Source organism: Hipposideros armiger, unplaced genomic scaffold (genome assembly GCF_001890085.2).
Source record: "Hipposideros armiger isolate ML-2016 unplaced genomic scaffold, ASM189008v1 scaffold_78, whole genome shotgun sequence".
NCBI classification, from domain to species: domain Eukaryota; kingdom Metazoa; phylum Chordata; class Mammalia; order Chiroptera; family Hipposideridae; genus Hipposideros; species Hipposideros armiger.
Window position 1 is genome coordinate 3,024,291 of NW_017731428.1, and position 103,252 is coordinate 3,127,542.

At 41.2% G+C, this 103,252-nt stretch overlaps 1 long non-coding RNA gene across 8 annotated transcripts; it reads left to right on the forward strand.

Annotated features, from left to right (window-relative positions):
• The first annotated feature begins 2,034 nt into the window (after positions 1–2,034).
• On the forward strand, positions 2,035–99,739 carry LOC109383230 (uncharacterized). 8 transcript variants are annotated; one of them, XR_002124135.1, is made up of 6 exons: positions 2,035–2,121; positions 7,457–7,559; positions 14,571–14,670; positions 37,167–37,499; positions 41,030–41,259; positions 52,609–52,957. It is a non-coding gene; the product is annotated as an uncharacterized LOC109383230 (long non-coding RNA). The 8 variants fall into 8 exon arrangements; XR_002124141.1 differs by lacking the exons at positions 37,167–37,499; positions 41,030–41,259; positions 52,609–52,957 and adding exons at positions 94,323–94,630; positions 99,047–99,739; XR_002124136.1 differs by lacking the exon at positions 52,609–52,957 and having other exon boundaries at positions 37,182–37,499; positions 41,030–43,938.
• The last annotated feature ends 3,513 nt before the right edge of the window (positions 99,740–103,252 follow it).

Genomic DNA, 103,252 nt, shown 5'->3' on the forward strand with positions numbered 1-103,252 from the left:
CGTTGGGGAGGTAGAGTGGTATCTGTGATTTGCGTCAGCGCTCCCCTTGTTTTGGTGGCATTTGTCCTGTGGACGTGGCTAGTTGTCCATGTAGGGCAGAGCAGACTTCCAATGGGATATATGCATCCTGGAGGTACCAGAGTGTGAAGGGTAAACAGCTTTCTGCAAAAACAGAGCTGCCAGCCTGAAGCTCACGGTGCTGAGCTACAAACCACAAAATGTACAAAAGGTACTTTCTCAGGTTTGTTTACTTTCATGGCACGTTTTCTGAGAAGACCTAACTTTCGAATTCACTTCTCGGAAAATTGACAACATCTGAGAGAACATCTGCCTGACCCCTCATAACAAATCCCTGTGTCTTGGTCCACTAATCTTGTGACCACGGGATCTATCGTGTACAAAATCCGTGCTAATTGCCAGATGTCAGGGCCTTCTTGCTTTTAGAGGGACCCTCCTACTAGTAGTAAATAAAGCCTTTTCTTTTCTCATCTCTCTATCTTTCAACAAGAGGTTTTTGTAGGAATACAGTTCATCTTGCTGCCAGGCTGTCCTTTCTCCGGGATTCCTTTATGCCCACCCTGCCTGGGAGCTGGAATGTATGTGTTAACAGCTGGGAGAGAGTTGAATCATTGACTATAAAGCCCAACTTTCCATGGATCTGTAGCCCAAGTTGTCTATGAGGACAACTGGAAGGGCACAAGGACACTTGCATTCAGTTTTGTTAAAATTCACATCATCTACTGACAACTTCAACAGAGGCTCAGGCCAGAAGGCTGCCCAGATTCCTGTCTCTCTGAGTGCAGAAGTAACCTGCTAATTTAAAAACAGAAAAAAAAAATAAAAATAAAAAAGAGGGTAAATAGAGAGAGTTCTAAAACCCCACGTTAATATTCTAAAATAAAAGGAAAATGAGCTGAACTCTAGTAATCTCTCAGATGAGTTTACAAAGGGAAGAAAATTTTAAAGCATCTATTGCACATAATAGATGCTTGAAAAGAGAACTCTAGGAATAGCAAAAGTAAACTCCTGGGATAAAAGAGAATCCAAAATATGTCCAATATACCATTCATTGTGAACATCCTGGTAATTTCTAGTAAAAAGACCCTCTTCTAAATTTCAAAATAAAATATAACAAATTGTAGCCTACAAGGATGTTTAATATAGCAAAATAAAAACAGGTATTTAAAGCATAGGAAATAGTACCAAAAGAGTAATTATCCAGAAAAAAATCATGCTATTACTATTACTAAGGGAATACCAAAAAAAATAAGCTTACCCTCAAATATGTATTAAATAAATAAGTACTTAAAAACTGTTAAAATGGAGAAGGAAGATGACAACATAAAGTCATGAATAAAGCAATGGAAAGATAAAATTGATATCTAATAATAAAATAGCAATATTAATAGGTGCTTTGGGAAAAAAATCATAAATTTTTATCTTTGAATGTAACCAATATATCAGACATTGAAAAATATAACAATTAACAAAACTTGAAATACGAAATGATAAATCTAGCAATGTACTCGTACCTGTATGATATCCATTATTTTATTGCATCTACATTGATTTAAATCAGTGTCTGGCTCTGCTAGGAGTAGGTTGAGACCCTCATTTGGATGGTGGGTGGGTTACTTTCAGGTTTTGGTTACCCACATAATAAGTGCTCAGTCAATAGATGAGAATGTGAAGAAAAGAGATTTCTAAGTTGCAGGACAAGATCAAGAAATGTAAAACAAGATGAAAGGTTAATAGTGACTTAAAAATAAAAGCACCTAAATGTGACATATTTACTGGATAATTTTTCTAGACATCTAGAAAAGGGGGAAAGGAAGATAAGAATGAATTATTATTTTTGAGAGATAATATGTGCCAGGCACCATGCTCAGATTTTCGATTTTAAAAAAGGAAGTGTAAGAGTCAGAACAAAAGACATTGAAATACCAATATTTGTAGATGATGTAATGGCATAACTAAAAAATAAGAGAAAAATAAACTTTAAAACAAATTAAGCTCTTTTTGTTGTAGGGTATAAGAAAACTCCAAGCATTGCAATTAAATTCTTAAGTACCAGTGGCAGCTTGAATGTGAAGTGGATGGACTCTATTCCTGGAAGCAAAAGTGAGTATTTATGAATTAACACATTAATGTATCCAGCACACACACACACACACACACACACACACACACACTGACATGTACAAGAACAGACACATCGATGAAGAGGGAAAGACTCCATAAGGTTGAAAAGACTTTAAAATACCTGTGTTATTCTTAGTAAGAATTCATTTCAGTGATATTATGTTTGAGTCTTGTCATCCCCCAACCACACTCCATCCTAACTCCTACCACCAGATTGATTATCCTAAAATAGAAATTATGACGCATCCAATGGTCCCAAACTTCTTTAGCCATCAGACCGCACCTGTATCATCCACAGAAAAAGGTCAAAATCCAAAGTCGTACACAATAGCCCGAGCCATTCTTAATGTATCTCCACTTACTTTTTTAAATTCATAATTGTTTTTCTTTTATCATAGTAACAACTTTTAGCACAAGACTCTTAACAAATTTTTAACTGTGCAACGCAATGTTAAGTGTAGGCACGATGTTGTACAGTAGATTTCTAGAACTTACTCATTTGCAGAACTGAAACTTTATGCCCCTTGAATAACAATTTCCCCCCCCCTGCTCCTGTCCCCAGCCCCTGGAAAGCACCACGGGGCTTCTACTTTCTGCTTCTATTAATGAGTTTGACTTATTTTAGATTCCTTACATAAGTGGAATCAGACAGTATTTGTTTTTCTGCATCTGGTTTATTTCACTTAGAACAGGGGTCGGCACACTTTTGAGACGGAAGAGCCAATCCTGTCCCTCACAACAATTTAAAAATTATTCAAGGGCCATAAATATATTTTTACATAATCACCATTATGTGAATAATATCCTTTAAAAATCTTATAAATGAAACGCTGATAGTTTTATTTCCATTTTCAATTTTACTTCAGAGCCACATGTACGTACCCACAGAGCCGCATGTGGCTCTCCAGCCGCAGTTTGCAGACCCCTGGCGACAATTCCGTCTCAAAAGTTTGCCGACCCCTGACTTAGAATAATGACCTCCTGGTTCGTTCATGGTGTCGCACTTCCTTTCATATTCATTTTCTGGTTCCTGCAAAGTTGCCTATTACTGACCTCCAATGCCTGTGCCACATGCCCCCTACCTTGCATTTTTCTATCTGTGTGCCTTTCCTGAAGCTTTCCCAGATGTTTCCAGTGTAGGCAACCCATCCCTTTATCATATGACATTTAGTCTTATATGCTGCCACTTGCCAAAACCTTACGCTTCACTGTGACATTTCTTTTTTTTTTTTTAAGATTTTTATTGGGGAATTGGGGGGATGGGAACAGTGCTGAGGAATTGGGGGAAGGGGAACAGACAAGTTGCTGTCGTTTTGTTCTTCAGTCTAGTTGTGGAGGACGTTGCTTCACTGGCCCAAGTTGGCACCATCATTGCGCTCTTCCCAGGTGAGGCAGATCAGTCGCCGGCTTCTGGACGGCCGCTCACAGCGGCTGCTGGCCGCTCACGCTGGCTGCTGGCTACACACGGTAGCCCATGGCAACCCACTGCCACAGGGGCTGCAGTCTACGCCGTCGCCGGCGACTCATGGCATCCCAGCTCCAGGTTGAGCTGTTGTTCAGCATCTTAGCTGTGGAGGGCAGTGTCACTGTCCCTCATATGTGGGATCCGAACCGGGGCCCTCTGGCGTCCCAAGCCAGTTCTTAACCAACGCGCCACTCGGCCGGCCCCACTGTGACATTTCTTGCAGGCTTTACTTTCACTGCAATTTAACAGCCTGTTAAATGATTTCTTTCTATTTTTCTAGAAAGAAAGGGTGTTTCTTTCTAACATTTCTAATTAGATTGAGCATGTGTCCTATACAACATTTACATCCGTCATGGTATTTAGCAGAGGGTCTTACACATAGTAATTGTGCAGTAAATATTGTTTAATCGATTGAATGGTAGTAAGCTCCTTAAGGAAACATTCCATTTGCCTTACTATCCCTAAAGCATAGGAAGTACTTGACATGTAGTAAATGCTCAATAAATATTGGGTTGTATATGGGAGAAACAGAGAGAGAGAATGAGATGATTTGGCTGAGACTACAACGCTGAATACTCAGGTTGATTCTCACTTCTGTTTTTATTTGACCCAGCTGGTAACTCCTTCCTACTGAAAACACTTCCTTCCTAGATTTCTAGGACACTCACTTTCTTGGTCTTCCTCCCATGTTAGTGACTGTTTCTTCTCAGATTATTTTACTGCCTTTGTCTTCTCCCAGAATCTTTACCTTGAAATACCTTAGGGACGAATCCCTGATGTCTTCCTTTTCTAACACTCACTCCCTTGGGTGATCTCATTAGTTCATGGCTTAAAAAAAAACAAACAAACCTGTGTGATGATGATTCCCATGTATACATCTCCAACCCTGATACCTTCTCTAATGCCAAACCTATGAAGTCCTATTGCCTACTTGATGTTTCCCCTGGAATGTCTGATAAATGTTTCCAATTTAATATATCCCAGGCTGAACTTGCAATCTTCCTCCTTGAGCCTGCCCCTCCAACAGGGTCCCTCATCTCAATTAAGAGTGGAAACATCACTCTTCCAATATCTCAGGCATTCTGAGCTGTCTTTTTCTCAACCCATCAGGAAATGCCTTTTTTGCTCCACCTCCAAAATATATACAAATGCCAACATCTTTTTACCTCCCACCGGATCTGAGGCAACATCATTCCTCATGTGGATTGTTACAACAGGACCTGCAATTGAGTCCCCACACAGCAGCCAGAGAGATCATTTCAGGATGTCAGTCAGGCCCTGTCACTTCTCTCTCAGAACCCTGCAATGGCCCTCCATTTTGCTCAGAGCCAAAGCCAAAGTTTTTATGAGGAAACATCCAACTGGACTCCCCATGCTTCTCTCTGATTTCATCTCCTCCTAACTTTCCTCTTGCTCACTGCCCTCTAGCTACCATGTCCTTCTTGTGAATTATTTCAGCCAGCTGTTGCCCCTTAGCAAACTACCCCCAAATTAAGTGGCTTAAAACAACACCTGGTTATCCTCTGTGGCTCCGTAAGTTGACTGACTTCAGCTGGGGATTCTTGCTCAAGGTTGCTTGTATGGCTGCAGTTCAGTGTCAGCTGGGTCTGAAGTCATCTGAAGGCTCAGTGGGCTGGGAGTTCAAGGTGCCTCACTCTCCTGACTGACAGTTGATGCTTAACTGGGGCTGTGGGTCAGAGTGCCTCCATAGGGCCTCTCCCCGTGCCTTGGGCTTCTCACAGCATGGCAGCTAGGGGAGTCAGTGTTCTGAGAGTCGACGTCACAAGAACAAGTATTACAGGAGGCAGGACGCAGAAGTTTCTGAGCCAGGTAAGGGCCACAGCTGGAATTGGCACAGTGATAATTCAGTCATATTCTATTGGTTTAAGCTGTCGCAGAGCCTGGCCAGGTTTAAGGACATGGAGAAATATATATCTGTTCACGTGAATGTGGCAAGGCTGCATTGTAAAGGACCCTCTGGGATGGGAGATATTATTGGGGGCAATCTTTGAAAAATATAAGCCATGGTGCTATTTTTCAAATATAACATCTATCCTCCCATGCATTAGCCTTTCTCTCTGCCAGGAATGCTTTTCTTCTAGTACCAGCATGTTTTGCCCCCTTAAGAGCACAAAATTCTCAAGACTTTGCATTCCAGCTTCAACTCTGTTAATGTCACCTGCTTCATCAGCCCAGCCTTGACCACCTATTTAACATTTTACATAAGCACTCCCCCTTGTGACCAAGTGCTCACAATTGCCCTTGATGTAGCCATTGGGTTTTGGCTTGACCAAATGTAGTCAGGCTCCTCGCCTCCCCAGCAGCCCCTGAAATTTAGCTTGCACTGAAGTTTCAAGTGCTAAACCACTAAAGTACAAAATGTCTCCCCCCTTAATAGCTAATTCTGAGAATTGAATTCTCTAACCGCGAAGGAAAACAGCTCCTCATTAAAATGCCCCAATAATGCCACCTGTTCACCCCACCCTCTTACCCAACTTCCCACAATTTCCTGCTAGCTTTGCCTACCCCACCCTATAAGAGAAAAAGCTTTTTTTCTTCTATTAACTGTGCACCTTCCTGAGATCAGGGCATTCTCCCTATTGCAATAGTCTTTTGAAATAAAGCCTGTCATTAGCTAAGTATTTTGATTTGACACTTAGCATTCCCAGTCTTTTTCACCCTACATCATTTTTCACATCACCCAGTACAAACATTGTAGGAGCTCGAAAAGCATTTGTCAATTTAATGAATAAACTCTCACGGGGGGTGTGATGAAAGCAGGTCCATCTAACCCATAAAGATACAGAATCAAGAAATATGTGCTCCTCATCTCCTGGGATCTCATTCTCCAACCCGGATAACTGAGTCTCTGATATGTTCCTTGAGCTAGCTTCTCATTTCGATCATGTGGTTCCTATAAAACTTTGATTAGTGCTCTTCGTCCTTCCCAACTCCTTTTCCTCTCTGCTCTTGGACTTAACTCAGCAGCTGGAGCCCAGTTATTGGGGGACAGTTTCCCCATGATGCTGCCAACCCACTGGATTGTCAATCATTTTTCTTGGCACACCCGTGTTAACTCGTGTTGAGTTCATCACATCCTACCTAATCCCAGCCACTAATGTACGCCTTTCCTGTAATCTGTAACCTGCTCTCAGGCACCATTTGGCCATTGGTCTGGACCACCTTTCGTCCTTCCCAGCTGATGCATCCACCCACACTGGCCCTGGCTGACTCGGCAGGGTACCATTGCTTTTTCCGCCACCTCCTTGTCTTCCACATCCTATTTCACGGAACTAAGTCCCTTATGGACACATCCTGAGGCAGAAGAAAAGGAAGCATCTTTTTTTCATGATCATGCATAGGCGATGGTGCAAAAAGGTCTGAGGACACAGTGGTTTTTAGGTTCCAAGCTAGTCCTCCATTCCTGAGCTCTAGGCAGAGAGAAGAAAAAGCGGGGAAGAAGTCAAAAGTCTTGTGATCATAATGAGTTTCGGCTCGTGACCACAAAATTCACCTTCTAGTCACTCACTGCTGCTCCTTTAAATAAAGTTCCAGAGCCCTATTAGAATGAATGAGATACCAATGTCTCAGTTTCACCCAAGCCTCGCTAATAAAAGGGAAAGGTGCACAAATCTCCGGAGTTTCAAAATGGAGCTTGAAATCAGCTGAAGAAAAGTGATGGGATTTCTGGTCCAGGAGGGAAAGCACGGGAGTTAGGACGCTCTAAACCATAGTGGGGGGAACTTTTCTCATTGAAAAACGGAAGTTTTGCTTGCAACCCTACTTTTAAATGTAGGAAATGTCTCATGCTATCTTTTATATCTTCCTTTTCTTGATTTCCCATTTTAGATCTTCAAGTGAGGCAGAGGGTGAAAGGAAAGGCCCTAGAGTCCAAGTTGACAGCCTGCATTCTACCTTCCTCCATCCCACTTCTGTGTCTCATCTATGAAATGTAAATAACAATTTATATACCTATATGGGTACAAATATGAATGAAACAAGAGGGCACATTGAAATATTTTTAATAATATACATAACCAATTGCAGGGTTACATGTTAATTTAGAATGTAAAAAATAAAATGGTATAAGTGGGAATATACCTGTATTGGATAATTAGTATTTTAAATGCCATTTTTCCCCAAATTAATATAGACATTAACTATGTTTTAAGTATATTTGAAAATAAATCTAAAATTCCATGAGAGTAATGAATGCATGCAGACAACTGATATATGTTTGAAGGGGAAAAAAGGGAAGAATAACAGTTGCTTTGTTCTAGCTAATATATAAAATATGTTTTTAGGCTAAAACAGCAATTCTCATCTGGGGGCAATTTAGTCCCCCAGAGGATATTTGATAATGTCTTTGAGACATTCTTGCTTGGGGTGAGAGTGGGGAGTGTGCTACTGACATCTAGTGGATGGAGGCCAAAATGCTGCTAAAGATCCTGCAATGCATAAGACTTTTCTCCACAACGAAGAATTAATTCCCCAGCCCAATATGCCAGCTGTGCTGAGGTTAAGACACTGAGCTTAAAGTATTAGAACTGTGGTGCAGGTATGGGGTCTAATAAATAATGGATCAGTCTGAAAACTTCAAGTACAGTCTCAATTATACATAAGAGTGTGACATAATAAAAACGTCCTACCAGTGGGATAAAATATTCAGTAAGTGTTAGTGGGTCAATTGACTAACAGATTACAAGGAATAGAGTTACAACCTTATTTTATACCAAAAAAAAAATGATTCAAAATGTTTTGTAAAAGAAAAATATAAAGTGAATAGTTGTTCAACCTTGAGGTGAAGAGGCTATTTCTGAAAGTGACATTTATTCTGTCCATCATTTAAGATCCAGGTCCTAGACCGTGTCCCTGTGAAGTGAGAAGTGGGAGGGTTTACATTTCTATTGCCCAGCAAACAAGCAGTTTTAGCACCGGGGAGGCTGGCTTTTACCTGCACAGAAACAAGAGACCTGATTAAATAGGATTTTGTACAAGGAGCCATGTTTCACTTCTCTGTCCATGCTTTCAAACAAGGATAAAGAGTGCTCCCAAAGAGATACGGAGGCTGAAGCATTAAGTCCTAGCTCCAGTGCTCAGCTTCTGTCTAGAAAACACAAACACCCAGAAGTGCACATGTCCCTTCCCCTGCTCACGATTGCAGAATGGCGCTGTAGCCTTTGTGTCTGATTTGTTTACCTCCTTGGAAACCATATGGGTTGGTTGGCCTTGACCGATGAAAACGAAATCAACTGCCCCCGTGTCATTTTCCACGACAAAGGGGGATATAGTCTATGTAAGAGAATAAGAGGGTACAATTAGAACGTGATCTCTACAGCCAAGGACAAGGGGAACCTTTCTTTAATATAACTACAAGTCTTTTTTGGTTGATGTTTCTTCTTTAAATTCCCCATATAGCTGTCCCTGGGGGCATGGCCGGAAGAAAGATGCTCAGGTCTGGCCTCCAAGCAGTAACTGTATTTATCACAACTTAATTCCAAGGGGCCGTGTACAATCCAGTTATAGTGTGGGGTGTGTTTAGGGATGCTCTTTCTGGTCCACTGTTCCTCATTTACTTATGGCCTGGCCGTAGAAGTCCATATTGGCCTGCTACCTTGCTAAGATTCAGAATATGGAACCAGTCCCATTACTGGCTGCATCACCAGTGAAGAGGCAAGAGTGAAGTGGAGGGTTGGGGCTCTAGAAAGCAGGTCAGGTTCTCTATAGAGAAAAAGAGAGCAGAGGGTTATATGTTAAGTAAGGAGACAGAATACCAAATTAGACAGCAGAGAGTATTGTATTTCAAACAACCAAGAGTGTTCTAAACCTTTGGCTGTAAATCCAATCATGGGGCTTAAGCATCAAGATTTTTAGGCTATAATAAGGATGCAGAGGTCAAACAAACTTTTCTGGACATCAGAGTCTTTTCTGTAAAAAGATTTCTCAGCCCAGGCTAATCCTGCTTCTTCTCTAAATTGTCTACATTACTTGCCCAATCATTTGTGTTTCACAAAATTTCCTTTATTTCTTTTTGTATTTAAAAAAAAAATTTTATTTTTCTTTTAATTTGGAATTTCCGTGGCCTTCCCTTTAAGGTTTGAAGCACTTTAGGGGCGGGGGGGATGTTTATTTGGGATCTCTTAATACAAAGCAATATTCTTTCCCCCCAAAAAGGTGGATTTTGGGATTTAAATTTTAGCCGGTTGATGCATCCATACAAGTGAATGGAAGACAATATCTCATCTACCGTGAATTCACTGTCCAGCAGTCTCGTCTTTTTGTAATGTATGAAAGAACCACAAGAAAAAGAAACCCTTTCAAACACCTAAAAATGGATGTTATTAATTTCATTTGTACCATTTTAAATTAGCATAAGTTAACTAAAGAGGAAAACCTGAGAGGGTCACAGATAGGAATTATTTTAACAACATGACCCAGGATTTAGAATCAGGTAAATTACCTTTGATGCAGTGAAACAATGTTTTTCAGAACATATGAAACTTGGATATTTTTTCCTTTTTATCAAAAGCCAAGAAACCTTAATCCCCCTTTTCTTGCCACAGAGAAGAGACATATTCCCAGATAATAAGGAGCTTTAGCAATGTAATTTTGCAGCATGGACGCTGGAAGAGAAAAATAAAATAAAATAAAAACACCTTCGTTTTTCAGCATTGTCATGGATGTGTGCAGGAGGCAGTAGGAACAGGAATGGCATAGCATAAATGCAATGAATGAAGACCCTGTTTGTAATGGGTATACCGTAAGGAATTGAAGCCAAGAGTGTGAAAATGCTGTGGAGTTATGCTTTCAATAAAGACATACAGTAATGGCTTTTAGGAAACAGCATTACCTGGCATAGCTGGTGTAGACAAGTATGAAACACAGAAGAGATTCAGCAAAACAGGTAGAATCAGACCTGAATCAGTAAGGACATCCAGCCAGGAACCGGAGAGCAATATTACCCTTAATGTGTTGCTAAAGGACCCAGCATTACCTAAGGAAGAAGAGATGGGAGGGATCAACCAATTATGTTATAGCCACATCAGGATAATCGTTGGTACTGCGAGATGATATTGTGTTGAAATAAACCAATTAGCTAGCCATTCATAGTGGATCTTATGTTTCCAAGTTGTAATTTTTCAGTAGTTCTTTGTGTTATCTTTAAAAAGCATACGTAAAAAGCACTGTTCAGGAACTGTTAGAAAGAGGCTTTATAAACCAATTGTAGGTTCAGGTTAGTTACTCAGAGTGATGGAAGCTCACAAATGGGAAAAAAAAAAAAAGCTCAGTAATATTTCCCTCTCATGTTCATAAAAGAGGAAAACTTTTAAAACCTAAATTTCTTTTCTTTAATATTTGTTACTTGAAAGGATTAAATGAAAAAGTAACACTTTGGGTTTGGCCATGATAGAGTATGGGTTCCAACTGCTCCCCACTTCCTCTACTGTAAACAACTCTAAAAGCGAACAAAAAACGTGAGGCATATTATGGAGTAGAATTGGGGAAGGGAGGGGTGGGTGATGTCAGTGTTGGACTGTCTCCTAGCAAAAAAGGAAACACAGGTGGTTAGCTCAATGTTTTTGCAGTTTTCTGCCTTGAGGTTGTCACATGTCCCAAGGTGATGGAGCCCAAGATAAGAAAAGCAGCCTTGCAGAGCTGAGAAGGCAGAGATTAGCATCGAGGGCTGCTAAAGCCACGGTAATTGGCTGGGCCGTGTACCAAGGAGAAGGGTGCTGTGCAGTCAGGGGTCCCCAGAATGCCAACAGGGGAGACCTCTGCAGGTACTTGACTCCGGGCTGGACTGTACGTTTGTAGAGTGCATCTCTTCTGGAGCTGAAAGGGAATGTCACAGTGCCTGCAGGCTCTGTTTCTGAGTACAAAGGAAGTAAATTAGAATCCAATAACTAAAAAGTAAAGCAAAAATATGCAAATAACTAGAAATTAAACAGCACATTTCTAAAAGCCACATAGGTCAAAAAAAGGAATTCACAAAGGACACCGAAATAGTTCGATCATAATGCCAACACAGTATGTCAAAAGTTTTAGAAGACAGCTAAGGCAGTGGTAGAGGAAAATGTACAACTTGAAATACTTACACATAAAAAAAGGGAGCTAATAAGATTCAGGGGTTTGTGTTTCCACCGTACAGGTTAGAAAAAGAGGAACGAAATGAACCCAAAGAAAAGAAAAGAAAGGCACTTACAATATGAGAACCTAAATCAATAAAATAATACACAAATAATCCAGAAAGTAAGCGAGGCAAAAGTTGGATCTTTGAAAAGAGCACCAAATATTTCCAGAGTGCGTATTATGCACCACACTTTATGCCATATGTTAAGAACACAGATTAAAACACGGATTCCAAGGTGAAACCATTTTGAGCTTTCACAGATGTACTTCAAAAAATGGTTCAGTTGTAACACATCTGAAAGTTCATCTAGTCTAGCAGTGCCTAGAACAAAGGAGGAGCTCAATAAAAATTTGTTGAGTAAATGGCTGACGTGTTCCGTTTAACTGATAGGGAGGTCCAGAGAGAAGACGGGCCTTCCCCCAAGGTCACCAAAGTCTTAAGTGGTGGAGCCTGGGTTCAGATCGGAACTCTGGACTCTGGGATGTGTCCTCCACACCTGACAATATTCTCTGCCTCAGCCAGATCAGACTTAAAAGTTTCAACCCTCTGCGCTACTAACCAACCTTAACAATTGGTTCTGTTTTTGAATTGGCCTGGCACTTCATTAACATTCAGTTTCTTTTAATGTCAGCTTGCTAGCCATGAGGTGAGAAAGGAAAGAGTTAATGGGCACAAAAACTAACGTTGCCACTTGTAGCTCCACTTAGCACAGTGTCACTGAACTGGGCTTACTCTTGGCTGGCAAAAGCCACCTTTCTCAAGCTTTCTTGCCTCCCCAGGACTGCTCCTGGGAGCTGATCGCATCTGTTGAACCAAATCTTCTTGCAGAACTCAAGTCTATTTGAGACTATAGAACTATTTCCCACCAGTGGGGAAATTTCAATGGAAGTCACTTTGAAATTGAATTTGAGATTGAAATTGAAAGGAAATTTCCTTTTCAATGGAAACCCCAGAGAAAAACAACAACAACACTGTCATAATTCATTTAGGCTCAGGAGATGTTAGATTTTTAGCTACTCAGGTCAGAAGGAGGCCGAAAAAGCTAGAACTCCCAGAGAAATGCTGGGAGACTTAGGAAGGAAGTGATTATAGGGGCTGGCTCCTGGAAAGGTATAACATGATCTAACTCCTAAACAAATAAAATAATAGCAAGAGCTTATAGAATATGTACTATATGTCAGAAACTGTTCTAAATACCTTATAAATTAAAGATTAAATTATTTAATTCCTCATGACAACTCTGCAGCATAATGACTATTGTCACCTCCATATTACAAATGACAAAACTGAGTCAGATGTTAAGTAACTCACTTAGATTCATGGAGCTAGTGAGTCATGGAGTCAGACTTTAGGTTCAGCCAGTCTGGTTCCAAAGCCCATGCTTTTACCCTCCACACTACACAAAGAACTGCTTTTACCGTGGATGAGGCTCCTGATTAGATGGACAGACCAGCCCTCACCTTCTCCTCCAGAGGCTGAAACCCTGCAAATAAGTGAGAAGCACTTGCTAAAACGTGTATGATAAGTACCAATTCTATTCCTCCCTTCCTTCCTTCCTCCGTGCGTTTGGTATTAGTCATTTGACCCGTTAAGCAGTGGATAGATAGGAGCTGACTTAGGGCTCTGAAGGAATGGAAGACAGTTTTTGCAAGTGAATCACCAATGTTTATTTAACACCTACCTTATGCTAGTTCCACGCAGATTGGATCCTGACTGAGGTTTAGTGAGTGACTTAGAGAATGTTTGCCTAGTAGGTGTATGTGATGCAAAGAAGGACAACTAAGGGTTAGGGTTAGGGTTAGGGTTAGCCTTGCCAGCCATGCTGTACTGTCCCTGCACTTACAGAGCTTGCAGTTGAGAAGGAAAGACAAATATCAATCCATGATCCATGAGAGACTGTGTAGCTGCCAAGTGAGTGAGGCGCTCTGAGGGAAAGGAGGACAGGCCTGGATTAGCGATTCACACAGGAAGTTGAGCTGGCCCCGGGGTAGTGGCGGGTTGCCTGCCTCAAGAAACAGGCTTGGGCTGGCAGCGGAAAGATGAAAAGGCTCTCATTAGACAATGAGCGCGTTCTAGGCAAAAGAAACAGCACGTGCAGAGGCAGGAGGAAGCAGACACTGAGGCAGCCCTGTGTGCCGAGCCCGGAGGAAAGTAGCAGAGGTGGGGTGGGGGTGAGTAGGGTCTGGAATGGGGGGGGGGGCGATGACAGGCTATGCAGCACCTGATCGCATCATGATCTTTGTGCCAAGGGCCCTGGGAAGCCACTAAAGGACATTAGCCTAGCAGTGGCATGAAACGAGGAAGACCCCGTGCCCTCAATGAGTAAACAAATAATGAAACTCAGATCCTTCCTCCGTCTTCCTCCCAACCTCCAGCCTCGCTGCATTCACACCAGTACCCCAAATTCTGCCAGTAGAAGTCCTCACCAAGCCATCCAGATCACAGCACCTCAGTGTTGGCAGTGCTTAGACATCATCTGGTCACACCACTTGCTAGGTAGGGAATATCTTGTCCTCTCGGAGGCCCAGGCAGCCTCTAATCTCTGGGACACTGGATATTTGGACTCTGCATAGGCACAATAGCTGGGTAACCTCCTCCAAGTTAAATCATCTCTATAGGCCTCCATCTATTCCACTGCACAGAAGGGGATCGTGGCGTCAGCTGATCATTAAGATAATGGGATCATATTTCCAGCAGCATACCCAGCCTTTGGTGGACGCCCAGTAGGTGACAGTTTAATTGGAGTTCAGCCATTTATTTGGAGCTATACCTTTCTCTCTTTTGTTCCCCACAGTGTGACATGGTCATTGTTTCCCTCTCTCCATTTTGCAGATGATGAGATCACCAGAGCCCAAACTAGTTAAGTAGCCTACCAGCTGCCAGCACGCGATGGAACCATAACTCAAGCGCACTTTATCTGCTTGCACACCAGGTAACCGGCCACGCTCTGCTCTCGCATTTAGTGGGGAAAGGCCCTGTGTGTGAGTGTTGAAGACACACAGATCCTGGAGAGGTCTAGGCAGGTAAGAGCAAATATTAAGGAAGAGGAGATGGTTAGAGTGACGCCCTGCCTCTCCCAGCAGACAGGGACAGTAAGGGGGGAAGGGTGGGTGCGTGGACCAGTGCTGCTATGGAGAGAAGCATCATGGTGGCTATTGTGCCTCCATGAGCTCAGGTGGCTGTGACGCTGGCATCCTGTAAGTGCACAATGTGACAATCAAGCCAGTTAGCTGTGCAGGGGCTTACTCTGGCAGAGATGGCCATTGGCATGCATGAGTACAGCGTCTTGGGTTGTAGGACGCTTCAGAGGCTGGAGCAAATGTGTCATTGCTGTCTCTAAAGCCTTTCCCTTGTTCCCTTCGTTTTGCAGCATTCATATCCGCTTTGGGATGGTGGCATAGGCTGAGGTTTTAGAGGCTCTTCTTTGTCTGTGTTTATTCCCTGGGCTACCATACCTACAGGATCTGCTTACGATCTTGGAGTCCAGATTGAACATAACCCCATCACCAATCTCTAAGCACCATTTACCTCCATATTCCTAGCGAGCACATCATAACTACGCAATAATTGTTGAAATAATGTGGAGTTAGTGAGTGAAACTCAAAAAGTCTATAGGCTTGATTGTATGGAGTTACATTTATAAGCAATACCCTGACTCAGAATCCTCTATGAGATGGGTTGTAATGATAGGAAGTGGGTTGTAATGGCCTTCCACTATTCCTCTAAAGTTCCAAAGTGGCACTAACTATCCTGAGGAAACAATTAGCACCTGCTTGTTCTGAAACATCACACACATTACACACCATCCCCTTCAACCTTTTTCTTACAAGTTTTAGCAAGCTATAGAGTGCTGACTAGTTCAGTAAGCTATTGGGTGACTTCTCATTTGCTGTCCAAGCAGATAAGCAGGCGGTCCTAGGGAATATGCATGGGCTTTGGTGGTGTATTTTGGGCCCTGCTATCTCTTGGCAGGTCATTTGGACATTCAACTTGGCTCTGAGACTCTATAGCTTCTTCCGCAAAATGGAAATAGTAATAGTCATTGAGTGGCAGAGGCAAAAATCATGATGCAGTTGTAAGGGCCACATGTCCTGAGTTCAAATCCTTGTTCCATCACTACAGTGGATGCCTAGTGCCCCTCTCAGACTTCTCCCCAGGACTGAAAAACTCATTCCTGCAGCTGCTGGGATGTGGGGAGCTAACAGCTCACAGCTGAGTTCCTCCCCAGGAACTTCCCTTGAGTGGCCAAAGTTACACCTGTCTCCTGCGGACAATCTGCGAGGGTTCAGAGACTTGGCCTTCCTCCTCGGTTCAGCTCCGAAGGGCCACCCCAGCTCCAGAAATGCCCGGGGATCAGCCTCCATTTTGTTGCCATCACTTTTATCCATTGCTGCTTCTCTCACTCCCTGACAGATGTTTGTACACAGAACACGGCTCACTTCAGAGTTCATTTCCTGGAGTCTTACAGGGCCTGTGAAATGTACTATTATAGTGGATGGCTCTGCAAAGGTCGAAGTGTCACATAGATAACTACACATGGTGGAGTGGGTTTCTGACTAGAATCCCGTGATTTCAAGTCTAAGCCTCCTTTTGGCGTGTCATTCTGTCCTCTACATATGAAATGGGGTAGAAGAAGTAACAACACAACAGACCCATATATTTCAGCTCATCAAGAATCACCGTATTCTTATCTTAGTGGTAACTTTTGTCAAGATGTGGGCTATCCTTTCATAGTCAACATGGTCTAGCTAATCTAGTCTACCCCCGACGAACGAACAGCTAGGTTGGCCCTCAGTTACACCAGGCAGTTTCTTACCTTCTTTCTTTTGATTCTTTTATTAAATAATTTTTTTTGAGCGGATTGTAAGTAAGTGCATGCAGGATGGGAAAGTGGTGGGGAGGGGGTAAATAAGTCCTAGGGATGTAATGTACAACATGATGGCTAGTTACCCCTACTGTATGATATATAGGAAAGTTGTTAAGAGAGTAAATCCTAAGAGTTCTCATCACAAGGAATTTTCTTTTCCTTTTTTCTTTTCTTCTTTCTTTTCTTTTTATTGTCTCTATATGAAATGATGGATGTTAGCTGAACCTACTGTGATAGTCATTTCACAATATGTACAAATCAAACCATCATCCCATATGCCTTAAACTTATGCAGTGGTATATATTATTTCTCAAGAAAACTCAAGGAAAAAAAAAAGAATTTGGGGGAGGTAATATTACAAATGAGCCAAGATCTCTGCCATTCATTCAGTTATTCATCCTTTTTATGCATGCATCCATCCATCCAACCACCATGTATCATGTGCTTTCTAAGTTCCATGAAACATTCTAAGCACTTTCCACACATGTTTTCTTTTCATCTTTACATCAACAAGATGAAGTTTAGTAGGTGCTAAGACTTGACCACATCGGCCCAGATAGGAAAAGGCAGAGTGAGAAATACAATCCACATGCCTCCAAGGCCCACGCTTTCATAGTCATCGTATTATATTGACCTCCCCACTGGGACGCAGTTAAAATAAAAGTCAGATGATGAGAAGTGATAGGAAGTAATATCAGCTACAGGAGAGAAGATGCATTGAGATAGGTGATTCTTCAAGGCCTCCTGGAGAAGGTGCAAGGTGGTCATTGAAGTGACCAAGACTCACCTCCAGATAGAAAGTTCAGTGATTTTGTTTGAGGGAGAGTGAAAGGGGCCCAGCCTTCACAGCCTGGCAGACTTGGGTTAAGCCCTGTCTTCATCAGTTTCTAGTTATGTGACCCTGGACTCCTTTTTTAATTTCCGTAAGCCTTCATTTTGTCAACATGAGAGACCTCACTGACTTCTTGTAAAACCTGAAAAAAGTATGAAACCCGTCTGTTACAATAACATCGTAGATATTGAACAAATGATGCTTGATTTGAGCCAACTCGTATCTCTAGGTTGTAGTAAGAAAATGGAGGAAAGCTTATTTTTTATTAGATGTATTAAGGTGAAGTTGGTTAATAAAATTGTATAGGTTTCAAGTGTACAATTCTATAATACATCATCTGTATATTGAATTGTGTGCTCACCACCCAAAGTCAAATCTCCTTCCATCACCATATATTTGACCCCCTTTACCCTCTTCTACCTCCACCTCTTCCCTTATCCTCTGCTGAGAAAAGTTTATTAATCAGCTTCTCTGGTTTTTGCCTTAGAGAAGACTCAGCCAAAGGAGGTCTTTGCTCTTGACCTCATTCTCCTATTACACCCCTGATCATTACACTGCCCATACACCCGCATATGCACACATGTGAACACACACACATGCATACACACATGCCCACACATGTGCACAGACACTCAGGCATGAGCTGCAGACCCAGGGAAGAAGGGCTTAGAGGGCTCAGGCACCATAATAAACTACCGCATGAACTACAGAGCTGTAGTGTTCTTAATTGAAACCTCTAAAGAACTCTCGTTGTTGACAATATCACCACCCAAAACTATATTTACGTTGTAATGATTCAAGTTACAGTGAATAAGAAGCAATGCCCAGGCTTCCCATAAAATTTCCAAAAAATTAAACCAGGGAAATAGGCAATAAATGCCATTTGAAATGGTACTGATGCCAGTTAATTGCAAGGCAACTGTAAAATAATGGAGCATGAGGTACTTCAACAATGCCTAATTAGTAACAATATGAACATTTTCTTGGGGATAAAATGCCAATTACACGGTGCAAACACTTAGCAGTCATTACCAGGGGCCCTTTCCCAATATTAGCTAATTAATCGTCCCCACAACACCCCAGAGGAGGCAGCACAAGTCTTCCTGGAGAAGGGGAAGCAGAGGCCAAGGGATAAAATGGCAAATCCTCCTCCTGCTCTAAAGCACGATGTGACACTCTCAACCTACAAGCACATAGAATGGATCCCCAGGCAAGGGGAGCAGGGTTTTATTCTTAGTGACTTGCCCGGGTGATGTGTAAGGTTAATGTGGAATTCTTGGCTTCCTCCTCATCTCCAGCCATGCCTCACATCTGGCTGTCCCTGGGAACTCCCCGCACGGAATCGCTGTCGCAGGCGTGCATGCATGCTTGCACATATAAGCCTTTTCCCTTTTTCTTGGCAAGAAGGCTTTTGATTTCAAACTTATTAACCCAAAGAGGGAGAGAGGGAGCTATGCTATGTTTCTTTCCAGAAAGCCACTCTTGTTACATTAGGACATGGTCTGCCACTTTGGGTTTCAACCCAAAAATAAGGTCTAAAATTACTTCTGGAGTATGGTTTTGATGAGGCATAAATAGAAAAAAAGGAGTGAATTACATCTTTTCTTGTTTGTTTGTTTTGTTTTTTAGTTTCAGGTGTATAGAACAATGCAATAGTTACACATTTCACCCCTCACAAAGTGACAACCTCCCTCCCCCAATCCACTGCCCCCCAGACATCATACTGAATTACATTTTACATGCACTAATTTAATCCACATTAAAAATTCATGAATAACAATGAGAACAGGGAGAAGAAAGGGGGGAATGGAGAGGAAGAGAAAGAGGAAGAAGAATAAGATTGATAAAAAAGAGGAAGTAGAAGCAAGATCATGTGTCAGGAACACAATTCAGTGCTTCATGCATATTAGCCCTTACTTTTTATAGCAACACTGCGTAATGGGTATAATTTCTATCCTCATTTTATAGATGGTGAAACTAAGGTATGGAGAGGTTAAGTGGCCTCCCAGGTCCCATAGGTAATAAAATGGTGAGCCAGGACCTGCACCCATCTCTATTTGATCGTAAATTCTTATTTTTTTCCATAGCATAGCCTTTATGATGAGTTTCTTTGCCACTTTCTCACCTGCTCCTAGCCAAGTCCCCTAGTTTACTTCTATAGCTCTAATGTGAAGGCCAGTGTCAGACGCTGTGCATGGTACTGGGAATTAAAAAACAATTAAAAATAACGGCAACTCCCCTAATGGTGATTGGAGGCTTGAGTAAAAAGCAAGTTCATGAACTATTTCAGTACCACATTGAAAGTGTCCTGAGTGACGCATGCTCCAAATTGAGACTGGCAGGCAGGTTTCATCTGGGTTGTCAACTCGGGTTCATGAGTAGTGGCTGCCTGGGATGTCTTGAAAAGGATTCTAAAGTGGAATCCAGGCTCAGCCAAGTGTGCCATCACTGATTAATGATGTGTGCCAGGAGGATAAGGGACATGTAGTAGGTACTGCGAAGGCAGAGGAGTGAAAATGAACACAGCCTTGGGAGTCAGGAATGACTTCCTAGGAGCGGTGATGTCTGAGATGACACTAACAGGAGCGGAAAGCAGGCAGGTGAGGTGGGTAGAGGCGCGCCAGTGGAAGAACAGATGGAGTGGTCCTTTGACCTAGGAACAGCCTAAGCAAAGGGTATGATAAAAGAAAAGTGTGTTCAGAAAACTCCCAGCAGTTGAAGATGACTCAAGGGTAAAGCGTGAGAGGTCAAGGTCAATGTGAGGTTGACAGGTAGACTGGAAACAGGTATGTGGGACCCTTAGGCCTCTCTAGTACACAGCTGGTCTGACATTAGAAAAATAAAAAATGACACATATGCTCATTTAACAGGGAGTAGTTGAGTGTCCTATACCTAAAAGTATGGGTAAGGATTACCTGTCCACATTTATGGATAATTTTTAACATCCATCAAGCGTTTTCTGTCACCTAAGAGGGTAAAGTTCAATGACTTAGACAAGATGATAAGCATAATTAGAGACAGGAGGATTAAGCCATTTTTAGGTCTTAATCCCAGGAATGTTCATTAAAACCACTTCTTACCAAGGGAGGAATCCCCATTTCCACATTTCTAACATAGTTTCATGAACTTCTCTTTAAAAAATGAAGTGACTGCTTCTGCTGCTTAATAATTCTAATATTCTTCCATAGCAGGGAAAGTTGACATCAGCCCCCTTGTCACTTCCATACCTGGTCATTGACCTTTTCTCTGAAGCTAGACAGAATGAACACAACTTCACTTACACAAGTGGATGTTTTCATATTTGAAGATACCGTATTTCCCCATGTATAAGATGCACCCATTTTTGAAAAATTTTGGGTCTAAACACTGAGTACGTCTTATACAGTGGTTGCAGATTTTTTTACTTGCATTTCCTGCAAGTGATGAGGAGTTGTATGAATTTAATGATGAATAAAACTTGAGTTCAGTAACTTTATGTAATACATTTTTTTCAAATTTCGGGCCCCCAAATTATGGTGCGTTCTTATACATGGAGAAATACGGTATCTCATTTCTGGGTCTTTCTTCTTCCACCTAAAACTGGACAGCTCCTCGACTGTCTCTTTTTCGAATCTTCATATTCCTTATCAGATGAATGTCTTCTCTTGGATGTGCTTCAAGTTTTTCATGTTTCTTTTAGGCTATAGGCACCTAAATCTGAACAACCCTCTAACAGCTTTTTAAGGAACAGGTAGATAATTCCACAGCCCCTCTGTGGGATTTTAGCAGCCAGGTCTTCTGTGCAATAGAAAGGGTATGGGTCCTTTGGGAATCAGTCACTTAGTGGATATTCTGCTATTACGGGAAAATAAAACAGTGACCCAGGAAGATCTTCCTCCATTTATTGACCCTGAAGGATTCTCATACCATTTGGAGTCTGCACAACAGAAGTGATATTCACCCACCCCTCACTTCCAGAAGAGTCAACTCTCCAAATCAGCCATAAGGTTAATTCCTAAAACGTGTTCACCATCTTATGTGTCAGTCCCAATCCAGATGGCATTTGGCTGAACACTTTATTAGTGACAGAACGGAGATCTCTGAAAATGAGACTTGTCTGCCGTCTTCTTTATATACAGTTGCCTTGTCCCCTCGTTAAACCTTTCTGTGACTGACAGAAACTTATGGCAAGCAGATCTGCTGATGGAACTCAGCATTTTCAGTTTTCTCTTCAAGATGACAGACACCCAGAAAAATTTTAGAGATCATAAACTTGGTGGAAATAAGAGGACCTCATGTAAAAAGGATAGAAGCATGACCATGGCATCAAATGAGGCCTCTGACCGGACAGAGGTAGGAGCCTGGAAATGTGTGGACAGAGATGGTCCTCTCCTCACCCTCCAGGAACTAAAATTCCCAAGGCAAATGCTCAAATACACGCTTGGACAAATACTTTTATTCTTACAGTGAAAACAGGAACCAAAATGCCCCAGGCAAATGCTCAAATATACCCTTGGACAAATACTTTCACAGTGAAAACGAACCACTCTTTTCTGATCTCCACAACACAGCATGGAATGCGGAAGTGAGCACCGGCCACAGAGTCTATAGACTGGGATATGGGGGCCTAAGTTTGCTCCTTATTAGCAAACCATGTCCACCATCTTCTCTAAACTTTAGATAATGGTAACTAGCTGCTTACCAAACTCAGGAATTATTAGGTGAGCTTCAAGTTATATAGGTTGATGAAAATGCTTTGTGCCACTGTAAAATGTTATAGAAAGGTAAGACATTAATGATACCAAATTCTGCCCCTATAATTATTTGTGCATATCGCCCACTAGAATGGAAGTGCTAGACAGCAGGGGTTTCTGTCATCTCAGCTTCCTCTGTCTCTACCATAGTCCCTTTCATGTAGTAGGATCTTGATAAATGATTGCTGAATCGACTTCCATTGAATTGAATTACTAACTTGCGCAGTCTTTGGGGCAATTGTAGAACCTCATTTTACATCATCACCATCACCTTGCTCAAAGCTGACATGAAGAAGTATGCAATAAATGGTGAGTGAATGAATGAGTAAGTTGAGAGGACCGAAAAGATGGTTCTCTACTTTTAAAGTACTTTAGAATCACCTGGAGCGCTTTTAAAAATCAATCTTTGGGACCCTACCCCAGAGATGGGTTTGAAAGTTCCCAGGATATTCTCATGTATAGTCAAGGTTGAGAATCATTGACTTTAAACAGTAGGAAAATATAAGGAACAGTTTCCCCACCCCCCCTTTGTTTTCTAATCACTGTATGCTTCAGATTCTTAGATGGAAGGAAGCATTCTGGAAGCTGTGGCATTCTAAAATGAAAGAGTGATGTCGTTACTGCTTTTTAGACAACTCTGTCCAGAAGTGGTTTCCTAGACTGTTGGCTGATGGACCTCTTGGCAGCTATCACCTTAGCAGACACTTGACCTCAGTATGGCTGAGCCAAGGCAATTACATATCGCTCAGGACTTCTGCTTAGTCCTGATGTTCTTAGATGCTGCCACCTTGTGGCTGGTCATTCTGCTGTGATGGCTGTAGCAGCTTCCTTAAAACAGGTTTATCTCAGGCTGCTGTAGGTTTTTCTCTTTCTCAAGTTCGCAAAGCCTGGTGGTATATATTCTGATATTTCTGGACAATGAAATAAAGAAGATGAGGCTCTGAAATTTCCATGGTGAAGAGAATGCTGAAAATATTAACACCAGGCATGATACAGAGGTTCTATGAGCACGTGATTTATGTATCACTATTGAATAGCAAATGACAGAAGTCAAGAGAAGACCATGTTCTCAGTAAACAAGGCTTCATTTTCAAGGGCAAAGTATTGGTTATGTCAACCCACTTATCAGTCTTTACTTCCATGAGGGAAAAGTAGAGCAGTAATATGGCCATTATTTCCATTTCACAGGTGAAGAGATTGGAGGCCCGGGGGATAATTGTTTTATCAAACTTGCATGGCAAACTGCTAGATGAACCCAAAATAGGAACTAACTTTTTAAGCCAATTGTCTTCCAAAATGAGAATGCTTTTTATCCTAAAAGGAAAAGTTTAGGAACAAAAGTAAAATGTCAACACTGGACTTACACGTGTGTATGGAGGGGGGATGGGTAGGGGAGAAATACACACATACATGTATACACATACCCACACACTTTAAAAAACTTTATAACGAGGACTAATTGGATGATAGAAACTTTTACTTCATGAAAAAGGATACTTTGTAATACCGTTAAAGAAATATATTTCTTTTTCAAAGACACACACTAATTCAAACAAATATCTGTATTTTCAAGTCTTGTCAGAACTGCCGTAACGAATAGATACAACTCATTGGTAAAGGCCCCTGAGATTTAATACGAAGTTTGAACTACACACCAGCTTGATATTTCAAGTGAATTCAATGTATGAAAAGCGGAAAGAGCTTTTCCAGGGGCTTTACAGACCTGATGTGTGTCAACTTGAGCACGATGAGCTGGGAGATCTTCCAGAATGTTCTTAAACTCCCTAAGCTGAAGTTTCCTCACCTACAAGTAAAGATGCTATTGGCAACTTACTAATAATTCTTATTGCTGTTAAATTAATATATATAATCTCCAGGCAGAAGTCCTAAAACAGGAAGCACCAAAATATTAATGAATGAATAGATAATAGTTTTCTTTATCTACACTATGATTTTGTTAGAATGTTTGGCTAATTGATCAAGTTGCTCATCAGTGGGCTGCAATCTGTTTGGAACTACACCACTCTAGGTGTCAAGGATTTTACAAGGGTACAAGAAACAACCATTTACATCACCAAAAAAAAAAAAAATTGAGAAGGATACTTCCAACAGCTAAGAGGCATTGGGAACTGGTGAGTAGTCCCAGTGGGTTAAATTGCACCTTTGGAGCAGCAGCTTTAGAAAGCAGCCCTACACTCAGCTACCCAGAAGGCCCTGCCCTGTGGTTCCTATCTGACTGTGTCAGGAGCCAGCTGGTGTCTCCAAAGTCAGATCTTGAAGGAACCAAGCTGGGCTTTGGTAACCAGAGGCCATGCCCTCAGAAGTCACTGTTGAGGGATGCGACTTCAGCAACTGCAAGAGGAACACTTCCCAAAACAAAATCTCCAGCCCAGACACTAGACCCGAGACACGGAAGGGGGACATGTCTATTAAAACTAGGAAACCTTCCTAAGGGCTACCTGTAAAACACTTTATCTTCTACAAATGCCTGTATTCACCTTGTTTCTTCTTCTTTTTGTTCCTCTAGTACTAGTAGAATGAAGGAAACATGGTGTTAGTGCAATGAATGAACACACAATTTCAAGACACTATTGTGACATGGGTATAGTATCTATACTCACACAACACATGGAGATTGGGGGGGGTGGGGGCTAGAGATAGATGAGCAAATCCTTTAAAAATGAAATAATTACCCATTTTAAGAACATAGTCTAGACATAATGACTTAAAGCACTTAATAACTTAAAGCACGTTAAAAGCTGTTGGCACTAAAATCTGTAAGGTTATTTAAAGGGCATAAGACATTACTCCACAGATCAAGAAATGTCAACATAAGTAATATAGAGATGCTCAGTTATGCCTTGTGTTCTAAACTGGCAGAGTACATACTTACCTATAAGGTGTGGTTTGACGGGTCCAGCATAACCTCAGACCTCCTTAACCGCAAAGGATTTCCCAACCAGGATTCTATGACATTCTTATCTTTTTCTAGTTTAGGAATTGTCCCTGGAAGGATTCCATTAAAAAGTACATGTGTTTCCTTGGAAGAAGCCTTATGTGGCCCGGGTTACTTTATCATATATAGAGGGGGGAAAACTTGAAGTAGTGTGAGGAGGAAAGTGGGAAGAAAGGGAGGGAAGAGAAGGAAGAAAGGTAGAGAGCTAGGCTCCCAACGTCTATCCATCCGACCTCTACGCCTGCACTGACCAGTACTTCTACTCATATGCAGTTATTTAAACTTAAATTCACTAAAATCAAGCACAGGAAAAAGCTCAGCTCATCCATCACAGTCTATTTTAAGTGTTCGATAGTCCATGAGGCTAGCGGCTACCATATTGGTCAGTGCAAACAGAACGCCTTCCATCACTGCAAAAATGTCTATTGGACAGCACTGCCCTGGTGAGGGATGCTTCAAGGAGGGCCATACCATATGCTTCAGAAGTGATGGGCAGTAGTGTAAGAGATGAGCACATTGTGCTAGAGAGTTATAGTGTCATATGACCTTTCTTTTTTTAAGAAAAGATTTCTTAAAAATATAGCTAACATAAAAGATGATATTACTTTCAGGGGTACACCATAGTTATTCAACATTGACGTACATAAAGAAGTGAACACCATGATAAGTCCAGCAACCATTTGACACTATACCACACTATCACAATATTCCCGATGCTGTATATGACATTCCCATGACTTACATGTTTTATACCTGTCAATTTAGACTTCTTATTCCCTTTCACCTTTCCCTCCCTTTTTAAATTTTTTTAATTATAGAGGACATTCAATGTTATTTTATATTAATTTCAGGTGTACAGCATAGTGGTTAGATATTTATATAATTTAAGAAGTGATCCTCCTGACTAGCCTAGTACTCACCTGGTGCTATCTATAGTTATTACCATATTATTGACTATATTCCCTATGCTTTACTTTACATCCCCACGACTATTTTGTAACTACTAATTTGTACTTCTTAATCCCTTCACCTTTTTCACCCTGCCCCCTAACTCTCTCATCTATCACCCCTACAAATCTAGTACCCATCTGACACCATGCATAGTTATTAGAATATTATTGACTATATTCCTTATGCTATACCCTACATCCCCATGACTACTGTGTAACAACCAATTTTTACTTCTTCCTTCCTTCCCCTTTTTCACTCATACTGCCAACCCCCCTCCCATCTGTCAACTATCAATATGTTTTCTGTATCTTTGAGTATGTTTCTGTTTTCTTTGTCTATTTTCTTTAGATTCCATATATAAGCAAAATCATATAACACCTGTCTGTCTCTGTCTTTTACTTTACTCTGCACAATACTCTCCAGGTCTATCCATGCTGCCGCAGATGGCAAGAACCCATTTTCTTCCATAGCCAAGCAATATTGCATTGTATCTATGAAGTTCTGACAATTAAATTTACGAACTTGTTGCAATGATATTTCTAACCTTTCTTTGATATCAGAGGGATTATTCCTTATGAATTTGTACCAACTGGACAAACAGTTAATCAAGTTGACTATTTGGAAGTGCTGAAAAGGCTGCATGAAAAAGTTAGATGACCTGAACTTTTCACCAACAATTCATAGCTCTTGCATCACGACAATGCACCAGCTCACACGGTGCTGTCTGTGAGGGAGTTTTTAGCCAGGAAACAAATAACTGTATTGGAACACCCTCCCTACTCACCTGATCTGGCCCCCAATGACTTCTGTCTTTACCCAAAGATAAAAGGAAATATTGAAAGGAAGATATTTTTATGGCATTCAGGACATCGAGGGTAATATGACAATGGATGGTCATTCCAGAAAAAGAGTTCCAAAATTGCCTTGAAGGGTGGACTAGGCTCTGGTGTCAGTGCATAGCTTCCCAAGGGGAGTACCTCGAAGGTGACCGTAGTGATATTCAGCAATGAGGTGTGTAGCACTAGGATGAGTTCACAAACTTAATTGTCAGACCTCATAAGTAATCTGAGTTTGAACCCAAGTCTACGTGATTCAGAAGTCCAAACTTTTACATCATACCAATACCATCTCAATGAGGAGGAAAAAAAATATCCTGAGAGTGTTATTTTAGCCAGAAAACAATAAGTGCAAGGAAGGCCACTATGGCAGGACTCTATATATTGCTTTGGCAATGTTGGGGAACTCATGGCTTGACAGTAGTTAAAATGGCTCAAGACTTTTATGATAGTTTGTCTGGATCTCAGGACCCCCTGTGTAAAGTAAAGAGGTCGGACCAAATGGCCATAGGCCGCTTTCGATCCTTCAGAAGTGTTTAATACCCTTGATTTCTATAAAGTACCCAATGGAAAGCCTCTCCAGGTGAGGATTATTTTATTATCCAGTAAAAATGGTTTTATCCGCACATATTATTTTAATGCCAAGAAAAACATCAGTGTACATTAGCTAGCCATAAAATTGATAGTTAAATACACTCACTAGTCAATTTTTCCAGTGCATTTGAACACTAAAAGGATTTTTTAATTAAAAATAAATTATTGTTTTTAAAAAGGACTGTTGTCAGTTTTTGCCAGTTTCGTCACCTGAATAGTTTTGGCATATATATGTTGTCTTTATGTACATGTGTTGGTTTCTGCCCCTCCCATTCCCCCAAGCTAAACATATTTATGCTTAAAGCTGGTTTGTGAATCCCAAGAAAGCATTTCAAGAAAATTAAAATCCTCTGCCAGAAACTATAACCATCACCAAGCTTGGTCATCAACTTTAATTGGGAAACTGATATTAAGTTTGTATCTTTATTACATTTTGAAAGCATGAGTAATATATGTAATTGTCCAAGGGCTGAACTATGAACATTGCTTTATTATTCAAACAGAAATGAAAGTGTGCTGTTTATCAGTGAGTGTCCAGCTCCCTTCCCAGAGCAAGAATAAAATCTGTTAGACCTCAGCTGGTGGTTTACAGTCTCCGACATCTTTATTCACAAGCCTAAAGAGCAAGCTAGTGACAGTCGCCAAAGCAGTTGCCAATTATCTCTGGATTTAGTGCTACTGCACCAGGAAAGAGGCCTACAAGGAATTTAATTAATTCACGCCTCATCCTCTTTGGCCAAGAAAGGATGGATTTCCTTTTAACTCCAAGTCCCTAAAGAGTGAGATTTCATGGAATTGGGGTAGACACAGAAACACAAGATGGGCATACACACACTCACAGATGCTGGGTGATGATGAAATAATGAGGCTAGTTTTCAGGAGGGGTTACATAGGCTCTGCCTCAGTAGTTCATACATGTTTCTTGAATGAGTGTGCATAAATATGTAGCTCAGATGTTCTAGATATAAATACCAACTTCACACATGTATGTACATCAATTATATATTTATATTTATTTGTTTATTTATTTTCCATCTTCCTCCATCTTCCCAAAAAGGAATAGTCAGTTCACAGGAAAGTTAACTGAAACAGGAAACTACCATCAAAGGAAAGATGAATCAGATATAAAATTGATGGGAATTTCAGAATTGTTAGGGCAATGCTTCCTAGCTTCTGAGCTTCCATGTAACCATGGCAATAATGGAAATGGAACAAATTGCATAGCTCACATTATTCCTCACAGAAGGGAATGCTTTCACTCTCCTAAATTCTAAAAGAAGCCATTATTTAGGGTGGGGAGGGGTGTTTGAAAACCATGTATATTTCTAATATTACAAAATTCCTAATATAAGTGCCATACCTTGAACTTCATGCTCTCCACATGCTTTTTTCTCATTCAGTTCACTCAAATCTTGTATCCTGCAACTTTGCTAAATGCATCTGTTAGTTCTGATAGCTTTTTTGATAAAAAAAATCCCATCAGATTTCCTACATAGACAATAAGGCCAGCTTTATTTCATCATTCCCAATCTAAATGCAATTATTTTTATTTTTCTTGCCTAAGTGCACTAGCTAGAACCACCAGTACAATGTTGAATAGAAGTGATGAGAGCAGATATCCCATCTTGATTCTGATCTTAAGATGAATTAATTACCTATTGCCATTAAGTATATATAATGTTAACTGTAAGGTGTTTTTTTGTTGTTGTTTTGTTTTGTTTTTTGTTTTCATAAATGCTCTTTATCAGGTTGAGTAAGTTTCCTTTTTTTCCCCTAGTTTGCTGAGAGTGTTTATCGGGAGTTGACGTTGCGTTTTTCTCTGCCCTTCTGTAGTTTTCTCACATCTATGCTCTGATCAGTACTCAGCAGAAGATTAGAGAGGAAGCCCTCTGCAGTTTTCAGGGTTCTCTCTGCTCGCTGCTCTCTCGTTCTCCATTGCTTTACTCTGTAAACTCTCTAACCACGTTGGCTTTCTCAGACCCCCGAGTCCATTTCCGCAGCACGGGGAGGCCACCAAGCTTAGCCCGAGTCCCTCCTGCCCGCACACAACCTGAAAACCGTCTCGCGGCAATAATCCGGGATACTGGGAGGGCTCTCCTCACTGTTTCCTGCCTCTCAGGAATCGTTGTTCTTTGTTGCCCGATGTCCAATGTCTTAAAAACCATTGTTTCATAGGTTTTGTCCAGTTTCTTGTCTCTGCAGGAGAGTTAACAGAGTCCCCGTTATTCCTTTCTGGGGAGTTTTTCTACGTGCACATCCTTAGGCCTGACTCTATTGGCAAATCATGGGCTAGGTCTAGAGAATCTGTATATTTCCAAAACTCCCCACTGAATTTATTGACAATTTTTGTTTGTGAGGTCCAGACTTACCCCGTATTTTATATCTAAAGAAACCCGAGCTCAGTGGGGTAAGTTTCAGAGCACAACGACGACCCTGGACCCAGGTTCTCTGCCCCGTGTCTCTTAACTCCCACTGTTTCCCATAGATACAACCAATGTCCATGTTCGCTACGTTAGTGCTAATGCTGGAAATGCTGATTTGATTTTGTATATTTCAGTTATGCTTAACAGCTAAATATTCAAAAGACTAATATAAATTGGGCTGCTCAATAGAAATTGGTGTTTCTTGCTCTATTGTAAATATTACGTGCTTATATCAGATGAGAAAGGGATGGTGATTAAAATAATAAATTAATATTACATAGTATAGTATAATATAATATAATATAATATAATATAATAATATACATCAGTTTCCTAAAGGGTAAGCCATACAATGCATATTCACCAAGATTGCTATCCTCTTTTTCTCCTTTATGTGTTACCAAGTACCTATCAAGATAACGCCACTTCGGTAACTATTTCCCAGTGATGTTGGTTACTCTTTGACATGCTTTACAACAGCTGGATAGTCACCTCCTCCATGATGTCTTCCCACAAAATTTTAGGTAGCTTTAATTGCTCCCACTCCTGAATGCATATTGTGAAGGAATCGTAGCAGTGTTTTAGCCTTCTTCATAATACACTGAGAATGTGTATGTATATGAGTAACGCTTGCATGGGTATATTCTCATGTGAATTTCCCCAGGTACCCAGATTCGTGGAAATTATTGATTTGGCAAATCCATTCCTCCTACTCAGTTATTCTAAAAATGTTTAGAAATCTAGACTATATGGTAATATATTATGTAATATGAATATATAATTATGAATACATTTATGATTATATAATTTAAATATGCATATAATATGAATATAGATGTATTCTTCTCTGGTATTCTGTCTGGGAATAGCTGAAAAACAGATACCTGAGTTATATTAAGTTTAATTAATATTAAATAGCATTAAGTTGGCAAGTCCGCCTCTCTTCTCTGCTGCCAAATTTCTGATCTCATGAGTGTCTAAACTGGCTTACAAGGCTGAATATGTGAGAACTCATTTCTATTTGGGATTCTTTGGTAATAAACACATCCTGATACTACAGCTACAATTTCTTAGGATTGTCCATGTACCCTCCAACATACCACTGATTTTTAGGGAGTCAAAAAAAAAAATCGCCCTTGGCAGGGCCTAATGCCTCCATGCAAATGTTAACTCAATGAAATTTTATTCCTTTGTTCTTCAGATCATCTCCTAAATTATTCATAGCCTGTCAAACTTAATGTATAAGCAAAAGAATGGAATTTTGTTATAGCTCAAACAGTTTGATTTTAAGTGAGGTTTGACTGATTCTGAGAGTTTAAAAGGATAAGTGGGCTATGTGTGTACATAGAGCCAAAACTAAGACTATCCTACCAACCTCAGTGGGGATTTTGACCATGTGCAAACCCAGTTGATAATGAACTTAATCCTCTGTAACTGAGGTTCAAAAAATAAAAGGAAGGTCTTAATCTATGATCTAGCCAAATCCATTGATCAGAGAAATCCTACTGTAGAAAAGAATAATCATGGACATACTTTGTCTGAAAGAGGCATGAGAAATAATCTAATGCTAGATTTCTGAAATTGGTGGGAGAAGGGAGTGGTGATCTGAATTACCTGGGGTGGTGAGGAAGAGAGTAGAGGTGTCCTAGGCATATGTAGTTTGGGAAACTTCCAAGGATATCATTTTTAACCTTTCATAATTTATAAGTCCCTGATCCAAACAATGCTTTATAGCCCTAGTTATAATTGAAACCCTCTGTGGACCTTTCAGAAATTCCACCACCCAGGTCATATCCCCTCCATGATCACTCCGAGAATTCCAGCATTGTTGTTTTGTTTGTTTGTTTGGGGGTGTTTTTTGTTGGTTTTTTTGTTTTGTTTTGTTTTGTTTGGCTTTAGTCCAAAGAGTTATAATAATTTTGGGGAAAGGGGGTGTAAAGGTTGCCTATGGTTCCAGGATACCCTTTTCTCCTTAACTCTTGTTACTGCCACTAGTCTACCACATCCATCACAGTTCAACAGTCCCCATCTACAGTAGTGACTGAGATACTCCTACTGTTATTGGTTTAAGAAAAACTCTAGGAAGTAAGCTATTCTCTCATAATGCTATAACTTGCTCTGGTCACATAAGATGCATGGACTTGAGTCCAATGCTGTAGCTCAAGTTCTCACGGCCTACATCTACACACACTCATGGGTATTATGTGTGTGTGAGACTCATTCACAGGACAGGTTGGCAAGATTAGAAAGGATTCTACCATCAGCCACCCATTGTACCCAGAACTAGATTTCTAAGACAAGGAGGCAGGCGTAACACTACTTTATTTCACCCCAAAAGGTCAGTCCTATTTCTTCTTACCATTTCTTAGCAAAGAGAGAATAAATAAAGATTTTCCCATGAGCATCTGGGGCTCCATCACACTGGGGCTGCTGCTCTTACTTGTCCTGCCACCGCACTCAGCTGGAGGTGGCGGTGCTCATCCTTGCTTGTCTCCACAAGGTCAAAAGCAATTCATGTGTCTCTGTCCCACCTCCTTCACCACCTTCACAACCCATTTCCACTTCCCCATACATTCCTCTCTGATCTCTCAGCCAATACTTATTCCCCCACTCTCCTTTGTTGATTCACCATTTATTCAGCGTTCATTCAGCAGATATCTATTGAGCATCAACCAGGCACTGTTCTAGACACTGGGGATCTAAGAATGAATAATCCCTGCCATCATGGAGCTTACATTCTAGTCCCACAGTCCACCTTATTTTCTGCCCCAATTACTGGCATATCAAAGCATACTCACTCTGTCCTGCATCCGTGGCCCCAAAGGTAAAACAATGTGACTTGGTAGACTTCCAAGCTCTAGAATCCTTAGTGTTATTTATAGTCACCAAATAAAATTTCGAGAGGCAGAGAAAAGCAGGTTTAACACACCAGGAACAAAATTTCAAATTGGAACCTAAGCGTTAGAATGGGAAATAACGTTTCTGGTCGCGGTGTGGAGAACGTGTTTTGAACCAATCACAAGCAAGCCTCTGTGACTGGTAAAAAAGGTTGCATATAAGCCAAAGAATGACAAATGCCATGAAACGCTTCTCACCAGGTGCAAACTATTGGATAAAATTAAATGCAACCCATTGCTTCACTTCCTTTTCCTCCATGTCATGATAATTCTAAGAGCCTCAGGTTGGCTCTCTTAGACACAAAAACCATTGAGGTCTTAGATGAGTGGATTCATTCAGAAATCCAATAAGTGATAGTGAAAAGGAGGCAGGATCTTGGAAGCAGAAACCATGTGGCTCTTACACAGAGAAGCTATATCAGTTGTAATAGTCAAAAGCCCAGAGGATGCTGAAGTCAAGAGCTCAGAAGAAGAGAAGCATCTGTGATAGGAATATTGCACCAAGGGAAATGGTGAGAGTGGAAACAGGGAGGATTCTATGAAGATGTTGTGTGTCAAGACCTCGACTGACATAAATTCATGTGAGAAACTCCTCCACCTCATCCCACCAGGAGACAAGCAGAGGACCAGAGAAAGTAGAGAATAAAAAGAGTGGCCTCTTTAGTTATACAGGTCATGAGTGGGTCCCAAGCTGCCATTTTGAAGTGACAGTGTGATTTCACCATCCTAAGGATCTTAGGGTGACAATTGTTTATGAAGTCACAATTATCCTGTGATAAGTGCCTTTAAAACCTGGCTGCTTCTGCCCCTGCCATTCTGAGAATGATAGAAACTGACTGAATCATTAGCAGTTACCCGAATCTCACAGGTGTCTTTGTCACCCTCTTCACCAAGTCACTCCACATTTTGTTCTACGTGGTGATTGGTAGGTGGGCTGTAACTGACAGAAGAATGTAAATTACCGTCTTTCAAACACAAGTTGAAACTAGGTCTGCATGACTTCACCGGTTTAGGGCAAGGGTTAAGAAATATCTAATTTTACCAGACAGAAAATGGAACAGGCGATGAAAGGCACAAAATTCTTATTATTCAACACCGGATCTTGCTGAGACATCCAAAGCACCTCAAGGTTTTAACACTTTTTTTTTTTAAAGATTTTTATTGGGGAATTGGGGGGATGGGAACAGTGCTGGGGAATTGGGGAAAGGGGAACAGACAAGTTGCCGTCGTCTTCGTTCTTCAATCTAGTTGTGGAGGACGTTGCTTCACTGGCCCAAGTTGGCACCATCATTGCGCTCTTCCCGGGCGAGGCAGATCAGTCGCCGGCTTCTGGACGGCCGCTCACTGCGGCTGCTGGCCGCTCACGCTGGCTGCTGGCTACACACGGTAGCCCATGGCAACCCACTGCCACAGGGACTGCAGCCCACACCGTCGCCGGCGACTCATGGCAGCCCAGCTCCAGGTTGAGCTGTTGTTCAGCATCTTAGCTGTGGAGGGCAGTGTCACTGGCCCTCATATGTGGGATCCGAACCGGGGCCCTCTGGCATCCCAAGACAGTTCTTAACCATCGCGCCACTCGGCCGGCCCATTAACACCTTTTTAAAAAAGCACTTCTCTTCAAGTTCATGTCCTTCCTGGTCTTATTTATGGTCAGACTAGCCATGTGACCTTGGTCTAATTACCCATCTTTTTTGGATCTCAAATTTTTCAATGAAGATAATAATAACTACCTTTCAAGGGTGATGTAAAAATTTAAGGAAAGAATACAAGTGAAGGGCTTAGTAGAACCTACTCTCTGTTGTAGTTTTTCAGTTAACATTTGCTTAATGATCAATGATTGCACAAATGGATAACCCGTAAATGGACAATGTTTCTTTCCTTTTCTTATACATCCTCATTCCAGAGTCATCTAAGACATAAACATGAAAAATAAACCCTCTGTTTATTCTTACATAGGAATTCATAATTTGTAAGATAAGACATTATCTATCTCATTTAGTGCCCGTTAAACTTCTTGAGAGACAGTTTAAGCAGGAGTTGCCATTTTCATTTTACAGAAAGAGAAAGTGAGGTTAAAGGCAGTAATTTTAATTATTCAAATACACATATTAATAGTAAAATGAAGGAAGGAAGAGAGGGAAAGAAGGAGAGAGGAAGGACTCAAGCCCAGGTCTTCTAACTTTAACTCCAAATTCTTTCCATTTTGGAAAACCACCAGCCCATATATCCTTGAACACTGAACCAACTCATCTGTAATCATTGAACCAAGTGTTAACACAATGAAAACAGACATTTCTTTCCTGACTAAACATGATTAATGGCTTAATCTATCTACAGTATCATTTCTGAAAAACACAAAAAAGGCTTTTTCATATAAGATTGAAAGAAAAGGGTCAAGCTCAGAAAAGGCAATCTTTCAATTAACCATCTCCAAAATGGCTTCTAGTGAAGCAAAGATTAAGACACATAGTCATTTCAAATATGTCGTTCGCAGTGTTCTTATCTGCCAGTCAATATCTAGAACAATTTCAGATGAAGCTGTAGGCAAGTTTATAATGAAGGAGAACTTTTAGATTAGACACCAAAGAGGTGGACGAACTCAGAAATTTCAACACTTGGCTACTTAAATGGAATGATATCCCAAAATCGAGTATAAAAACTAAAGGGGGAAAGGATATATTAATATTAACTGAATGTCTCCTACATGCTTAGCGCTGAATTGAAAACCCTAAATATAGTCCCACTTAATCTCACCGTGTACATGAAAAGTAGATATTTTTATCCCCATTGTACAAATAAGATTCTGTAGCTCATGGAATTTAGGTAACTTACCCAGAATTAGTGACTGAAGTTCAGTTAAAACCCTGACTTGTCTGAACCCAGAGCCTATGTTTTATCACCTGATCAGGAATTCTGAACCAGCAGTCCACTGATCAGAACAGGGCTGACAGGAAAGGAAGAATACAAATGCCCGTGTCCTATTCTGGTACCAGTATTCTGATTCAGTACAGCTCGAATGGAGCTCATAACTCTGCAGCTTTAACAAGTCCTCTGGGTTATTATAAGGGACATCTAGGTATGAGAAACTATACCATGTTGCCTACTCATGGGGACAAAAGCCTGTTTCTTAATAGCAGAGATGCTTGGCATCGTTAGCACTCAGCTGGTGTAATGGGTATGGAATCCTCCTTGATGCCTAAGATGCAAGAAAGATCCTATTTCTCTGTATTTGCAAATCAAATTATGTCCTTTCAGACCCTCACTCATCTATGCTAATCAGTCATTTGTATGACCTTGGAACATGCTTGAAGCTCTCAGGATTACTCAGAAAATAGGAAGGGGCCTTTTCTTTAGGCCACTCAGTCATCACCATCACTCTGTCACAGAGCATTGGTTCTTCCCATTTGCACAAGCCATAGAGTCGCCAGCCCTTCACATAGATACTCCCAGGCTGTGGTCCTAAACTCCCATCCTTTTAAGACCCTGACACTTCCTGTGTGCTGCTGGGAGCAATTCTAACCAATTGAAGGGACATGGTAGTATAATCATTCTTCTCAATATCAGAGAAGCTCCCTTAATCTCCTCCTAATCTCCACTGGCCACTTGTCTTTCTCCACATTTTCTCTTTAACAAGGAAATTTAATGGTTAACTAGGATGTATAAGATATTTTAGATCAAAGAGTTATCAGATAGCATTTTTGTCTTTTATGGGAATAAGATGAGTCTAATAATGCACAGGTTAGTTTTCTATCCCCAGGGATGACCAGCTACTTCTTTAAAGCAACAACAACAACAAAATATAACACAAGTCTGAGTCTTCCTTATTCTGCTACCTTAAATTCTCATTAACCCGCCTTACACACTGAGATGGCACTGAAATCAGTGCACATGTGCTTGGCCATATCAGTTGCCAAGGGCCACATGAGCAGAATATAGGAAACAAAACAACTACAAAACATGGCTCCTTCATCACAAAGCCTTCATAATCTTCTTGTGAAATGCAGTACATGTGAAAGGACCCTGAACTTTTATACATTAGGATTCCTTTCTTTGTTCTGTTATTCACTGCCCCGGGCACTATTGGAACCTAGGTTTTCTACTCTGGAAAAAAAATTAAAACATTGGCATTGTAGTACACTTATTCTCTTTAAACAACAAAATAAGGTGTGACAAGGGACTTTGAAAACTTAACAGTTTATACCAGTGTACCAGAAATTTGGAAAAAATACAGAATTTTATCACCAATGGCTTCATCTTATCTTTTCTACCCTAATTTTGTCTTTGTTGCACTGTCCTCATCCACTTAGGCTTATCTTTAATTGTGTTTTATCTTATGGAGTTCAATGTATTCCAGGAAAATGCTTCACATCTTATCTGCAATAAAATGAGATACTAAACCAGCAAACATACAGGCCTCATTTGCAGGAAATCTACAAAGTGATGCCATGTCAAGTGCTGCATAGGGATGCCAACCTTTGAAGGAGTCCAAGGAAGGAAAGAATGAGAAGGAGCAGATCAGGAAGGACTGGATGAAAGAGATAGGACATGCTGAAGAAGATGGAGGAAGGGGTGGGATTTGGACAGAACGTCATTTGTCATACAGAGCGGCTTGCCTGACAGATCAGAGCTCATACTAGTGAGCAGGAAAAGGCAAAACTCCACTTTCAAGAAGGTGAGGCATTATTCACTGTTTAAGTGAGGGCTGCACATGGTGACTTCCTTCCAAAAGGTCCATTTGGGAAGCAGACAAAAATAGTAACTTTATAGTGGAGAAATTTGACATGTAATACCTCTGCCAAATAAACAACGTTGGCATCAGTAGGGACAAGTCATGTTGATGGTATGCACTCTTCATGTGATGTGATAAAAATGGCAGCTGACCTCTGTGGTTTTTCTCCCAGAAGCCCAGAACCCCAATCTAATCATGAGAAAACTATCAGACAAATCTCAACTGAGAAACATTTTACAAAATAACCAACCTGTCCTCCTCCAAACTGATGAGGTCTTTAAAATTAAGGCAAGTCTAAGAAACTGTCATGGCCTAAGGAGAGATAATGACTAAATGTAATGTGCTATCCTGGATGGGACAGAAAAAAACACATTGGATAAAAATTAAGCAAATCTGGACAGTGGCTGGTTAGCTCAGTTGGTTAGAATGTGGTGCTAATAATGCCAAGGTTGCTGGTTCAATCCCCATATCGGCCACTGTGAACAAATCTGAATCAACTATGGGCTTTAGTTCATGACAGCATATCTAGATTCATCCATTCATTGTAACAAATATGCCATAATAATATAAAATGCTAATATTGGGGATACTGAGTGTGGGGTATGTATGTGGGTACTCTCAGTACTATCTTCATAATTTTCCTGTAAATCTGAAACTGTTCTACAATTAAAAGTGAATAAATAAACAACAGAGTTGTTGTTATTTTTAATGGTAAGTAAAGGAAAAAGATGCTGTTAAACATCAAATAAAATTGCAAGTTCTTAGCCCAAGGTCATTCAGCTAGTTATGTCTGAGTTAGACACAGAGTTGTGATCTGAGAGTCTCTGGGCCTAGCAGGTTAAAGTGAAGAATCAAAATAAAGGGAGATAATGAACTACGATGCTTAGAATATCTTCTTCCAAATAAAGACAGAGACTTCAGCCTACCTCCCCTTATAAATTTTAGAGAATACAAATGAAGCTTAGGCAAACACAACGTGCTGACTGATGAGAATGCCAATGGGAAGAAAAGTGGAATGTGTTACTTTTTCAAATTATATAGGTTTTCTTGAGTTGGCTGAAGATATATTAAACATTCCACCCTCAAACCCTAGAGGAAACACTTATATTATAGATATGCAATCTCTGCTCTTTGCAATCATGTAAATGTTTCAAGATTTATAAAGAGCATTGAGTTTGTCAGGAGAGCGGGGTCACTACTTCTGACATTCGGTCTGATGCTGGCTTGCATGTGCTGGGCTCCTATGAGGATCAAACACTTGGCCTGTGTTATTGCATTCAATCCTCACAATAATGCTGTGAAGTTAAAAACATCACACATTTCCAAGATGAAGCAAACTGCACTTCCAAGAAGTTAGATCACTGGCCCAAAGTCATACAAGTGAATTGGAACCGAGGTATGTTTATTCAGAAAACCATAGTGCCTTCTCACGACTTGACCTAAGACGAAAAATTACATTTATTTTTCAAATACTCTATCGTGCTTATCAGGTGTGAAGCACAATTCTAAATACAAGTGTTAATTTACTTACTACTCATAACTACTTATTAGGTAGGTGTTATTAATATCTGACTTTATCTTTCTGAGTCTCTGCCTTTTTTTCTATAAATGAGTTCTAAGTGTACCTGACAGCTCTCACAGACACACAATCGATAATAGGTATTATGTCTCAACGTCAAGCCCCCAGCCCTGTGCCTGACACAAGGTCACTTTGAGGACTGGGCAAAATCTTTTGGAGTGGCACCTCTAATACTCAGGCCAAAACAATGGGGCAAAAACTCATCAGATTTCATTTTCCTTGCAAAACATTTGCACAAGGTGCTATTTTAACACATATTCATTTGAAGGGGTGACTGAAAATATAATAAAGAGGTGAAGAGATCCAAAAAGCTTCTGTCAAAAGTACTCAGTCTTTCATCTTCTCACTTAACAAAAGAAAAGAAAAAGAGAGAGAGAGAAGGGAAGAACGAAGAAGGGAGGGGAGAGAGGGGAGGGAAAGAGACAGAGAGAGAGGCAAAAGGAAAGAAGGAAAGGAATGCAATAATATTTGACCTAGTAAGATCCTTCTAGAAGTTAATGAGAGACTAGATTAAATAAGCAAAATATCCAAAAGTGTAATATAATAGACTTAGTGTCAGCTAAACCTGGGATCAAATCCTTCCATCCCTTAAGAGCTATATGACCTTAACCTCTTTAAGTATTGAGGTTATTTTACCTGAAAAATCAGAGCCACGTCTACTATATAAGATTTTTGTATAATTAAATGAAATAATGTATGTGAAGAGTCCAGTCCTGTGCCCAGCACATAACAGGTACTAAACAAAAGTTCATCCTTTGCCACCCACTTCCTAGATGTCTTAAATAGCAGCAGGTAAGTACAGAGAAGGAAGGTTTAAGAACATGAAAATAAAAATGGGAAACCTTACCTTGAACCATCACAACAAAACAGTATTTGGATGGCCATTCTTAAAACTAGATGGAATCAGATGACCTCTAGGATCATAGAGAAATGTACATTTACTACACTGCAGGAAATACTGACAATCCCAGCTGACCCATCCTAACTATCGGGTCATCGGGAAAGTCATGATGCATTTTTGCATTGAAAAGCATAAAAAAATACGTCATGACTTTCCCGATGACCCAATATTTCAGATTCCTTAAAACAAGGAGCAGAGTGAAAGGGGGTTATGATTCTTACATCTTAGCTATCCTAAGCATTGTCAGCACACAAAAATCATAACTACGCCTGGAGAGTTTCCTCAATGACATTGTTCAGTCATGTAAAATATCAACACCGCAGTCTATAAATTGCATTCTTCTTTCCATTTATAAGACATGACAGCCTCCTAAGGGCAAATGCCTGAGACATCCATCAGGTAGGTTTTCAATAATCTATTTATTCCAGAAAAATTCTTCTCACTTTACATCATTCAGCTGACTTTTCTTTTTTGCTCACAGACTTTGCTACTGAAGAGCTGGATTCCAATTCCAGATTTTTTCGTTATTATACAATCTCTCTGGGCCTCAGCTTTCTCCTTTAAAATTTGGACTTAATATTATTGTCTTCATAGGGAATCGAATGATCTAATACAGTCAAAGCACCCATCAAAGTGTCTCTGCACACATTTGTTACTCAATATGTGACATTTATTCATGTTATTGCTTATTGTCATCTCTGAGTTCTGTTCCTTATTAATGGTCTCCAACAGCTGCAGCCTGAACTCACAGTGCCCCCATGCTTCACCATCTCTAAAATCCTGCCCTTCTGAGACACTTTATAGTTTCCTCATCTAGGGGATTCTGATCTAGTCCTTCACCAAGAGCTTCTGAGGAAAACACTGTATTTGGAAATCTGTGCAAGAGGAAAAGTCCTGCCCTACCTTTAAGCAAGGTTAAGAGCTGGAAATACATGTATTTTCACTAACATCGCAAAGGAAGACATGGCTATTTAACAATTGGTTAAATTTCAGGGAGAGGTGCCGAGAGCCAAGAGGACTGATTTCCAGATTATCAAATTCCTCAGGTGTGTCAGGAAGAAGGATGTCCATGAGGAGAAAAATTAAGAAAACCAAGACATTAAACTGCAGTGCAGAAAGGAGTATGGAGGTCACTGGCACTGTGAAAAATAGCATAAACGACATGGCATTCTGGAGTTGGAAGCGCTGTGACTCTGTTCATGCATTCTAACGGCATCCTTGAGGTAATTAAAATGTCTCAAAAAACGAGTGAGTGAGGTGTCAAAGCAGATAACTCAACAGAGATGTCAGCTTTCTGTATCACAGCCATCAAAACAGCGACAAAGATTTAAGACAAGAATGATTTTCACTTTGCTCGGCCAATTGATGAAATGACGGTGACTTTTTATGAGTGTGTGCTTAATAAAGTGTAGGTTTTGGAAAAGAGGGAGGGGCAGGAGGGGAAGGAAGCTGAACTGCTTGAGGAATTATATCCCAGAAAATTCTACGTTGCACTGTTGCAAAGACCTAGTTTTACCTTCTTCTTCCTATGCCAGAAATAACTTTCAAAAATGTGAAAGTAATTCTTGTTCTTCCTTCATTAAAACTCTTCAGAAAGGTCACACTTCAAGGAATGCATGGTCTTTTGTGACCTAGCTTTTAATCATCAGATGTAGTTTTTCATGAGGCTTACAGACAGTCGACACCCGTCTCCCACCCCCACCCCTACCTTCTATCCATATCTGTCCTGTGTTTCTCTAAGATATTTCTGTACATTTTTTTTGCCCTAGTTCAAGGTCCCCAGTACGCCCCCCTTTTCTGGCTCAGGTGGGATTTCCTAGCTGTTGAGCATTATCAAGATGTCTTTTGTTATGTTAATGAGGTAACTGTTGGAAAGCACTGAAGGGTGTATATAGGCTGGTTGTCAGTGGAGCCAACCATGTGATTAGAGGGCTGGAACTTTCAGTCCCACCTCTGACCTCCTGGGAGCAGAGAAGGACTTGAGGTTGAATCAATGGGCAACTGCAAATGATTTAATCAAACATGCCTATGTGATGAAGCCTCCATGAAACTCCAAAAGGATGGGGCTCTGAGAGTTTCCTGGTTGGTGAACACGTAGAAGTTCCAGGAGAGTGCCATGCCTAGAGAGGGCATGAAAGCACCATGCCCCTTTTCATAGACCTTGCCCTATGCATGTCTTCCATCTGGCTGCTCCTGAGTTATATCCTTTTATAATAAACTGGTGATCTAGTAAATAAAATGTTTTTCTGAGTTCTGTGAGCCACTCTAGCAAATTAATCGAACCCAAGAGGGGATCTTAGGAACCTCCAATTTGTTGCCAGTCAGTCAGAAGCACCATGGACTTGTGAATGGTGCCTGAAGTGGGGGAGGGAAAGGTGGTCAATACATTGGAAGGAAGAAGGGTTTTTACTCAAAACCTGACCCTGTGATGGACAAAGACCATGAGTAAATTAGTGTTGGTGAATTAGTCTACTTATGAAATGTGGCTCTGAATAATTTATATACAAGCCTTGCAGAAAGAAAGCCATGTGCCAATACTGCATGAACTCTGAGCAGACCCTGGGACAGCCAGCAGATGAATAGTGCAAGACAGTTTCCTTGAAAGGCTGATGGTATAATAGGGCAGGGGAGGATAAGGTGAAAGACAGAATTCCTCACTCAGCATCTCTGCAACCTTTTGCACTTCTGTGTCTTGCTGTGTCTGAAGGGATTGATTTCTTCATTTTCCAGAGTGACTGTGCCAAGGACCAATGTCCAAGGGTCCTTGTCTTGTGACACACTGCGTATGCCAATAGACAGCATATCAGTATTTGTTGTCTTTGATTCTGGCTTATCTATTCCTCATTTTGAGACGTTCTGATGACTCAAGAACCAATCAGGGAATATGTACTAATTTGGTGGGTTTCTCAGGCCCATTCCCCACCTTATCTCACAAGTCACTAGAGCCCCAGGGAGTGGATTGTCCTACTTAGGGGTGTCCTACCCTGGAGTCCATTTGATTAATGATAACAAATGTCGGGAATAGGTGAGAAGGTGAACTCAGAAGTCATGTAGATGAGAACAAAGACACTGAGTAGTAAAGGCGCACTGTGGCTGGGGAGTACTGGGAAGAGTAGTAGGAGAACATCCGAGGTTCTGTATGTAGGTAGTTTATGTTTCATTCATGGCATTTTCAGCAACGTTTTGCCTGGGTAGCTTGCATCTCAAAACTACTGCTGCCTCTGTGTACAATTGAGAATAAATTAATATCTGCTGTTCCAACCACTGTTACCCCACCCATTCAGGGGGTCATCCTAATGTGAGCCACATGACCCTCTCAAGGTCATGCTGTTTTGTCTGCTGGAGCCTTCAGCATGTGCATGAGTAGTCGTTTTTTACTAGAAAGAGATACCCTCTGTGTCTTCTCATTGGCTGCCACTGGGCTTGGCAGGGTCTCTGGGATGTCCTTGGGAACTCCTTGGACACTAGGTTCCAGTGGCTCTCACCAGCACTGTGGCTGTTTCTGCCATCGCTTCCTAGGCATGATCATTGTCACTGTTGCTTTGAGCCTCAGGTACAAAGGTCCAAAATCTCCATGATGGGCTGTCACAGTAGAGTGGAAATGCAGGTCTTACGTGAAGCTATTCTGTCCGTGAAAAGAAAAAGAATTTAAACAGCTCTAGCTTTCCTGAGTTCATGAAGACTGGGCTTGGAAACAAATGCAGAATATGGACGTCATGCTGTGTTTTAGATTACATTCCCCCTCTCCCGTCCAAGACTTTGTCACTCCACCAAGTTTATCTACCTCGCTCTCTCCTCAGTTTTCTCCCCAAGGTTCCTTTTTCTCTAATGCAGGCCTATCCCTGGAGTTTTCTAAGTTTGTTTTAATTCCAATGATCAGTACAGCTTAGTCTAAAAAATAAAAATCTTACTCTAATATTTTTATTTAGCAGATGGAATTATTATAAAAAATCAATTTAGGGAGAACTCAACTAACACTATCTCAAGGCAAAATTTACTACAGGAAAACTAGCTCTAAACGCTGCCCAGGAGATTGCTTGTAGCTGAGCTTTTTGCTATGCAAAATATGGATGACTACACATTTTTTTCAAGTATTCTCTAAACATTTCCACATGTGCCGTATACATAGAATTTGAAAACTTTTGAGGACACATCTTAAATGCACTTCATTTTGCTAGGTCTTGTGTACAAGGTCATCTGAAGAGAGTGATACCTAGTTCTTATCTGTACAGGAGCAAAAATGATTTTTTTTAGGTGATGGGGAAAGAGCAGAAAACCATCCCCTGTCCCCGCAAGTGCACCCTCAGTAGAAATGTATGGCCATGAAGGGAAAATCATGGATCCAGCCTAGACGCTGTGGTCTACCAGGTCTCTTGAACTCTGATTCAGACGTCAGATAAATTTCAGGTAATCATTTCAAGGCCCTCCAGGTGGCCTAACATGTTGGCATTCACTCACAGTGCACTTCAAAGCCCTTGGCTGAGGATGAGCTCTGCCATGGGTCTTCCTGACAGCACTCTGGTATCTTGGAATAAGGACAGCAGTATGGCATCTTGGTGGAAAGGTGAGGAGGCTCTATCGAGCACATTTGAGAAATTAATGAGAGTACAAAAACTAACTGACCTGTGACCTACCCATCTCAAGTTGACTCCACTGCCTGTCTTACATCAGCAGAGCTTTTCTTGTGAAATGACACTTGACTTCCACCTTGATGACTGTTACCAATTAGGATGTAATGGCATCTCAAACGCTTTGTCAAAGAATAAGGAAAGGATTTTCAAGTTCACTTTTACAAGTGAGCACATTGGAGAGAGCAAATGTTCACATGATTCCCTTTCACCAACGATGCTAATGTCTCCTTTCTGCTCTAGGTGGCACCATCCTGTGCCTTCCTCTCTCTGAACATCCAGATTCTACCCATTAGTTGAGAATTACCTGGTAGCCTACCTCATCCATGAATCCTTCTCTGGTCATTCCACTACCATTAACTTCATCTATCCATGGAAAAACTTGAGCAGAAGGGCACAGCTTATCACCTCACTCCAGAATACGTACTGCCCATTTTCCGTGCCATTTAGTCCTTTTTTTTCCCCCCTGTTCATGTTGAATAAACTTGAATGTGATATGATAAAATGGAAATAATGTGGGATTCGAAGTCACAGAGAAATAGATTTGAATCCCAACTCCACCATTTAGTAGCAGTATGAGTTAGGAATTGATTGAACAAACAAACCTGTATTAAAAATGGCTTATACAAATTGGGATTAATTTTCTCCTTATCTAACTAAGAGTCCGGAAAAGGCAACCAGGCCTGGTGCAGCTGTTCACCAATGTCATCAAGACCCTAGACCCCTGCTGTTTGATTGCTCCTTCCTTCTAAATGCACTTGGCTTTCATCCTCAAACTTGCACCTCTTGGTTGTATGACGCCTGCTGACTTCTAGGTGATAGTGCTGCTTCTTCTGTTTTTCTATTATAAGACGGGAGAAGCCAGTGCAGACAGAGAGGGGATGGTAGAGGAGGGAAGGAGGCTATCATTTGCAGAATAAAACAGACGTTTATTTTTCTTCCATACCCAAATCGGAACATTTTACCCCCACAAGCGTAGCACGTAGTCCATTATAATATACTTATTTTTCCACCACTCTACTGAAAGCAGGGACCCAAGCAATTTTCAAATTTTATCTTTTGCATTTAGAACTGTATAGAACACAGAGTTAGCATATAACTGTTGAGTCATTGAATTGAACATAAAAAAAAATGAAAAAAGCCTAAACCTCTTGAATATTATTTTTTCATTCACTTAAATAAGAGGTGTCTAAACATTATACATTTTTTAAAGTCACAATAATATCCCCTACCTACTGTGTGAATGCCTCTTTCTGCTGGTGTGGGTCAGGAGAAAAGCACAGATGTTTCTTTTGTGTAATTATGTTAGCTAATTAACAGGCCTAGGTTCGGGTCCTTGGGACCTATCAGTTTGTCAACTCGTTATATAAATAAGAAAATCCAAATTCATACATACACTGCCTAGGAGTTTGTATATACAATGAGATTTTGAGACATCCCAAACTGTCTTAAAGACTTTCTTCTTTATGTCTTTTTTTCTCCTTTGAAGTATGTGCTGTGAAAAATGATTAAAACACAGCTTATTGGATTGGGAACCTAACAAAGCAATATTGTTTTCTTTTTTTAAAGATTTTAATTAAAATATAGCTAACATACAATACTATATGAGTTCCAGGTGCAAACAACAGTCACCCAATATCTATATGCCCAAAGAAGCCACCATGGTAAGTCCTGCAATCCTCCAACACTGCACCACGCCACCACTGACTGTGTTCCCCATGCTGCACATCACATCCCCATGACTTATTTGTTTTATACCTGGAAATCTGGACCTCCTGTTCTCCCCACCCCCTTCCCCCCCCTTTCAATCCCTCAATTACAGTTGACATTCAGTATCCCTTTACATCAATTTCAGGTGTACAGCACAGTGGCCAGACATCCATACAATTTAAGAAGTGATCCCCCTAACTAATCCAGCACCCACCTGGCACCACACATAGTTATTACCATACTGTTGACTCTGTTCCCTATGCTTTAGTCCACATCCAAATGACTACTCTGTGACTACCAGTTTGCACCTCTCAATGCCCCCACCCCTTCCATTCCACACCCAACCTCCCCCATCCACCACCCCAATAAACCCAGTACCCATCTGACACCACACATAGTTATTATGGTATTATTGTCTATATGCCTTATGCTGTACCCCACATCCTCGTGACTACTCCGCAACAACCAATCTGCACTTCTTAATCCCCTCCCCTCTTTCACCCACTTACAAACCCCTTCTCACTCAGCAACCACCAAAATGTCTTCTATCTATGAGCCTGTCACTGCTTTGTTTGTTTATGCTGTTTCCCAGATTCCAGACACAAGCAAAATCACATTGCATCTGCCCCCCTCCACCCGACATACCCCACTCAGCACAATACCCTCCAGGTCCGTCCATGCCTCCACAGATGGCAAGAACCCAATCCTCTCCCTAGCCAAGCAGCACCCCACCACACATATGTACCACCTCCTCTTTATCCACTCATCCATTGATGGACACCCAGGCTGCCTCCACATCCTGGCCACTGTAAACAATGCTGCAATGAACATATGGATGCACACATCCCCTCAAAGTAGTGTTTTGGGTTTCTTCAGATAAATACCCAGAAGTGGGATTACTGGGTCCTTCTTTGTCTCTTGTTATAGCCTTTGTTTTAAAGTCTATTTTGTCTGGTACAAGGATTGCTACCCTAGCTTTGTTTGTTTGTTTCCATTTTCATGAAATAACTTTTCCCATTCCTTTACTTTCAGTCTGTGTGTGTCTTTTGATCTGAAGTCTCTTGTAGGCAGCATATGTAAGGGTCTTGTTTTCTTATCCATTTAGCCACCCTATCTTTTGATTGGAGCATTTCCTTCATTTACATTGCAAGTAATCATTGATAGATATGTGGCTATTGTCATTTTATTATTCATATTCTTGATTGGGTTTTTTTGTTCTTCTTCTTAAAGAGGTCCCTCTAAGATGCCTTGTAATTCTGGTTTGGTGTTCATAAACTCCTTTAGCTTTTTCTTGTCTGAGAAGTTCTTTATATGTCCTTTGATTCTAAATGATAGCTGTGCTAGGTAGAGTAATCTTGGTTGTACGTCCTTGCTTTTTATCACTTTGAATATTTCCTGCCAATCCCTTCTGGCCTGCAAAGTTTCTGTTGAGGAATCAGCTGATAGTCTTATGGGAGTTCCCTTGTAAGTAACTGTTGTTTTTTTCTTACTGCTTTTAAGATTCTCTCTTTGTCTTTAACCTTTGGCATTTTGATTATGATGTCTCAGTATGGGCCTCTTTGGGTTCATCTTGTTTGGGACTGTCTGTGCTACCTGGGCTTGTATATCTATTTTCTTCATCGGGTTAGGGAAGTTCTCCATCATTATTTCTTCAAATAGGTTTTCAATTCCTTGCTCTCTCCTTCTTCTGGTACCCCTGTGATGCGAATATTGGCACACTTTATGTTACCCGAAAGGCCCCTTAAACTAGCCTCATTTTTTTTGTATTCATTTTTATTTTTGCTGTTCTAATTGTGTGTTTCCTGCTACCGTATCTTCTAAATCATTGATTTGATAATCTGCTTCATTTAATCTATTGTTGATCCCCATTAATATATTCTTCATTTCAGTTATTTTATTCTTTATTTCTGGCTGGCTTTTCTTCATGTTTTCTATCTCAATTTTTATGTTTCCTATCTCTTTGTTAAAGTTCTCCCTGAGATCAGTGAGCATCCTTATAACCAGTGGTTTAAACTCTGTTTCTGGCAGACCACTTGTCTCCATTTGGTTTAGTTCTTTTTCTGGAGCTTTGTTCTGTTCTTTCATTTGGGACATATTTCTTTGTCTCCTCTTTTTGCTGCCTCCCTGTGTTTTTTCTGTGTTAGGCAGGGCTGCTATGCCTTCCAGTCTTAGTAGAGTGGCCTTATGTAGTAGGTGTGCTGTGGGGCTCAGTGGTGATTTCTTGCTGGTCATCTGAACTGGGTCCTACAAATGTGTCCCTTGTCTGGATTGTGTGTGTCCTCCTGTTGTAGTTGAGCTTTGGTTGCTGTTTACACATCAATGGGAAGGATTGATTCTCAGGCTGATTGGTTGTGAAGACTGGCTGTGACTACAGTGGAGAAGGTATTGTGCAGGGGCTGACCCTTTGGAGTAAGATTTACTTTAGCAGGTCTCTGTTGCCTTCCCAGTTGCCCTTTGGGTATGTCATCTCTGGAGGCTGCCTGGTGATGCTCTGGCTGGATCCAAAGTTGGCCACAGGTAAGCCAGGCCGGGTGCCTCCTGGGAGTGGCCCCACTGCAGGCTAAGTTCAGCTGCAGCCAGTGCTCTGCCTGGGGCCACCTGGCAGGAGCCACAAAATAATCCACAGATGGCCACCACCCATGCTGGGATGGGAAGTGCCTGGAAAGGCCAAGCTGCAAACTGACACTGGCTGTCACTAGCGCCGGGCTTAGGGCTGCTCAGCCAAAGGCATGCGACATGAAGCCAGATGCTGCTTGTTTGGGTTTTGTGAACCTTTGAGAGATTTTAAGACAGTCTCCAACATGAGCCAAGACAAGCCATTTACATGGAAAAGCCACTAGAAGTGACTTCGGTGGGCCCAGAAGTTGGGTGGGCAGGGTCTCAGGGAATCACCTGGGTAGGACAAAGCATGTTAACGAGATTAATGGAGACTCAGATATAGCGGCCACCTGCGACTACCTGCCGGGAGGTGGGAGGGCTCAACAAAGAAACAATAGCTTCCACCTGCTCCTCCACCCAGAATAAAGCTACCCTTCCAGCTCTCGCTTTGAAGCCAGACAACTCAGTTCCTCCCCATATGTCCCTGGTGCCTTTCAAACTGCTGCCCCAGTGCTGGAGCTCAAGTCCATCAGCAAGTAAGTCTGTGCACGGGCCCTTTAAGAGGAGCACCTGGAACATTAGCTGCCCTCCATCTCACTCGGCCACAATCTCTACTGGTTTTCACAGCCAGAGTTATGTGGACTTCTCTCCTGATTTTTAATGGTCACACACAGGTGTGAGACCAGCCCGTTCCTCATCTCCCCACCTCCTATCAGTGTCGAGGTGGCATCTTCTGTATGTCTTTAGTTGTAGGACTTCAGGCGAGTCTCAATGATGCTTGTTTTGTGGTTTAGTTGTAATTTTGATATGGTCATGAAAGGAGGTAAGCACGGTGTTTACCTACTCCACTGTCTTGAGTGGATCTCAGTGTTTTCTTTAATGCTAGATTTCTCATAAAGAACAGCTTTTACAATATTTATTTACCTTTAGTAATCTCTAATGGACAGATCTTCACAATTGATCTGTCAAGGGTCATTGAAGAATGAGGGAAATTCTTCTTACTGTTCACCTTTGCGGGACCTTTATTTTTTGTTAGTGTTTGTACTGTCTGTTTCCTCTGTGGCTGAAATGACAAGCAGCATTACAAGATAAATTTGTCTGTGGCTTTCATTCCTGGAGCACTGGAGGATTGTAAAAGAAGGTGTTATTAATGAAATGGCATCATTGCAGATTTTCATAATTCTCCATAGGTGCATCTAATCCAAACTGGTATGTGATAAAAGAATGCTGATTAGTGAAAAGATATTTAATATGAGCCTATGCATTGCTCAACCTTTGGGGAGTTCATGATTATGTAAATCTGTGATTCTATATCGAAGGTCTTAAATATGTACTGAACAACAGCAAAATAACTGTTTCATTCTGAGAATTAGATCCTTCACATTTACATTTCAGAAAGAAAAATTACAATAAATAACTGCAGTGTATCTGGGAAAGTTTTGACCATCAGTCCTAACTACAACTTAGGGTTTATCTATTAAAATGGAGGGGACTGCTGAAACTTCTCCAAGATTGCTGCAAGATAGAAATAGAGCCAGCAAATATTGCCATTTTTTTAATCAACATGTTAGAATTTATACAAGTTCTTGGTCAACTTAAAATGGTCCCTTTGAGAAACTAAAATCTTATTCCCACAAAGTTGCCATAATGAGGACATTTTGGGGGTCCCTCTTCTGGATTTTTTTTCAGAACGTGAAATAGAACCTTTTAAGTAGCTTCGATGGCAGTAACTAGATCTTCATGCTCAAAAAGGAGATTTATTTTTTATGTTTCCTTATACCCTTGAACCTTTCAAAACTGTCACTCAGAGCTGAGCTTGAACCAAAAGCTGGGTGACCGAGGTGGATCACAACGCTAGTGTGACTTTGATTTGATGGACTGAATTACGTAGCAGCGCCCTCAGAGCCCGGGGGCGGCGAGGGGAGAGGGTTTGGGTAGGTCACAGAAATGGCCTGATCCGGAGAAGGCGAACAGGAGCAAATGTATGGCATCTCCAAGAGCAGTACTTTGGATGGAGAAAAAAGTGCATACAGAAGTATGAGCCCAGGCATAAATGTTGAAAAGCTCTCCTATTTATTCATTCACTAATTTGGCAGGATGTTCACCACCTACCAAGCCCCAAGCACTGTGCTAGGAGCTAGGAACATTCAAACAAATAGGTCCCAGTCTCTTGCCTGGAACGGTCACAGTCTAATGGGCGAGATAGGCCATTTAATGGAGTGTTACACAAACCGGGGAAGCTTTTTGATAGACATGCATAGGCATCAGAGAATCACCCGAGACTATGATGAAGAGTCAAGATATCGCAACCTATTTTGGGTTATGGACACCTCTGGCAGTCTGGTAAGACTTATGGACCCTTATCTGAATAATACTTTTAAATGCATATATATATATACTTGATTACAGAGAAACTAATTATATTGAAATATAGTTACCAAATATTTTTGAAATGTGGCATTATATTGTACATTTTCCTTGATTAATTTATTGAAATAAGATCAAGTGATGGACCTAATAATTACTATAGTTATCAAATAATGAAAGCATAGTCAATAGTTTGAAATACTTGCAACAAGTGTAATTTGATATGAAAATATCTGTGCTCTCTTTGGTAAGAAAAATCACAAATCCTGGTAGTAACCACATTCATAAAAGAAATGAACAACTTCAGTTAGAGGTTAATGAAAATAAAGATCATTTCCCCACCTTCAGACCCCCTGAATTCTATTTATACATCTGTTGGGAGATGGTGATCCCGTGTTAAGAACCCCTGTCGAATGGGTAATGCCCTGGCTGAATTAGTGGCTAAGCAAGAGAATCTGGATACAGCCATGGGGATTCCCCCAAGCACCAGAGGCCCTGTGAGCAAAGTACACATGAGAGGAAAAACATGTCATCTTTGAGGAAATTCAAGTCATTTCCATTACTAATACCCGATATTGTATAATATGATTTCTAGCACTAATGACTTGTGATTTTGTTTCATTCTGTGTATTGTATATCTGTAGATGAACCAATAAAAGATTATCCACAGATAGTCCCAGACCTCTAGGAAGTATTAGCTTTGGGACAACTGTCATCCTTTTTAGTGTGGTTTTTACAACATTGTTCAAAGGATTGTACAAGCAGAAACCTGGATTCTAGTTCTGGCTTCTGACACTACTTACCTTTTGTTGCAAGGCAAATATACATTCATTCATTCATTGATACATTTATTTCATCAATACTTCTTGAACACCTACTATGTGTCAGCATTGGGTTAAGCATTAGGGGTGCCCAGGTGACTATGTCACAGATTCTACCTTCAAGGAGTTCCCCCATCTAGTGGAGGAGACATGACGTGAATATAAATACCCACAAGCACAGCTAGCAATGAGATAATGCATGAAAACCGCTTAGTCCAGTTCTTGGTACCTAGAAAGCACTCAGTAAATGGTAGTTGTTTTAAAGTTCGGTTGGGCTTTTAGGAGGAAAGCAACACATCGGTCTGGAGAGCATCAAGGAAGACTTCCTATTAAAGATGACTTTCCCTTTCTGAGCCTCACCTTCCACACCTATGAAACAACAGGGGTTAAACTAACCTGCCGGTAATCTCAGATGCCCTTTCCTGTTCTACCGTTCCACCCTCTACAGACTCGTGGTATGGCTGAAGATGGAAGAAGCAGTGGTGTTCAGTACAGGGTTAGGTCCTTAGGCCTGGGTTCCTCAAACCCTGAACATGCCAGAGGCCTTCAAGATTGACGTTCAACCACCTGCTGGGAGATAACCTCTGAGCCCTTGGAATGTCCACTCTGAGTGTCTCTGGATCCCTGAGGCCTTGGGCGCGGCAGAGAGTTTATGTTAACCAAATAGCTTATGTCGAATGCCTGGGACTTTGGGCTCTGCCCTATCAATGTGACTTCTAGGGTGGGGTTGGAGTCTGAGCTGCTAAGGTCACACAGTTGTTCCATGCCTGACCCGCAATAAAAACCCTAAACACCAAGTCTTGGGTGAGCTTCCATGATTGCCAGTATTTCATACATATTGTCACAGATCATTGCTAGGGGCCTTTCGTGCTATCCAGATGACTCCACTGAGAGAGGACAATTAGAATCGTGCACCTGGTCTCACCTGGACTCCACCCTGTGTGCCTTCTTCCTTTGCTCCTTTTAATCTGTATCCTTCCACTGGAACTGTAACACAGGAGTATAATTTTTGTTGTTGTTATTGTTCTGTGAGTCCTTCTAGGGCAAGGGTTGGCGAACTTTTGAGACGGAACTGTCGCCAGGGGTCAGCAAACTGCAGCTCACGAACCACATGCAGCTCTTTGGGTATGTACATGTGGCTCTGAAGTAAAATTGAAAATGAAAATAAAGCTATCATAGTTTCATTTACAAAATTTTTAAAGGATATTATTCACATAATGGTGATTATGTAAAAATATATTTATGGCTCTCGGATAACTTTTAAATTGTTGTGAGGGACAGGATTGGCTCTTCCAGGGGTCAGCAAACTTTTGAGACAGAACGTACCCAAAGAGCTGCATGTGGCTCGCGAGCCGCAGTTTGCCGACCCCTTTAACCTGAGTGTGGTCTTGGGGAGCCCAAATATAAGCGACTAGTTTTTTTCTCACTTCCCTCAGTCCAAGTTCTCTACTTCCATGCTACTCTAGAACTTACAGCACAGCCTGTGACACACATATGAATGGAAATCATTGTCAGTTTTTTAACTGCTTCATGACTGTGTATTTTGTTTATCAAGCAGACTCTTTAATTTGGCAGGGCCTCACTTATATCTATACTTCATGTTGATCCCACACAACCAGGAGTGGGCACACAATACACTCTCAGTGTATACTTGCTGCAGTAAAGTGAATTGCCTGGCTGTACGTGAGAGAGTCAACAGGGGGAAAAAACAGAAGTGGAATTCTTGCAGCTCATCAACTGAACATTTTAAGGAGGAATACACCAGAACCTTTACTTTGGTATAAAAGGCAATCAAGATGGAAAGTAAAAGGATCAAGGCAGATTAGGCAGGTATAAAAAGATATATTCTGCCTAGAACAGAAAGAGGAAAAACAAATAGGAAATGTATAACACAGAGATAATGCAAAGATTATGTTGGAAATTACAGGGTGAAAGGGGATGGTGAGAGGAATGACGTAACATAAAGCAGGTCCTGGGAGAGACAGTTATGCTCAGTGTGGGGTGCAGGGCTGGCCTTTGATTTTAAGGATTAGCAGCGAGGAGACAGATAAACATGAACTGCCTTGAGGCCTTGGCTGGCTTTGGCGCTCTTGGGACTTGTAATGCTGTGAGTGAGATGAGAATTGATTAAACCGAGGTGGAAAGAGGAGTGGGGTTCTCTGGGAAGTACACATTCTAGTGAGGTCAAGTCTGGAGGGCTCCAACCTGAAGCAGCCCCAAGCACAGGCTGAGAGAGTGCCTTCCTGTGTCTGCCAACATGTTATTCTCACAGAGCTCTTATACGTGCATCTGACCCTGCCAGCCTAACCACAGCTCCGGAAGTTAAGGGACTGAGGGACCGGCATTTTTCTCCTTCACTGTGGGGACTCACCCTAACCTAACATTGATGTCCTGTGTCTATTCAGTTCAGCAAGAACCTACTGAGTATCAGGTGCTGTAAAGCAAACTGTCAGTGTCCTGGACAAATCCCTAGGCCTTCCTGGGAGAGTGGCCACAGATAGTTCCCCTACGCCATCTCTGCCTGAGGATATTCTCCAGCAGGGGATATGCTTGGCCAGCACAGGCTAGGAGTACAGCAGAGTTAACTCTGAGGAGCCATGCTTAATAAATGAGAGGTTCAAGTTGATGGACAAATACTCCAACTTCCTTGACCTTCAAAGGGACAGGTTTGATGTGGGTTCTACAGAGTTTATCAAAGAGTCTGTAGGGATCTATCACAGTTGCCTGCGCATTTGCATAAGTTTTGTTGCTTTTATTCTTTTCCTTGGCTCATTCTACTTCCTGGAATCAATCCCCAAATGAACGACTTTCACTCTATTCCTTGTCTCGTGGGCTGTTTTTTAGGAGAAACACAAGCTGAGACATCATGTCTAGCATGAATTAGAATAGAAAAAAAGACAACATATTTTGAGTGCTTACTGTGACTGAAGATTTCATAGGTGTTACCCCTATTTACTCCTCACAACGATCTCTCAAGGTAGGTACAGTAAGTCCCCGACTTATGAACGAGTTCCCTTCTGGGAGAATGTTCTAAGTCGGATTCATTCGTAAGTCCAACAAAGTGAGTCTTATACACCTTTGACACAAATATACAATGTAAAGCCAATGGCTGAGCGATTCATGTTATAAGAACAAGTGCCGTCTACCATTGTTTCACCTCAATCCAATCTCTCAATATTTTCACTTTTGTTTCCATGGTTATTGCTTTGTGCTTCCTAGCAGTCTCCTCCACATCACCACTGCTTTTCCTCTTACTTCCGGACATCCTGGGCTCTGATTGAGCAATGTACTACTGTACAGTATTGCACTGGATAATAAGCACACAGCAGCACAACTGTGACAATGTCCGCAGACACGCGAGCTACTTCCACGATTTGTTCGCACCTATGAATGTTCGTAATGCGAGGTCCATTCATATCTGTGAAAGTTCACAACTTGAATGTTCTTAAGTTGGGGACTTACTGTATTGTTATTATCCTTATTTTGTAAACGAGGAAACTAAGGTTGAGAGAGATGAAGCAGCTTGGCCCAGAGCACTAGGTAGGAGGTGGCAGAACAGGAGGCCACAGGCAGGCCTGATCCCTAATGAGACCCTTTTCTACTGCATCACATAATGTTTCTGATCAGCGGTGCCATTGTGAGACTGGTGGTATTCGGGATGGTATTCAGGGTGGATTGGAAGGGAGGAGATTGCAGGCCAGAGATTATTTCAGAGGCTTATGTGCAACCAGCCAAGAGAACCCGAGAAGCTGAATGGTTGGCCGTGTCATGAAAGTGATCAGGGAAGGGATGGATACAAAATCAGGGAGGCAGGCGTGTCAGAATCTGGTAGTACACAGGTGTGGGGAAAAAGAGAGAGAAACTGATAAGATACCCCCAAAAGAGCATGTTGGTGCACTATTCCCAGGTGGGGCATTGGCTGCGTCATGTGACCCTGAGGAAATCTTGGGGCACTACAGAGAAGAGAGCTTTCAGATGAACATGGGAGCCTCATTATTAGATAACTTAATGCCCTTCTCCTGGCTCTCCCAGCTGTACCGTTGGAGTCTCACCCTAAAGTGTATCCTCAATAAAGCACAAAACAAAGATGTGTCATTCAGAACTCAGGCAGATTACTTTATTCATGTGTGGAAACTCTCCAGGGTCGAGGACTCCACTTGGACACAGACTCTAAGAGCCCCTTAAGTTCCCATCACAGATTGAGCAGAGATCAGGGATGTGCCATGTTTATTGCCAAATAACCAACCCTTATAAATCTTGAGTTCCCAGTCTTGACAACAGCCCAGCATGCTATTTTCAATGGGTAAAGCAAGCTGAGGTTGACTCAGACTCATATTAATATACAAATGAGATCCAAAGAGCCAATAGGCATGAGGTTCTGTCCTGGCTCCGCCATGAATGAGCAATGGAGCCTCAAGCCGGCCCTTCACCACCCGTGGCTTCAGCTTCCTTACTTTTGAAATGAGTTTGGGTTCAATCATCTGACCTCAAAAGCCTCTACCCAATACCAGCCCCTATGCATTCTATAGGGACTGGGCAAGTAAAGGGGTCTCTCAGATCATGATTAATTGGAACCATAACCACAGGTTTAAGAGCAATACTATGCTATGTATTGTCCTACCAGGGATAATTGTGTATCAGACACTGGAGAAGAAATCCATCTCTGCCACAGCATCCCATGTTGCACTCCAGTTAAGGCTCTCTTGGTAAGATGGATCCTGAGCTCAAGGCAGCACATGGTAGTCCCTTCATAGCACCAGCTCAGGAACTCCGCATTGCCGACCCCCTGAGGCAGCATCTTAGACATTGCCCAGAGCGTGGAGTAGAGAGAAATTGGGAGTGGAGAATAATGCGTGATGGGCAGCAGTCACATCCACATCCTGCTGCAATGGTTCGGACCTTCAAGTGGACCTGTGAAGAATTTCATTCATTTGGAATTTTACCAGGCATTCAGTTTATAGCCCTCTGCAAAATTCAAAACAATGTGTCAGCCCTCCAAAAGCCTCTGTGGCAAGACTTGCTGGGATATTGGCAGCGTAAACCAGAGAACAGGAAGGAGCTGGAACTCTAGAGGCATTCCACGGAGGCAGTGACCATTCTTGGCGGGGACCAGGGGTCCGCTAGTCAGTAGATGTGCGTACATTACCTGAACGTAGTTGCAAATCAAGTAGCTATTGGAATATATGCTTTGCAAGGACCTGTCCAATGAGTGGGATAAGAATAATATTCCATGAGGAGCAATCCAGGTCAGGTGGGTGACTGGTACCCCTAGACAGTATGTCTGTTTTAGAACATGCCCCAAACCAGCAGTGGAGAAAGTAAAGCTCTCAGGAGAGGGCCTGACAAAACTTATGTAGGCAAGATGTCAAGAATTCTGCCACATCCAGAAAGTATGAGGAAAAGACTCCAATCCCAGCAATGTAATTGGAGTGAAAGACAAGACACTGGGCTTAGCAAATGGTACAAATGGAGCAGGACCTAGGTAAAGGATGACTCCTAAGTCAGATCACAGCAGCAGGATCATTTTTGCTGGTCCTTCTAGAACCTTACCAGACTCAGTGGGTTCAGTTACATGGACCTGAGGAAGAATAAAGGTTGAAAACGCAGATAATCACCCACTCTCCACTCCACTTTAAGCAGTGAAATCTCTCAGCTAAGGTCATATGGCATTAACTCTCAACCCTATAGTTGCCCTTCCCTCTCAGGGTGGGGTACAGATCTAGGAGATCCTGTCTACCAGTTAAATTAAAGCCCATTATAGTTCAGTATGTTCTTATTTGAGATTGAACATGAGATAAAATAGTTCATTCATGAATTCCTTCATCATTATATTTTGAAGATCTCTTTTCTACCATCTTTTTTACTACTAGATACACCAGTCCCCCTCATTATTCCTGGCTTCACTTCCCATGGCTTCAGTTAGCTACAGTTAACTGTGGTCTGATAATATTAAATGGAAAATTCCAAAATAAATAATTCATACGTTTTCAATTGTGCGCTGTTCTGAGTAGTGTGGTGAAATCTCACACTGTTTCACTCTGTCCCACCCAGGACGTGAATCATCCCTTGTCCAGTGGATCCACGCTAAGCTCTCCACCCCTTAGTCACTTAGTGGTCAGCTCAGTTATCAAATTAACTCGTGGAATCACAGTGCTTGTGTTCACAGAACCTTTGTTTTACTTAACAATGGCCTCAAAGAGCAAGAGTACTGGTGCTGGCAATTTGGACAGGCCAAAGAGAAGCCATAAAGTGCTTCCTTTAAATGAAAAGCTGACTACAATAAAATAGTTTGAGAGAGACAGAGACCATATTCACACATATTGTGTAATTGTTTTATTTTATTATTAGTTATTTTTGTTGATATTTTACTGTGCCTAATTTATAAATTAAACTTTATCAAAGTTATGTATGTATGTATAGAGAAAAAAACACAGTATATATAGGGTTTAGTACTATCCTTGGTTTCAGGTATCTACTGGGGGTGTTGGAATGTACCCCCCACAGATAAGGGGTCTACTATACTTGCCTTATCATAACCCTGAAGGTGAAAAAGGCTTTCAAAAATAGTAGCTCCCGGGCCGGCCGAGTGGCGCGATGGTTAAGAACTCGCTTGGGATGCCAGAGGGCCCCGGTTCAGATCCCACATATGAGGGCCAGTGACACTGCCCTCCACAGCTAAGATGCTGAACAACAGCTCAACCTGGAGCTGGGCTGCCGTGAGTCGCTGGCGACGGCGGCGTAGGCTGCAGCCCCTGTGGCAGTGGGTTGCCATGGGCTACTGTGTGTAGCCAGCAGCCAGCGTGAGCGGCCAGCAGCCGCAGTGAGCGGCCGTCCAGAAGCCGGCGACTGATCTGCCTCGCCAGGGAAGAGCGCAATGATGGTGCCAACTTGGGCCAGTGAAGCAACGTCCTCCACAACTAGATTGAAGAACAAAACGACAGCAACTTGTCTGTTCCCCTTCCCCTAACTCCCCAGTACTGTTCCCATCCCCCCAATTACCCAATAAAAATCTTTAAAAAAAAAAAAAAAGAATGTGGTAAGTTCCCCTGTCTAATATGAGAAGATCTCCAAGAATAAAAATCACATACATGTACCTATGTGAAAAAAAAAAAAAAAAGTAGCTCCCATATATTGAGTACAACTTATATGGTAGACTCTGTGCTAAGTGGTTTTTTTCTCCTTTTCAAGCCTCACAACAAAATTGTAAAATAGAAAACATTATTCCCATTTTACATATATGGGAAAAGATCTGGGTTGTACGAATCACTTGCTCGACCTCACAACGATAATAACAAACAGAGTGAAATGTAAACCCCACCCCTTTGACCTCATAGCCTTCCCTTTTCCTTACTTGCTTCCTTATATAAATTATCATTCTGAAAATACTACAAATACATGAAAGATTCATCAACTATCTATACTTGTAACTCTCCTCAAAAAAGAAATAAAGTCTATGCATCAGATATTTGGGAATAATTGGTTATTTTAATACATAAACAGTCCACTGTTGATGAAGAGAGAAGGCTCTTGATGGAGAATGCAAGCGGAACTTCTCAATCAAAATTCTAACCCAGGACTTTCTTTGGAGAACACCAATGTGATTTCATTGAAATTGGCAATAAGGAATGTAAAATGAATTTACTGTGGGATTTCAGTGGACAGGAAACAGTACATTCTGGATGTGTACTTAACTTCAACGAACAAATTGTCAATCACAGTTCAATTCCAAAACCATGCGAAAGGAAGCTGAAATGCCATCTCAACAAATCTACAGAAACTGACATGTCCTTTTGAGAACAATCATCACAGCACAAATACCAGAGGACAGAAGAGCCTAGAAATGTAAATCTGAATGTCCCAGGGACATTCATGTTTTGCAAAAGTCATCTCTTAAAAACTGTCTCCCAAATGACAGAGCGATACTTGTAAAAGTGAAGGTCAGACTTCATTGCTCCATCCCAGATATTTTTCAAGACCCTGGAGGTTAAAAGTAGAGGCAGGCTGGCTGGCCCAGTGGTGCGATGGTTAAGAACTGGCTTGGGATGCCAGAGGGCCCTGGTTTGGATCCCACATATGAGGGTCAGTGACACTGTCCTCCACAGCTAAGATGCTGAACAACAGCTCAACCTGGAGCTGGGCTGCCATGAGTTGCTGGCGACGGCGGCGTAGGCTGCAGCCCCTGTGGCAGTGGGTTGCCATGGGCTACCGTGTGTAGCCAGCAGCCAGCGTGAGCGGCCAGCAGCCGCAGTGAGTGGCCGTCCAGAGGCCAGTGACCAATCTGCCTCACCCGGGAAGAGCGCAATGATAATACCAACATGGGCCAGTGAAGCAACGTCCTCCACAACTAGACTGAAGAACAAGACGAGAGCAATTTGTCTGTCCCCCTTCCCCCAATTCCCCAGTGCTGTTCCCCTCCCTCAATTCCCCAATAAAATCTTAAAAAAAAAGAAGATTGATAGCATTTACATTTTGCGTCAGCATTATTCTAAGCATTAATTACTGTGGAATTAATATTCCTCAGACTCAACTCTTTTAGTATGTTTGGGATTTCTAGTTATCTGTTAACTTCAGCAAGCATGTAATTAAAGGACAGAAAAAAAAGGGGGTGGGATTTATGCTTGCTCTCCATGGAGTGTAAAATTTCTTGACCAACAAGGCTGTATTACAGATGCAATATTAAATGCCTCACACATTATTTTCCCCAAGAGTTTAGAAGTGGAATGGGTGGAATAGTGTCCAGGGACAATAAAATTCCACTGGTTTTTCCATGTTGACTGCCATGACCTCTAGCCACAGATGCAAAGGATGTATTAAATCAATCAGAAGGTCCTTATCAGCTCACCCACATTTTCCTGTTTGCACAGTAATGACAGATAACTTGTACATCGTTTAACCATATTGGAAGTTGTCCCTTTCCAATCACTATCCACTTAATCTTTCCTGTAGAATTGGCACATGGAAAAGCAGTCACACTGGACTCAGTGTCAAAACCTGCTGGGGTTTCTCTCATCAGCCATTGCTAAGATTTTTCTAGAAACAACACCTGTATAGAGCTGTTTCATCAGCATTTACAAATTTGTTGAGGATTAAGGTTGTCATCAGACATAATCTTAGCAAATTTATACATGTAATTCTCACTGCTTCATGATCAACAGAAGATTTTCAGCACAGATTTTCAAATATTTTATACCATGACACTAGCTAAGTTTGTGCATCCCACTTTCTGAATATTCATAATCTCCTTGAATATTTACTTCTTCATGGAATAGCCTGGCAGGTTTTATGACCAGTGAGCAAGTCAGGAGCATAGAATCACTTTATTGTTTTCAAATCTAGGGAAGAGAATTGACATTTCTTAATGAACTGCTTTTGTGTGTGTGTGTGTGTTATTTCAAAACATTTTAAATATATACATATATACATGTATTTTCCATTTAGTTGAATTAATTGGCTGAGGATAAAGCCCTGCTTTGCCTTGTTATGAGAGTGACTCTTCTTTCTAGCTATAGTTTTCTGAAGCCCTCTGGTATGTCTCTTTTAAAGATCTCCTAAAAATTTCTAAGAATCCTACTTAAAACTATAAATGGATGAAAAACAACCAAACAAAACAAATCATGGACACAAAAGGAAAAGAGAACATGGGATAATAGCATCAACATTTGGAAGCTATTATAGAAATGAGAAGGATGAATAATAACATTTATGGCAGGCCAGAAAAAGCTGAATCCTTGACCAATACTGGGATAAAACCACGAAACAACCCTCTTCCTTCCTCAGAACCTTTAGAGGCTTTAACAATTGGCTGCAGCAAGTACCTTGGAAAGTGAGTCCAAAAAAGGGAGATTAATTGAAAGTCTATTTATAAAGTAGCTAAATACTCAGACTCCCACCTTCATGCCATACAGTTGGGTAAATGATCCATTTGAACCCAACAGAACAGAGAAGTCCTATTTTTGGAAAGAAAAAACCAGAGGGTATTTTATATACCAGGCCAAGATATGAGGCTGGAATTTCATACTAAAAATAGGGATGACTTCCTACGGGAGAAATGTTATAATGGGGAGACTACAGAATAATTGGGAGTAATTTTTCAGCAAATGCATCAGATATATAAAACCACATGAATGTTTTTGTCTATGCTGTATGTATTTTGTGAAGCTATACACTTCCTCCAACAAGCTTCAAATGGTTTAGAAAATTTGGGAGAAATTAATTATAAGCCATTTTTTTTCATCTCTATCCATATTCATGATAGACTTTATTATAAGAAACAATGATCATTTGGCAAATAAGGTTATTAATTGCACTGTATAGTGGCATTTTGGTTTGTAAATATCCAATTATCATGTAAAGTAGCTAAAAGGTAATTCCAAATGAAATTGCCTAAAAATGTTCTGAGTTGTTGTATGATGAGATTCAGACTCAAGATGATAGAATGAATCCACTGATTGGGCAGTTGTCAATAAAATGGCAATAAAGAAATATAACAAGATAATTCATAATAGCCAAGAAAATAGGAATGGACTCATCACAGGACAAGGAAATGGGAATAGGTCCCTCACACAGTAAGAGGTTTCAAAAAACTTCTGGAAGATGAAAAATATGACATGGTGGATAAAATGGGACTGAGGGAGCTGCAGCTGCCCTGAAATCAGGGAACAGTATCTTGACAGAACATTGTAGAAGCCCTAGACTTGGCATCAAAATGTACAACCAGAAGTAGTCCTGTGAGCTGGGGCTAAGAAGCGGGGGACTATATAAATACCCATTTGTGGAACAATCAACCACCTGCTAATGCTCTGAACCTAGAAGAACAAGAAGCCATACTTTTTACTATCAGTCAAAACACTAAGGAAGAATAGAGACATTCTCAAGCCTGGGAAAAACATGGATGTCTGGGAGTCTACAGATGGAATCCCCGCTGGAGTCTAATGGCTACATGATACATTGGGAGAAGCAAGGTCATGGATTCCAGGCTCTTCATCCTCAGAAAAGTGCCTATCATAGAAGGAGCAGAGCTGTGAATTTCAAGGGCCAGTGTGACCTTGAAAAACAGGCATCAGCATGGTAAACCATGCTGTCCAAAAGCTAGGGAGTCCTCCCCAAAGGTTTCTCCCTTCTGAGACCCCTGCAAACCCTGTACAACCCTGAGATTAAGGAAAGAAAACCCCAATAATGGCTAAGATTGAATTTACTGCCAGCCAATCCAGACAGAGGCTTGAATTTAGATTTAACATGATTTCAAGCAAATAAATATTGACTATGTATTTTAAGGCTAACAACAAAAAAGAACTGTACAGGGATATTATACTTTAGTTAGTAGGTTTGTTTTTTCTAGGGCTATGAAGTGACTTAAGTATGATTTCAAAAAATAACTACTGACTACATATTCGAAGACTAAGCACCAAAAGAACTATCCACAAATATTATACTCTAGTTAGCAGGTTCGTTTTTCACAAGGGTAAGGCTGGCGATTTTAAAACGACTTATGTGTATTCTGGGATTGAGATAATAAGTTAATATATCACAGATAAAGAGAGCCAGGTTGCTTACTGCTGGAGAAAGGAGTTATAAATAAGGAAAGAGGGAAAACGCTCATGGATCTTGTGGCATTAGACTGGAATTGGATGTATCAGTATAAACTCGTGTTTTTAAATGCATATATATATATATAGACATAGAAATAGATACAATTCTGTCCACTGAGAGGATCAGAAGCAATGACAAATACCAAGGAGGGACTCTCTCGATTTCCAAATGTTGTCCTTCAAGGCTTAGAGAAATGGTTGGGGTTGGGGCCGGCAAAGTATTAGATGAGTGACTCCAGTCACTGGGATGAGGTTGAAGGATTGCCAGGTTTTGTTCACGTTATGTGCCCACTCATAGCACAGCACCTGTCTCCAGTAAAGACTCAATAAATATTTGGGGTTGAAATCAATGGACTTTAAGCCATGCTCAACATGAGATTTGATTAATGCCTCTCTGACTGTTGACATGATTGCATTTTCCTTCTTTGACAAGGTCATGAGCAAGATAGAAAGACTTGTTTGCCTTTTCACAGAACCCACATCTCTAGCTTACAAATATGCTTTGGTCGCCTATGTAATCTCAGGAAAACAAGAGTCTTGACACTGAGGAGAACGGCACCAGGAATCAGCAAGTTGATCATCATTAACGTTGAACTCAGGCATTTTCCTATTTTATTGTCTGCTGGACAATGTGTGTTTTTTTACAAGGCCATCCAAGTAAGCTGCAGGAAAGCTGCCCATGTGTTTTTGAAGTGAGTTTTGGCCATCTAGTTCCATCAGCCTCATGTGGTTCTGCACCTATTAACGCATCCCTCTGAGATTCAATTTCATCCCGAACTCCATCAATTCAAGCCCACATGAATCCAAATCAACACTAAGAAATTTCATCAAAATATTCCAATTAATTTTAACCAATTTCATTCAGTTTGACAATTGCAGACGTTGAAATTTATGTCATTCTTGTATCCGTCAGATCCTTTGCTTTTCACTCCTCTTAATTTCCTCATCTGTGAAATGTAGATGATAATAATATGATCCATCTCAGAGATAATAATATCTAATCTTGTGAGGCTAACAGGTGAACCAGGAACAAGCAATTAGATAGCTTCAGACCATTTCAGGTGGGTAAAATTTCACCAAAACATACAAGGGCATCTTTCAGATCATATTGAACTTTGCCCTCTCATGAGGTTATTACAGTGTTACAATATGTTACTGATATCAGTCTCCCCTTGAAAAAGCGGTGGTCATTGGAATTCCCATGTTAACATAATGAGGATAATCAACAGTCATACTTGTGGTTATGAGATTTTTATTTTTTATTTCTCTCCTGAAGCTAATGGTCAATTCAGTAACAGACAGTAACATGCCTCAAATCAATACAAATATGTTCATTTTGGTCAAGGTTTATAGTTTTCCAAGTTTGCCTTCAAAGTTTGTTCATAGTACCTAGCAGTGGACCTGGAAAATTACTAGGTTATCAATTAGTATAGAATGAGTGGAAAGAATACAGTCCTTAACCTAATGGAGCGTACATTTTAGTATTGAAGAAAAAAAAAACATTAGATAGATAGATAGATCGTAGATAGATAGATAGATGATAGATAAGTAGATAGATAGAGATAGATAGATAATAGAGATGATAGATAGATGATATATAGATGATAGATAGATAGACAGATAGATAGATGATAGAATGCATTTCTATACAGAGAAATAAAGCAGTATGACAGTACAAAGAATGACTAGATCAGATGGGTAATAGGCTTATTGGGGTCATCACTTTGTGAAGGATGTAAATGTCTGATCACTATGCTGTATTGTGCACCTGAAACTAATAAAAAAGAAATCACTTCTAAAACTTAGCAAAAAAAAAAAAAAAGAATTATTAGAAGCTAGTGTGAGAGAGGACTCTACCCTTTTCAGGGTAGTCAAAAAATGCACCTCTAAGGAAGTGACACTTGAGATGAAACCTGAAAAATAAGAAAGAACAGCCATGTGGCAGTCTGGAGGCAGATGGCTAGGCAAAGCAGAGGACAAGTGCAAAGGCCCTGAGATGATAATGAGCTTGATATGTTTTTTAAATAAAAGAAGACCAGTGTTGCTGAGAAGCAATGAATAAGAAGAGCGTGTTAGAGAGTAAGGTTAAGAGGCAGGCTGGGCCAGACCATGCACAGCTTATAGGGCATGGGAAGGCCATGGGATCTCATTCTAAGTGCAGTGGGAAAAGGTTAAGTAGGTGAGTATTACATTTCTGCTTGAAGGTTTTATATTTCCCTCCTGATACCAGCCAATTCTGACACCAACTTGGTGTCCTAGAATTCAATGCCATTCTGATACTAACAGCCTGGAGTTAGACTCCAGTCTAACACGTCAGACTCCACAAGTTGAAGGGCTCAATCCCACAAAACTGCCCTCATTTCAGATGCCAGAGGCAGGTTGTCAGGTCCCAGGTTATCCACACTTCTGTTCAACTTGGCCATAAAATCAGGGGTTCCCACTCACGAGACCCAAGAAACACTTTACGCACAGTTACTTACTATTAACAGTTTATTATAAAGCACCACTCAGGAACAGCCGGATAGGAGAGATGAACAGGGAAAGATATGGGGAGAGAGGCAGGGAACCTCCATGCTCTCTCTGGGCACACCATCCTCCCAACCTAACAATGTGTTCCCCAACCCCAAGCTCTCTGAACCCCTTTACTTAGGGTTTTTTTTAAATGTCAGTTTCATTGCATAGGCCCAATTGATTCAATCACTAGCCACTGATGATTAATCTTCAAAGGCTGGGGATAGGGAAGAAAGTTCCAACCCTTTAATCAAGCCTTGGTCTTTCTGGTGACCAGCTCTTATCTTGAAGCTGTCTAGAGACCCCCCCAGCCACCAGTCATCATTAACATACAAAAGACACTCTTAGCACTCAGAGATTTCAAGGGTTTTTAGGAGCTGTGTGTGCCAGGCACTGGGGACAAAGAGCAAATATTTATTTTTTTTATGACACCACAGTGCTTTAATAGATGTGTACAGAAAGGGTTTTAGGAAGGGCAAGGGTGAAAACAACGCGGCACCAACTAGGAAGCAGTTGGCATAGTCTAGGCGAGCGACTCACCTGCGGGTGGTTAGGCTGCGATGGTAGCAGTAGAACTGACCAATGGGCCTCTGTGTGGATACTTCTAGTGATGGCGGCTCCTAAGAATATGGAAACTATGGCCACATCCCATTCTTGAAAAGTCTAGATAGTTAAAAAAAAATCCTTCTTTTAGCAAATTGACAAGGTGTATCAAGACTGTTGCAAATACATACAACCTCATGTCATGGAACCAGCAAATCCCTGCTCTCCTGGATAAATACTACAGCCCATCCCCCACAGAAACCACATGTAAACCATGTTCCTTGGTTCAGCAACCCCACTGTAAATAATTTATCTTAAAGACATATTTTAACAACAAGAAAGAAACACAAGTAAATATGTGGAGCTATTTATTGTGGCATTAATTGTGAGGGGGGAAAAAGCCTTAAAATTTGGTCCTAGGAAGATGATAAAAAAAATTATGGTACTATAACTCAGTGGATTTTTATGCAGCCACTAAAACTTTAAAGTATGAAGAAATAACTCATCCTAGAAAATGTTTGTGATAGAATATAAAGCAAATAAATATGACTGTACAAGGCATGTGAGCTTGTATCTACTTCCTTAAAATAGGCCTGTATGTGATCAAGGCTTGGAAAGGAACATGGGGGAAATAATTAATGTGCTAAAGAGGTTGAGGGTGTTTTTTTAAGAAAAAACAAAACAAAACATTTTCCATAAATTTTACAAGCCCCTGGTTTTGGTTTGGCCTTCTGAGAGATTTCATGTCCCTTCGAGAGTGGTTCCAGGCTGAGGAATTCAAGTTGCTCTCTGGGAAGTAAAACATGAACTTCCCCAATAAATTTAACTGTAATCCTAAATGAATCAGAGGAAATTGCTCCTTTTTAGCATCATAAGTCTTTCTGTGGAACCCAAGGCCAAGGATGAGAAGGTACCAATATAAATCTGGAAACAAATCTAGAAGCCTATATTGCCATTTTAATGTCTTGGAGCAATGAATACACTCTTCTAACACTTTTCTCTTCCCCTCTGTAATTCCTGCTTCCTGATGGAGCAAAAAATTCAGCTCACTAGATAACCACTTCTTCTTCTTCTTCTTCTTCTTCCCTGGGGCATGTAGATGGCTCTCACATGGCATAACTGGAATTTCAAAGAGGAGCCAGTGAGGTCTGTTGAACGTCTTGCCCCATGAAAATCTAAGTGTAAGATCTCCTGGGAACAACACCTTCCCCAAATATAGCATGATAGAAAACAGAAAGAAGGCTACAAGCTTGAAGTAAGAGCAGGCTGTTTCCAACAGAATTGGGGGTATTAAAATAAACTCAAGAAGGGACTTGGTAAGAGTTAGTCTTAACACAATTCTTTGCCCAGGTCCAAACAGCTTTAGCAATTACATGCCCTTCCCCATCTAACCTTGTGACACAAACAAAGCAAGCATTTATCGCGTGTATGGTGTTCTCAGAAATCTAGAAGTAGGAAGCCTGTTCTTTGGAATCACAGTATTGTCTCATGGGCATGAGAGATTCACGCCAGCATCAAATGAAGAACAAACCAGGACATACAAGTATGTAATGAAGTGTTAACCTTGATGGTGAGGTTGCATAGTATAGGGGACACAATCCTACAGAGTCACAGACTTGGCTTTAAATTCCAATTCTATCAAGTACTAATTAAGTGACCTTGGATGAGTCATTTTAGTTTCTTTGAGCTTCTGGGGTTTTGCTTGTTTGTTTGTTTTTCTGTAACATGGGAATAATTAATCAGGTCTGGTATGTGTGAGAAAAAGTTGCCTATTGCAGTGAAGTTTTTCAGGTTTCAGAAAAATGTCTAGAAAGAATGACTATGGTTTTTAATTTCAGGCAGAGACAGAAGAACACAATTACAAAAGTAGCTGGCATATTGAGGGGCAAAATAAGTGACTTTTTTATATATAACAGTGGGAATAGGGGTGCAGGAATTGATGAAGGGAGCATCTCTAAATCCTTTTGTCACCACAAGAAGCAGGTGTTTTGATGTTCGGAGGAGGCTCTGAGTTGCTTATTTATTCACCTGAGACCAGTATAGGCTAAAAGAATTCACTTGTACGCTCTACTTAGTGTCACAGAACCAAGGAAACCCCCGCTGTCCTGGATAAATGCTATTGACCCTCCCCCACAGGAACCACATGTAAAGAACTCATTTAAAATTGAGTATTTATCAAAAAAGAGTCACGCTCCCCAAAATACAATATTTACTACACAAAGAAAAAAGAAAGGGGCCAGCTAAGTGGCGCGTTGGTTGAGAGTTGGCTTGGGATGCTGGCTCTGAGTGGCCGGGCCCAGTTTGGATCCCACATGAGGGCTAGTGATGCTGCGCCCTCTACAGCTAAGATGGTGAACAACAGCTCGACCTGGAGCTGGGCTACCATAGGTTGCTGGTGACAGCATGGGCTGCCCTAGGGCTGGCCAGCAGCTGGTGTGCGCTTTCATGAGCTGCCATGAGCTTCCACAAGCAGCCGTCAAATGGCCGGCGGCCAATCTGCTTCACCCAGGAAAAGCGCAATGATAGTGCCAACATGGGCCAGTGAGGCGTTGTTCTCCACAGCTGGACTGAGGGACAAAGGGACAGCAACTTGTCTGTTCCCCTCCCCCAATTCCCCAATAATAAAATCTTTAAGAAAAAAAAAAGAAAGAATGAAAATAAAGGGACAAGAATACTCACCAGGAAAATATGGCCATGAAAATCATAATGACAGATGACAGCTGTTATCAAACTTAGCACCATAAAAATAAATCAAACCATTGTCCCTTTAAAACAATGGGTCTAAAAATTCAGTAATTCAAGATGAGTAAGTTCTAGAGCTCTGTGGTGCAACATTGAGCTTGTAGTTAACAGTATTGTGCTGTACCCTTAAAGATCTAAGAGGGTAGATGTAATCATGATCGTGCACAAGCTATATAATTAGCAGAAGTTTACAAGGGGTAAAGATGTTGGGATTTCATGCAAGTATGCTGAGCTCCTCATAGTACATAGCTGAATTCTTTAGTATTAATAATAAAATATGTTTTAAAACCAGACCAAGGGTCATGAAAACAAAAAAGTTTAAAACATTTCTGGTGTTTAACCATATAAAAAATGCATATTCCCGTTATAATGGGATATGCAAACATCTCTATATAAGGAGATACTACTCCCTAAATGTCAGATTGGCAAAAATTTTGAAAAAGGAACTTAACACAATGGTTTCACAAGTGCATTTGCGGTGAGAATACAAGCTCATGTATGTTTTATGAAGGGCAACTGGAAATATCTATTAAATATAAAAATGTACAGCCAGCAAAAGCACTCTTTGAAATTCATCCTACAGGTATTCTCGTACTTTGAAAAGTGATTCATGGATACTGAAGAATTATTTATTGGAGCCAAAGCTAGACAACAACTTAAATTTCCATCAGTAGAGAATTTGTTAAGTAAATTATAGTGCAGCTAATAGCAATGAAATAATATGCAGCCAACAAACGAATGAGAAATTACTCTATGTACAAATATGGACTAAATCTCCCAAGATACACTGTTAAGTCATAAAAGCAAGGTGCAATATGTATACCGTAATGCAGTGTGGTTCCACCTGTGTGTGTGTGTGTGTGTGTGTGTGTGTGTGTGTGTGTGTATGAATATGCATTTGAAAACAGACTATCCCAGAAGGAATACACAAGAAACCAGTTAACAGTGTGTATTGAGGGTATCTCTGGAAAGGGAAACGGGTGTCTGGGGGACAGAAATAGAAAAAAAGAGCTACTTTATGTGCCCTCCGTGATTCTGCTAAATTTTATATGATTTGGTCAAAAAAATTGATTTCTTAAACTGTTGCCTCAGGAAATTGGGACTAGATCAGAGAGAGGGAAGTGGGAGTTTTCATTCTTTCATTATAAGCTGACTTCTTTATTATTTGATATAACATGTGTTATTTTCAAGTTGGTTAAAAAACATTAAGCATAAAAATAACTTTAAATACTCTGTTCTATTTAAAATACTCGATCTCACTATTTGGCTATTTGTGCCAATTTTCGGAGTAGAAAATATGTCACTGTAGCTATAATAGAGACAGAATGTTCAGCATATTATGGGAACACAAAAGAGAGATCAATTAATTCTGCAGTCAGGTGGATGGTTACCAGGGCGCTCAGAAATGGAAGACGCAGGTTAAACAGGCCCTTAAAGGATGTTAAATTCGCCAGACAGACTCCTGTGTAAGAGCCTTGTAAGGCACGGGGTACAGCGTGAACAAAAGCATGAAGGTGCACAGGACAGGTCGTGTTTGGAGAGCCACACGTGATCTGGTGGGGGGTGAGGGCAGGAATGACACTGGAGGAACGGCTGGACATCAGCTGGAAAGGGGAGAGGGAAGTTGGAGGGAATAGCACAAAGGGCCTTGAATGACATACTCAGAAATATTGACATTATTTAATGCCCCAGTGAATCCTAAACCTAAGCGGTTATCAGAATTACCTGGGGCAACTCTGTGGACATACAAATCCTAAGCCCCTCCCCCATACCAATTATATCTGACATTTTGATGGATAGACCTGGGACTCTGTAATTTAAAACTAAAATCTCTCTGCTTCAGCCATAGACAAAGGGGAACCATCAGAATTTCATTTCTGGTGTTTAGGAGCATGAGTCTGTGTGCAAGGGGAGAGAGATGGAACCAACCATCCCATGAGGGGGTTGGTACGAATTAATCATACGTGTAGTCTCACTTCTTCTACCTGCCAGGCTGAAAATTAAGATTTCTATCCAGGTACGTAAAATTCTGAACTCATTCTTGCCTGGGCTGTGCTGAAGATGGGGCAGGAATGGAACTGGGGAGAAAGTAAGGGAAGTGGAATAGCTGCTGTTTGATCTACTATCTTTTTTCCCCTGCCCCTCGCTCCAAACATTCTCATTATGTTCACGCTGTGAATACCTACTCAGGAAGAACATGAAAGATACCAGGGCAATCAAGCACATTTATTCAGGTTTTCTTAGAAGCAAGTGCTCTTTTTCTCTCTTATTAAAACAGCAATAACTACAACCCATAACCAGTCCATGTCCTAGGCATCAGATTGCGTGCGACCTTTTGGATAACTGATTCAGTTGCTGTCATCAGGACCCGGGCTGATGTTAATTACACAAATGATGCTCGCCAGAAACTGGCCCTGACAGATGCTTCCTGAATCCTCCTTCCACTAAAAGTTTTGCTTCATTGATTCAACACATATGCATATCTACTGAGCACAGAGATAATGAAGATGCATTAGACACAGGTCCTGCCCTCAAGGACCTCACCCTTCCCTAGTGATCAATAGATCGGCTGTGATTCCAGGGTCATGTCAGATTCCAACAATGAAGAGCCACTATGCAGTGGTAACAACCCAAAGGGTGGGCCTTCAGTAGAACAAACCTAGCGAATTTCAGTCTCAATTTAAACACAGAATATTAAATTTAAAAAGAACTTATGATATCATTTTGTCCAACCACCTCGATTTATAGATGAGAAAATGAAGGAGCAGAACAATGCATTGTTTGTTCAAAGTTACACAGCAAAACTCGAGCTGAATTTAGATGTCATGACTTCCACTCTGAACCTTGTAGGCTGGGTAATTACAATTTGAAGTCCCGATGCCATAACTAATCTTCTTGAGTAGAATGTGTGTGTGGGTGGGGTGGGCATTAAATTCATTTCATCTCTTAAGGGAGGTGAGACGATTCAAGAACTTCAAATGACTAGGATGAGATATATTGACCCACAGGAAGGAGATTAGGACTTGAGTTGATTCACATGCCTAATTTTTGCATTACAGAGTGTCTATGATGAATGATAAGTAATACAGATAAAGTCTCAGCTTTCTGACTTGAATATCCCCAATGATCTCACCTAAGACACATGATAGTATAGTTAATTATGCTTGTTCTCATCTGTGCTAGCTCCAAACCTATACTCGAGTTGGGGGCCTCAGGCATAAAGCAGAGATGACAAAAAACCAGCGTACATGCTATCTTTGTCCTCCACTCTACTTGGCAGACATCACTAATCAACCACAGCACTCTTTCCACTATATTGTACAGAGACCTTCGAGCTCTTCTGCACACTACTCTATACGACTACTGTTGATCTAGCTACCATGATATATGACTCAAAGGTGCATGGATTTTGCCCATTTATCTTCCTACATAATCCCAGCCTAAATCAAAACCTAAAATAGAATTGCTTAAACAATAGAGTAGAAGAGGAAAAGGAAGAGCAGTGTTCTATTGGGTAACACACACACACACACACACACACACAGAGAGAGACACAGACACACACACAGACAAACACACACACAAACACACAGACACACACACACACACACACACATGTTGTAAGACTGCTCAGAATCAATTCAAAATGATTCAATAATGTTTGCTGAGTGTCAGTACCATGTTGGATAAGGGGTATACTGACATGAATAGACATAGCATCCATCTTCAAAAGTTCCCACGTCAGATTGGGAGAGAATTCTATAAACAGGTCATTTTTAAACAATATAGTAATGGTTATAAATGGGTGAGCTCCATGCCTTCAGGTAGCAATTATGACGATATTTTTCACCATTGTACACCCCGAACTTAACGCCACGCCTGGCTTAGACTGGGAACTCAGTAATATTTGTTGAATGATCAAAGCAGAGATCAGAGTATTTAATTTTTCTGGAATAAAGTGGGCAAAAGCCTTAAGGAAAAAAAGTCAAACTTTTCCTGAATCTTGACAAATCAGTAAGAATTTTCCAGGTGGAGAAGCAGGCAGAAAGAGAGAAACTCTTTGCTTCAAAATTACGATGGAAAACAAAATGAACCATTTGTCCTTCATTTGTTCATAGATAAGATAACAATTACCCACCTCCCAAATGATTTAAGAGTGCTTAATGAACACATAATAAAGCGAAAGGCATAACTATGGTTTCATCAAAGCTATTGTAACCCATCTTTATTTGTGATTCATATCCTAGAAGCCCCCAATTCAACAGCGCAAATGTGTTTCACCTAGGCATATGCTGCCAGAGTAATCTTTTATCTGGTTTCTTTTGTGGAGCACTAATTATAACCAATTAGGGTGACATGTCCTTTTCTGGCCTGGTTTTACCAGTGCGTAACAAAGAGACAGAGAAAAAGACTTGAAGGATAATAATGTGCTCCTTGTTTTCACTCCTTAAATGGCAGATGTCTGTTTCTAATGGGTGAACAACTAAAATTTGAAAGCACTTACTTCAGGCATCACTAAATGCCTTCCATCAAGCAGCTATATTAGAGATCTGATTAACATTATCTCTTGGTCAAATGTGCTTGAAAGAATTCATTCCTGGTGTTTTTCTTGGAGAATATCTTCAGTCTTCAATATCTTTGAACTTCGATAAGCTTTGGGTAGCCCATGCCCCATCCCTTTCATGCTTGGTGGCGTCCTCTCTTGTGTGGTGCATTAATTGTTACGTGTGCTAAACTGTGTGTCTCCAGAGACCTTATCAGTCCCAGGCACAGAGACCGGGCTTCCTATTTTCTTTATGTCACGTAGGCGAGGAAGGAGAGAGGGCGAGGAAGGAGAGAGGGCAACGAGGATCAAGGAGAGGAGAAGGGAAGGAAGGAAAACAAGAAAAGAAAGAAGAATGAGACATGTGCATGTTGGATATCCACCATCTTCCATGCATGGGGTTATGTGCTTTTATAGAACACATTCCATTTAATTAATCCTTTTAAGAATACTGTAAAATAAGCACTTTTTTTCCTCTTTGGAGATAAAGACACTGAAACACAAATTGGTCACCAGCTGAATGGCAGGGACAGAATGAAAACCCAGATCTGTCCTTCACGTTTACTTGTCCTTCAGAAGGAAGCTGCCCCACCGAAGCCCCTGCTCCGGGGACATGATGGGCAGCCACGCTTTATACCATCGGACCTTCCCCCCATTCCTTGGGCACGAGTGACTGAATGGAGTTTCGGCATCTGGGGCATGACCGTGTCCTGTGTGAAAAGACTAAGCCATCCAGACTATTTTTATTATTGGACTTAGGAAACACTGAAAGACAAAGTTTGTTAAGCATAAGACATAAAATGAAAAAATAATTGAATTCCCTGTTAAGCCACAGGGTAGAATCTATTTATAACACATGTGATCAACAAAAGACTTCTATATGAATTACGTAATCAATATATATATGAGAAAAAGGCAGACAACATGATAGAAAAATAGTCAAAATATCTGAATAGATACTTCACAAAAGAACATATGCTACGTAGGGTGGTCGAACTGGGACCACTTTTGAGAGTGAAAGGGGTCCCTACTCAGAATTATACCAAGACAATAGGAGTTAGTCAGGACTGACCTAACAAAAGACTTACATTAATATAGTATTGACTTTTTTTTTTATAAAAGTGAAAATCCTCTTTGGATTTTTTTCCATTAGCAAAAACAGGTACTAATGTAGGTCTCTTGTAAAAGCAGTGGCATGACTTTCAAAAAAATGGGAGATCTCTGTAGTGACCTTCTGATGGTTTATCAGAAGGAGGATCAAAACTAGCATGAATTTCTTTACAATTTCATGGATAGAAAATGTGTTCTTACTGTGGATCTTAGCTGCCTCAGCATACAATTTTTTTTTTCCTCCTAAGTGGAGAACCTTTTCATATAAAGGAAGCACTTCATGGCTTTCTCTGGCGCATCTAAATTGCCAGCATCACTGCTCTTGCTCTTTGGGGCCATTATTAAGTAAAATAAGAGTTACTTGAACACAAGCATTGTGATAATATGACAGTTGCTCTGATAACCAAGATGGCTACTCCTGGCCAATGAGCATTTACAGCATGGATACCAGTGTCCTGGGAGGGACAGAGTAAGACGACACAAGATTTCATCATGCTACTCAGAGCGGCATGCAATTTTAAACTTATAAATTGTTTACTTCTGGAATTTCCTTTTTCTTTTCTTTTAAAAAAATTTTTATTAAAATATAGCTAACATACAATGTTATATTAGTTTCAGGTATACACCATAGTTACTCAACATTTATTTACTTATATAAGTGACCACCATGATAAGTATAAATGTCTAACCACTACGGAATTTCTATTTATTTTTTTATTAGTTTCAGGTGTACAAAACAATGTAATGATTAGATATTCACGCCTCACAAAGTGAAAACCCCACCAAGTCTGCTACCTATCTAATATTATACATAGTTATAACAATACCATTGAATATACTCCCTATGCTGTACTTTACATCCCCTGACCATATATATATATTTATATATATATAGTTATATATATATAGTTATATATATAGTTATATATATAGTTATATATATATATAACTATATATATATAGTTATAGTTGACATTCAATGTTATTTTTATATTAGTTTCACATGTACAGCACAGTGGTTAGGCATTTATATAATTTATGAAGTGATCCCCCAATAAGTCTAGTGCCCATCTGACACCACACACAGTTTTTACAACATTATTGACTATATTCCTCATATGGTATTTCACATCATGATGACTATTTTGTGACTACCAATTTGTACTTCCTAATCCCTTCACCTTTCTCATCCATCCCCCCAGTGCCCCTCCCATCTAGCAACCATCAGTTTGTTCTCTGTATCTCTGAGTCTATTTCTGTTTTGTTTGTTCATTTATTCTGTTCTTTAGATTCCACATATAAGTGAGATCATATGGTATTTCTCTTTCTCAGTCTGTCTTATGTCACTCAGCATTGTATCCTCTAGGTCCATCTATGTTGTTGCAAATGGCAAGATTTCATTCTTTTTTAATGGCAGAGTAATACTCCATTGTATAAATGTATCATAATTTCTTTATCCAATCGTCCATTGATGGACATTTTAGTTGTTTCCACATGTTGGCTATTGTGAATAGCGCTGCAGTAAACATAGGGGTGCATATATTTTTTTGAATTAATGTTTTGGATAAATACCCAGGAGTGGAATTCCTGGGTTATAAGGTAGTTCTATTTTTAATTTGTTGAGGAACCTCCATACTGTTTTCCGTAGTGGCTGCACCAATTTGCAATCCCACCAACAGTGCACCATCCTTCTTACATCCTTGTCAACACTTGTTGTTTGTTGATTTATTGATGATAGCCATTCTGACAGAAGTGAGGTGGTATCTCATTGTGGGTTTTATTTGCATTTCTCTGATGATTAATGACATGGACCATCTTTTCATATGTCTATTGGCCATCTGGCCTCTTTGGAGAAACGTCTGTTCAGGTCCTCTATCCATTTTTTAATTGGATTGTTTGTGGGGGTTTTTGGTGTGGAGTTGTATGAGGTTTGTTTTTATTTTTAAATAAATATTCAATAGTAAACCCTTATCAGATATACCATTGGCAAATATCTTCTATTCAGTAAGATGTCTTTTTGTTTTATTGATGGTTTCCTTTACTATGAAAAAAATATTTTAGTTTGATGTAGTCCCATTTGTTTATTCTTTCTTTTGTTTCCCTTGCCTGAGGAGATATATCAGTAAAAATATTACTAACGATAATGTCTGAGAGTTTATTTCCTATATTTTCTTCTACAGGTTTTATTGTTTCAGGGCTTAAATTTAACTATTTAATCCATTTTGAGTTTATTCTTGTATATGGCATAAGAAGGTGGCCCAGTTTCATTTGGCCGGGAGCAGGGGTTCCGGGGGGGGGAGGGGGGGGAAGGCAGAATTTCCAGACTTGGTTGATGGTGGGCAACTGAAACCACAGGAAGCAAAACCATGGATAAGGGGGAATTACTGTAGTCATTTCTCAAAAAAGCTGCATGGAACGAGCTAATGGGTTGATTCCTGAAAAATGTTCTCCAGTTTATTGAGAGACAATGAAAAACACTCCAGGCAAAAGAACACCATGGGGAAAACTGGGGGCATGTATGTGTGTGCATAAGTGAGAAAATGTCGGTGACCCACAGACCACAAAGTAAATACCCCACTGGTCTCCTGAATCAGCTGGTCAATTCTGTCTACACAGAGTGAAAAGGGATGAGAATTATCCAGATGATACATGCTACTAGAAAAAAAAAATAGTGCTTGGTGATTATGTACCCAGCTTACTGACCTCCCATGATGGTTTTTGAACTGAGTTTCATAGAGCCTTAGAGTATGTCGAAGAGGGAAAGCAGACAGTTGTCCTAGGGCTCCCAACCCTGATTTCACCAGAATGGCTCCTCTTTTATCAGTTTCCTGAATTAGAGTTTTCTGTAAGATTTTACTGAGACAGTCATTCTCCATATAACTGGGTATTCTACTTTTAAAAAGTAAAGTTTTTAAATGACTCATCTATAAAGTGCAAATTTACAGAATAATCATACAGCCATTTACTGTGCTTTGTGTAGGCACAATTTAACCCCTGTAAGAAAAAGAAAACTATTAATTTTCATCCCTTTGAAACTATGATCTGTCATTCCTAGTCTATAGGGAAATAATACCTACTTGTGATTTTTAACACCATTAAGAAACAAAGACACCTATCACAATGGTCTCACAGATGAAGGAGCTGTGATGGTGCTCATTTGGATTAGCTCTCTTCACTCTCATATCCTGTACTTGTCCTGTTTTTGGTGTACTTTGCACTGGGACCCATGTGCCCATTCAAGCGTCTTTTGGTTGCCTTGCTGTTTTGGTGGCTGGGTGTGAGGAATAAAATATCTCATTATCTCATGCTCCTCTTTCTGGTTTCCCAATTTAGTGTCAGTTTGTGAGTGAGTTTATTTGCATAAATGTACATTCTTAATTTCGCTTATAAAATATGCCAAGGACTTTTATAGGCCCATTCGATGTGCTAACATATAGGATGCCCCTGCTATTTTCAGATAGTTTATATATTCAAATGATTCATTTGCTTTGTTCTTTCCTTCAACTCTCCTAGTGTCACTACTCCTCTTTTAGCAAATGGAATTTCATAATTTTTAGCAAAGCAATTTTGTAAGTTCCTGAACCAATATAGATGTATGTGTGTATACATAATTGAAATTGACCAAATGCATATATACATATTACATATTATATAATATATATATATATATGTATATACATATATATATATAACTTGACTATATCATCCATATATAAAAGACAGCAATAGTCAAGTTCTGTTCCCTCACTTACTAGCTATAAGTCCTTGACTTCCTCAACTGTAAAATATGAGTAACTATCTAAATCTGACAGAATTTATATAAAGATGCATCCTATGTGTGTAATAGAATAGCATGCTATAATTGATCTTCATTTCCTGCCATTGTTCTTCCATGGCTTTGGCCATGAACTGAGGAAATAAATTTTAATTATCTGTGGTTAGAACTGTTACATCCAGGTGAGTGCTGTTTTCCCACATGACTACAGTAGGAACCTGAAATTTACTTCCAACAATCTTTGTTTGTTCCATTAAAGTGAATTGGCTACCACCCTCTGTCAGGAAGGCACTGAGTTTGGGATTGAAACTGAAATCCATGAAATCCATGCTTTCTTATAACTTATATACTAAAGGAGGCAAATATTATTTTTTAAAATATCACACCATTGGTTGTATAATTATAATACTTGCACAAGCTTTGGCTGAGAGGAAAAGTTCCCATGAGGGCTTGTGAAAAAGAGCTGACCCACCCTGGGGGTATCAGGAAAGACTTCTCCAAGAAAGAGCCTCTTCATTGCAATGGGAAGGATGAGTAGCAGTTAAAGAGGAACAGTGGGTTGGAGGGGAAGGACAATAAAGCAATGACATCAGCAAGAAGGAAGCCCTAAGAAGGTATAGACCAAGAGGAGAAGGAAGAACTAAAGAAAAGCCATGAATCGGGGGCACAGATGGAGAGATAAGAGTAGAGAGAGGCTATTGGCCAACACTGACTCATTGGAATGCCATATTTGGAGACAAGCTATCAGCTTGCCTGCCCTCTTCCCTACGATGACACACATCCTCCCCACATGCAAAATAAACTCACCCAAAGATGGCTGCGACCAATATCTTCCATCCCACGAGCTCTTCTGCAAAGTTACCTTGACACTCTCTCATCAGGAGGGAGAATACATTTCTCTATTCTCTTGGATTTGAGAGAGCCTATGGCAGCCTTGACCAACAAAAGAGTGTAGAAATGATTCTATGCCAGTCCCATGTGTAGCTCTGCCTGTTCTGGAAGGTTCTGTCTGCCATCTTGGAAGCTAACCATCACATAAGAAGCATGGCTATCTTAAATCAACTATGCTGTAAAAACTACAAGCCAAGGCCCTAGAGGATAGACTATGATGTAGGAAGAGAAAAAGGCCAAAGAACACCCAGGTACCAGGCATGTGAGTGAAAAGACATCTTGGACATCTAGCTCAGTTGATCTTTCAGATGGCTCCAGCTCCAGCTGCCATCTGACGGCAACCACATGAGAGACCCCAACTAAGAACCACCTGGCTGAGCCCAGTCAATCCCCAGAACTCTGACATGTAATTATAATTTGCTGTTTTATGCCCCTAAGTTCTAGAGTGGCTTGTTCACATTACAAGATAACTGAGAAGGCCTAGCTATGTGATCTTAGGAAAGCAACTTAATCTATTTGAGCTTCAGCTTCCCCAGGTGTCACAGAGGAGACACAAAATAAGTATTTCTTCCTTTACCATCATTCATCAAGGCTGTAGCAGAGATTTTGCATTTGTTTTGCCATTCTGATGCACCAGAAAGGATGTGCTTCCTCTTGCTTTGACAGGGAAAGAAGGGCACAGAGGCATGCATTATTGATGCACCTGAACATTCCCCACTTCTTCTTTGCTGACATCAGCCTGAGCATCTCTTGTACCATCGCTTCTGTATAAAGATGAAGGACCAGCTGCCTGAGCTCCATCTTACTTCTCTCATCCAAATGGAGACGTCAGAAGAAAAGACACACTGCATTGAAATACCTTCCCTGGAATCCAGGGCCTTTCATACCTCTGACCTTTACATATTTGTCTGCTTTTAAAGGAGGTAACTTCTTCCAGACCATTGTCAGTGTGAATACAAGAAAAAAAAATAACAACAAACTAGAAATCCAAAAGCTATACATTCCTAGAACTGTGACCATTCTAGGCACCCATGTATTCAACAAATATTAAATAGATGCAGAAAAGGAGGGTGCCTTGTCTCATTTTTGCCTTGTCTCACTTTTATTGGAAAACTGTATTTCAAAACTTCTATTTCTCAAAGCACGTTCATGAAAAAAACCACATCACAGTCACAGGGTGTTTGTTAAAAATGCAGAATCCAGAATCTCTTGGGGCGGAGGCTGGGAATTTGTATTTTTAACAAGCACCCACCATGACTATTAAGGGCACTAAAACTCAAGAACCACACTCTAAGTTCCCAACTTTGACTTGGAAACTATTAAATAGTTAAGACTGGGAACAACGAGACCCAAGAACAATTTAGAAACTCTGGCGTCTTGCATATTTCTTTACAGAATGCATTATGTCTATGGACTTCTTCTGCACTTAAGGATCTAAACACTACAGATGGTTCCCTGATTTTTTAAATCTGTTTTTGCTTAATTTGTTAAATGTGAAACAAAAATGAGAATACCTTATTATAATTCCCAAGGCTGCAGTGAGTTTGTGTAAGAGCATGGAGAGAATGTAATGGCAAAGAGTGATTACTTCTTTCCCAGGCAAAAGAGGATGAGAACGCCGTTGAGTTACCAGGTTCTCTAAGGGAAAGAGCATAAGATTTAGAGGGTGACCTTGAGCAAATCAATTAACTTCTCTGAGCCCCATTTTCCTCATCTGCTAAGAGAATTTCTATGAGGATTACATAAGGTCACCATATCGCACAACTCACATTGTAGTCTATGTGCAGTGCACCATTTGAACATGTGCACATAGAAGTCCTTTGAGCGAGTGAACTAAAGTGTGTGAAGACTTGCCATATACTGTATGGACAGTAGAGGATTCTTACATGAGGTGTTGATGGGATAGAAAAATAAAGCTTTATTTGGGCCTATAAAACAGGAATCTGAGACAGAGATTGTGAAGATATAAAATTATTTGATTGAAGCCATTGTTCCCCAAACATAGGCACAGCTGCCACCCACAAACATGTACACACATGCACACATTGTCAAGGACCCTTTTGGTCCCCACCCATATTTTAAATGCATTCTCTTTTCTTCTGGAAAATCCTTTGATTTCCATTTTTGGACAGACCTACGACTCCTTCAATCTGGATATGTGGTCTGGATAGGGCTCCATGTTCAGCTACCAGGATGAAAGGCATAAAGCATGCCTTAGCCAATCAGCACACCACCTTCCCTTGGGGAGAAGGGGAGGAACATAGGGCCCAAGCTGTGCCAATCAGAATCAATCGCAGGACTTGTACAAGTGCTCCTGCAAAAGGCTCTGGCGTCCCTCTGCTGTACTTGAACTGAGATGGGGCAGGGGCTGGGGCTGCCGTGTGACACTAGGAAGGGTGAGCCTGGAGCTGCTCAGGGATGAGAGGGAGCACTTGGAATTTGAGGTCTGGATCCTACCGTGCCTGAAGCAGACTTTACAGCTGTGTAAATTTGTCAGTTCCTCTTTATGTTTTTGCTTAGGCCAGCCTGAGTTATTTTGTCATTGCTTGTAATTCACAAAATTCATACTATGCACAGCAACCGAACCCATTGTTTGACTAACTTATACCAGGGTTTTGCTCTGTCTGCTGTTTGCTAGTTTTAATTGCTTAGATACATAAATTTAACTATGGTGAGTTTACAATGTATCACCCACACCAGGACACTTTGGAGAGTGAAAGGGGTACAATTTATAGACAAAGGCATAATCCAAGGTAAGCTGAAACATATGATCACCCTAATTTTGACCAAAGGGTCAGATTGTTAATAATTTGAAGATAAAACCAGAGTCCATTTTTAAAAGTGGTTTGCTTTACAATGCTCACCACTGTGTTTCTGACACTCAGAACAATGTCCAGCACAAAGGTAATACTCAATATTTATTTAATGAATAAAGCAATTAAAAAACATTTCAGTATATTCATTCACCATTCACGTACTTCAACAAATACTTGAGTACATTTTATATGCCAAGCATTGTTCTAGGCACTGAAGGTGCAGATGTGAGCAAGACAGAGAAGGTTTCTGCCCTCCTGGAGTTTTTAGTCTTGAGGAGAGGGACCGGACAATATACAAGTAAGCAATCCAGTGCTTTTTGGTCAGGGCATGTGCTGTGGGAGAAATGAAACAGAGCGGCATCAGAGGAGAGAGAGATGTTTTTAGGTGATATGATCCAGGAATATCTCTCAGGGTAGGTGGTATTTGAGCTGAAACTGAGTCAACCAGGCAAAGAGCAAGGGGAACTCCCGATAGTAAAGATCAGTTTTCTGTCTGCTGCTGTGCACTGCTCTGCACTCACAGCATGACCCACGTACATGATCCTGGTACTCCAGCAGCTGCCAGTGGATGAAAGAGATGCCAAACTGGTCAAGGCAAGAAAGTATAGACGTAGGCACAGCATGAGAGCCGTCAGCATCTCAGGATGGGAGAGGCTAGAGCATTCTGGGATGGGGGGTGAGGGGTGAGCACAGGGAGGAGCTTTGCAGAGGAGGAGGTGAGATGCAGGGTTAGGGAGGAAAGCAGTGGTTCAAGGCTCTGCCTGGATCAGACTCTGGGATCAGGTTCCGGGTTTGAATCCTGGTTCTTCTGCTTACCAGGTTTGTGACCTTGAGCAGATAATCCTTGTGAGATTCACTATCTCATCAGTAAGACTGGGATAATAATAATAGCGTCCCAATATGTACCCAGGGCTCAGCACAGCATCTGAGAAACAGTAAGTGTTCAGTAAACAGTAGGTATTATTATTAAATAGTAAGGAGCGACAGTAACAACTTAAATATGTTTGGGAATACAAAAAGAAATAAGAGGCCAGCCTTTCCACTCAGAAATCTCATTGCATATTCACAGTAATGGGAGTTCACAAACATATTCACACCAAACGCCAGTCTCTGAAGGTTTCATGGAGGTGCAAGGCCATCAAAACAACTAATGGTATTTTTTTTCCAGTTATCAGGGGAAAAAAATTAGTTTAAGATCACATATTTTTTTCAATTTCAAGTTTTCCTCCCAGATATATTTTTTCTTAAACTTTGGACATCTGCTACCTAAAGTACTGGCAGATGAGAAAATAAGTGAACAAGCAGCAGACAAGTATTACCAGAAAAACTCAGGAGCAGCCAATTGTGTTTAGATCAACAGCTTGTGCTTTTCATGGACATGTGTACTCAGGTTGCGGTTTTTCAGTCATACGCAGATTGTCAGATTGTCTGGAAGTTAAACTGTTCCTATTGCACATCCTGGAATTAAATATATCAGCATCTCACGGTGTTCTTCAAACAGTGCCATGCCTTCCAGATGCTCCTTCTCCTACATAAGTTCAAAAATCACTCTATAGAAAAGTGCAGAGCCCTTCACAGAAAGTTCTTTTTTTTTTTTAAGATTTTTTTAATTGGGGAATTGGGGGAAGGGGAACAGACAAGTTGCTGTCCTTTTGTTCTTCAGTCTAGTTGTGGAGGACGTTGCTTCACTGGCCCAAGTTGGCACCGTCATTGCACTCTTCCCGGGCGAGGCAGATCAGTCGCTGGCTTCTGGACGGCCTCTCACTCTGGCTGCTGGCCGCTCACGCTGGCTGCTGACTACACACGGTAGCCCATGGCAACCCACTGCAGCAGGGGCTACAGCCTATGCTATGGGCGACTCACGGTAGCCCAGCTCCAGGTTGAGCTGTTGTTCAGCATCTTAGCTGTGGAGGGCAGTGTCACTGGCCCTCATATGTGGGATCCGAACCGGGGCCCTCTGGCGTCCCAAGCCAGCTCTTAACCAATGCGTCACTCAGCTGGCCCCCACAGAAAGTTCTTAAGTCACCCTCTCACCCTCCTAGGAAATGGGAAGACAAATATGGCGGAGGTACAAGAGTTTGGGGGAAGTGGGAGAAGGTAAGAAAAGTAGGCTGGAATACTGTTGTCTCCTTGAAAAAAGAAAAAATGAAACCCAGGAGATGGTTGATGATTTGCCCATGGTCACTCAGGAAGTTGACAAAGAAACCAAAACCAAGAATGACATCTCAGGGACTAATAGTTCAGACAGGTCTCTGTGGTATGCAGAGGAATTATTGAGTCTCCCAAGAGCAATGATAATAAGCAATGTGACTTAAGAACTCCGACTGCAACATATTTTGAGGTTTCTAGTCCCAGAGGCATAGAAACTAAAAAGGTCTGACAGCAGCAGGCAGAAAGTATCTGGGTTTTTTTAATGGCTGACACCCCAGGTGACACGGATCCCCCGCATTGCACTCTGCATATCTGTCCAGGCCACTGCGTCTTTGATTGTTCTAGAAAGTGCTCTCCATCTGTTGTAACCAGTGTCCTGCTCAAATGCCATTTATTCCATGAAGTCTCCCTACTCCAATCATCTTTAGTGATGGCTTCTACCTCTTTTCTAGTAAGATCCACGTGAAAAATACCTTGATATGTCTGCATGCATTTTTTTTATCGCTGCCCTACTAACTTACCATAAATTCAGTGATTTAAAACAACACGTACTTATTATCTTCCAGTCCTGGAGGTCAGAAGTCCAGCACGGGTTTACTAGGTTAAAAATCAAAGTGTCAGCAAGACTATGTTTCTTTCTGGAGGCTTCAGGGTAAACTCTGTTTCCTTGACTTTTCCACCTTCTAGAGACTGCCTGCATTCCTTGGCTTATGGGTCCCTTCCTCCATGAAGCATCTCACTCACCCTGCTTCCATTTTCACATCTTCTTTTCTCACCACAGCTGGAAAATGGTCTGTGCTTTTAGAGACCCATGTGATTATACTGAGCCCAACAGGATAACACAGAATAACCTCTCAATCTCAGTGTCCTTAGTTTAATCACATTTGCAACATCCCTCTGCCATTTAAGGTAAGATATTCACTGGCTCTGAGAATTGGGATGTGAACGTCTTTGAGCAGTCATTATTCATCCCACCACAGTCTGCCTTTGGCCTGAAAGATTCATGTCTGTCCCACATGCAAAATAGATTCATCCCATCCCAAGTTCCTGAAAAGCCTTAACCCATTACAAGACCAATTCAAAGGTCAAAACCTCGTATAAATCAAATCAGCTCAAAAAGTCCCAAATCTCAGCGCCTAAGTCATGTAAATCAAGTAAGGGTGAAGCTGTGGGTATAATCCATCCTGGGGCACAATTTCTGTCTGTCTATGGGCCTGTGAAACTCAAGAAATAAGTTAGTTGCTCCCAAACACAATGTTGGAGAAGATATAAAATGACAGTTATAAACATTCGTGTTCAAAAGGGGAAGAAAATGAAAGGAAAAAAAAGAAAGAGTCAAGCAATTTTGAAGCCCAGCCAGAAAAAGTCCATTAGGTTTCCAGGCAGGTGAATAATCCCCTGAGATGTGTGCCTCCTCCCTCGGGGCTCAAGGCCCCCTGCTCGGGGCTCACAGTCCCAACCCCTGGCCTTGAGGCTCCATGCTCTGAGTTAGCCTTACTTTTTCATAAAAGGTAGTGTTTACTGGCAGCTGAGTAGTTTATTAGCTTGTTTTCTGTGAGTAGAAGGTTGCAGGCTGGCAGCCTTCTTTCATTTCGTCCTCTCCTTTAGTCCAAGCTGTTTCTGATGATGTAAACGTCTCAAGAACTTTGTAGGTCTTCTGTGTATGTCATGGGGATTCACCCACAAGGCTCATCTGTTTTCAGACTCTCTGAAATCTACCCAAGGTTCAATTCCCTTCTCCTACCCCAATAGAAACAGATTCAGTGCAGGGATGGGGCTCAAAACACCCCTCAGGAATATCTACTGATATCCAACGCTGTTGCTTTTCTTTGGGATATTTCTTTGGGATATGTATTATGGCAAGGGAGAAAAACTATTCTCATACCCTCCTTTATTCATAACTTGGCTATTATCTATGGTATAAAAATCTATGCTTTATGACTTCTCAGGGCTCTTTGACTTTTGAGACTCAAATCCAGGATTTTAGCCTAGAAGAAAACTGCTGCTCTCTCCAAAAGTGTGGCCCTTGCAACTAAAAGCTTTGACTATGAATGTTTAAAAGTCCATTTAACTGCTCACCTGACTTCATCATTCCAGTCAGCGTGTTATAGAGTTCTAATTGTCCCCTGCCTGTGTAGTAACAATCCTGTGCAAAGAGAGCATTTTATGTGTTAATAATCAGATTATACACTGAATTCTGTTATGTGATTCAATTCTCTTGGTAATTCTCTTGGTAAAATAAAATTAGTATTTCCAATTTACCATTGAAGAAATAGATATACAAAGCATACACAACTTGCTCAAGTCACGCCACTTAATGAACTATCTAAGTGTATATTCAAAATTCAGTCTGTCTAACCTCAAAATGGGACTGGAGCACGCAATTGTTATAAATGTGCAAAACTATATCATCCTGCCAACCCTCAATTTTCACATTTTTCAAATGAAAATATAGTTTATAATCCTTCACCCACAATTCCATAATCCAAAAACCTTTGCAAATTAAAAGTGTTGGTATTGTTTGCAAGTTTGGTGCCAAAATTAGACCTGAACTGATATTTGATGCCAGTTTTGTCTCAGTGCTTATACAAGTCACATGTGCGTCTAGTGCTAGCTAATATTTTTCTTGTGTTTTTGGTTTGTTTTGGTTTTGGGTTTTTTTGATGGTTGTTAATTGTACTGTGAAAATTTCAAACAAAGAATAAAAGTAAAGATACCCCCAATGAACAATAAAGACAAGAGAAAGAATTATTACTTTCATTAATAGCAAAGGAAGGAGAGTTATTGCAGAAATCAGGTGTGTCTGTGAGGTCACTTACCATAGAATATAATGTGGGAACCACCACCATTTACAATTTAGAGAAACAGAAAGACAATTTGTTAGTATTTTACAGTGACTATGACAACAAAGCAATAAGGAAAATGAGTGAAACACTGCCTTAAAGAAAATATGAAGATCTTGAATTGGGATTAATTAGATTTAAAAGCAATAAAGGGGTTGTATGCTCCTGGCTTGCTTGCTGATCATAAAACCAGCCAGGCTATTCCATGAAGAAGTAAACATGGAAGGTAAGTATGAATATTCAGAAAGTTGGATGCACAAACTTAGCTAATGTCATGGTATAAAATATTTGAAAATCTGTGCTGAAAAAGCCTCTGTTGATCATGGAGCAGTGAGAATTACATGTATAAATTTGCTAAGATTATATCTGATGACAGCCTTAATCCTCAACAAATTTGCAAATGCTGCTGAGACAGCTCTATACTGGTGCTGTTTCTAGAAAAATCTTAGCAATGGCTGATGAGAGAAACCCCAGCAGGTTTTGACACTGAGTCCAGCGTGACTGTTTTTCCATGTGCCAATTCTACAAGAAAGATTAAGTGGATAGTGATTGGAAAGGGACAACTTCCAATATGGTTAAATGATGTACAACTTATCTGTCATTACTGTGCAAACAGGAAAATGTGGGTGAGCTGATAAGGACCTTCTGATCGATTTAATACATCCTTTGCATCTATGGCTGGAGGTCATGGCCATCAACCTGGAAAAAAGTAGGTTTCCCCCTCTCCCCCAAACTTCTTGGGGAAAATAATGTGTTTGGCATTTAATTTTCCCATCACTGTTACATCTGTGATACAGCCTTGCTGGTCAAAAAAATTGTACACTCCAAGGAGAGCAAGCCTAAGTTCCCCTCCACCTTATGTTTTCCTTGCATTGAATCCTGCAGTTAACAAAGACCTAAAAATCCAAGACATACTCAAAGAGTTGAGGTTGCCGTTTCCATAGTGGCTAATGCTTGGAACAATGTTGAAAAATCAACATGGACAAATGCTTGCCACAAAACGCTTTGGATATAGGAATGGTTGGAAATAAACCTAGAGATGAAGACTTTGAAGGGTTAATCAAAGTAGTAATGAAGTAGTAAGAATGGGATCGTGCCATATTTCATGGATGACATTGAAATTTCATCAGCTGGATGTGTAAATAGCCTAAAAGAGGTTGACATAGAAGCTCTGAATACTGGCACTATTGCACACTCCTGGACTGGTGGGGAAATGGACAACAATATTGATGACCTTTCAAACCCAGATAGATTTCATGAAGATATGTACATACCTGATGAGGTGGGATTTTTTTATTTTCTTGTGAGTAACTTACAGAGTTCACTTAAGTTGTGAATGATCTCCATTGACTCAATGTCTTTCTACAAGTTTACAATAAACACCTGAAAGGTGGCATTAGGGGATGTGAGTTATAGAGTGTTGGAAAGTAGGATATGGGTTATTCCTATAGTAAGCATCTGGAGAGGAATACAGTAGAGAGGGCAAGGTCATATCACAAAAACTCTGCGGGAAAGGTTTTAGTGTCTGCATTTTAAAGATAAGCAAAGCAGAAAACACAGGGGTTGACTGATTTTCCCATAGTTTTCCCCTTGGTAAGTGAAAGAGCATAAACTTGAACCCAGGTCTGTTTGATACCAAAGTTGTGCTCATTCTAACATGCCCTTCGCCTCCGCACCACACCACGTGCATGCGAATTACCGTGATTAGTATCCCAGCCCCATGACTCCATGAGTCAGTGACTCTAGGACTGTCCCTCTAATAGTCACAAATGTCCCAATCACCCAGCTACCTGAAAGTTAACTCTTTAAAGAACCTTCGAGATAAGGGCACGTGGGTGGTTGGAGGTGGTTGCCTCTTCTCAGCACCACTCTTTCCCTTTCCTTATTCTGCTTTGATGCCTGCGAACGATACTTCCTGGCCTCCTCTGCCCACTAGCGTCTCAGTAGTTCCATCCAGTGGAAAGCCTTGGCAAGAAATATGGAGATTAAAAAAAGAGAGACATTAGAACAGTCCTGTTCCGGTCCATCCTGAGAGGTGACGGCAGCATAGCTGCAATTCCTCTGTAGTCCAGCATGCTTCAGGCAACCACCCCTGCCCTTGGCTCCAGTGCTCACTGGTCTTGTCTCCAAAATTTCACTTTCTGCCAAGAGACACCAGCTCTAGGGTCCTGGCCATACTCCTTCCTCCTGTAGTCTCAGCCCTAGGGCTCATGGCGATTTCCTACAATTGCTCTTCTCCAGGTTGACTCACCTTCCCATTTTCCACTCTCCACACAGCCCTTGGACTAGATCTCACAATTGACTACCTGGCATAGTCCTGTTTCCTGCCTGGTGACCGACTGATACAGAATGATAGAATGATAGTTGTGACATAAGTAATCCCTGACACAGATTTCCTGGAAACTGAAGCATTGATGACAAAGAAGGAGCACTGGACAAGGATTCCAGAGTCTGGATTCAATACCCTGAGCCGAACTAGCTGTTGAGACTTTGGACACATCGTTTTCCCTCGCTGGGCCTCAGCTTCCTCATCTGGAAAATGGACACATTGACACTTTCAAATCTTATGAGACTTAATTTCTAGTTCTGGGTCTGTAGTTCTCAAAGTCAGCACTGCACCCTTGCAAACAGTACCTGCACTGACCTCGTTAGCCTTGGAGACATTTGCGCCTCTGCACCCATCCACAAGGCATCAGATCAGGGTGTGCCCTGGGCTCCTGGTGTCTCCAGAGCAGAAGCGGTCTAGCTCCTGACATTTTCTTTCTACCCAAAGCAGAAGCCTCATGCCCTGCACACCCGCTTGCTTCCTGCCTACTACCCTCTGTTCCCCTCTGGGAGCTAACTCTTTGAGGGGAGACACGTTGTTGGGAATGTTCCCAGTCTCTTTAAGACTCTCCCATAAGTCATGAAACGACCATCACGTGTAATGTAATTCAATAACTCATTCTGAACGCTGGGAACCAGTGATTTTGCCCTGAAGATTTTTCATTCAGAATTCAACTAATTGGTTGTGATAATTAGCAGAAAGGTAGCTCTCTACTGGTCACTTGGGAGCAGGCTAACTAGAATATCATAGGCAGCTACCCCTACCCAATGCCACATACATACAAGTCCAGAAGATATCTTGATTAGCATGTGGGTTCTGTCAGCTTTTCTAAAGCTATAATTTTTTTAAGCTCCACTTCAGTTTCACAGAGACTTTCCGTGAGAACCTGGGCCTAGGCCTAGCAGCTGGAACCAGGGCCAAAACATGGACCTGCCCCTATAGAGACCCGGGAAAGCAGGGTCTCAATCTATCTTTTTTTTTTTTTTAAGATTTTTACTAGGGAATTGGGAAAGAGGAACAGACAAGTTGCTGTCCTTTTGTTCTTCAGACTAGTTGTGGAGGACATCGCTTCACTGGCCCATGTTGGTATTATCATTGTGCTCTTCCCAGGTGAGGCAGTCGCTCACCAGCCATTGGACGGCCATTCACGGTAGCTCACAAAAGCTCATGCCCACTGCCAGCCAGCCCCACTGCAGCCTACGTCATTGCTGGTGACTCATGGCAGCCCAGCCCCAGGTCAAGCTGTTGTTCACCATCTTAGCTGTAGAGGGCACAGCATCACTGGCCCTCATGTGGGATCCGAACCGGGGCCCTGCTGCTCATAGCTGGCATCCCAAGCCAACTCCTAACCAACACGCCACTTGGCTGGCCCTCAATCTACATTTTAAACCATACCCTCTTTGTATAGACATAAGCCTCTTTTTTCCTTCTTAATCCAACTTCTCAAATTAAATTGCAAAGTGGATGAAGCCAGTGCTAAGATATTACATGTTGTTTTTTGTTTTTTTTCCCTAAAACCAAATCAAAGAAACAACATGCTTTCTCAAACTTCGCTCTTCCCATCTCCCAGGAACTATAATACATCTCTCCAGGGTAACTTCATCACCCCTACCCATGCATGATTGACGATTACTGATCTGGAAGAAAAGGATGATATCAGAGCTTTCAGCATAAAAGATAAATGTTTCCCCCTTGGGCTTTCTTCAGTTTGGATGTACAGAGGAGCTCAGGCTTTGGTGTGGGCAGACCCGGGTCCAAGTTCCAGCAGCTCCGCTGTTGTCCCCAAACTTAAAAACTAGTGAACACCCACCTGATAGGTTTGTTGTGAGGATTAAATGAGATGTGTGAACTGATATATGAGGTTGCTAATACATATGGGCTTCCCTACATGCAGAGGCTGTAGCTAGTATTTTACAAGCTCTTCTACTGCTCACAATAACCCTATAAGATAGATACTGCCATCCCGTTTTACATAAGGGGAAACTGAGGTTTCAAGAAACTAAGTCTCTTGCCCAAAGTTCTCAAGTTATTAAATGACCAAGAAGGGAATTAGACCCAGATCTGTCAGACCCCAAGAACAGTGTTTTGGACATTGTTATGTGCCACCCAACGCACATGTTAGCTCCCTTCCCTCTGTCAGCAAAACTAAGTAATGCTAACACCCACCATGATTATTTCTATAAGAGCAGTTTTATTCGTCTGCTAGGGCTACCATACCAAAATATCATAGACTGGGTGACCTCAACAACAGAAGTGTATTTTTTCAAGTTCTGGAGGCTAGACGTCTAAGATAAAGGTTCTAGCCAGTTTCGTTTCTGGTAAGAGCTGTCTTTTTTTGCTGACAGATAAACACTTCTCTCCCTGTCCTCACATGGTCTTGCTCAGTGTGTGCGTGGGAAGAGAGGGAGAGAGCCCTGGTGTCTTTCCTTGTAAGGGCACTAGTCCTGTCAGATCAGAGTCCATCGGTATGACTTCATTTAACCTTAATTACTTCCTTAGGGGCCTCCATCTCCAAATATAGCCTCCCTGGGGGGTAGGGCTTCAACATATGAATTTACAGAGGAGACACAAACATTCAGTTCCTAAGAGCAAGAATATTGGATTAGTTCACCATTCTACTCCCTGTGCTTAGAACTCTCTGGCACAGAGTTAACACTCAGATAATATTGGTCGAATAAATGAATGAGTTAATGAATGAATGGGCACAAAATAAACTTGAATTAATATAGGACACTGATTCTAAACCTTTACACCAGCAGGGGTTCCTTTTATTAATTTCTTCCCATGGGCCATGCACTTTGATAAATTTCGTCTTCCAAGCTGAGACTAGTAACAAATTGGTTTTTCCCATGTTTAATTAATCAAAGACAGATAAATTGCTAACCAGTACTTCTAATCAGCATGAAATATATGTAAGCACTGTAACTAGCCTGAGGTGCTTCATTTCAGGCTAACATAGATACAATAACCGGCTGGCTCAGGTGACCTTACTGCAAGCAAATGAACAATTACTCCTAAGATTTCAAAATTCAAAAACCAACGTATGAACCTGTAGCAGGCTGGGGAGCCCAGTCTGGGAAACACTTCCCTATTGTGGTCTATATCATATATCATACAACCAAGTGGCATCTTATTGAAGGTGTGGGTTCAAATGTGAGCGGTGAAGAAAAATGCATGCATTTGGTCAGAGTTATATGTGAAAATGCATTCAATCACCCAGATTCAAAGTTTTGTACATACAGCCTTCCACAGTTGTAAGTGTCCATAAGTTTGCAGTGTGTGCAGTAATATGCAGCACGTAATCAACTGTTTATGTGCCAACCATTATTAAATATTGTAGTATGTAATTATGTCTAACTGAATATCTAGGGTACACATGTGATTGAATTGATACGTTAGAAGTACATGTGATGACACCATCATATTTCTCATATATGCAAAATAACCCGTATAACAAATATTTAGATTATAAAGAATAATTAAACAAACACCCATGTACTTCCAACTAGGTTTAAGAAATAAAGCGTTGCCAAGAATTTTTAATTCCTATGTTGCTCTCGCTACTAGCATTCCTCTGTTTACCCTACCTTACCCTACAAGATTAACGCTAGCCTGCATTTTGCTTTGTTTTTCAGCTTTCACACATGTTGTATTACTAAACAACACATTGCTTAGTTTTGCTTGTATTCGAGCTTTATATAAATGGTGTCATATGGTATGTATTCATGTGTGATTTACATTATGTGAATATGATTTTGCCCAACCTTATGGTTCTGTGTGTATGCATGTGGCTATAGTTCATTCATTTTCACTGCTCTAGAGCAAGTAATTTTTCAACTTAAGGTGCTCCTTTTCCTAAATTTAGTCGTTTTTATCTAAATTAGCCATGTAGTACAAATGCATCAACATAGAAAAGTAATACTCATTGCTGCAGCCCCCAATCTGAGTGTCCTTAACAAAATAAAAGTTTTGTTTTCTATTCACATCAAAGTCCCAAGCAAGTGGGCAACTCTCTTGGGCTGCTCTCCTCCAGGAAGTAACTTAGGAATCCAGGCTCCTTCCATCTTATGATACCAAGATTTTTAGCATTGGCCTTCTGGTAGCCATAGAAAAAAGAAAGAACAAGAAAGTCTCCCAGGGTGCAGGGGAGGCTGAAAAATGCCCCTCATGTGCCCAGGAAAGAAAATGAAGCTGGCAAACGTCTCCATGGTCTTTGTCACATTTTAAATGCTATAAAAGAGTTCTCTGGGTTTAGGTTTGGAGGACTGGCTTGAACAGACTTTAAAAGTTATCTAATCTAACTCCCCTTATTTTATCCCTCAGTGAATACTTCTCAGCACCAACTATATGCCAGGCAATGGTCAAGTGACAGCGCTAGCATCTTTGATGAAGAACTGCCCATCCTCTGCTTGGGAACAAGCCAGGAAGCTCACAGGCCCCAAGGAAGCAGCTCTCACATTTGCACGGCTGAGACTGATTCTTATTCATAACGCGCATATCAAGCATTTCCAAGTGATGACAAGGACCAGGGTGTGTCTGTGCTTGTGCACAACGACAGAGAACCCAAGATGACCCACAGGCCAGATTTGTTGAGGGGGCCACCAAAGCTGAAGTCATCTATGGTGATGATGGTAAGTCTATATTTTGAACATGACACCCCACTGTGACTTTTCTTTTCTGTTCACGTTCCAACAAATTGTCATGTAGTGTTTTCCAAAGTTTGGATTTATTAGATGCCTCCAAATCCCAAAATAGTTGAGCCAGCTGGGTTTTGCCTTAACCCAACTGTTCCCAGTTTTTCTCTGTACTCTGCCACACAAACACACACACACGTACACGTACACACGCATATGACACCAATATTGTGTAACTGATGAAAACATTTTCAACTCTACTGTTTAAGATTTTGTAACAACTCCAATAGGTAGCAACCTAGCACAAGCAAGCCATATCTCTAACACAGATATTTCCAAGAGGTATGTTTGATAATGTCAACAATCTCTGTAGAGGACAGGGATTTTTGTAGGAACACAGGCACACACATGAAGTCAGAGCCCACATTTTCAAAAGAGGCACCAGCACAAATAAATCTCATTCCCAAAGTGTGATGCTGAAATGTTTCTCCACTCAGAAATACTTTGAACTCAGTAAATTCTTATCACCTAGCCACTTCATCTAGCACCCTACCTTTCATCTTTGCTGCCTCACAACTTCCCTGCTCCATCTTCTACAGCTGCTGCCACTTCAGCCTTAATGGGTCAAAAATCAAATTCCTGATTAACTCTCCCATACCTGCTTCTCCTCCAGTCACCCCCATCTCAGTAACTGTCACCTCCATTCTTCCACCCCTGTGAAAACCTCAGAGTCATCCCCTGACACCTTTTTCTTCACCCCCATTAACTCTGGTTGCAATTCAACCTCTTCTCATCCCTCCCTTCCACCTCTACCTCCCTACTCCAAGCCAGTATCACCTCTCCTGTACTCCAGTCCCTCGGAGATCTTACCGAGTCACCTGACTTTAAACACTGTCTGTCTATACATGACAGCTTCCAAATGTACACCTCCACCCCAGGTGTCCATACGCACCTTTTCTGTTGCCTGTTCAACATCTCTACATGAGCATGAAGAGGCATCTAGAACTTAACAAGCACAAATTTGAATTCCTATCTTCCTCTTTGACTCAGTTTTCCAGCAGTTTTCCCCATTTCAGTAAATAGGAAGTTTACCCTCCTAATGGCCCAGACCAAAATCAATCGTGTGTGTGTGTGTGTGTGTGTGTGTGTGTGTCTTGCTCTCTCACTTTCTCTTTCTATCTCTCTCCCTCCCTCTTTTCCTTCCTTCCTCCCTCCATCCAATCCACCAGCGCATCCTGCTGGCTCTACCTTTAAAGTGAATCTGAACAGTTCTCACACCCTCTACTCCACCAAATTAGCCCATCACTTCCTTAGATGATTATAATAACCTTCCGTTCTCTGTTTCCAACTTTGTCTCCCTGCAGTCTGTTCTCCACCCAGACAGCGTTATTTTAAAACTCGAGTCAGATGATGTCACTTCTCTACTCATAACCCTTCTCCCTCCAGATTATTTGTCTGATAAGCTTTGCCTGCACAACTAGCTATAAACTAAGAGAGGAAAATGAATGGTAGACCGGTGTTCACAGTCCTTAGAAAGTCTCAGGATGTTCATCCTGGTCCGGGGCTTAACCAGATCAAAATCTTGTTTATTTCTGCTTACAAAATGTTCACCTGCTCTCATGACAGCCAAATACTCTATTTTTTGTCTTTCTTTGGCCAATTCTCTCGGACCTACTGCTTGGTTAGTTGGCCATTATGATGATTCTAACAAATTTTATAAGAAGTAGCTCTTTGCTTTCTACATACCTAAGGACTACACACTTGCAGTAAGTGCTATTAAATATACCACGTGTTCTAGTTCAAAACTGCGTTCATTTATTTAAACTCACTTTTGGCCTCACAATATTGGTTAAAAACTAGCTAGCATTTTTTTAATGTTTACTATGGTTTTTATTTGCAGTGTAATCTAAACTGATCACCAAAAGAAACTTGTGAGGTTGCTACTATTATCCACATATTTTAGACAAGCAACTTGAGGCCCAGAGAGGTAAACTTTTCTAAAGACAGACAAGACTGGAACTAGAATTCAAACTCAGATCTATCTGGCTATGAATCCTTACCCTGTTTGGCCTCATTGTAGTGTTGTTATAAGTGAAGAATTGTAGCATAATGAAGGCAAAAGAATGAGCTGTAGAGCTGACTTAGACAGAACTGAATCCTAGCTATACCACGGTGTGGCTTTATACAGGTTATGTTGCAGCTCCATGCCTCAGTTTCCTCATCTGAAAAATGGGGCAATTGATACCTACCATAGGCAATTGTGAGGGCAGAGTGAGACAAAGTAGGCGAAATGTTAACACATCTTAGTTATTATTATTTCTCATCTGATAGGTGAGGAAAGAAGAAACAATGGAATGAAGTGACTTACTCAAAGCTAAATTGCTATTTGTGGAAACTCAACAAGAGCTTAAATTTGTGAAATTTCTGACATTCCACATGCCAGTACTGAAATGGCAATTTCACATGGTTCAATCTAATGGGTCTTCTGTCTCAAGTTCTATGCACCATTTACAGCACTACAGACTGGGCCATAGATGAACATTTGAAAGCTGTAGTTTTGGCAGCTTTTAATCATTTTGGTATAAAGATCTGTATTTTAGGGTTCTCTAATTACTAGTGTCAGTAGGAATAGAAAATGCAGGCACTTTTAAATTTCAATATCACCACAAATTTAGCCACTTAAAACAACATGCATTTATTATCTCACAATTTCTGGAGGTCAGGAGTCCAGGCACAGCTCTGTTGGGGGATTTCTTTATTGTCTTTCACGGATGCAACTAAGGAAGGTATCCACCTGGGTTGCCATCTCATCTGAGGTTCACTGCGAAGAATCTATTTCCAAACTCATGTAGGCTGTTGCCCTAATTTAGTTCCTTGGGGTTGTAGGACTGAGAACTTCAGTTACTTGCTATTTGTGGCTGGGGGCCACTCTTCACCACATGGGGTTTCCCAACATGGCGGCTTGCTTCTTCAAAACCAGCAAAGGAGACAGAGAGTCCAGGCAAGATGGTCCCTAGAATCTATGTAATTAGCCACATAATCACATCCATGTAGTCATGTATACCCTGTCATCTCAGCCGTATGTGGTTGGTTAGAAGCAAATCACAGATGCTACCCACACTTAAGGGGAGGAGATTACACAAGGGCATTGCCAGAAGACAAAGATCTTGGAGACATCTTTAGGAGCCTGTTCAGCACACAAGGGATGGTGACAGATCCCCATGGAAAAAAGAAGTCATGAAATGTGGTGGTAGCAAATAGTAGGAGATTTAAAAAGTCAGCCCACAGCTTGCCATAGGTTATCTGCCTCTGTCATTGACCTGACAAACTGGTAAGTGAAGTGACAGATTCAAGCCAGGGGTTTGGAACTCTTAAAGTTCTACACTTAAGGTCTGTGTATTTTAGATGGTATAACTCAATAAAATAGTTCTGCAGTTTTTACTATTCTTACAATTTCGCTTTAAGTAGGCATAATTTATTTTTTCCCTTGAGTAGTATGCTGGTTGTGTAACCAATTTTTAACACTATTAGAGGCCTCATTACTTTCCTTGTTGTTTTAAATAACAAAAGAAATTCTAATCTAGTTCTTTTTCAACCAAAACAAAACAAAACAAAAATCCCAATTTTAACATATTGTTACCCCCTGAAGAAACTGGAAAATTCAAGCATGGTTGTTTCATTTTAATGCTTGCTCTCTTAAATAAGCTGGCAAAGAAATGACATATTTTGATTGAATTTATCAAATGTTTATTATTTTTCGCTACCAGTTATTTGGAGGTAATTATGGCTATATAAGTCAGTAAACATGTTCTGATGTAAACCACTGTGAAAATTACATTTTTGAATGCTCCAACTGTGCCCACAACATAATCAGAAGCAGTAATTTATTACTCAGACTAATAATTAGAAGTAATTAACTACTAGAAGCAATTAGAGATAGTAATTTCTTTCTTAACATAATGTAATGAGCTGCTTTTTGAATGCATGTTTGAATATTTAGCAACCAGTAATTACTTTTGGAGGAAAGAAAGAAATGTGGTTGCTGAGTTAACGACCCTAGATGCCTGTCACATGTGTCAGTCTGGCCATTAACATGGCTGTTTGACAAGTCACTGGGTAGAATCCTCCTGAAAATGAGAGTTCTCTGACACACTTGGAAAGAAACTCTTAAGATTTTATATTTATTCAGTCATTGTATGCATATTTATTGGGTATCTGCTAGGTATTACATCATCCGTGCTAGGCACTGGTGACATAAAAGTGAACAGGATAGACACAATCCCTCCCCAAAAGAGATTACACTTTAGGGAAAGATTTAGATAAATGTGGGACATAGCATGACAGGGAATTATGGGTGCTGAGAGAATATAGCGCTGAGAAGGGCTGTTTGTTTTGTTTGTAATACCTCACCAGAATTCTCCATTTGGCATGTAAACCAACGTGTTAACTAGATGAAGAGGAGAGAGGAGTCTCTGGCACCAACACAAACAGAGAGGAAAAAACCACTGAGGTGAGAGTGAGCTGGGCACCACCATGGAGCAAGAGACTCTACAGGCTGGAGCAGAGCGAGCAGGAAAAAGAGTAAGAGGCAGCATGGCCCCTTGAAGCATGGCGTCACCAGCCTCATGAAGGAGTGTGGTCTTCACGTTTAGAACAATACAGAAGCATGCAAAGTACTAAGGTAGGCAGTGACACAGTAAGATTTGCCTTTTTAAAAGATCCTTCCTTATTCAAGATAGGATGAGAGAAGGCAAGAAAGGACGTGGGGACGCCAAATAGCATGCTAACGAGCAGCTCAGCGGAAAAGTCGTGGCAGCTGTAACCACAGCTGGGGCTGCAGGATGGCGACATGTAGGCTGAGGCATGAATATTTAGGAGTAAAATTGGCAGACCCTCATCGCAGATTGAATAAAAATGGTGAGAGAATGAAAACGGAGATGACTGGTAGAGCTGAATGGTCATGGAGTCCTAAACTGACCTAAGGAATTACAAGAGGAAATCAGGTGGCAGAGTTGACTAATGGTGCTATTGGGGTCATGCTGAGCTCAAGGTGCTCAGCTGCATCAAGAGAAGTTATTGAGCTGGCAAAGTATATTCCCATTTGGAGCTTAGGTGACAGGGAGATGTATGTATTGTGCCGGAGTTTCATCGCCATGTAGGAGATCTACTTGAAAGAAAATTTAGAGTAAGGAGAAAATGAAATCTAGAACTGGACCTGGAGAAATGTTATCTACACAACTCTAGCAGCTAGGCACTCTTATCTCTCCCCAGGTCTCCCCAGCTCTTGCTTAGTGTCCCAGGTAGTGACTTGCACATGCTGACACTTCTTTTCCTTCAGCCCCTTCCACGACATTCCTCTGCCCACAAGTCTTTTGAAGGTGGCGGCTCTGTTGCTATTGCTGCTGGTATCACTTATGAGGACTAAATGCTGCCTTTCGTCCTAGGGTTGTTCTGTTGTTCCCACAGCTGCAGATCCTGAGGTATCCCAACCATGCTGTGCTCCCCACATTCTTCCCTGTGTTAATACATCCACACTAATCCACACTAACCTCAATGCACAGATGAGAACATCCCTCTCTGAAACTCTGAAGCATGCCTTCTCTTCATCCAGGACACACCGCCTCCTCTCTACCTAAGGACCAGGATGAGTCCACATGGCAGACTTTGGGGAATGGATGCCATGCTGGTGTCTCTGGTGTCTCTGCTCTCATTTGTCCTAAAACCATCCACTTATGGGACTGTGCATGTAGAAAGCTGACATGAGGCTGAGGGCATGATGACCGGTTCACTGCATGAAGCAATTCTCTGCAACCCAGTTTTGTTTCAGCCACACTAACCTTCTGAAAAAAAGTCAGTAGTAATGAAATCAACAGGCATTTCTATAGTGTTTGTAGTTTATGAAATCAACCTACTCTATCTTATAATTGCCGTAACAATCCAGTGAGGTAGATGTCATCATCCTCATGACACAGATGAGGACACCAAGCTCAGAGTTAGGTGAACGACTGGAACCACTAAGGTTGGTGGAAGAGTAACTAAAAACCGTATCTTATAACTCTAAAATGTTGGACACTTCTTATGACACCAGACTTAAAGCTGCTCAAGCTAGAAGAATTGTAACTGATAAAAGACTTTGTAGGTCTGTATCTCCACAACATGTAAAATCTGAACCACACATAATAAGATTGTTCCGGGCAATCGAGACTAAGAAAAGTTTTCATCACATCTAGTCATTAAAAGAGCTGCAAAATTCAGTGTCAGAGTCATATAGTTCCAGGAAGAATCTTTTGGGAATACTGAGAGGTAAAGCATTATGAATTCAAAGACAAAAATAAATGAAAATCAAATTATCTAGATCTCCATTTGTTATTGCAGTATTAAGTAGAGAAATAATTCATGTTTCAGTGTGGTTCACCACCAGAAACAGAATCACCTAGGATGCTGATTAAAATACAGTTTCCCTTAAACATTTTTCTTCCTCCTAACCCCCCAGCCTCTGGTAATCACCATTCTACTCTCCATTTTTATTTATTTTTATTTTAAGATTTTTATTAAAATACAGCTAACATACAATATTATATTACTTTCAGGTGTAAATCACAGTTATTCAACATTTATATACCTAAAGAAGTGATCACCATGATAACTCCAGCCACCATCTGACACTGTACCATGCTATCACAATATTATTGACGATATTCCCTATGCTGTACATTACATCCCCATGACTTATTTGTTGTATACCTGGCAATTTGGACCTAATTCCCCTGCCCCTTTCCCCTTCCTTTTTAAATTGATCAATTATAGTTGACATTCAATATTATATTAATTTTAGGTGTACAGCATAGTGGTTAGGCAGTCTTGGCCACGTAGTCTGATGTAGTAGGTGCCCTGTGGGGCCCAGTGGCACAGTCTCCCTGGTCACCTGAGCTGGGTGCTCCAGGAGTGTCTCTTACGTGGTTGTGTGCGCCCTCCTGTTATAGTTGAGCCTTGATTGCTATAGCACACCAGTGGGTGGCATTGGCTTTCAGGCTGATTAGCTGTAGAGTTTGGCCATATATGCAACATACAGGCTGCTGTGCGGGGGGCCTACCCCACTGAGTGAGATTCACCCCAGCGGGCTCTGGTGTCTGTTGAGACTGCCTTTTGTGAGTGCCACTTGTGGGGCTAATTGGGTGGTGCTCTGCTCTGGGCTGAAGCAAACCTCCCAGTATATTGGCTCTAGGGCCTCTTGTGAGGGGCTGGTGCAGGCCCAGTGAATGGCTGGGGACTGCCTGTGAATGGCTGGGGACTACCTGGTAAGAGCTACAGAGCGATCCCGGGTTGTTTGCTGCCTGTGCTAACCCTGGAGGCATGTGAAAGAGGCCATGCTGTGAACTGAGGATGGCTGTCACCAGCACCAGGCCTGGGTAGCTCCGCAAACAGCCAGGACGCCCTGAGGTCTGCTGCCACCTGCCGGCTCAGGTAAGGTTCAGCCCCTGATAAAGCCTTGTGCGACCCATGAATTGGGTGAAACATCGTCTCCGAGAGTCACTCACTGGAGTGGGAAGAGGGGAAGAGTTGTGGTCATCAGGTTGTAGACTCTGGTTTGGTGCCAGTGCTGAGCCTGGAGCTACTCAGCAAAAGTCTCAGAGCACACCTGAGGCCAGCTGCCGCCCACCTGGGTCCTGTGGACTCTGATGGTTTTTCAAGAAAGAGTGCAATGCAGGCTGGGCTGGCTGCTTGTAGAGGAAGTGCCTCAGGTGTTGGGGAGTTAGTTGGGGTGGGATCTCAGCAGGGCTCACCAGGACAATCTGATTAAGATTTGGCCTGTGGGGGCGAGCTCAACTCAGGAAAGATGGTGCCCACCTGCCGGCTGCCCGGAAGAAAACCCCACACAGGGAAGATGGTGACTGTCCTCTTCCTCCAAAGCACACACCTCAGTCTGCCTCCGACGGCCACTGAGCTACTGTCCCTCCACTGGAGCCCAAGATGAGTGCCTGCGCGTGAGCAAGTCCGTGAGCTGGCTGTTTAAGAGCACATCTGGGTTTCCTGCAGCCTTCTGTTCCACCCAGATGGTTGGAATCCCCACTGATTTACACAGCCAGATGTTATGGGGGTCCTCTTCCTGGCAGCAGTACTCTGGGCTGGGGAGGCCAGTCTGGGGCTGGGGTCTCTCACTCCTCCAGGGGAACCTCCATGGCTGAGACATCCCTCCCCATTCTCATCCGCCACATGGGTGTTTGGGGCCATCTCCTCTCGCGTCTCCGCCACTCCTACCTGTCTCACTGTGGCTGCTTCCTTATATCCTTAGTCATAAAACTTCTGTTCAGCCTGACCTCAGGTGGTTCTCTAGGTTGACTGTTTCGTAAATTAGTTGTAATTTTAATGTTTCCATGGAAGAAAGCAGGCACAGTGTTTACCTGCGCCACCATCTTGGCTCTCTGCGTTTTTCTGAGTTTGGCTTTTCTTAGATTCCACATATAAGCGACGTAAAACAGTATTTGTCTTTCTCTGTCTGACTTATTTCACTAAGTATAATGTCCTCAGGGTCCATCCACGTTGTCACAAATGGCAGCATTTCCCTCTTTCTCATGGTTGAATAATATTCTATTGTGCATTTTCTTTAGTCATTCATTG